The 115887-nt window shown below is 45.5% G+C and overlaps 4 protein-coding genes and 2 long non-coding RNA genes across 8 annotated transcripts; 2 read left to right on the top strand and 4 right to left on the bottom strand.

Annotated features, from left to right (window-relative positions):
• Nucleotides 1-8651: 8651 nt before the first annotated feature.
• Nucleotides 8652-25203, bottom strand: LOC307221175 (guanylate-binding protein 1-like; the record flags this gene model as incomplete). 2 transcript variants are annotated; one of them, XM_079985523.1, is made up of 10 exons in its annotated part: nt 8652-8872; nt 9306-9499; nt 10597-10699; nt 11685-11897; nt 13339-13619; nt 13829-14071; nt 16498-16700; nt 21357-21466; nt 23470-23597; nt 25014-25203. In XM_079985523.1, the coding sequence occupies 10 exons, from the start codon at nt 25201-25203 to the stop codon at nt 8714-8716; spliced, it is 1824 nt and encodes a 607-aa protein (XP_079841649.1). In that variant the 3' UTR covers nt 8652-8713. The 2 variants fall into 2 exon arrangements, with proteins under 2 accessions (XP_079841649.1, XP_079841650.1); XM_079985524.1 differs by lacking the exons at nt 8652-8872; nt 9306-9499 and adding an exon at nt 10349-10386.
• LOC307221426 lies at nt 14056-50966 on the top strand. The gene is made up of 2 exons (XR_013841400.1): nt 14056-14149; nt 50853-50966. It is a non-coding gene; the product is annotated as an uncharacterized lncRNA (long non-coding RNA).
• LOC307221168 (guanylate-binding protein 2-like) lies at nt 43668-60844 on the bottom strand. The gene is made up of 11 exons (XM_079985504.1): nt 60524-60844; nt 57632-57840; nt 56375-56502; nt 55062-55171; nt 53235-53437; nt 50535-50777; nt 50047-50327; nt 48870-49082; nt 47273-47375; nt 45940-46133; nt 43668-45152 (listed from the first exon to the last, which is right to left on the bottom strand). The coding sequence occupies exons 2-11, from the start codon at nt 57819-57821 to the stop codon at nt 44937-44939; spliced, it is 1881 nt and encodes a 626-aa protein (XP_079841630.1). The 5' UTR covers nt 57822-57840; nt 60524-60844; the 3' UTR covers nt 43668-44936.
• Nucleotides 59870-60889, top strand: LOC307221411. Its single transcript, XR_013841380.1, has 2 exons — nt 59870-60172; nt 60403-60889. It is a non-coding gene; the product is annotated as an uncharacterized lncRNA (long non-coding RNA).
• Nucleotides 60890-62978: 2089 nt separating this feature from the next.
• LOC307221165 (guanylate-binding protein 1-like) lies at nt 62979-78333 on the bottom strand. Of its 2 annotated transcripts, none has more exons than XM_079985498.1 (11): nt 78071-78333; nt 77131-77376; nt 75233-75360; nt 74554-74701; nt 73255-73467; nt 71762-71995; nt 70597-70877; nt 69128-69340; nt 68541-68643; nt 66161-66354; nt 62979-64924 (listed from the first exon to the last, which is right to left on the bottom strand). In XM_079985498.1, the coding sequence occupies exons 1-11, from the start codon at nt 78093-78095 to the stop codon at nt 64796-64798; spliced, it is 1914 nt and encodes a 637-aa protein (XP_079841624.1). In that variant the 5' UTR covers nt 78096-78333; the 3' UTR covers nt 62979-64795. The 2 variants fall into 2 exon arrangements, with proteins under 2 accessions (XP_079841624.1, XP_079841625.1); XM_079985499.1 differs by having other exon boundaries at nt 73255-73460; nt 74592-74701; nt 78071-78332.
• A 3606-nt stretch (nt 78334-81939) lies between these two features.
• LOC307223397 (uncharacterized protein) lies at nt 81940-115346 on the bottom strand. Its single transcript, XM_079989367.1, has 21 exons — nt 112049-115346; nt 111106-111331; nt 110770-110897; nt 110133-110242; nt 109261-109466; nt 108877-109110; nt 108162-108442; nt 106892-107104; nt 105803-105905; nt 104830-105023; nt 103731-103853; nt 97857-98064; nt 95570-95697; nt 92560-92669; nt 91509-91717; nt 89587-89820; nt 89058-89338; nt 86945-87157; nt 86503-86605; nt 85867-86060; nt 81940-83090 (listed from the first exon to the last, which is right to left on the bottom strand). The coding sequence occupies exons 2-21, from the start codon at nt 111278-111280 to the stop codon at nt 82953-82955; spliced, it is 3585 nt and encodes a 1194-aa protein (XP_079845493.1). The 5' UTR covers nt 111281-111331; nt 112049-115346; the 3' UTR covers nt 81940-82952.
• Between the last annotated feature and the right edge of the window lie 541 nt (nt 115347-115887).

The following is a 115887-nucleotide window of genomic DNA, read 5'->3' as shown; positions in this document are numbered from 1 at the left end:
TGCGACATGGAGGTGGACTCCGGATCTGGATTCACTATTGTGTCGGAGCAGACCGCGAGGACATTCTTCCCCAGGGGTAAGTTGCCCCCTCTGGAGCCCTTCCCAGCAACTTTGCAGTCATACTCAGCGGGCCGCATCCATGTCATGGGAATGTGTGCCGTGAGAGTACAGTTCCGGGACAAACAGGCGGTACTCAAACTGGTGATTGCGAAGGGCAATCGCCCCAGTCTCCTGGGCACTGACTGGTTCCCCGCCCTGGGACTGAGTATATCAGGGCTTAATTCAATCCAAACCTGCCCTGAGATGAGCGAGGCATTATGCAAAGAATTTGCTGGTCTCTTTAATGGAAAACTGGGTTGTTATAAAGGGCCCCCGGTTGACTTCGAATTGGACCCTGGGGTGGCCCCAATCCGACTCAAACCAAGGTGAGTGCCATTTGCACTGCAACCCAAGATCGAAGCAGAGCTGGATAAATTGGTCAAGCAGGGAGTTCTCTCGCCCGTGGACTCCGCTAAGTGGGAGATTCCAATCGTCACGCCCCTTAAAGCAAATGGGGAAGTCAGGATCTGTGCTGATTACAAATGTACTATCAATAAGGCACTCAGGGGAAACTCATACCCCATTCCAGTCGTATCACATCTGTTGGCTAAACTGGCTGGGGGCAAGGTGTTCGCCAAAATGGACCTGGCACAAGCTTACCAACAGCTGCCAGTAACCCCACAATCAGCGGAAGCACAGACTATTGTCACACATAAAGGGGCGTTCAGAGTTAACAGATTACAATTTGGAGTTTGTGTGGCCCCAGGGATTTTTCAAGGGCTCATGGAACGCCTGTTAAGAGGTCTGCCGGGGGTCTTGCCATTTTTTGATGACGTTTTGATTGCTGGAAAAGACCCACAGGAACTGGTTGCGCGTGTCCGTGCAGTGTTGCTCAAGTTCAAGGAGGCGGGGTTGCAACTAAAAAAGGAAAAATGCAGTTTTGGGGTGCCAACTGTGGAATTCTTGGGGTTTAAAATTGATGCATCAGGCATCCACCCCACAGATGCTAAGGTTAAGGCCATCATTGAGGCACCACGACCACAGAACAAGACGGACTTGCAGTCATTCCTGGGACTTATTAACTTTTATCATTCGTTCTTACCCCAGAAAGCTTCGGTAGCTGAACCATTACATAGACTGTTGCAGAAAAAGAATGTGTGGCGATGGGGGCAGGAGCAGCAGAAGGCTTTTGACTCCTTGCGAGGAATGGTGAGTAGCAAGAGCGTCCTGGCTCATTATGATGAATCGAAGCCGCTGTTCCTGGCATGTGATGCCTCTCAATACGGCCTGGGGGCGGTGCTGAGTCATAGGGAACCGGATGGGTCGGAAAAGCCTATCTCTTTCTATTCCCGTACGTTGTCGCCCACGGAGCGCAACTATGCTCAAATTGACAAAGAGGCGCTTGCAATTGTGGCAGGAATCAAAAAGTTCCATGATTATGTGTACGGTCGTCATTTCTCCATTGAAACGGACCACAAACCACTGTTGGGGTTGTTCAACCTGAACAAACAAACGCCACAAATTCTCTCCCCCAGAATGTTGCGTTGGTCTATATTCCTGAACGGGTCCAGTACACCTTGACCCATGTGCCGGGAAAACGGTTGTGCCATGCTGATGCGCTGAGTCGATTGCCCCTTCCTGGCGGGAGCAATGAGGATCCTGCTCCAGCGGAGCACATAATGATGCTGGAAACACTTCCGGGGGCTCCTGTAACGGCTACTGATATTGCTGAGAAAACGAGGAAAGATGCTGTTCTCTCCCGTGTGCTCACTTGGGTGGGGAGGGGGTGGCCAGGTGGTCCGCATGAAGACAAATTCAGGCCTTATGTGACAAGGCAGCACGAGTTATCCATGCATAAGGGTTGTCTCCTGTGGGGAGATAGGGTGATCATTTCACCACTGAGAAACAGGGTTCTTGAGACGCTTCACATGGCACATTGTATCCCGGGAATGGTCAGGATGAAGTCGCTAGCCTGATGTTATGTGTGGTGGCCTGGAATGGACCAGAACATAGAACAATGGGTACGAACATGCAAGGCATGCCAAGAGGTGCGGCCAGAAGTGGCCAGAGCACCAGTTCACTGGTGGGAGCAGTCCAGATCTCCCTGGAGCCGGCTGCACTTAGATTTTGCTGGGCCATTCCAGGGGAAGGTCTTTTTGGTTATCGTTGATGCATATTCCAAATGGTTAGAAGTGGCGATGGTCCCTAGCATGGCATCAGCTGCCGTAATCAAGGTGTTGAGGCAGCTGTTTGCAACCCACGGGTTACCTGAGACCATTGTATCAGATAATGGGGCAGCTTTTGTATCCCAAGAATTCAGGGCATTCTTGGCTGATAACTTCATAAGAGGGGTCACATCCGCGCCCTTTCACCCATCCTCCAATGGGCAGGCGGAGCGCATGGTAAGAACAGCCAAAGAATCCATTGCGCGCTTAATGGAGGGTAACTGGTCAGCTCGCATCGCGCGAATATTATTTTTGCAGCATGCGACGCTGTGTACTGCGACGGGCAAGTCGCCAGCTGAGCTGCTCTTGGGTAGAAGATCGGTAACGGTGCAGGATTATGTCCACCTGGATAAAATGCCAAACCGTAATTCAAGAGCAAACCCCCAGGCTGAGACTGACACAACAAGGTATTTCGCCCCTGAAGATCTGGTCTGGGTGAGGAACTATTCATGAGGTTCACGGTGGGTGGCTGGAGTGGTCACCTGGGCTAGTGGACCTGTGTCCTATTATATGACCTTGGAAAATGGGCAAGTTTGGAAGAGACATATAGATCAGCTGAGGCGCCGGGCGCTCAGCAGGGAGGAGTCTGATAATTCATCCCTGGCTAACAACGCAGAGCTGCAAGACCAGAGTGAAAATGGCCCAGAGGTGCAATCACCAGGGGCTTCAGCAAATGAACCAGGGTCTGCTAGTCCTCAGGATGACGAGGTACAGGTAGGGGACCCTGAGACGTCTGGGACTCCATCTGTTCCTGACGAAACCCCTATAGCAGCCCCCCTACCACAGGTGACACCCAATCCAGAACCGGCAACACCTGTTGTCAGGAGATCAAGTAGAAGTTGTAGGACCCCACAGTACCTGAGAGATTACGTCTGCTGTGCTCACTAGGGGGGAAGGGGTGTTGTGTATTGAGTCAAGGGATTTTATATCTGTATTATTATTGTCTGTAATTGCATTAGGGAAAAGTAACTGCCTTTTGGTTCCAGAGGGTACAGCTACTATTCGTTCATTTAAGCTGCTGTATTTGGATCCTCTGTCTTATTGGTTGCCTCCAAAAGGCAGGACTGTGATTGCCTGATATTGTTCCCTCCAAAATGTATCCTTTCTAGCTAGTTCCCTGTCCCTATAAATGTATCTCTCCCCTCCTCAGGTTTCAGTCTTGTTGCTGCAATAAAGAAGTGTTACTAGAGAACCGTCTCCAGCATATTATGTCAAGAGAGCTGAAATCACAAACCCCACGTCACAACACCAAATATCTTCTCCAGCGTTTTTCAAAACAAGATTGTCTTGTTTTATAGCATACAATGTGCCACTTTAGCCTCCACCACTTCAGCAGGCTTCGGCCTATCCTGACTAGCTTGGCTTTCCTCAGCTGCTTTAATACAATATGTTTTTTTTCTGAGGGCTGATATTGACAGACTTTCCCCCTCCACCTCTACAATTAAAACTTTTGTGGCCAAATTTTCCACATCCCCTGCATTTCAGATTTTTGGGATTTGTATAATTTGTTTTCCACCCTTTCTCCTCAGTGAGACTGGTGTTTGCTTGGGCCTTGTCATTTTGCCCTTTTGACAATGGCCTATTTCCCTTGTCTGTCTCTGAAGATGGGTTTCCCTTTGCCTGTTGGAATCTATTTCTGTTAGTCCCCCACACTTTCCCGCCAAAACATGGTTCATCAAACCTATGGTCCCTTATTTCATTTATTTGATCAGCTAAGTTAGCAGCTTCTTGAAGCGATTGAGGGTGTCTTTCTTTTATAAGATATTTTAATTGGCCGTTTATCGTTTCATAAATTGTTCCAGAACAAACACTTCTCTGATTTTGGGAACGGAGTCTGCCCTCTCCTGTTCTAACCATTTTGTGAGGTAGTTTGAGATTTTAGCCCCAAGCTGAGCGTACGTCTCCTCCCTCACTTTAGTCACACTTCTAAATTTCTTTCTTAGTTGTTCTGAGGTAATCCCAAACCTGGTGTATATTAGTTGCTTAAACATTTCAAAATTTTTGGATTCGTCCTCAGTCATTTGGGCATAGATTTCAGCTAATGCACCACTTATCCTGGCTCTAAGTACAGTGGTGCCCCGCAAGACGGAAAACCCGCTAGACGAAAGGGTTTTCCGTTTTGGAGGCGCTTCGCAAAACAAATTTCCGTATGGGCTTGCTTCGCAAGACGAAATGTCTTGCGAGTTCCTGCAGGTTTTCCCTCCCCCCCCCTTTTCCTAAGCCTCTAAGCCGCTTCTCAGCTGATCCCCTAAATGCCGCTAAACCGCTAATAGCGCTAATCCGCTAAGCTGTCAATGGGCTTGCTTCGCAAGACGAAAAAACCGCTATATGAAGAGCCTCATGGAACGGATTAATTTCGTCTTGCGAGGCACCACTGTATCTTCATCTTATCCTCACCTTTCACTTGAAAATCTTGACAAGCTCTTTCAAATGATATAATAAAAGCCTCAGGGCTGTCTTTTTCCTTAAACTCAGGAAAACGCTTTAAATCTACCTTCACTTGTGTTATTACTATTATTTTGATTCTCCATAGCTGCTAATTCCAGTTTCCTCATCTCCAGCTGAAATTGCATTCTTTCGCTCTCACTTTCCCTCTCATGCTTAGCTCTAATACTTTCGCACTCACTTTCCCTCTCAGCTCTAATTCTTTCTAATTCCAATTTATATTCTTGTTCTAACTTCCACTTTACAAATTCTTCAGAGAATTTTGGATCTCCTGCCTCAGGTTGAATATTAGTTACATTTTCTAAACTCTGCTCTTCCCTCTGAGGATTTCCATTCTCCTCTCCTTCAGAACTTTCATAACTTGTTTCCTTCACAGGGTTTCTTATCTTTTTGGGTGGCATAATGTATGAGTGAGAATTTTCAGTAAATTAACAAAGTAAGAGAAATTTCCTCTCAGTACTGTTTCCTCTGGCTAGGCTTCTCTCAAGATTCTGGTCCCAAAGTTGTGCTATGGGTTTTCTCTCTAACCCTTCAAGCTTACTTCCTCTGACCACGTGCCTAAACCCTCTACCAGAACAGATTTTGAGCTCTCTTTCTCTTTGTTATTTTGACTTTGCAGCTTACCTTGGGTATTTTACAACTACACACTCGGGCTAGGTAATCACTTCACAGATTTACCCTTCCCCCTCCAGGTGTAGTTTTTCCCAACACAGGCATATCTATCTGATCCCGCCTCAAGCGTACTGAATTTGGATCCCACTGCTGCCGTCGCTTTTGTGGTGGCTAGGTGCAACAATCTAAATATCCCACAACAGGGTATTGATTGGATCCCACTGGCGTATTGATGTTATATCACCACTTGCCTACCACTTTTGTGGTGGTGAGTATTGATGTATTCCCACTGGCGTATTGATGTTATCCCACCTCTGCCACCACTTTTGTGGCGATCACACAGGGTCCCCAGATGTTTGACGGTTTATTGATCCCTGTGCTACCACTGTGATCACTTCCCCGATGCCAACAACCCATTTCTCTCGGGTACACACGGAGTCCAGACAGTTGTTAACATTAAACCAAATAAACGAGTTTATTTTATAAGCCTTAACAAATTTATGGTTTCAGATAATTTTTCTTGTCAGTTTTTTAATCTTAGGTTCTTACCGGCCTATACCTTCCTAATAACTTCTAACTAATTATCCCAACTGTGACTCTTCGTAACAGGTTCTCTCACTCTCTCACATCAACTATCCCAACCGACAGATGTATACTCACTCTCCTTTCTATAACTCCCGACTGACTCCTTAACAACTCTAACTCCTCCCCTTGGGTTCCCACTAGCCAATCACTTCACACTCATTTAACCCTTTCCTTATGACCCAGCATGATGTCACCTAGGAGGGAAAACGCCACAGGTATCCACAATATACAATATAGAGATGGTACCTAACACCACAGAAATTGGTGCTGATACGCCCAGGAACCTCGCCAAAATGCTGGGGAGGCTGCACCTCCACAGGCACATACCTCCACATGGTGGGAATGCCCCGAAACCCAACTCTTCTGGACAACAGTCATACAAGAAGCAAAATAACTAAACAGATACTAGAAGTCACCCCAGAACTGGCTTCTAGTCCGACAGCATACGATTCAATATGGCTAACTTAACCCAGCAATCCCCGCCAAAAAAAACAAACAAATCCTACTGCAGCTAACCAAAGCCATTTTTTATATTATGAATTTTTATACAGTGGTACCTTGGGTTAAGTACTTAATCTGTTCCGGAGGTCTGTTCTTAACCTGAAACTGTTCTTAACCTGAAGCACCACTTTAGCTAATGGGGCCTCCTGCTGCTGCCGTGCCGCCAGAGCAAAGTTCTTAACCCGAGGTACTATTTCTGGGTTAGCGGAGTCTGTAACCTGAAGCGTATGTAACCTGAAGCGTATGTAACCCGAGATACCACTGTATTATGGACATATTTTCTGTATTATTTTATTAATACTAATACAAGTTAGTCGTGGCCTTTGGCTAGAACAAGAAACTTATGAGCTAAAGAACCTTTTGCTCTGCTGTGCACAAGCCCTATGCCTTATCCTCCCACTTTGCTGCTCCTGATATAACTCAACTTCACCTCGGTGCAGAAACTCCTCCTCACCTTTTGCAGATTGGGAATCAACCCTGGTTTCAAATTCTGGCCCCATTGCATGTGAAATTTGAGACTTTCTATCAGGCCAGGGTTTCTCCAGCAAACTCTGTGCTTCTGGCTGACAGGAAAACAGGTGCTGGGGCCTATAAGTAGGATTTGGGGCACACGGCTGTTACAAAAAGCAAATTCAGATAGCATGACCTTTTCATGGATATTGTACATCTTTGTCCAGGGTGGTATAGTGGTTAAGAGTGTTGAACAAGGACCTGGGAGACCAGGGTTCGAATCCCCACATGACCACAACACTTGGGTGATGACCATGGGGCATTCAAAGCCGCCCACAGCCTAACCAACCTCACAGGGCTGTTGCGGAGATTCAGTGAGAGGAGTATGCCCCCTGAATTCCTTGGGAGAAAAAAGTTAAATAAATAAGCCACAAGAAAATTTAATGAAACACACAATTAAAAATACAATGTTGTGAACTACAGAATTATTTTATTATTTTGCCAGACATTATTCACGTAAAAACCAAGAAAAAAACAAGTGTACAGTACAAGATCAAAGCAAACAGGCATATTTCAAATCCAGCAATTAAACCTACCCTCAAATGTGACGGTCAAATTTGTAAGCTTCCATGCGCTTACAATCTGCACCCAACCACATTTTCAGGTCAAGTCTGTGGTAAGCATCACTCTGCTAATACTGCAATATGGCACTCAGGCTACATCAACACAGCAGCTTTCTTTGTGATAGTGGCTTTGAGACACAGTATGGCAAAAAGTTCTTCGTAGGCAACAGGCATGCAAGTAGCTAACCGGCTTCGTAAAGAGGTTGCCTTTGACAAATACAGCACCATTTTAAGGTGTTCAAGGAAATCTGCACACAATCTGCATCTTCAATACAATCTTGGAAGGCATTCTTGCCTCCCACTCGCAAGTAAACAATCAAGTAGTAAAATCAACAGCTACTAGGCCCTTGGCCACCTTCAAAAACCTTCTCCTAACAACAACAGGACATGACAAGGAGATGGTATCCACAATATACAATATACAGATGGTACCTAACACCACAGAAACTGGTGCTGATACGCCCAGGAACCTCACCAAAATGCTGGGGAGGCTGCACCTCCATAGGCACATACCTCCACATGTGGTGGGACTGCCCCAAAACCAAACTCTTCTGGACAAAAGTCATACAAGGAAGAAGCAAAATAACTAAACAGGTACTAGAAGTCACCCCAGAACTGGCCCTATCAAACATCTTCCAAGATAGCAATGCCCACTCACACTATAAAGAGCTCATAGCCCACCTACTCTCAGCAGCCAGAAACATCATAGGCAGACACTGGTCGGACCTGTCAGGAATAAACATGGAACACTGGTATCAAGTATGGGAAACAGCCTTACTAGAAAAGTTAATCAATAAACTGAGACTGAAACTGACACAGGGAGAAATAGAAGAGGATGCCTTCACTCCAGGATGGCTCCCCTTTATCATATACAAAGCCCAAAAAGACGACAACACGAATCCACCGACAGCATACGATTCAATATGGCTAACTTAACCCAACAATCCCCGCCAAAAAACCCCACAAATCCTACCTCAGCTAACCAAGACAATCAACCACACCCTAGGCCACCCCAACCTCTCTCACCACCAAGGAAACAAAACAAGTGAATAGAAAGAAAACCTACCCAAGGGATGTTGAGACAAAACCCCCACACATACACTAAGCAAAAGAACATAAGCTTTCCCACCCACCCCTACCACCCCCTCCTTTTCTTCCCAACCCTTTACTGCATAGACCACAAGTATCTCACGACAAATGTAACTGGTCTGTAGGCCTTTTCCTGCTTGATCACTAGCGCTTCATTAAGTTATAAGCCAGCATTAGAGCACCCAAATTCTCGGCAAGCTGAGATTTCTTATTATTTTCAGTCTGTTGTCTCAGCTGATTAATCTCCCCATTTAGTCGATTTGCTTCTTTCTGGAATCCATCCTTCAGCAAAGCCTCTTGCTCCTGCAAAAAAAGAGAGCATTCACATCAAAAGCCACGGGGTGTGATTCGGCTTTCGGTGTGTTTAAGAATACTTCCAGCTAAACTGAAAGGCAAAAACTTTCTTCTAGTGTTCTAAAGAAGGCATATAATTGAATGGAATTTAAGTTTTTGACATCATTGTCTGCCACTTGACAGTCAAGGAGATGGCTCAGATCACAATGAACTTCCTTCCAACCCCAGAAGCTTCACTCCACAGCTGAGTATGTCTCGCAAGGATGCCTGACCAGGAAAAACACTGCTAACTAAATTAGATAGGGGCCCTGGGCTTGTGAGGAAGAGGGCTAACACTCCCCTGAGCCTGACTTGATCCATTTTGTAAGGAAGCACAACTCCAGAACCAGAATTTGCTTGTTGCAAATATAGAAGAGGCCCAAGATGGGCCTGTGATAGTTACCCTGAGTTTACTCTCCATCATCATATTCTGCTCTTTCAATAGATTGTCCCTTTCTTTCACCATCTTCTCCTCCAGCTGACGGATGTTCAGCTCGTAGCTTCGTTTCTCATCCTCCATCTTCTGTTCCAGCTCAGCTTGCTTCTGCTTCTGGATCGCCTGCTCTCGCTGCACAGCTTCAGCCTTTGCCTTTGCCTCTGTCCCGGGAATGAAAAAAAGGAAGAACGAATAACCGCAGGTGTTTGTGCAGAGCCACAATATATTGTTCTACGGTTACTACTGCTATGGAGTTTGGGTTTGGCTAAAATAGGGTTAAAGGGGCCAGAATTACTGCTTGAAGTTTGTTAATGCTCAGTGGCCCTGCATACCGTTCATATCTGTATTTGGAGAAAGTAGGAAGCCCCAAAACAACTAGAAAAGTTGTATCAGAAATAAATACTCCAGAGCAATAGTTTGTGGGACAGATTCAAGTGAATACTGTCATACCTCGGGTTGCAGACGCTTCAGGTTATGTTTTTTCAGGTTACGGACACGCCAAACCCCAGAAGTACCGGAACGGGCTGCTTCTGGGTTTTGGTGGTCGTGCATGCGCAGAAGTGCTAAATCGTGATTTGTGAATGCCAGAAATGCCGAATCGCAACCCGCACATTCACAGGTGTGCCCCTGCGGGTTGCGAACACTGTGGATTACAAACGTGCATCCCGCACAGATCACGTTCGCAACCCAGGCATCCACTGTACTAGGAAATTTAGGTTTGCACATTCAACTCAATTAATGAATTCTGTTGCCCTAGCGCAAGAATTCCACTTAAAAAAGAAACTTTTTCTGCTGTTAGGAAAGTGACAGGCAATTGAACTGAAAATTGTGGGATGTGAATGAGTAAAAGGGAAAATGTATAAGCGCCCTACAAGGAAGTCAGGATGAATGTTCAATGTCATAAACAAATCACAATGAATGCTCAAGAAACGTTGGACCTAATCAAACCTCTGCCAAAGCTTTCTGCAAGCAGATGATGATAATGATAATGATGATGATTAAAATTTATATGCAGCCCTATACCATCAGCCTTGAAAAGCACATAGAGCTGAAAGAGAAAGTGGGAGAAAATGTCTCTTTTTCCAACATGCTTCTGTGTCATTTTCAAGGGGTAAAAAGACAGCCACACCCACAACCTCATGACCAAGTGGGCAGCATGTGGGGAGGCCCAGAGTCTTCATGGGCCCCAGGGGAAGTCCTCCAGGGAGCCCATTGTTGACCAGGGAGCCCCATGCATGCTACTTTCCCATCCCCTTACCTGCCATTTCCTTCTCTTTCTCTGACAGAGCTTGATCACTTAGCAGTATGGCTCTGCTGACATTCTCCTTCTCCTTGAGGAACTGCTGTAGGACTGTCTCTGCCTGCAACAGAAGAGTCAGCAGAGTGAATGAAGAGAGGCCAGCTAAAACAGGTTGGGTCCCCCGCCTGCTTCAAGTTTCCCATTTTTGCTCGATAAGGTGAGAAAGGAGAAATACAAATGCACAAATATTTCTGCAGTGATGTTAATAGTAAAGAGGAAGGGAGACCTGCGTCCTCTGTATTATTCACCCCTAGAATTGTGGCCCTCTAAGAGCCTAAGCAGATATGTTGAGGGATGCCTGTGACTGGATCTGCTAGCATTCTGAAAGTTACTTAACACTGCTGGGGACTGCACATCACATCAGAGCAGCCAGGATGGAAGAAAAGGTCATCTGCTTTCCTGATCTAAACAGCCCTCCAGATATCCCATAACGCAAGGATCTCTCAGTGCCACTGTGTTCTAGTCCAATCTGCAATCTCTAGCAATTGATTTTAAGTCAAATTCAAAGCACTGTGGACTTCCTGTGTCACATCTATATAGGTCCTAAATTGGGACGCTCAGGCACATTGCTAGGGGAAGCAGAACAACCTCCCACAATCTCTCTCCCAGTCTACTTTTTATATGTCTCTCGACTGGACCAGGAATCTGAGCTTGTTTCAGCTGTATGCCTTTCTGTTTCCTACCGGGTTGAACAAAGAGCTATTAGACTGCAGTCAGACAAGCCTTAATTTTTCATGCATTCAGAATTTTTAAAATGGTGCCATTGTGTAGCAAGAGTTGTTGTTGTTGTTGTCTTATACCCCCGCCCATCTGGCTGGGTTTCTCCAGTCACAATTTCAGTACCCCATCTCCAGCTCTGGTACTCAGATATGAACTTTGCACCTATTTCAGCCACACCTATGAAATGTGTTTTCAGGTTTTGGCAATTTGAATGCTGAGAATACCATGATTTGGAGTGCATCCCCACCCTCCAATCAGCCGAGCTCCCCAGAAACATTACAATGCCCCTTTAAGATGTTCATTTAGCAGCCCTCGCCCTTCCTCACCATCACTCCTTTCTTCTGTCCTTGGTGGTATCTCTGTTCCATTTCCTTCAGGTCATCCGAAAACAGCTTGTGACCGCCAGGACACGAGTAAACCCCTTGTTTGATCTTTTCCTCCAGCTCCCCAGACAAGGACATCAACACAGCCCAACAGAGTTTTGAAGATTCCTGCTCATTCTTTAGGCAGAAGCTCTCCTTCATCTGGTCCATGGTTTTCTGGCAACACAAAAAAAAACAAAGCTGAGACATAGCTAAGCACTTCGAAACATTTCTAGTCTGGGAGAACAGACTTTGTGTGCCACAGATTTATTTTCAGAATAAAATTGTTCAAGACATTTCTTAACCACCCTCCACCAAAAGATTCCCGTGTGGTGGGTGGACAAAAATCTGAATATTTGGGTATAATATACAGTTTGCAGCATGGGAAAAACTATGGAAAGAGGATTTGAAATTCACAGCGCGCTATACATTGAAAGAAAATTATATAAAAACGATGTACCGCTGGTACTTAACTCCTAGTAAATTAGCGAAAATGTATAGGACAAGTTCAAATATTTGTTGGAAATGTAAGCAGAAGGAGGGTACCTTTTATCATAGGTGAAGGAATTGCAAAGTGATAAAGGAATTCTGGGAAATGATATACAGTACTGTATAATTAATTGGGGGAAAATGTTTAAAATAACCTTTGTAAAAAAAACAACCAGAAGCCTTTTTGTTAGGAATTGTAGGTGCGGAAATTCCGAAGGAACTCAAAAGACTGTTTTTGTATGCTACAACAGCTGCAAGGATGTTGCTTGCTCAGAGCTGGAAATATGATAAGATACCTACGAAGGCAGACTGGCAGATGAAATTATTGGATTATGCAGAGATGGCATGATGAACTGGGAAAATCAGAAATGAAGAGGATCAAACTTCAACAGAGAATGGGACAAATATAGATTGTACTTGAAAGACCACTGTAAACACTTGAACTCTTGAATAACTCTTGCAATGATATACAGTGGTACCTCGGGTTAAGAACTTAATTCGTTCCAGAGGTCCGTTTTTAACCCGAAACTGTTCTTAACCTGGAGCACCACTTTAGCTAATGGGGCATCCCACTGCTGCCGCACCGCCGCTGCTCAATTTCTGTTCTCATCCTGAAGCAAAGTTCTTATCCTGAGGTACTATTTCTGGGTTAGTGGAGTCTGTAACCTGAAGCATCTGTAGCCTGAAGTGTATGCAACCCAAGGTACCACTGTATAGACTTTGGATATAATGGAGGACTGTAAATTGAATGGACTTAAAATATGCAGCTGGAAAAGTTTTTCAATGAACCCACAGAGAGGAAGAAGGAAGTCCTAGGATTCGAAACAATCTTGTGTTAAATTTTAATATTTGCAAGAATAGTTTTCTGTGAATGAACTTGTAAAACAAAATTTAAAAATTCATTAAAAAAACAAAAAAATGAATAAAATCAATGTACACTACATATAAATATCATTTCAAACCAACAAATAAGCCAAGACAAGCCATTTCAGTCTGAGCCATCCAAATGAAATCCAAATGGTTCTCCAACCGTCCAGGCTTAACATGCTTGCTCCATGTTTGTTTTGCAACCAGACCGATACTCTCAATGTACCACCTCTTAAGACGAAGATATCAAGGGACAGCCTACCATGAGTTCCACCTGGAACCGTTGTTGGTCATCCTTGAAGGCACGAGCCAGGAACACCTGCAGGGCCTCCTTCTCACACTCGGCATGGATCCCCAGCAGCTCCTGGACCGTCTCCGTAGGAAGCTTCAGCTTTTGATCCATCAGCTCCCCGTAGCGCACAGTAGCATCATGGATAGCAGCCGAGTTCTCAATCTCAGCCAAGGCCAGCACTGCGCTCTCCATGCAAGGCACTTGACCACTGCGAATGGTGTCCACATAGGTTGTCACTAGGTTCGCCAGCACTACCAGGGGGAAAAAGAAAAGGAGCTAGTTGTGGGAAGACACACTGAACTGCCTGTGCTCAGAGTGGCCCATTGCAATGCAAAACCAAGTAGCTAGGATGGTGGGCCGGATCCCAAGCTCCTCCCTGGGGCAATTATGGCAGGTGCACAGGGCCATCCAGCTGCCAACCAGCTAGTCTGAGGAGGACTACAGAGTTACCAGGACTCACAGCGGCCATTGACAAGGTGTCCTCCAGGGATGGTCTTTTCCTTCGATGTACTATAGATGTAACGGCAGAAGTGGCTGGCTTTTTCCACAAAGTCGGGCTCCAGCTCGCTCTCCTGCATCGACTCCAGATGGGGCAGGTTCTTCCCAGTAGTGGGGCGGTCAAAAATGAAACACTTGCGAGTGGGGAAGAACATACGGATGCATTTGCGAGGCAGGTTGTACAGCTGAACATCAGAGGCGTCGCCTGGAAAGAAGAAGATGGAGATGTTAGCCATTTTCCAGAGTCATGCAGGGGTTTCACCCTCAAAGCCTTCGTGATGAAGTAGCCTCCACAGGACTCTGAAGGGTGGCAGCTGTTAACAAGCAGTATTATTTGTGCATATAAAGTCCAATACAATGCATTTGAGCCCAAGAGAGGATCTTCTTGCTTCTTGCTTCAAAAACTCTTTCACAGCAGTGTGTAAGACAGCCTTTCTCAACCTGTGGGTCCCCACATGTTGTTGAACTACAACAGCCATCACCCCTAGCTAGCCAGGCCAGAGCTCAGGGATGATGGGAGTTGTAGTCCAACAACATCTGGGGACCCACAGGTTGAGAACCGCACAGTTGCTGATTTGTTTGTCCTCACAAACTCCTCCAGACACAGCATCTGCTTGAAGTTTCCACACTCCCATGTTGTTGTTGTTGGTCAATGAAACAACAACAAGACAACCTCCAACTCCCTCCCCTCCTATATAAGAAACACACTCACTTTTAAAGGGACTTAACAAATTAACAAGGCAATGAGTCAGCATTTCTGTGACCTTAATCGGAGTCACAAGATTCTGCAGCTGTTACATTACATAGGTTTTCTTTTCCCCCAGTACAAATCATTCTTTGTAAAATACATTTTCTAACAAATACAGTACCAGTACAAATATTAACAGGAGATGGGGAGCTTGTGAGTCAATCTGAAATGGCACGTGGAAATGCAAAGATACCAGTGGGTTGGAAAATGTAAGAGGAAAAGTGGGATTTGAGCAAGGCGGATATTTCATACTACAGAAGGGAAGGCATACTATACTTCATGGTTATCCTTATTAAGTACATAGGCATACAACCCTTTCCGCTCTTCCTTGCTCCCCCCCCCCTTCTGACTCTTAGATCTAACTGTAGATGGCAAGCCTATAGGCACAAGTTTCTAAGTTTCTAAGTTTTAAGCAACAGCTAGTAATTTCAGATGCATTATGAATTCTGAGTGTTTTTAAATATATGCAGTGGTACCTCGGGTTAAGTACTTAATTCGTTCCGGAGGTCCGTTCTTAACCTGAAATTGTTCTTAAACTGAAGCACTACTTTAGCTAATGGGGCCTCCTGCTGCTGCCGCACCACCAGAGCACATTTTATGTTCTCATCCTGAAGCAAAGTTCTTAACCCGAGGTACTATGTCTGGGTTAGCAGAGTCTGTAACCTGAAGCGCCTGTAACCTGAAGCATATGTAACCCGAGGTACCACTAAAAACAACAGTCTCATGCACTTTAAAGACTAGCAAGTATGTTATGGCATAAGCTTACTCTCTCAGGTGCATGGAATGTTATCCCAAGTTGGCAGATCTACACACACATGCAAGTTACAAAGCTGGGTTAGCCAGCCTAGTGCCCTCTATGTATCATGGGACTGCAACTCCCATCATCCCTAAGCAATGCCCATGCTGACTGGGGCCTACCAGAGCTGGCTGTTTGTGGGGGTAATGCTCCATTTTGCAAAGGCAAACCTCGCGCAAAGACCTGCCACAGCATGTCAAGGAGTGTTACGCTTGCTTCCCTGACCTTTTGCCTTCTTGGCTAGAAAACAGAGTTTCCCCCCTGACCTTTTGTCCTTTCACAAACTGTTTGCTTAGACATATCGCTTGGCTGGAGCATGGCGGGAAAATCAGACGGTATCAAGTATCGGGGGAGGACATTTGAGGGAAACACCTGCTGTCATGTGCATTTGCTAATGCTGGGAATGTGCTTAGATGGAAATATGTTAAAGTTCTGAGTGGTTTCACTACTGCTTTGCAACTGTTGATTTTTGCCAATAAAAGAGGCTCTGCCAAGCTAGCCAATTAGCTTGCTTCCGCATAGCTCACTCACATTCAACCTGTCGTCTCAGTTATTCCTACAGCTGTTAGTAAGCTAGCAAGGTTCCGTTGTGTTTGCTGCAACAGAGGAACTTGGCTACCCCTTTGAAACAGTTTATATACAGTATTTTATTGTGTTTTCTTGGGAGGAATTTTGTGCAGAGGAAAGCTGCAACTGTTTCAAATAAATGTGATGTGTAAACACATCAAACGTGCTTTGAAGCACGACTCTGCTAGGTAGTAAAGACATGACGTTAACACACCTAGACTGGTATTAAACTAAAGCCACATTCACATAAAACTTCAAAGCACTATGATACCATTTTGACCAGTCATGGCTTCCCGCAGAGAATTCCGGGAACTGGAGTTTGTTAAGGGTGCGAAGAGTTGTTAGGAGACCCCTAATCTCCCCCAAAAGCTACAATTCCCAGAGTGGTTTAACAACCAAGGAACTCTGTAGTCTGGGAAGGGGAAGAGTAATTTCCCAACACTTCTCAGCACTTTTAACAAACAGCACTTCCTGGCATTCATTGGGGGAAGCCATTGAATTCGCCCGCCACTGTCAGTACCTTTCTTTAATCTCAAGGAATGTTCCAGATACTCGTCTTCAGTGATGGGGCACCCATCCAGCTCCAGCTGCAAGGTGAAATCCCGCAAGGCCCAGGCAAAACTTGGGAAGAAGCGGACAAACTCAGCAGAGTCTTCCAGTCCCTCACTGCCACCCCCGGGGGACGATTTGGCTTTGATGCGCTCAGTGAGCTCTGTCACAAAGCTGTTGGCCAGGTTTAGGAATCAAGAGACCAGTTGCCTGCACAGGGGGAGAACAAGGAGCCCCTCAAAATACCCCCACCAAGCAATACAGCCATGCAATACAAAACAGACAGTTTGATGTAAACGAGAAAGGTCCTGTACCTTTAAACTGCTGCATATTTTGGAGCGCCATCTCATTAACCTTTTCCATTGCTTGTGCAGAACAAATCCTCATGCAGCTGCTTACCCTCGTTTATATTCTTTCTCTTTGACATTCTGTCCATTTCTGGCATTACCACTCCATTACAATCTCCCATCAGGATTAACCTTCCTCTGATCTTGCAAAAAAATCTGCTTTATTTCCATTAGGGGCATATTTTCTTTGAATTGGTTGAGAATTTTGGTCTAATAGATATCTGGAGGTGGAAATACCCAATTACAAAACAGTTCACTTTTTTTCTCAGAGCCCCACCGTAGCTCGAGTCGGATAGATTATGTTTGGGCTTCTAAAGAATTGGTTTCTAGAGTAAACAAAATTGAGATTACCCCACAAACTCTATCGGACCATAATTCGATCTATTTGGAATGAAAAGGTAAAGAACAATCCTCACTTAGATGGAGGATGAATGATACTTTGTTTGAGAACCCAAAAATAGTAGAGAAAGCGAAAGAGGCAATAAAGGATTATTTTGACTGGGATTTACATAAAGAAACTAGTTTGGATACTGTGTGGGACGTGAGCAAAGCGGACATGAGAGGTTTCCTAATGCAGCAAAACAGTTATTAAAAAAAAGAAAGAGAAAGAAAAAAAGAGGAAATCCTGGTTCAACTTATGGAAAATGAGAAAAAATTGACAATAAAACCAAAAGATGAACAAACTAAACAGATTATTAAAATGTTACAAACTCAGTATTCCATGCTGGTGAATCAAGAAGTGGAATGGAAATTAACATTAATGAGACAGAAATTTTTTGAATCAGCAAATAAAACCGGGAAGCTATTGGCATGGCAGCTAAGAAAGCGTCAAAGTCAAAACGTAATCAATAAAATCAGGATAGGGGAACAGCTGACGGAAGACCCAAAAGAAATAAGAAGAGCCTTTCAAGGATTTTATAAGGAGCTTTACAGGAAAGAAAAAGAAGATATAAAAAAGATAGAAAGATATTTGGAAACCCATAAAGGAAAACAGATATCATCAGAGGAAAGAGAACAATTGAACGCCCCAATAACAAACCAGGAAATCCAAAGGTCAGTAAAGAGGATGAAACAAGGCAAAGCCCCAGGACCGGATGGGTTAACCGCTAAGTATTATAAAGCACTTAGCGAGCAGCTGATGCCGGTTCTAGGGGAAGTAATGAATGCTATTTTACAAGGAAAAGGGAAAATATCAAACTCCTGGAAGGAGGTGTATATAACGCTGATCCCCAAACAAGATACAGATCATCAGAGTGTTAAAAACTTCAGACCGATATCATTGTTAAACAATGGCCAACAGATTGAAGACAATACTAAATGATTTAATTCATAAAGACCAAATGTTATTTTTGTTCCAGACAATCCCGATATTTAGAGGTCTAAGACAATTCAAAAAGTGGCAGAAGATTCTCTCAGGCTTTATATGGCAAGGGAGAAGACCAAGAATTAAATTTAAAATATTGACGGACAAGAAGGAAAGGGGGGGGGGTCTCAGTACCTGACCTGAAACTTTATTATGAAGCAGCGTGTTTATGTTGGACAAAGGATTGGATAACCCAGGAGAACCCAGACTTGTTAGATTTGGAGGGACGCGGACACAACAATAGATTTGGGTGGCACTCCTACCTTTGGTATGGTAAGGCAAAAGTGCATAGAGGGTTTGCAAACCATGTGATAAGGGGTGCTTTATTTGAAGTCTGGGACAGAAATAAGAATTTGCTGGAAAGGAAAACACCTTGGTGGGTGTCACCAATCAATATGTTAACAGTCAAAAAACTGAACACGGAAGGGAGAGGGGCCACTTACGAGGGGATTCTGATGAAATCTGAGAAAGGTTGGAAATTGAAGCCCTATAATTGTATTGCCGGAAAATTGACAGGATGGTTGCAATACCATCAAGTCAATGATGTTCTTAAAGATGATAAAAAAATAGGACTTGAAGATAAAAAATCGAAATTCCAAACAGATATTATAGAAAGTAAGTTCAAGCCACTTTCAAAAATGTACAATCTTTTACTAGAATGGAACACAAAAGACGAATTCATAAAAGAGGCCATGACAAAATGGGCTATTGATTTAGGACATAACATAGACTATGATGCATGGGCTAAACTCTGGAATGAGAGTCTTAAAAGAGAATGTTATGAAGATGGTCTATCGTTGGTATCTCACTCCCACCAAATTGGCAAAAATGTATAGGACAAGTAGTAAAACTTGTTGGAAATGCAAGGAAGAGGACGGCGACTTCTACCACATGTGATGGTCATGTAATAAAATAAGAGTTTTGGGATTTACGATATGATACGATATCTTTATTGTCATTGTCCCTTGCGGAACAATTAAATTGAAGATTCGGTCTATAATGAGTTAAAAAAGATGTTTAAGTATAGTTTTCCCAAAAAGTCAGAAGAATTTTTGCTAGGCTTGGTGGGAGAAGATATTAAGAAGATAGACCAAAGACTATATCTGTATGCAACAACAGCAGCTAGAGTTTTGATAGCCCAAAAGTGGAAGCTACGGAGATGCCGAAGATAAGAGAATAGCAGATAAAGCTGGTCGAATACGCTGAGATGGCTAAATTGACATACAGAATTTGCAATCAGGAGGAGACGAAGTACCAAAAAGAATGGAGTAAATTTATGATTTATATAATTGAGAACTGTACAAACGTTGGCAGGATTGAAGTAAATCTTATGTCATGTTGTAATTTTTAATTAAAAAAACTGTGAATTATAGATTGGAATAGGAAAACATGTTGTAATAGATTGGAATAGGAAAACATGTTGTAATTAAAGAAACTGTGAATTATAGATTGGAATAGGAAAACTTGTGGAAGGGAAGGAAGGAAGTCAAAGGCTCTATGGAGCATAACAAAGGATATATGTAATAAGACTTGATGTTTTTGTTGGTTGGTGTTGGTGTTCTTAAATCTCAATAAAAACCATTAAAAATCCTCATGCAGCTGCATTTGTGGTGATGATGTCCTCACAATGTGCCCTTTCCATGCCTCTTCCCCCCCATCCCGCCCCCAAGGGTGGCCTGCTGTGAAATTATTGCCACAGGAAAACAAAGTTACAACAGGAGAGAAAAGCCCTTCAACTTTATGTGGCACGTGGATGGCAGTTTTAGAAAATGATGTCAAAGACGTTCAAAGTTGCGAGTTAACTCTTTATTAGCAAAAGCAGGATCTTCACGGACTTGGTTGAGTATCAGGCCTAAAGAGAACAGCAGCTCACCTCCGATAGGTCTTGCCCCATGACTCCATTGCTGAGATTGAAAGTCCCCGCCTCCCCATAGCAGTCTAAGTTCCTCCTCTTCAGGGCTTTCCCAAACAATCAGAGACTGCACCTGCATGCAATTTGCCACTGCTCTGCCCATTTCAGCCCTCTTCTGGTTCTGGGAGACAAGTGGAGAGGGAAGATTGTAGCAGCAGGTCGGGGAGACTCCTGTGACTTTTCATCGACCTGACTCATCTTCCTCTTGGCATCATCCCACTCGCCGGCATTGGCTTCTGCCTTTGATTGTGAACTGCTCTCTGCCACAGATTCTTCCTGCTCACTAAACCCTGTTACCTCCTCATCTTCTTCTTTTTTAATGTATATAATTTTTATAAAATTTTCTGTTTACAATCTCCAATTCTCATTTTACATCCTTAAGATATCAATGACTTCTCTTCTTCTCTTTCCATGGTTCATGTTACATACAGCAGTTCTCAACCTGTGGGTCCCCAGATGTTGTTGGACTACAACTCCCATCATCCCTGAGCTCTGGCCTTGCTAGCTAGGGGTGATGGGAGTTGTAGTCCAACAAAATCTGGGGACCCACAGGTTGAGAACTGCTGTAAAATATATTAAATCCCTGCATATTTTACAAAAAACTATACCAATCAGTTTACCATTATTGCATCCATCAAAACTCATTTACACTGTTGAATTTATCATAATGTTGCCATCGTTTTCAGGTGGGCAGAATTATTTTCCATATATTCAATGTTCTTCTTGTTCTCTTACTCTGTATGCTAAGCCTGCAAGTTGTGCATATTCTGTCAAGTTAAGTTGCTATTCTTCTTTGGTTGGAACCTCACTCGTTTTCCATTTTGGGGCTAACATAACCTACTCATTTTTTGAGACTTCCTCTTCCCAGTCTGACTCCTCCTCTTCTAAGTTATCACCAACTTTGAACGGTATGATTTACTACTGGCTTGCTCTGTGGACTTGTGGGTTGAAAAAAGGTTGAAAACCTAACACTACAAAGGCTAGAGTTGCACCCGTTGTTCTGTACACTCTCGTCTCTGGCCCCACCCACCACTGACACATGGCCCCTGGAAGGTTGCACATAAAATAATGTGGCCTCTGGGCTGAAAAAGATTTCCTACCACTCTAGAGTAACAAGAGGCAATGTCCTAAGGAGAGAGAGCCAGTACAGGACTTCCTCAAACTCCCTCCGGCAAATGAAAATCAGAGTAAGTGCTTGGGAAGGATACTGAAGCTGATCCATAGCTTGCTGGTCAATGGCACCAAAACTGTTGTAGACCAGGGTGCTGCTCAGGAGCACAGCCAAAGCGAAGATCCAGGTGTCATTTTGAGTATCGCCCTAAGAAAGGAGGAAGAAAGCTGTTAGGTTCTGCTTCTCCCCTTCACCGCAGTGTTGCTACAAGTATTGTTCATAGAAACATAGAACTGATTCTATGACTGTAAGGATCATCTGGTCCAACCCCCTGCGATGCAGGAATACAATGTAGCTGTCCCATACGGGATCAAATCTGCAACCTTCACATTATCAGCTCCATGTTCTAACCAACTGAGCTGCACAATACATAAGTACTGATTCATTCTCAAGTTATTTGTTGCTTTTACTTGGCCCTGGGAAAGCTGGCGTACTGGGCTAAGGACTGCCGCTGACACAGTTGCACTACTGAGAACCAAAGTGCTGTTGGTGCTGGGCTGTCCCTAAACTCCCTTCCTTTGAGCCCCAATTCTGGGTTTTTAACAGCAGCTAGTCACGTCAAAATCAAGCAGGGGAAGCTTTGCCCAACACTTGTTCCCATGCCAGAGAAAAGCTTCCCAAGTTTAATAATAACAACAACAATAGTAATAGTAATAATAATAATAATTTTATACCCCGTCCATCTGGCTGGGCTTCCCCAGCCACTCTGGGAGGCTTCCAATAGAATATTAAAAATACGACAAAACATCAAACATTAAAAACTTCTCTAAACAGTTTCTGTTCCTCAGGCCGACGCTATTGTTGCCAGAAACAAAGTGGCAACTCTAAAGCCCAAGTGTGCAAGGAAGTTGAGAAATACCATTGGTGTAGCGATGTTTGCTCATGTAGGCTCGAGCTTGTCCTTTGCTATCCCATACCCATGACACAACCTTGATGGCAGAAAGTGAGGAAGAATTAAAGAACCTTTTAATGAGGGTGAAAGAGGAGAGCGCAAAATATGGTCTGAAGCTCAACATAAAAAAAACCCTAAGATCATGGCCACTGGTCCCATCACCTCCTGGCAAATAGAAGGGGAAGAAATGGAGGCAGTGAGAGATTTTACTTTCTTGGGCTCCATGATCACTGCAGATGGTGACAGCAGCCACGAAATTAAAATACGCCTGCTTCTTGGGAGAAAAGCAATGACAAACCTAGACAGCATCTTAAAAAGTAGAGACATCACCTTGCCAACAAAGGTCCATATAGTAAAAGCTATGGTTTTCCCAGTAGTGATGTATGGAAGTGAAAGCTGGACTATAAAGAAGGCTGATCGCCAAAAAATTGATGCTTTTGAATTATGGTGCTGGAGGAGACTCTGGAGAGTCCCATGGACTGCAAGAAGATCAAACATCTCCATTCTGAAGGAAATCAGCCATGAGTGCTCACTGGAAGGACAGATCGTGAAGCTGAGGCTCCAATACTTTGGCTACCTCATGAGAAGAGAAGACTCCCTGGAAAAGACCCTGATGATGGGAAAAATGGAGGGCACAAGGAGAAGGGGACGACTGAGGACGAGATGGTTGGATAGTGTTCTCGAAGCTACCAGCATGAGTTTGACCAAACTGTGGGAGGCAGTGGAAGACAGGAGTGCCTGGCATGCTCTGGTCCATGGGGTCCCGAAGAGTCGGACACGACTAAACGACTAAACAACAACATCCCATACCACTGTGGATGGGAAAGCAACCAGCACCAGATTCACACTACTGTATAGACCTTCCTCCAGCTCTCAACTTCAACTGACTGGAAATTCCAAAAATTACATAAGTTGTGCTGAGCCATCAAAATCCCAGCAGCCAAAATATTTAGTCATACTTGGGGCTTTCCTGTAGTTTACAAAGAGGTCGACAGCCTCACACCTGCTTGTTTTCACAGTCCCTTCGCCGAGACCTGGTTTCAGCCTCAGAGTCACACTTTGAATGTATAAAACATTTATCTCTGTTGATGTGTGCATTTTCTGGTTCTGTAGACAAATACCTGGCAATGATCCTTCAGCAGCTGGGTACGGGGGCAGGTATGTTGCGCCTGGCCCTGCCACAAATGCTGTTATGTCCTTTGCCCGTACATGCTAGGCAGAAATTCAGCAGGTGCACCATCCAAGAGTTCAGAATTACCTTTTCCACATCGCCTAGTCCCTCTGTATCCAGAAGCACAAGGGTTTGACCAGGCCTGCCAGGGTAAGGGACACACCACATCCAGATTCCCTTGGTCTTCGACTGCACCGTAGAACCCAGGGGGAAACCTAACCATGGAGATAATCAAATTTTCAGGATTTAGGAAACGGAATCATGTGAGCTAATAAGATCAGGGAATTGGGCTGACGCCCTTTCTCTTGGAAGACTCTTACATCAGTTCCCTCTCCCTCTCCCACACAGGGGGGTGGGGTGGTAGGAAAAGTGGGCTTCTGTTTAGGAAACTAGAAAGCTTCCTGACACTGAATCAGCCCATCTAACCCAGTATTGACTACCCTGACTGACAGCAATTCACCAGGGTTTTCAGACTAGGAATATTTAATCTGGGAATTTATACATGCAGATCAGATACTCTACTAATGTTCTACATTTTCCAAAGAGATGTAACAGGAAAACTAGGATTAGAGTCATGCTGGACTCTTGTGGAAGTTGTGTCCAAATTGTTGCCTTGGAACACATTAACTGTCCTTGAATTCAGTTACAGATAGGTAGCCGTGTTGGTCTGCCATAGTCAAAACAAAAAATTCCTTCCAGTAGCACCTTAAAGACCAACTAAGTTAGTTCTAGGTATGAGCTTTCGTGTGCATGCACACATCTTCAGATACACTGAAGAATATAATGAGATACACTCATTATACATGACAAAGCCATTTTTCACCTTCTCACCCCTTGCTTTTTCCTGTAAGACCTATTGCAGTCATTAAGAGTCATCAACAGGCTCATCACAGCTATCTGCCAATCACCCATTCCCACCACCCTTCTGAGTAATACCCCTCCCCACCTTCTCACTATAGAGAATGGTCTGGTGACTTCTGTTTCAGTGTATCTGAAGAAGTGTGCATGCACACGAAAGCTCATACCTAGAACTAACTTAGTTGGTCTTTAAGGTGCTACTGGAAGGAATTTTTTGTTTTGTCCTTGAATTGTTGTTGTTGTTTATACGCCACCATCTGGCTGGGTTTCACCAGCCATTCTGGGTGGCTGGCTTCCAACAGAATATTAAAAACACAATAAAACATCAAACACTAAAAACTTCCCTAAACAGGGCTGCCTTCAGATGTCTTCTAAAAGTCAGATAGTTGTTTATTTCCTTGACATCTGAAGGAAGGGCGTTCCACAGGGCTGGCACCACCACTGAGAAGGCCCTCTGCCTGGTTCCCTGTAACCTCACTTCTCGCAGTAAGGGAACTGCCAGAAGGCCCTCAGCGCTGGATCTCAGTGTCTGGGCCGAATGATGGGGGTGGAGATGCTCCTTCAGGTATACTGGGCCAAGGTTGTTTAGGGCTTTAAAGGTCAGCACCAACACTTTGAATTGTGCTTGGAATAAGTTACTACATGATTCTCTCTGCACAGAAGGGCACTCTGTGGTACACACACACACACACACACCCATGTGAGCATAAAACACTTAAATGTAGCGTTTGATCCCCTCCCTCTCCAGGGTTCGCTGCAATTTTCTCTCTCACCTGAGTTTCTGCCAGCTAGTTTGTTCATGAGGTAGGACTTGCCCGTTCGGTAGCGTCCCACAACGGCAACCACCACCACCGGCTGGAGAATTTCAGAGAGCTGGCGAAAGGCCTTTTCACAGACGAAGAGCTTCCTGTCCCTGTTCTCGATCAGGCAGATGGGCTCGGACATGTGGCTTTTGGGCGCCATTGCTCTAAACCTTAAAGTACAGTTTGGGGTAGGAGACAGATGGAAAACCAGGAAGAGTCACGATGGGATATATTTCATGTACACCTATGAATCAAAAATATGAGCTGCACGGATCCAGCAGCCAGAAGAATCAGAAAGATGCTATTTATTTATATTTAGAGAGTTTGTTTGTTTGTTTGTTTAGACAAGGTAATAATCACAAATATATAAGAATAAAAATGTGCACCCCACCCATGAGACCATTACATTGCAACTATCTAACCTCTCAAAATTTCAACACGTCTTGCGATGGTTTGACCCCTTTCCATTTTAACAGTATAAATTGTACAAACACTCTCCCTATCTCCTCAAAATCATTTCTCCTGCATATTCCCCATCTTACCTTAATGACACATATTACTTTATCATTGGGACGCGGCTGGCGTTGTGGGTTAAACCACAGAGCCTAGAACCTGCCAATTAGAAGGTTGGCGGTTCGAATCCCCACGACGGGGTGAGCTCCCGTTGCTCGGTCCCTGCTCCTGCCCACCTAGCAGTTCAAAAGCACGTCAAAGTGCAAATAGATAAATAGGTACCGCTCCAGTGGGAAGGTAAACAGTGTTTTCGTGCACTGCTCTGGTTTGCCAGAAGCGGCTTAGTCATGCTGGCCACATGACCCAGAAGCTGTACGCCGGCTCCCTTGGCCAATAAAGCGAGATGAGCGCCGCAACCCCAGAGTCGGTCACAACTGGACCTAATGGTAAGGGGTCCCTTTACCTTTACCTTATCATTAATAGCTATACCCCACCCCTCTTTATACCATTCTTCCATTTTATATTTTCCTTGCCCCTTCCACTTCCCAGCTATCATAATTCGTGCAGCTGTCAATAAATTTGTAAGCAAGTTCTTCATAGCCTGCGAACCTTCCACCCCATCGTAAATAGACAATAATGCTACCTCTGGACTTTCGGTCAGCTTTAACCCAGTGATTTCTGTTATCTCCTTAAACTCCCTTTGCCAAAAAAATTGTACATATTTACACCACCAGTGAAGATAAGATAGATTATATAAAGATGTGCACAAGCAATGTGCAAATAAATCCATTAATAAAACACAGCTAAAAAATTTAGGTGATGAAATTGATTCAGTGTTGACCATTTGTTCCTGTGATAATTACTGGGGCAGTTAAAACTTGCTTCAGTTTCCTGATCGAGGCCCTGCCTTGCCCAGAGACACACAGAGGACCCGGAAGGTTGACTGTCCTCTTTGTAGCCTCCAAAGCAACCTCCTCCATCCCATCGCGCAAAACCACAAACCGCAGAGGGTTCGTGTAGGAATCCCCAGGCCGATTCTCACGAGACCCGCCCCAAAGGGGTAATGGTGCCAAATGCTTCTTAGTTAGCATCATAGGAGCCAACTCCTAGGGGGCCGAGGTCCCTTCGCCAGCCCCCCCACAATAAAATGTTTGAGGGGGTCGCGCCCCCCCCCCCGCATTGCCATTCAAACGATGTGCGTGCGCCCTGCCATGTGATCGATTATGTGGTGCGAGGCTTACCTCCCCCCCCCCCCCGCAATTTGATTGAAGTTGACACCCCTGGCTAGAACCTCTTTCCTTAGCGCATCGCCCCCCAGCTTGGCCCTAAACCAGCCTCAGACGCGCGGAGACATTTGGCAACACCTCGTCAGCAAAAAGAGCTTCGCTCCAGCGCACCTCCAAATAGCTGGCTATAAAACTAGCTCGGGTGGGGATCCCAGAATAAACGACCGGCCCTTCGCTGCCCCGTGAGCGCCGCTGCTCTGCTTTTGCATGTGCACCAGCACGTCTACTCGGAAGTAAGCCAGACGGCGACGGCTCTCCCCCTCTCCTCTCGCGCAGGAGCGCGGCGGTTCCCAACTTCCCGGTGCAACGTCTACTCAGAAGTAAGCCTTCCTTTAACCCCAGGGGGCAGGAGTGCCAACTTGGCCCCGGGGCCGTGGGTGCCATGCAGCGTGCATGACCCTGGCACCGAAATTTGTGGGTGCCCGGTCCCCTTCATGGGGAATTTTGTGGGCGATGGCGCACCCACCAGGGCCCCAGGGAGTTGGCACCTATGCCACGGGTATGACTCCCGGGTTAAGAGGGCTGGGATTGCACGTGTGGATTCTCGCAGCCGGCAAACGAGGAGATGGCTCTCCAAGCTCCGCTTCCGCGGCTGTTCAGCAACTGGGATCGCGGCGAAACTGCCGATCGCGGCGAGGTCCGCCCGAAACGTGGCCCGGCCGCTCTCCTTACCGTTCCGGCAGCAGCAGCGGCGGCGGCGGCGGCGGCGACCTCTGGCTCCCAGACTTCTCGCGCGCTCTCCCGCCGACCCCGCTAACTCTGGCTCCTCGCCTGCCCAGCGGGGCTTTTATTCGACCAGGAAATGAAAGTGAAAGCAGCCCCTGATTGTAAGCGCAGGATTCCTGGAAGAGCGGAGAGTTCCCGGCAGCGCCATCCGCGTCCTCCCTATCTGAGTTTTTATCTGCCTTTAAGCACGGATCTGGGTGTTTCTGAACTGTTGCCGGTTATGTGTGCCCTTTTATGGACGTGTGTTCTGTATTATTCTATTAATACTATTGCCTAGTGCCAGTTTATTGTGGACTTTGGCTAGAACAATAAACTCATGAACTTGATACAGTATATGTCTAGCTTCTGTGGGATTTTAGTGTTGTGAGTTTTTTTAGGGGGGGAGTAGTAGTCTGTATAATGGCCGAGTCCTAATTCCTGGGCTCCTAGACCCACAGCAAGGGTTAAAATCTGGTATGAACTAGCCAGGCCATCTTCTTGGTGACTTACTGGGGAAGCTGTATGCCGGCTCCCTCGGCCAATAAAGTGAGATGAACGCCGCAACCCCAGAGTTGTCCGCGACTGGACCTAATGGTCAGGGGTCCCTTTACCTTTACCTATAACAAAAGGAAGTAGCATTGTGCCAAATGGGTGCCCCCCTTCCCTCACCTGGCTGGTAGGAGCAGCAGAGTCATGTGTGAGAGTTGGAAGCAGCCTTCAGGCAGAAGCCAGGGAAGGAGAACCATGCTTGACTTCTGTTGTCAGGGTGGGTGGGCGGGTGGGTGTGTATGCAAATAGCTAAATATGCAAATAGGGGTGGCTTTGTGGTCTAAACCACTGAGCCTCTTGGGCTTGCCGATCAGAAGGTCAGCGGTTTGAATCCCTGCAACAGAGTGCACTCCCATTGCTCTGTCCCAGCTCCTGCCAACCTAGCAGTTTGCAAGTAACTGCAAGAAATAATATTGAAGATTAATAAGTATGCTATGTACGGTACAGATGAAGTTGATGGACTACATGGAACTGGCGGAAATGACTGGCAGAATCCGAGACCAGGGAGAAGAGTCGGTGGAAGAAGACTGGAAAAAGTTTAAAGACTATTTACAGAAATACTGTAAAATTAATGAATGTTAGAAAAATGTGGGAATGAAGTTATATGGCTTTAGTAGAAATGTTATAAGGAATTAAGTATAAATAGATTAATAGAGTATTAAAGGAAAAAATAAGGTTAGAATATGTTAAGATAATTATAGGATAGAAAACAGAGGAAGATGGAAAGGAATTGCTGAAACAATTAATAGAAGTGGAATACAAAAAGGGAGGTGTGAGGAGGTCGTTGAAATAAGTGAATGAAAGATAAGATATTGAAATTGTTTGATGTGTTTTAAACTGTTTTTGTTTTGTTTTGTTAGTTTAATGTGTCAGTGTTATGTAGTGTTTTTGTATTGTATCGTTCTTTTTTGTATTGTTCTTTTTTTGTAGTGTTTAAATTGTTGGAAAAGTAATAAATATTATTCTAAAAAAAACAAAAGAAAGTGAAAGCAGGTATCCGGCTGCCATTCCAGGAAATCAGCACTTCTCACGCCCGGCTCGATAAAGATCTCCCTGGCAACCGTGAAGAGGAGGAAGAACCCTCCCGTCTCCAGACAAAAATAGGGACTTTTTTTTGAATTCCCCTTGCAGCACTTTGATCCCAAACCGAATAAATTCCTGCGCAAAATGACGCGTTTTTGCGCGTTGCCCTGGGAGTGGGGGGGTGGGCATCGAGTGGTTAAAGGTAAAGGTACCCCTGCCCGTACGGGCCAGTCTTGACAGACTCTAGGGTTGTGCGCCCATCTCACTTAAGAGGCCGAGGGCCAGCGCTGTCTGGAGACACTTCCGGGTCACATGGCCAGCGTGACAAAGCTGCATCTGGCGAGCCAGCACAGCACACGGAAACGCCGTTTACCTTCCCTCCAGTAAGCGGTCCCTATTTATCTACTTGCACCCGAGGGTGCTTTCGAACTGCTAGGTTGGCAGGCGCTGGGACCGAGCAACGGAAGCGCACCCCACCGCGGGGATTCGAACCGCCGACCTCTCGACTGGCAAGCCCTAGGTGCTGAGGTTTTTACCCATTTTCTTTTTTTTTTCCCTCCACGGTGGGGGAAAGGCACTTGTGAGATTTTTCTGCCTCAAGGGCCAAATGAACTTGATTGGCCTTTGGTCTGAGTGGTGGAAAGGCACCATTTGCAGTCCCACTTCAGGCAGTGACATGTGCGCGGATGGGCTTTGAGCGTGTGTAAGAATAATCGAATGGTAGAGTTGGAGGGGACCCTGAGGGTCGTCTAGTTCAACACCCCCCCCCCCCCGCAATGCAGGAGTCTCAGCTAAAGCAGCCATGGCAGATGGGCATCCAAGCTCTCCTTAAAAACCTCCAAGAAGGAGAGTCCAGAGGTCTGAGAAACGGTTCTGGAGATAGTTTGTGGGAAATGCCCAAATACATGTTCTGAAAAATGCCAAAATATGTACTTGGCAATACTTTTATTAAGCTAGCCCAAATGTCCCAAATTGGTATGTGAACTTGAGTTTTCCAGAACATTTGGTAATTGAACTTGGCTGACATACTGTGGTACCTTGGTTGACGAACTTAATCCATTCCGGAAGTCCGTTCTTAAACCAAAGCGTTCTTAAACCAAGGCGTGCTTTCCCATAGCAGCGGGGGACTCAATTTACAAATGGAACACACTCAACATGTTCTGCTTCCAAGGCAAAGTTCACAAACCAAAACACCTACTTCCGGGTTTGTAACATTCCTAATCCAAGTTGTTCATAAACGAAGCTGTTCTTAAACCAAGATACCACTGTATCTGGAATATCTAAGTCAACAGTGCCGTTTCCCCATAAAAATAGCTCAAAAATGGCATTTTGTTTTGCCAAGACAAACTCAACAACTTTTCTGTCAGGATTTTCAGTTTGAAATATGTCAACCCTATCAGATATGGGGCCTGCAGGTTCCCCCCTCCCTGACTGGTGTTCTATTTGTAGGTGTATCCTGCAATGTGCTCTCTATTTTTTTTTTTAAATAATTTTTATTAAGAATTTTTTAAATACAACAAATAAAACAAAACATACAAAAATATCATGTGTCATAACATAATTTCTTGTCCTTTTGGACTTCCTCACATCTCCCGCTCCTGCGTTCCAAATTTATAAAAATTAAACCAGCAATTTATCACCTTATCCCCACCTTAAAGTCAATTTTTCCAATGTTATATCTTAAATTTTAGATATGTTTATTTCACTCTTTAATGCATTAAAATTAACCCAATAATTATCTAAAAATTTAGTTTTTTCATAAATTTAAACTTATCTTCATAATTCACTTCATTTGTTTCAGTGGTGCCCAATTGTTTATAATCAAACATCCTGCTTAACATTCATACAATTTACAATACTTTTGCAAATAAATCTTAAATTTTCTCCAATCTTCTTCCACCGTCTCCTCTCCCAGGTCTCGGATTCTGCCCGTCATCTCGGCCAGTTCCATATAGTCCATCAGTTGCATCTGCCATTCTTCCAGTGTGGGTAGATCTTGAGTTTTCCAATGCTTGGCAACGAGTATCCTTGCTGCTGTTGTTGCATACATAAAGAATGTTCGATCCTTCTTTAATATCCCTTGGCCGACAATACCCAAAAGGAAGGCCTCTGGTTTCTTAAGGAAGGTATACTTAAATACCTTTTTCAGCTCATTATATATCATTTCCCAGAAAGCCTTCACTTTAGGGCAGGTCCACCAAAGGTGAAAGAACGTTCCTTCATTTTCCTTACATTTCCAACACTTATTATCAGACAAGTGGTATATTTTTGCAAGTTTGACTGGGGTCATGTACCATCTATATATCATTTTCATTACATTTTCTTTCAAAGCATTACATGCGGTGAAATTCAACCCAGTAGTCCACAGCTTTTCCCAGTCCTCAAACATAATATTATACCCAATGTCCTGTGCCCACTTTATCATAGCCGATTTAACCGTTTCATCTTGTGTGTTCCATTTTAACAGCAAGTTGTACATTCTTGAAAGTACCTTAGTCTTAGGCTCTAACAGTTCCGTTTCTAGCTTCGATTTTTCCACCTGGAATCCTAGTTTTTTATCAAGTTTAAAAACTTCTTTAATCTGGGCATAGTGTAACCAATCTCGCACTTTGTCTTTCATTTTCTCCTGACTCTGCAATTTCCAATTGTCTCCATCTTTTTCTAATATTTCCCAATACTTCGGCCATTTGGCCTCCATACTGAGTCTTTTTCGGGCCTTAGCTTCCAATGGTGAAAGCCACCTTGGAGTTTTGTTTTCCAATAAGTCTTTGTATTTTGTCCAGACATTAAACAATGCTTTTCTGACAATATGGTTCTTGAAATTCCTATTAATCTTAACCTTGTCATACCATAAATATGCATGCCAACCAAACGCATTGTCAAAACCTTCCAAATCTAATACATCAGTATTCTCAAGAAGCAGCCAATCTTTCAACCAGCAGAAAGCTGCTGATTCATAATACAACCTTAAGTCTGGCAGGGCAAAGCCCCCTCTTTCTTTCGCATCAGTTAATATCTTAAACTTAATTCTGGGCTTTTTGCCCTGCCAGACAAATTTGGAAATATCTCTCTGCCACTTCCGGAAACACTCTGTTTTGTCCACAATCTGTAATGTTTGAAGTAAAAACAGAATTTTTGGCAATACATTCATCTTTACAGCAGCAATTCGGCCTAACAAGGAAAGTTTCAGTCTTGTCCAAGTTTCTAAGTCTCTCTTAATTTCAGCCCAGCATTTCTCATAATTATCTTTAAATAGACTCAGATTTTTTACTGTTATGTTCACCCCTAGGTATTTTACTTTTTTAACCACATTTAACTCTGTCTCTTTCTGAAACTGTTCTGACTCTGTAACTGTCAAATTTTTTCCCAACACCTTAGTTTTCTGCTTGTTTAATTTAAATCCCGCTACCCGACCAAACTCTTGAATCAATTGTAATACTTTTTTCGTACTAGATTCTTGCTCCTGTAGAGTCAAAACTAGGTCATCTGCAAACGCTTTAAGTTTATATTGTTTCTCTCCGACCTGAATTCCTTCAACCAACCGGTCTCCTCTAATCATGTTCAAGAGCACCTCCAGGACTGAAATAAATAACAATGGGGAAATAGGACAGCCTTGTCGTGTTCCTTTTTCAATTTTGAACTCTTCTGTAATCACATTGTTTACTATCAGTTTAGCCTTTTGTTCTGAATAAATTGCATCTATCCCATTTCCAAAACCCCGTCCCACTCCCATCCCTTCCAAATTTTCCTTCATAAATTTCCAAGAAATATTATCAAAGGCCTTCTCCGCATCTATGAAAATTAACACCACTTTTGTATTGGTATTTGTTTGCAAAAGTTCCAAAATATCAATAATATTTCTTGTATTAGCAAACAGATGTCTGCCTGGGAGAAAGCCTGCCTGGTCCTTATGAATTACCTGATTTAAAACTTTTTTAAATCTACTTGCTAAAATGTCTGCAAATATTTTGTAATCCACGTTTAGAAGAGAGATGGGGCGGTAGTTCTTAAGTTGAGTCTTTTCAGTTTCCAATTTTGGTATCAAAGTGATAAACGCTTCTTTCCACGATTCCGGCGCCTTCTTCCCCTGCAAAATTTCATTGCAAACCTCCAGCAAAGGTTGTATCAAATAGTCTTTCAATGTCTTCTAGTACTTGGAGGTGAGCCCATCTGGCCCTGGAGATTTGCCCAGTTGCATGTTCTGAATGGCTTGTTCAATCTCTTGTCGTGTTATTTTAGAGTTCAGGATTACTCTATTTTCTTGTGATAATTTTGATAATCCATTCTTTTTCAAAAATTGTTTTATCTCAGCCTCGTCTTGCGGCCCTTGAGTATATAATTTTTTGAAATATCTCTGGAAGCATTTTCTGATATCCACAGGGTTCTTAATGTTTCTTCCTTCAATCTCTAAATTTGTAACTGTGTTTTGTTTTTGTCTCTTCTTCAACTGCCATGCTAGCAGTTTTCCACATTTATTCGCCGATTCAAATGTTCTTTGTTTCATTAGTTTAACTTTCCACTCTATTTCCTGATTTATCAATTTGGAATATTGTGCTTGATAAAGTTTAATTTCTCTCAGAATTGGCTGTGACTTCGGATTTGATCTTAACTTCTTCTCAAATTCTTTAATTTTCTCCAAAATCTTATCTTTTTTCTCATTTTGTGTCCTTTTCTTTACAGCATTCTGTTGTATTAAGAACCCCCTCATCACAGCCTTACTTGCGTCCCAGATAGTTCTTTTTTCCACTGTGGTATTCAAGTTTATCTCAAAATAATCCTTCAGGGCTTTTTGGGCCTTCTTGGTAATCTCCTGATCTCGAAACAAATTGTCATTCATCTTCCATCTAAAGGAGCCGGTTGGTAATAGTGTCATATCCATCTTCACGGCATTATGATCGGAGCAAGTCTTTGGGCAGATTTCCACCTTTCTGATCTTAGGTGCCAGACCTCTAGATATCCATATTTGGTCGATTCTCGTCCATGTCAGTTGGGCTTCAGAAAAGAATGTTCCTTCTCTTCCCAAGGGGTTCTTTGTCCTCCAGATGTCAATCAAGTCCATATTGTCGGTCAGTTCAAAGAAGGTCTTAGGTAGTCTGCCATCTTTTGTAACATTTTGATTTTGTGACTTATCCATGTTGGTTGATACCACGCCGTTCATATCTCCCATCATAATGATGTTGTCATAATCCAGATAGTCCAGGATGCTCTCATGCAACTTCTTATAAAATTCCGATTTCCCCTCATTCGGTGCATAGATTCCTAATATCAAAATCTTCTCTCCTTGGTGTTGTATCTCAATTGCCAAAATTCTTCCTTGCTCATCTTTGAACAAAAATTTAGGTGACAGGCTCTCTTTTGCATAGATCACCACTCCTCTTTTCTTAACTCGATCCGAAGAAATAAATTCTTGGCCTAATCTTTTATTTATTAGCACTTTTCTATGGAGCCTAGTCACATGTGTTTCTTGCAAACAAATAATGTCCAATTGTTCTTTTTTCAATATATGAAATAACTTCCTCCTTTTTTCCGGGGAATTGCACCCATTAATGTTCCAACTCAACAGTTGCAGAGACATCCTAAACAATTCTGTTATTTCTCTAGGGGTGGTATCTTTTTCTCTGAGTCTTCAGGTTCCGAGGGTACAGATACCGCGGATGCTCCTAGCCCCAAAGGTGTTTCAGTTCCTTTCTGAAGGTCCTCTCTGTAGGCAATCAGAAATTTATCTCTATCTTCAATTGTTTTAATTTTGACTTTCTTCCCTCTGAAGGTAAAGGATAATCCCTGAGGAAATTCCCACCTAAAAATAATTGAGTTGCTCCTTAACAATCTGACCAATTCAAAATAGGTGGATCTGAGGTCCAGCAGTTGTTTCGGGATGTCTTTGTAAAGTTCAGCTCTTCTACCCAAAATGTCCAGTGACTTTTTGTAGTGTTGGCCCAATATCTTATCCCTTTCCTCCTTCGATCTCAAAGTTATCAAACAGTCTCTGGGCTTATCTTTCTTTGCAAATTTTCCAAGTCTGAAGGCCGACACAATTTTAAAGTCCTTTTCTTCCTGGATAGGCCAGAACTTGGAAAATTATTTGGTCAGGAACTCAACTAAGTTTCCTTCTTCAACTTCTGGTATTGACCTTAACCTTAAATTATTTTCCCGATTCCGCAGTTCTATCATAGACAGATACATCTGTTGCTCTCCAACTTGTTTATAGAATGGTTTTGCCTCTTGTTCTAACTTTTCAACTTTTTGGCTAGTAGCCTCAGCCAATTTGCGATTTTCTACAGTGGCCTCAGTTAACTGCCCAATTGCTTGTACGTTCTGGGCCACCTGTCCAGTTATTTTATTTAGACAAGCTGTATTTTGGTCAATTTTAGCTGTTTGTTCATCCGCTTTCTTGTCCAGAGATTCTACTTTTTTGTCCAGAGACTCCAATTTTTCATAAATTTTCTCTAAAATTGAAGCAGTTGCTCCTGAGGCCATATCTTCCAGCTGTAGCTGCTCAGTTTCTTCTTCCCCTGCCAACGGCAGAGTAGACACAATTTCTTCTTCCCCCGCTGACGGCAGAGTAGGTACAGATGATCTACGTGTCTGTAAGGCTGAGGTTAAAGTTGTCTAGTTCTTGGTCCTCTTTTTCTTGTGCCACTCATTCCAATTTTATCTAAGAGTCAAGGTCAGGCTGAGTTGTTCCCATAAGAATGCAACAGCCCAAGAGCAAACAGTCAAATAGGAGGAAAGGAAAGAGAAAGTAAAGTAGAGTCACTGCTGTAAGTCCGAAATCCTCTAGAGGGAGCTTAGAATATTTTGAGGGAAGAAGTCCAATCAATAAAGTCCAATTTAATGTCCACAGACCTTCAATAACTAATGTTTAGCAGAGTTGGTGTTAGCAACATAACATTGTTTCTGACAAGTGCCAACTGGTATTTCAAAGTAGCAAGTCCAAAGTAGCAAGTCCAAGTAAGCTCAGATTGTTGCAAATCCAAATACACAATAGCCAAATCTGCAAACTGACAGTTCTACTGTTCAGGCAGCCCTATTGCCTGGGCATCTCAGTCAAAGTTTTGTAATTCCCAGAACAGAAGATTGACACAGTCCACTTAAAAAAATAAGTCCAATAAATGAGTTTAGATCTTACTTTCCCCAGAAACAGCTTCAAAAGAAATGTTCAAATCAAATAGTTTAAAAGCCTCTTCAATGGCTCCACGCCTCCAGCTCTTTTTGCTTTGAAGTTTAAGTAGCAGCGGAAGACGGACTTCCTTTTAACATCTTTCCGCTTTCAGCCGAATTTCCATTTAATTTAGACTCCAAACGTAAAAAGTCCCTTCTTACTCACGGGTTGTTACTTTTCGATTCCCAATAGTTTAAGGAAAAAAGGTCAGCGCTCACCGACAGCAGCTGCGCAGCTTCACACTCCAGAGTAGCGATCGACTCACAGCGCCGCGACCCCCTCCACGATCTGAGGTTCCTTACGAGGTCTCTTCAACATTTCCAGGGCCGCTTTTGGCACCCGCCGAGTCCCACGTCCCCAGGCTCTTACTGCCTGGGGTTTTCCAGCACGGGTCTCCGCTTTGCCGTAGCGGACGACCCGATTCTGAAGAGCTTCCTTCTCACAGCGCGAGAAGGACCGCCATTGTCGTTCGCGCCGCCTCCGGAAGTCTGCTGCAATGTGCTCTCTAAACAGTAAGAGTGCATTAGTGACAGATATGTTCTGCTCTGCTTCCTAGTGCTTCCACATTATTGCTGCCTGGAGGAGCTATAGTGCAACAAAAGTGGGACAAAAATAAACCACAGCACTGATTACCGTATTTTTCGCCCATTTGACGCACCTAGTTTTTTTTTGGGGGGGAAATAAAGAAAAAAAATTATTTCCCCCCCAGGTGTGAGGCTGGGGCAGGGGAAGCCCGAGCTTTCCCCGACCCCAGCCCCCAGAACAGGCTGCTATCCACAAGCCGTGAGAGAGCTGCACGACTTCGCGCAGCTCTCCCACGGCTAGCGGAGAGCTGTGCGAAGGCAGAAGCCTGGGGCGTGCTGAGCTCAGTTGCCCCAAGATTCTGGGTGCAGGCAAGCTCTCCGCTAGCTGTGGGAGAGCTGCGCGAAGTTGAGCCGGGCTCCCGCGGCTTGCGGATGTTGGTTTCTGCTCCCTTCACTGTGCAGCGAAATGCTTGTCACAAGACAATGTTTACATTCCAGTCAGAGTTGCTGTTGGAGTTTCTCACGGGAAAGGAGACTGGATGTGACGTACACTGGTTTCCTGTTTTTCACTGTTCACTCAGTGTTTTTCTCTCCGTGTTTCAGAGGAGAGAGGATGCTTTCTCTGCTCCGGCAGAGGCAAGATGTTTTTCTGTAATCTACCAGCTTTGAAATGTAAATAAAGCAATTTAGAGTATGTGCACGTATTCCTCATCATTCCGCTGTGCACGGGACACTGCAAATTCAACACTCCTGGTTATGGGCCCAGAAGAAAGACGCAGTCATCTGAATGCCGGCAAAAGGATCGGAATGCAGAGGGACGGATCGGACGGTATCTCTGCGCATCAAGATGATTGATGAGGTATGTGCTACTGCTCCGGGCAGCCTGCCAGCATCTAATTAATGGCTTTATGGCTGGACTTTGAACTTTTATGGCCATTTTGCCGGGCACAGGCAAAGGCTATGCTGGGGAAATCGAAAGTAACTTTTAAAAGTGCTTTTGGAATAAAGCAGCTGCAGAAAACAGTGATGCAGCTTGATTTAAGGCAGCAGAGAGAAAGCACTTTTGAACTTGCCTTTGGAATGAGGTTTGAGGCAGCTGCAGTTAAGCAGAGTGGCACAGGCTCACAGGCAGAGGCTGTTTTGAACTTGCTTTTGGAATGAAGCAGCACAGACGCAGCTTGTATAAAGCAGCATGATTTAAAGCAGCAGAGATGATGCAGAAGGCTAATGCCAGAGTCATGATGGCTAGCTGCAGAAGGCTGGCTGATGCACGTGGGGAATCTGATGCCAATCAGCCACATGCTCAGCTCAGAGTAGCTTGTGATACTGCCATGATTCAGAAAAAAGCAGACCGCCAGGGTGATGGCTGCATGGGTAAGGGGGAGACTTCACAGACGTCATCCCAGAGTGCAGTGGAACCACCAGATGGCGCCAAAGCTTTGAAGGCAGTGAAATGCTACTCCTGTGGACGTCTAGGCCATATGAAGAGGGAATGCAGATATCCCAGGGCCAAGACAGAGCAGCACAGCGAAAGCTCATCGCATGGAAAAGGACGAAGCAAAGGCAGAGGTCCAGTGTCCAGGACAACGCAGCCCAAAGCAATGGTCTCACGCTTCACTCCAAAAGTTGCAAAGGTCCAGAAGACGTCTAGATCTTTCTTCGTTGTTGATTCAGCAGCAACGCACCACATGTGCAACGATAAGCGACTGTTCGTGTCTTTTACACCGCAGGAAGGTGCGATTCACCAGGCGGATGACCACACATTCCCCAGTAAAGGCTACAGAACTGTTGTTCTTCACAGTTTGGACTTATCGATACAGAATGTACTTTATGTGCCGGATGCCAAACATAATCTGCTCAGCGTTGGACAGCTGAATGAGCGGAAAATTGACGTTTCCTTTAAGAACAAAAGGTGCATCATCACAAAAAAAATGATTATGTATTGTATGCTGAATATGTTGATCGTTTGTATGTTTTGTATTATGATGATGTTGTGCAGGATGAAACTTGTTGCATTGCAGGTACTAACAAAAGTTTGCATGCAGAATGTATTCACGATTTTCTTCGAAAATTTGGTCATTTGCATTTTGAGGCAGTATCTAAAATGCCTGCCTTGGTTGAAGGTATGACTATTAAACCCTGCAGGTACCACATGAAGTGCAAGGCATGCGCAGCAAACAAGGTGAAAATGGCTGCAAAAGGTAAGGTGTCTAGTAGGCAAGCTACAGAACCATACCAAATTGTTCATGCTGATTTGGTTGGACCACTAGCGCCCTCTTTGGGTGGAAATAGGTACTTCATGGTTCTCATTGATGCATTTTCCAGGTATATTTATGTGTACAATCTCAAGCAGAAATCAGAGGCTTTTCCTAGGTTCAAGGAATTCTGTGCTTGGTTGAAAAATGTGCATGGAAAGAAGGTAAAGACTCTTTTCAGTGATCACGGGGGAGAATTCACTTCTCAGCAGTTTGAAGCTTTTCTGACTGAGAAAGGAATTCAACACGATTTGTCTAGTCCTCGCTCGCCATGGCAGAATGGACTTGCGGAACGAGCAAATCAGACATTGCTTCAAGGGTTAAAAACCTTGCTGCATGATGCAAATCTTCCAGAGAGTTATTGGGCCGAAGCTCTCTCATGTTTCACTTACAGTTATAATCGCAGGTTATCTTCAGCGATTGGTTGTACCCCCTATGAGAAGATGTTTGGCAAGAAGCCATACATCAAACACATGAGAATTTTTGGTTCTGACATGTGGGTTCACTCACCACAAAACTCCAAGTTAGACAAGCGTGGCTTGCATGGTATCTTTCTAGGTTATGAGAAAGGTTCTTACAGAATAAGGATGACTGACTCTAAGACTATTAAGCTCACAAGAAGTGTTGAGTACAATGCCAAGTGGGGGGAGAATGTGGGAATTTTCCAATGTTATCCTGATGACAGTGATGAGACTGAGGATAGTCAAAAGCAACCACAGCAACCCACACCCACTGATGAAGGTTCTGATTCTGAGTCTGAAACTGAATCGGGTGATTCAGAGGATTTCAAGAGTGCGAAAGCCTCTATGCGACCCTCTGAAAGCTCTGATCAAGAATTGGAGGAACCATTGTTCACAATAGGTCACTTTTCTCCTAAGAAGGAAGAGGAGAGTGTTGAAGACCTACGGCTAATTCGCAGGTCACAGAGAGCCACAAAAGGCAGACCTCCAAAGAGATTTGCTGATGAGTTTGCTAAGATAGCAGTAACAGCTGTTAAAAGCTCCAAGAAGGTATTTGAACCTTCAAGTTTCCAAGAAATCCAGGATTTGGATTCAAAGGAAGCTGAGCCATGGTTAAATGCCATGAAGGCTGAGCTTGATTCCTTGGAAAGGAACAAAACATGGGACCTTGTTCCAGTAGTTCCAGGAATGAAACTGCTTGGAAACAAATGGGTCTTCAAAGCGAAGACTGATCAAAATGGCAAGATAGTCAGACACAAAGCCAGATTGGTAGCCAGAGGTTTTGCACAGGTACCAGGTGAAGACTATCACGAGACCTACTCACCCACAGTGAGGTATGAGAGCATTAGGCTTATGCTCAAGCTAGCTGCCGAGGAGAATTTACACATTAGTCACCACAATGTGAATACAGCTTTTCTGTACGGATCTCTAGATGAATCACTTTATATGCTTCCACCTGATGGCGTACAGGTAAAACAGGGATATGTTTGTGCTCTGAAGAAGTCCCTTTATGGTCTCAAACAAAGTGCACGGTGTTGGCACACAAAACTCACTGAAGTATTGTTTTCTCTAGGTTTTAAGCAAGGGAAAGCTGATCCATGTGTATTTGTCAAAGAGGAGGGGCAAAAGAAACTGTATTGTTTGTTTTATGTTGATGATTTATTATTCTTTTGGAAAGATGTCACAATATACAATAACACCCTAGCTCAACTGAAAGAACACTTTGACATGAAAGATCTTGGTGAGGTAAACAACTACCTATCTCTTGAAATAGAGAGAGATCAAGATGGTAACATTCTAGTACACCAGTCACGGAAAATTGCTGATGTGTTAAGCAAACTAAACCTGATGGATGCTAACCCTGTAGACACACCGATGACAACAGGTTATCAGGTAGATGACACTGAAGAAGCATTTTCTGACACTACACTGTACAGAAGTGTGCTAGGCAAGCTAAACTTCATTGCCAGATGTTCAAGACCAGACATTGCTGTTAGCTGTAATTTGCTAAGCAGACAAGTCAACAATCCTACTGTTAAGGATTGGAAAGCTCTGAAACGTATAGCGCGCTATTTGAAAGGCACTATGCATTACAGACTGAGATTTAACAATCAGAAGTCTGGTGGTCTTGAGATATTTGCAGATGCAAGTTTTGGAAGTGACACTACAGACAGGAAAAGCACGTCTGGAGTTTGCTACATGTACAATCAGGGTCTATTTGATTGGTCATGCAAGAAGCAAACAACAGTTAGCTTAAGTACTTGTGAAGCTGAACTGAATGCACTGTCTTATTCACTCAAAGATTGTGAATGGTTGTTACAATTGTGCAAAGACATGAAAATTCCTGTCAAATGTCCAATCCAGGTTTACCAGGACAACAAAGCATGTTTGGCTTTGCTGAATTCTGAAGGTTGTAAGCAAAGCACGAAGCACTTGCAACTGAAGTTGCAACATGCTAGGGAACGTATTCAGAAGGGACTCGTAACGGTGTCCTATATGCCAGGTAATGAAATTCCTGCTGATGTATTGTCCAAGATTGTATCAAGGGATCAACACTGTACCTATGTGCAGAAGTTGGGTTTGTACTGATATTGTACGAACACGCTGCCCAGTGATGTTCACAGAAAGGGGGAGGATGTTGGTTTCTGCTCTCTTCACTGTGCAGCGAAATGCTTGTCACAAGACAATGTTTACATTCCAGTCAGAGTTGCTGTTGGAGTTTCTCACGGGAAAGGAGACTGGATGTGACGTACACTGGTTTCCTGTTTTTCACTGTTCACTCAGTGTTTTTCTCTCCGTGTTTCAGAGGAGAGAGGATGCTTTCTCTGCTCCGGCAGAGGCAAGATGTTTTTCTGTAATCTACCAGCTTTGAAATGTAAATAAAGCAATTTAGAGTATGTGCACGTATTCCTCATCATTCCGCTGTGCACGGGACACTGCAAATTCAACAGCGGAGAGCTGCGCGAAGCTCCTGTGAAGGAGAGGCGCTGCGCGGAGAGGGAGAACTGGGCAGCACCCTTCAAGGGAAGCTGGAGGAGGAACAGAAGGAGACCCTTCTGTTCCTCCTCTGGCTTTGCAGGACAGGCGCCTCGCTGGGAAGCTGGAGGAGGAATAGAAGGAGACCCTTCTGTTCCTCCTCCAGCTTCCAGGCAGGCGTGTGGCTGAAGGGTCGCTGTGCAGTTCTCCCTCTCTGTGCAACACCTCTCCTGCGAAGGAGAGGCGCTGCGGAGAGGGAGAACTGCGCAGCGCCCATCAAGCGAAGCTGGAGGAGGAACTGAAGGAGACCCTCCTGCTCCTCCCCCGGCTTCGCAGGACAGGCACATCGCTTCCATAGCCGCGTGTCACCTCTCCAGCTGGGAGAGGGTCGCGGAGCTATTCCTCAGCCCCGCGCACGCTCCCTCAGCTGGAGAGGTGGCGCGCAGCTAAAGAGGCTGCTGCCATAGCCGCACGTCACCTCTCTAGCTGGGAGAGGATCGCGGGGCTATGGCAATACCCCCACCTCCCGCAAAAGTCCACAGGAGCCGTGCACCCTTTAAGGAGCACGCGGCTCCTGTGGGCTTTTCTATGAGGAGGGAGAAGGGACTGACTAGCCGCGTCAGTCCCTTGTCCCTCCTGAGGAAAAGCCCGCAAGAGCCGCGTGGAGCTTGTGTGCAGCTTTTGGGAGCTTTTCCTGCCTGCCTCCCCCCTGCATTTGCCCCATAGGATGCACACACATTTCCCCTTCATTTTTGGAGAGGAAAAAGTGCGTCCTATAGGGCGAAAAATACGGTATATGTATTGCTGGATATATTACCACATATGGCCTGTAATTGGCGCTTCCTGGTTTCAACGCTTATTGTAGCTTTAAATCTTTATATATGTATCCGTATAGTGAGGGCATCCTCATATAGCCAACTTATAATGAGGAATTGATGTGAGGCGTCACTCTCTGTCAATATAATTAGGACCACATATCATATAGATAAGGGGTTGTCCCTCGCTTTGTTATTTAATGAGAATTTGGCCAACTGTCAGGCACCTGCCTAGTTTGACAAATTATCATGCCCGAGACATGAAATGTATTTGGCTCAGCCACAAGGACCGCCTACGCCTTGAACCCTCTACGAACCTTGCTCTGTGCCCACAGGAGAGATAAGGCGCACACTTGCACCCACTTCCAGGCCCCATTAGAGGAGAACAGCTGCTGATTTTCACACCACTTACAGCCTAGAAGAGTACAGTGGTACCTTGGGTTACATACGCTTCAGGTTACAGACTCCGCTAACCCAGAAATATTACCTCGGGTTAAGGACTTTACCTCAGGATGTGAACAGAAATTAAACGCTAGCGGCGCGGCGGCAGCGGCAGACCCCATTAGCTAAAGTGGTGCTTCTCGAATTTCATACCTGTGGTCCATAACCCCAAATAGCATGACATTTTCATGGATATTGTACATCTTTGTCCAGGGTGGTATAGTGGTCAAGAGTGTTGGACAAGGACCTGGGAGACCAGGGTTTGAATCCCCACATGACCACGACACTTGGGTGATCACCATGGGGCATTCAAAGCCGCCCACAGCCTAACCAACCTCACAGGGCTGTTGCGGAGATTCAGTGAGGAGTATGCCCCCTGAATTCCTTGGGAGAAAAAAGTTAAATAAATAAATAAGCCACCTCTTCTCCCATGTCACAAGAAATTTTAATGAAACACACAATTAAAAATGCAATGTTGTGAACTCCAGAATTATTTTATTATTTTGCCAGACATTTATTCACGTAAAAACCAAGAAAAAAACAAGTGTACAGTACAAGATCAAAGCAAACAGGCATATTTCAAATCCAGCAATTAAACCTACCCTCAAATGTGACGGTCAAATTTGTAAGCTTCCATGCGCTTACAATCTGCACCCAACCACATTTTCAGGTCAAGTCTGTGGTAAGCATCACTCTGCTAATACTGCAATATGGCACTCAGGCTACATCAACACAGCAGCTTTCTTCGTGATAGTGGCTTTGGTGTGACCTGAGGCACTGTATGGCAAAAAGTTCTTCATAGGCAACAGGCATGCAAGTAGCTAACTGACTTCATAAAGAGGTTGCCTTTGACAAATACAGCACCATTATAAAGCGTTCAAGGAAATCTGCACACAATCTGCATCTTCAATACAATCTTGGAAGGCATTCTTGCCTCCCACTCGCAAGTGGAATTTTTTTTCAGCTTCCTTTTTGCTTATTAACTTAATCATACAAATGTCAGGGAAGAAGAAAAAGCAAGTGTCAGTTCCGATGGGGAGGGTGGGGAAATCCTGGCAAATATATTAATAGGTGGGTGTGTCAGGGAACAACAGGAGCTAAACTAGGGGACCCCCAAATGCCCTGGCTAACACACCACCAACTACACGCCTTCTTAAACAATCCAGTAGTAAAATCAACAGCTACTAGGCCCTTGGCCACCTTCGAAAACCTTCTCCTAACAACAACAGGACATGACAAGAGATGGTATCCACAATATACAATATACAGATGGTACCTAACACCACAGAAACTGGTGCTGATATGCCCAGGAACCTCGCCAAAATGCTGGGGAGGCTGCACCTCCATAGGCACATACTTCCACATGTGGTGGGACTGCCCCCAAACCCAACTCTTCTGGGCAACAGTCATACAAGAAAGAAGCAAAATAACTAAACAGGTACTAGAAGTCACCCCAGAACTGGCCCTACTAAACATCTTCCAAGATAGCAATGCCCACTCACACTATAAAGAACTCATAGCCCACCTACTCTCAGCAGCCAGAAACATCATAGGCAGACACTGGTAGGACCTGTCAGGAATAAACATGGAACACTGGTATCAAGTAGTATGGGAAACAGCCTTACTAGAAAAGTTAATCAATAAACTGACACTGAAACTGACACAGGGAGAAATAGAAGAGGATGCCTTCACCACCACTGTCTCATGACAAATGTAACTGATCTGTAGGCCTTTTCCTGCTTGATCACAAGCGCTTTATAAAGTTAGAAGCCAACGATCCAGCAAGTCTGGGGACAATACCAGGCAAAAAACATGTGGCAACATCTACCAGACCACCCAACATCCCGGCAAACCAAGATGGCTTCTTGATATTTTCAGTCTGTTCTCTCAGCTGATTAATCTCCCCATTTAGTCGATTTGCTTCTTTCTGGAATCCATCCTTCAGCAAAGCCTCTTGCTCCTGTAAAAAGAGAGCATTCACATCAAAAGCAAAGGGGTGTGATTCGGCTTTCGGTGTGCTTAAGAATAAAAAGGTAAAGGACCATTAGGTCCAGTCGTGACCGACTCTGGGGTTGCGGTGCTCATCTCGCTTTATTGGCCGATGGAGCCGGCATAGAGCTTCCGGGTCATGTGGCCAGCATGACTATGCTGCTTCTGGCGAATCAGAGCAGCACACGGAAGCGCCGTTTACCTTCCCACCAGAGCGGGACCTATTTTATCTACTTGCACTTTGACGTGCTTTTGAACTGCTAGGTTGGCAGGAGCTGGGACTGAACAACGGGAGCTCACCCCGTCGTGGGGATTCGAACCGCCGACCTTCTGATCGGCAAGTCCTAGCACCACCCGTGTCCCGTGCTTAAGAATACTTCCAGCCAAACTGAAAGGCAAAAGCTTTCTTCTGGTGTTCTTAAGAAGGCATATAATTGAATGGAATTTAAGTTTTTGACATCATTGTCTGCCACTTGACAGTCAAGGAGATGGCTCAGATCACAATGAACTTCCTTCCAACCCCAGAAGCTTCACTCCACAGCTGAGTGTGTCTCGCAAGGATGCCTGACCAGGAAAAACACTCCTAACTAAATTAGATAGGGGCCCTGGGCTTGTGAGGAAGAGGGCTAACACTCCTCTGAGCCTGACTTGATCCATTTTGTAAGGAAGCACAGAACTCCAAAACTACCCAAACTAGCGTTCTTGTGCTTGCTTGTTGCAAATATAGAAGAGGCCCAAGATGGGCCTGTGATAGTTACCCTGAGTTTACTCTCCATCATCGTATTCTGCTCTTTCAATAGATTGTCCCTTTCTTTCACCATCTTCTCCTCCAGCTGACGGATGTTCAGCTCGTAGCTCCGTTTCTGATCCTCCATCTTCTGTTCCAGCTCAGCTTGCTTCTGCTTCTGGATCTCCTGCTCTCTCTGCGCAGCTTCAGCCTTTGCCTTCGCCTCTGTCCCGGGAATGAAAAAAAGGAAGAACGAATAACTGCAGGTGTTTGTGCAGTGTCACAAGATATTGTTCCACGGTTACTGACTGCTATGGAGTTTGGGTTTGGCTAAAATAGGGTTAAAGGGGCCAGAATTACTGCTTGAAGTTTGTTAGTGCTCATATCTGTATTTGGAGAAAGCAAAAAGCCCCAAAGCAACTAGAAAATAGAAAAGTAGTAGCAGAAATAAATACTCCAGAGCAGTAGTTTGTGGGACAGATTCAAGTGAATACAGTCATACTTCGGGTTACAGACTCATTCACATCCCACAATTTTCAGTTCAATTGCCTGTCACTTTCCTAACAGCAGAAAAAGTTTATTTTTTAAGTGGAATTCTTGCGCTAGGGCAACAGAATTCATTAATTGATTTGAATGTGCAAACCTAAATTTCCTAGTACAGTGGATGCTTGGGTTGCGAACGGGATCCGTGTGGGATGCACGTTCGCAATCTACAGCATTCGCAACCCGCAGGGGCACATCTGTGCATGTGCAGGTTGTGATTCAGCATTTCTGCGCATGCGCAAAGAGTGATTTAGCGCTTCTGTGCATGCACAACCACCAAAACCCAGAAGTAACCCGTTCTGGTACTTCTGGGTTTTGGCGTGTCCGTAACCTGAAAAAGAACTTTTTCTGCTGTTAGGAAAGTGACAGGCAATTGAACTGAAAATTGTGGGATGTGAATGAGTAAAAGGGAAAATGTCTAAGCACCCTACAAGCAAGTCAGGATGAATGTTCATTGTCATAAACAAATCACAATAAATGCTCAAGAAACGTTGGATCTAATCAAACCTCTGCAAAAGCTTTTTGTAAGCAGATTATTATTATTATTATTATTATTATTATTAATAATAATAATAATATACAACCCTATACCATCAGCCTTGAAAAGCACATAGAGCTGAAAGAGAAAGTGGGAGAAAATGTCTCTTTTTCCAACATGCTTCTGTGTCATTTTCAAGGGGTAAAAAGACAACCCACAACCTCATGACCAAGTGGGCAGCATGTGGGGAGGCCCAGAGTCTTCATGGGCCCCAGGGGAAGTCCTCCAGGGAGCCCATTGTTGACCAGGGAGCCCCATGCATGCTACTTTCCCATCCTCTTACCTGCCATTTCCTTCTCTTTCTCTGACAGAGCTTGATCACTTAGCAGTATGGCTCTGCTGACATTCTCCTTCTCCTTGAGGAACTGCTGTAGGACTGTCTCTGCCTGCAACAGAAGAGTCAGCAGAGTGAATGAAGAGAGGCCGGCTAAAACAGATTGGGTCCCCCGCCTGCTTCAAGTTTCCCATTTTTGCTTGATAAGGTGAGAAAGGAGAAATACAAATGCACGAACATTTCTGCAGTGATGTTAATAGTAAAGAGGAAGGGAGACTGTCTGAAGCATGGACTGTGAGAAGATAGATGGCCCAGATGGTATTTGACTCCCTGGCAGGCACCCCTTTCATTTCAGGCACAAAGTAGATCTCATCCTGCAGCTGAGGGTTGTGGACTTCCTTCTTCTATTACCTCTGTATTAAAAAGGACTCCTCCTGAACGGTTAAGTCCAGTCAAAGCCAAATATGGGGCTGCAGCGCTCCTCTTGCTTTCAGGCCGAGGGTGCCAGCGTTTGTCCACAGACAGCTTTCTGGGTCATGTGGCCAGCATGATTAAACCACTTCTGGTGCAATGGAACGCCGTGACAGAAACCAGAGCACACAGAAATGCTGTTTACCTTCCCACCACAGTGGCACCTATTTATCTACTCGCACTGGCATGTTTCCGAACTGCTAGGTTGGCAGGAGCTGGGACAGAGCAATGGGAGCTCAACCCGTCATGGGGATTCGAACCGCCGACCTTCTGATCAGCAAGCCCAAGAGGCTCAGTGGTTTAGACCACAGCGCTACCCGTGTCCTCTGTATTATTCACCCCTAGAATTGTGGCCCTCTAAGAGCCTAAGCAGATATGTTGAGGGATGCCTGTGACTGGATCTGCTAGCATTCTGAAAGTTACTTAACACTGCTGGGGACTGCACATCACATCAGAGCAGCCAGGACGGAAGAAAAGGTCATATGCTTTCCTGATCTAAACAGCCCTCCAAATATCCCATAACACAAGGATCTCTCAGTGCCACTGTGTTCTAGTCCAATCTGCAATCTCTAGCAATTGATTTTAAGTCAAATTCAAAGCACTGTGGACTTCCTGTGTCACATCTATATAGGTCCTAAATTGGGATGCTCAGGCACATTGCTAGGGGAAGCAGAACAACCTCCCACAATCTCTCTCCCAGTCTACTTTTTATATGTCTCTCGACTGGACAGGAATCTGAGCTTGTTTCAGCTGTATGCCTTTCTGTTTCCTACCGGGTTGAACAAAGAGCTATTAGACTGCAGTCAGACAAGCCTTAATTTTTCATGCATTCAGAATTTTTAAAATGGTGCCATTGTGTAGCAAGAGTTGTTGTTGTTGTTGTCTTATACCCCCGCCCATCTGGCTGGGTTTCCCCAGTCACAATTTCAGTACCCCATCTCCAGCTCTGGTACTCAGATATGAACTTTGCACCTATTTCAGCCACACCTATGAAATGTGTTTTCAGGTTTTGGCAATTTGAATGCTGAGAATACCATGATTTGGAGTGCATCCCACCCTCCAATCAGCCAAGCTCCCCAGAAACATTACAATGCCCCTTTAAGATGTTCATTTAGCAGCCCTCGCCCTTCCTCACCATCACTCCTTTCTTCTGTCCTTGGTGGTATCTCTGTTCCATTTCCTTCAGGTCATCCGAAAACAGCTTGTGACCGCCAGGACACGAGTAAACCCCCTGTTTGATCTTTTCCTCCAGCTCCCCAGACAAGGACATCAACACAGCCCAACAGAGTTTTGAAGATTCCTGCTCATTCTTTTGGCAGAAGCTCTCCTTCATCTGGTCCATGGTTTTCTGGCAACACAAAAAAAACAAAGCTGAGACATAGCTAAGCACTTCGAAACATTTCTAGTCTGGGAGAACAGACTTTGTGTGCCACAGATTTATTTTCAGAATAAAATTGTTCAAGACATTTCTTAACCACCCTCCACCCAAAGATTCCCGTGTGGTGGACAAAAATCTGGATATTTGGGTTTAATATACAGTTTGCAGCATGGGAAAAACTAAGGAAAGAGGATCAAAACTTCAACAGAGAATGGGACAAATATAGATTGTACTTGAAAGACCACTGTAAACACTTGAACTCTTGAATAACTCTTGCAATGATATACAGTGGTACCTCGGATTAAGAACATAATTCATTCCAGAGGTCCGTTCTTAACCTGAAACTGTTCTTAACCTGAAGCACCACTTTAGCTAATGGGGCCTCCAACTGCTGCCGCACCACTGCTGCTCAATTTCTCTTCTCATCCTGAAGCAAAGTTCTTATCCTGAGGTACTATTTCTGGGTTAGTGGAGTCTGTAACCTGCAGCGTCTGTAGCCTGAAGCGTATGCAACGCAGGGTACCACTGTATAGACTTTGGATATAATGGAGGACTGTAAATTGGATGGACAGCTGGAAAAGTTTTTCAATGAACCCACAGAGAGGAAGAAGGAAGTCCTAGGATTCGAAACAATCTTGTGTTAAATTTTAATATTTGCAAGAATAGTTTTCTGCGAATGAACTTGTAAAACAAAATTTAAAAATTCATTAAAAAAACAAAAAATTGAATAAAATCAATGTACACTACATATAAATATCATTTCCAACCAACAAATAAGCCAAGACAAGCCATTTCAGTCTGAGCCACCCAAATGAAATCCAAATGGTTCTCCAACCGTCCAGGCTTAACATGCTTGCTCCATGTTTGTTTTGCAACCAGACGGACACTCTCAATGTACCACCTCTTAAGACGAAGATATCAAGGGACAACCTACCATGAGTTCCACCTGGAACCTTTGTTGGTCATCCTTGAAGGCACGAGCCAGGAACACCTGCAGGGCCTCCTTCTCACACTCGGCATGGATCCCCAGCAGCTCCTGGACCGTCTCCGTAGGAAGCTTCAGTTTTTGATCCATCAGCTCCCCGTAGCGCACAGTAGCATCATGGATAGCAGCCGAGTTCTCAATCTCAGCCAAGGCCAGCACTGCGCTCTCCATGCAAGGCACTTGACCACTGCGAATGGTGTCCACATAGGTTGTCACTAGGTTCGCCAGCACTACCAGGGGGAAAAAGAAAAGGAGCTAGTTGTGGGAAGACACACTGAACTGCCTGTGCTCAGAGTGGCCCATTGCAATGCAAAGCCAAGTAGCTAGGATGGTGGGCCAGATCCCAGGCTCCTCCCTGGGGCAATTATGGCAGGTGCACAGGGCCATCCAGCTGCCAACCAGCTAGTCTGAGGACAACTACAGTTACCAGGACTCACAGCGGCCATTGACAAGGTGTCCTCCGGGAATGGTCTTTTCCTTGGATGTAGTATAGATGTAACGGCAAAAGTGGCTGGCTTGTTCCACAAAGTCGGGCTCCAGCTCGCTCTCCTGCATCGACTCCAGATGGGGCAGGTTCTTCCTAGTGGTGGGTCTGTCAAAAATGAAACACTTGCGAGTGGGGAAGAACATCCGTATGCATTTGCGAGGCAGGTTGTACAGCTGAACATCAGAGGCGTCGTCTGGAAGGAAGAAGATGGAGATGTTATGTTTCCAGAGTCATGCAGGGGTTTCACCCTCAAAGCCTTCATGATGAGGTAGCCTCCAGACACAGGACTCTGAAGATGACTCTTTACTTGCAGGGTTGCAGCTGTTAACAATCAGTATTATTTGTGCATATAAAGTCCAGTACAATGCATTTGAGCCCAAAAGAGGATCTTCTTGCTTCAAAAACTCTTTCATAGCCGTGTATAAGACAGCCTTTCTCAATCTGTGGGTCCCCAAATGTTGTTGAACTACAACTCCCATCACCCCTAGCTAGCAAGGCCAGAGCTCAGGGATGATGGGAGTTGTAGTCCAACAACATCTGGGGACCCACAGGTTGAGAACCGCTCAGTTGCTGATTTGTCTGTCCTCACAAACTCCTCCAGACACAGCATCTGCTTGAAGTTTCCACACTCCCATGTTGTTGTTGTTGTTGGTCAATGAAACAACAAGACAACCTCCAACTCCCTCCCCTCCTATATAAGAAACACACTCACTTTTAAAGGGACTTAACAAATTAACAAGGCAATGAGTCAGCATTTCTGTGACCTTAATCGGAGTCACAAGATTCTGCAGCTGTTACATTACATAGGTTTTCTTTTCCCCCAGTACAAATCATTCTTTGTAAAATACATTTTCTAACAAATACAGTACCAGTACAAATATTAACAGGAGATGGGGAGCTTGTGGGTAAATCTGAAATGGCATGTGGAAATGCAAAGATACCAGTGGGTTGGAACATGGAAGAGGAAAAGTGGGATTTGAGCAAGGCGGATATTTCATACTACAGAAGGGAAGGCATACTATACTTCATGGTTATCCTTATTAAGTACATAGACACACAACGCTTCCTTGCTTCCCCCCCCATTCTGATTCTTAAAGCTAACTGTAGATGGCAAGCCTATAGGCACAAGTTTCTAAGTTTCTAAGGTTCTAAGTTTCTAAGTTTTAAGCAACAGCTAGTAATTTCAGATGAATTATGAATTCTGAGTGTTTTTAAATATATGCAGTGGTACCTCGGGTTAAGTACTTAATTCGTTCCGGAGGTCTGTTCTTAACCTGAAACTGTTCTTAACCTGAAGCACCACTTTAGCTAATGGGGCCTCCCGCTGCTGCCACACCACCGGAGCACATTTTCTGTTCTCATCCTGAAGCAAAGTTCTTAACCCGAGGTACTATGTCTGGGTTAGCGGAGTCTGTAACCTGAAGCGCCTGTAACCTGAAGCATATGTAACCCGAGGTATCACTGTATACTAAAAACAACAGTCTCATGCACTTTAAAGGCTAGCAAGTATGTTATGGCATAAGCTTACTTTCTCAGGTGCATGGAATGTTATCCCAAGTTGGCAGATCTACACACACATGCAAGTTACAAAGCTGGGTTAGCCAGCCTAGTGCCCTCTATGTATCATGGGACTGCAACTCCCATCATCCCTAAGCAATGCCCATGCTGACTGGGGCCTACCAGAGCTGGCTGTTTGTGGGGGTAATGCTCCGTTTTGCAAAGGCAAACCTCGCGCAAAGACGTGCCACAGCATGTCAAGGAGCGTTATGCTTGCTTCCCTGACCTTTTGCCTTCTTGGCTAGAAAACAGGGTTTTCCCCCTGACCTTTTGTCCTTTCACAAACTGTTTGCTTAGACATGCTTGAGCATGGCGGGGAAAGCAGATGTTCTCAAGAATCAGGGGAAAACATTTGAGGGAAACACCGGCTGACATGTGTTTTTGCTAATGCTGGGAATGTGCTTAGATGGAAATATGTTAAAGTTCAGAGTGGTTTCACTACTGCTTTGCAACTGTTGATTTTTGCCAATAAAAGAGGCTCTGCCAAGCTAGCCAATTAGCTTGCTTCCGCATAGCTCACTCACATTCAACCTGTCGTCTCAGTTATTCCTACAGCTGTTAGTAAGCTAGCAAGGTTCCGTTGTGTTTGCTGCAACAGAGGAACTTGGCTACCCCTTTGAAACAGTTTATATACAGTATTTTATTGTGTTTTCTTGGGAGGAATTTTGTGCAGAGGAAAGCTGCAACTGTTTCAAATAAATGTGATGTGTAAACACATCAAACGTGCTTTGAAGCACGACTCTGCTAGGTAGTAAAGACATGACGTTAACACACCTAGACTGGTATTAAACTAAAGCCACATTCACACAAAACTTCAAAGCACTATGATACCATTTTGACCAGTCATGGCTTCCCGCAGAGAATTCCGGGAACTGGAGTTTGTTAAGGGTGCGAAGAGTTGTTAGGAGACCCCTAATCTCCCCCAAAAGCTACAATTCCCAGAGTGGTTTAACAACCAATACTCCTTCCCAAGGAACTCTGTAGTCTGGGAAGGGGAAGAGTAGTTTCCCAACACTTCTCAGCACTTTTAACAAACAGCACTTCCTGGCATTCACTGGGGGAAGCCATTGAATTCGCCCGCCACTGTCAGTACCTTTCTTTAATCTCAAGGAATGTTCCAGATACTCGTCTTCAGTGATGGAGCGCCCATTCAGCTCCAGCTGCAAGGTGAAATCCCGCAAGGCCCAGACGAAACTTGGGAAGAAGCGGACAAACTCAGCAGAGTCTTCCAGTCCCTCACTGCCACCCCCGGGGGACGATTTGGCTTTGATGCGCTCCGTGAGCTCTGTCACAAAGCTGTTGGCCAGGTTTAGGAATCAAGAGACCAGTTGCCTGCACAGGGGGAGAACAAGCAGCCCCTCAAAATACCCCCACCAAGCAATACAGCCATGCAATACAAAACAGACAGTTTGATGTAAACGAGAAAGGTCCTGTACCTTTAAACTGCTGCATATTTTGGAGCGCCATCTCATTAACCTTTTCCATTGCATGTGCAGAACAAATCCTCATGCAGCTGCATTTGTGGTGATGATTTCCTCACAATGTGCCCTTTCCATGCCTCTTCCCCCCCATCAGGCCCCCAAGGGTGCCCTGCTTTGAAATTATTGCCACAGGAAAACAAAGTTACAACAGGAGAGAAAAGCCCTTCAACTTTATGTGGCACGTGGATGGCAGTTTTAGAAAATGATGTCAAAGACGTTCAAAGTTGTGAGTTAACTATTAGCAAAAGCAGGATCTTCACGGACTTGGTTGAGTATCAGGCCTATGGAGAGCAGCAGCTCACCTCCAGTAGGTCTTGCCCCATGAATCCATTGCTGAGAATGAAAGTCCTCGCCTTCCCATAGCAGTCTAAGTCCCTCGTCTCCAGGGCTTTCCCCAAACAATTAGAGACTGCGCCTACATTCAACTTGCCGCTGCTCTGCCCATTTCAGCCCTCTTCTGGTTCTGGGAGACAAGTGGGGGAGGGAAGATTGTAGCAGCAGGACGGGGAGACTCCTGTGACTTTTCATTGACCTGATTCATCTTCCTCTTGGAGTCCTCCCACTCACTGGCTTTGGCTTCTGCCTTTGATTGTGGACTGCTCTCTGCCACAGATTCTTCCTGCTCACTAAACCCTGTTACCTCCTCCTCTTCTTTTTTTTAATGTATATAATTTTTATTAAATTTTCTGTTTTACAATCTCAGATTCTCATTTTACATCCTTAAGATATCAATGACTTCTCTTCTCTTTCCATGGTTCATTTTACATATCTTAAATACCTGCATATTGTACAAAAAACTATACCAATCAGTTTACCGCTATTGCATCCATCAAAACTCATTTACACTGTTGAATTTATCTTAATGTTGCCACCGTTTTCAGCTGGGCACAATTATTTTCCATATATTCAATAAACATTTTCCAATCTTCTTTAAATGTATGTTTTTCTTGTTCTCTTACTCTGTATGCTAAGCCTGCAGGTTGTGCATATTCTGTCAAGTTAAGTTGCCATTCTTCTTTGGTTGGAAGCTCGCTCATTTTCCATTTTGGGGCTAACATAACCTCCTCATCTTCTGAGACTTCCTCTTCCCAGTCTGACTCCTCCTCTTCTAAGTTATCACCAACTTTGAACAGTATGATTTACTGCTGGCTTGCTCTGTGGACTTGTGGGTCACAATACCAAAAAAGGTTGAAAACCTAGCACTACAAAGGCTAGAGTTGCGCCCGTTATTCTGCACACTCTCGTCTCTGGCCCCACCCACCACTGACACGTGGCCCCTGGAAGGTTACACATAAAATAATGTGGCCCCTGGGCTGAAAAAGATTTCCTACCACTCTAGAGTAACAAGAGGCAATGTCCTAAGGAGAGAGAGCCAGTACAGGACTTCCTCAAACTCCCTCCGGCAAATGAAAATCAGAGTAAGTGCTTGGGAAGGATACTGAAGCTGATCCATAGCTTGTTGGTCAATGGCACCAAAACTGTTGTAGACCAGGGTGCTGCTCAGGAGCACAGCCAAAGCGAAGATCCAGGTGTCATTTTGAGTATCGCCCTAAGAAAGGAGGAAGAAAGCTGTTAGGTTCTGCTTCTCCCCTTCACCGCAGTGTTGCCACAGGTATTGTTCATAGAAACATAGAACTGATTCTATGACCCTAAGGATCATCTGGTCCAACCCCCTGCGATGCAGGAATACAATGCAGCTGTCCCATACGGGGATCGAACCTGCAACCTTCACATTATCAGCTCCACGCTCTAACCAACTGAGCTGCACAATACATAAGTACTGATTCATTCTCAGGTTATTTGTTGCTTTTACTTGGCCCTGGGAAAGCTAGCGTAGTGGGCTAAGGACTGCCGCTGACGCAGTTGCACTACTGAGAACCAAAGTGCTGTTGGTGCTGGGCTGTCCCTAAACTCCCTTCCTTTGAGCCCCAATTCTGGGTTTTTAACAGCAGCTAGTCACGTCAAAATCAAGCAGGGGAAGCTTTGCCCAACACTTGTTCCCATGCCAGAGAAAAGTTTCCCAAGTTTAATAATAACAACAACAATAGTAATAGTAATAATAATAATAATTTTATACCCCGTCCATCTGGCTGGGCTTCCCCAGCCACTCTGGGAGGCTTCCAACAGAATATTAAAAATACAACAAAACATCAAACATTAAAAACTTCCCTAAACAGTTTTTGTTCTGTTCTGTTGCCAGAAACAAAGTGGCAACTCTAAAGCCCAAGTGTGCAAGGAAGTTGAGAAATACCATTGGTGTAGCGATGTTTGCTCATGTAGGCTCGAGCTTGTCCTTTGCTATCCCATACCATTGTGGATGGGAAAGCAATCAGCACCAGATTCACACTATAAACCTTCCTCCAGCTCTCAACTTCAACTGACTGGAAATTCCAAAAATTACATAAGTTGTGCTGAGCCATCAAAATCCCAGCAGCCAAAATATTTAGTCATACTTGGGGCTTTCCTGTAGTTTACAAAGAGGTCGGCAGCCTCACACCTGCTTGTTTTCACAGTCCCTTCGCCGAGACCTGGTTTCAGCCTCAGAGTGGCACTTTGAATGTATAAAACATTTATCTCTGTTGATGTGTGCATTTTCTGGTTCTGTAGACAAATACCTGGCAATGATCCTTCAGCAGCTGGGTACGGGGGCAGATATGTTGCACCTGGCCCTGCCACAAATGCTGTTATGTCCTTTGCCCGTACATGCTAGGCAGAAATTCAGCAGGTGCACCGTCCAAGAGTTCAGAATTACCTTTTCCACATCGCCTAGTCCCTCTGTATCCAGAAGCACAAGGGTTTGACCAGGCCTGCCAGGGTAAGGGACACACCACATCCAGATTCCCTTGGTCTTCGACTGCACCGTAGAACCCAGGGGGAAACCTAACCATGGAGATAATCAAATTTTCAGGATTTAGGAAACCGGAAACATGTGAGCTAGTAAGATCAGGGAATGGGGCTGACGCCCTTTCTCTTGGAAGGCTCTTACGTCTTAAACAGATTACAGTGTACCTTGGGTTACATACGCTTCAGGTTACATATGCTTCAGGTTACATACTCCGCTAACCCAGAAATAGTACATCAGGTTAAGAACTTTGCTTCAGGATGAGAACAGAAATTGTGCTCTGGCGGCATGGCGGCATCGGGAGGCCCCATTAGCTAAAGTGGTGCTTCAGGTTAAGAACAGTTTCAGGTTAAGAATGAACCTCCTGAACGAATTAAGTACTTAACCTGAGGTACCACTGTACAAGTGACAACATTTCAAGGTGTAGTTCCCTCTCCCACACAGGGAGATAGGGTGGTAGGAAAAGTGGGCTTCTGTTTAGGAAACTAGAAAGCTTCCTGAGACTGAATCAGCCCATCTAACCCAGTATTGACTACCCTGACTGACAGCAATTCACCAGGGTTTTCAGACTAGGAACATTCAACCTGGGAACTTATACATGCAGATCAGATACTCTACTAATATTCTACATTTTCCAAAGAGATGTACCAGGAAAACCAGGATTAGAGGCATGCTGGACTCCTGTGGAAGTTGTGTCCAAATTGTTGCCTTGGAACACATTAACTGTCCTTGAATTGTTGTTGTTGTTTATACCCCACCATCTGGCTGGGTTTCACCAGCCATTCTGGGTGGCTCCCAAAAGAATATTAAAACATCAAACATTAAAAACTTCCCTAAACAGGGCTGCCTTCAGATGTCTTCTAAAAGTCAGATAGTTGTTTATTTCCTTGACATCTGAAGGGAGGGCATTCCACAGGGTGGGCGCCAACACCGAGAAGGCCCTCTGCCTGGTTCTCTGTAACCTCACTTCTTGCAGTAAGGGAACCGCCAGAAGGCCCTTGGTGCTGGATCTCAGTGTCCGGGCAGAATGACGGGGGTGGAGACACTCCTTCAGGTATACTGGGCTGAGGCTATGATTCTCTCTGCACAGAAGGGCACTCTGTGGTCCACCCCCCCCATTTGAGCATAAAACACCTCATAAACAGCATAAAACATTTTCTCTCTCACCTGAGTTTTTGCCAGCTAGTTTGTTCATGAGGTAGGACTTGCCCGTTCGGTAGAGTCCCACAATGGCAACCACCACCACCGGCTGGCAAATTTCGGAGAGCAGGCAAAGGGCCTTTTCACAGACGAAGAGTTTCCTGTCCCTGTTCTCGATCAGGCAGATGGGCTCGGACATGTGGCTTTCGGGCGCCATTGCTCTAAACCTTAAAGTACTGTTTGGGGTAGGAGACAGATGGAAAACCAGGAAGAGTCACCACGGGATATATTTCATGTATACCTATGAATCAAAAATATGAGCTGCATGGATCCAGCAGCCAGAAGAATCAGAAAGATGCTATTCATTTATATTTAGATAGATGGTTATTTGTTTATTTATTTATTTTTACAAAGTAATAACCACAAATATATAAGAATAAAAATGTGAACCCCACCCCTGAGACCATTACATTGCAACTATCTAACCTCCCAAAATTTCAACACGTCTTGCGATAGTTTGACCTCTTTCCATTTTAACAGTATAAATTTTACAAACACTCTCCCTATCTCCTCAAAATCATTTCTCCTGCACATTCCCCGTCTTAGCATAATGGCACATATTACTTTATCATTAATAGCTATATCCCACCCCTCTTTATAACATTCTTTCATTTTATATTCTGTTTGCCCCTTCCACTTCCTAGCTATCATAATTCGTGCAGCTGTCAATAAATTTGTAAGCAAGTCTTTCATAGCCTGCGAACCTTCCACCCCATCGTAAATAGATAATAATGCTACCTCTGGACTTTCGGTCAGCTTTAACCCAGTGATTTCTGTTATTTCCTTAAACTCCTTTTGCCAAATATTATCTTTTGCCAGATATTATCATTATTACTATTTGAACAACTTGATGGTTTATTGCCTTAATGGGGCGCAGCAACAAAACTGCTGACGAATTTGCAAAGCTAAGCAGGGCCAGGTATGGTTTCGATTTGGATGGGGAACCACTTGTTGAGATTCCTGCATTGACCCTCAGGGTTCCTTTCAAATCTATAATTCTCTGACTCTATTATTCTGTCATCTAGAACACGGGTAGGCAAGCTAAGGTCTGGGGGCTGGATCCAGCCCAATTGCCTTATAAATACGGCATGTGGACAGTCCGGGAATCAGCGTGTTTTTACATGAGTTAAATGTGTCCTTTTATTTAAAACGCATCTCTGGGCTATTTGTGGGGCATAGGAATTCATTCATTTCCCCCCCTTCAAAATATAGTCCAGCCCCCCACAAGGTCTGAGGGGCAGTGGACCAGCCCCCTGCTGAAAAAGTTTCCTGACCCTTGATCGAGAAGGTCACAGGTCCTCCATCCCTGCATTTGTGGTCCTGAAATGATTAAAATAGTATTCTCCCTTTAAACTCTGCCTTCACCTCTCTCCTCTTCCTTCGTTTTTCTTGCGTCATATTTTAAACTGTAAGGTGCTCAAGGCAAGGAATTAACCTTTTGCAAAACACCACACATATTGAAGTTACAGTAATACTAGTAATAATAATAATTAACAATAATAATAATAATAATAATAATAATAATAATAATAATAATGTTTAATATTTTTAATTTTCTGTAAATTGCCATGGTATTTACTGGAAATGAAAGGTGGCGTACAAACAATTTAGACAAACGTATTTTTTTTCCTGTTACTGTTATTATTAGGAAGAAACTATGTTCTGAGCAGTTTGTCTGCGATGAGCAAACTTCTCACCCAAGAATCTCTGGGGAGCCCCGTCTATCAAGGAACGCCGTTTCAAAACCACCAGCTTCGTGGGGTCTCCCTCTCTCCCTGTGATAATTACTGGGGCAGTTAAAACTTGCTTCGGTTTCCGGATCGAGGCCCTGCCTTGCCCAGAGACACACAGAGGACCCGGAAGGTTGACTGGCCTCTTTGCAGCGGGCAAACAAAGCAACCTCCTCCATCCCATCGCCCAAAACCACAAACCGCACAGGGTTCGTGTGGGAATCCCCAGGCCGATTCTCACGAGACCCGCCCCAAAGGGGTAATGGTGCCAAAAGCACAAAACCCATCATAGGTCCCTTCGCTCCCCCCCAACCAATAAAATGTTTGAGGGGGTCGCGCGCGCCCCCGCATCGCCATTCAAACGATGTGCGTGCGCCCTGCCATGTGATCGATTATGTGGTGCGAGGCTTACCTCCCCCCCCCCCGCAATTTGATTGAAGTTGACACCCCTGGCTAGAACCTCTTTCCTTAGCGCATCGCCCCCCCCCCCAGCTTGGCGCTAAACCAGCCTCAGACGCGCGGAGACATTTGGCAGCACCTCGTCAGCAAAAAGAGCTTCGCTCCAGCGCCCCTCCAAATGGCTGGCTAAAACTAGCTCGGGTGGGGATCCCAGAATAAACAACCGGCCCTTCGCTGCCCCGTGAGCGCCGCTGCTCTGCTTTTGCATGTGCACCAGCACGTCTACTCGGAAGTAAGCCAGACGGCGACGGCTCTCCCCCTCTCCTCTCGCGCAGGAGCGCGGCGGTTCCCAACTTCCCGGTGCAACGTCTACTCAGAAGTAAGCCTTCCTTTAACCTCACGGGGCAGGAGTGCCAACTTGGCCCCGGGGCCGTGGGTGCCATGCAGCGTGCATGACCCTGGCACAGAAATTTGTGGGTGCCCGGTCCCCTTCATGGGGAATTTTGTGGGCGATGGCGCACCCACCAGGGCCCCAGGGACTTGGCACCTATGCCACGGGTATGACTCCCGGGTAAAGAGGGCTGGGATTGCACGTGTGGATTCTCGCAGCAGGCAAACGAGGAGATGGCTCTCCAAGCTCCGCCTCCGCGGCTGTTCAGCAACTGGGATCGCGGCGAAATTGCCGACCGCGGCGGGGTCCGCCCGAAACGCGGCCGGGCGCTCTCCTTACCTCCCGGCAGCAGCAGCAGCAGCAACAGCAGCAGCGGCCTCTGGCTCCCAGGCCTCCCGCCGACCCTGCTAATTCTGGCTCCTCGCCTGCCCAGCGGGGCTTTTGTTCGACCAGGAAGTGAAAGTGAAAGTAGCTCCTGATTGTAAGCGCTGGATTCCTGGAAGAGCGGAGAGTTCCCGGCAGCGCCATCCGCGTCATCCCTTTCTGAGTTTTTATCTGCCTTCACGCACAGATCTGGGTGTTTCTGAACTGTTGCTAGTTATGTATGCCCTTTTATGGACGCTGTTTTGTATTATTTTATTAATACTATTTCCTAGCGCCAGTTTGTTGTGGACTTTGGCTAGAACAATAAACTTATGAACTTGATATATGCCTAGCTTTTGTGGGATTTTAGTGTTGTGAGTTTTTTTTTTGGGGGGGGGAGTCCCTGCGACGGGGTGAGCTCCTGTTGCTCGGTCCCTGCTCCTGCCAACCTAGCAGTTTGAAAGCACGTCAAAGTACAAGTAGATAAATAGGTACTGCTCCAGCAGGAAGGTAAATGGCGTTTCTGTGCGCTGCTCTGGTTTGCCAGAAGCGGCTTAGTCATGCTGGCCACATGACCACATGTACGCCGGCTCCCTCAGCCAATAAAGCAAGATGAGTGCTGCAACCCCCGAGTTGTCCGCAACTGGACCTAATGGTCAGGGGTCCCTTTACCTTTACTAGTAGTCTGTATAATGCCCGAGCCCTAATTCCTGGGCTCCTAGACCCACAGCAAGGGTTAAAATCTGGTATGAACTAGCCAGGCCATCTTCTTGGTGACTTACTGGGGAAACTGTACGCCAGCTCCCTCGGCCAATAAAGCAAGATGAGCGCCGCAATCCCAGAGTTGTCTGTGACTGGACCTAATAGTCAGGGGTTCCTTTACCTTTACCTATAACAAAGGGAAGTAGCTTTGTGCCAAATGGGTGCTCCCCCTCAATCACCTGGCTGGTAGGGGCAGCAGAGTCATGTGTGAGAGTTGGAAGCAGCCTTCAGGCGGAAGCCAGGGAAGGAAAGCCATGCTTGATTTCTGTTGTCAGAGTGGGTGGGCGTGTACGCAAATACGTAAATATGCAAATGGGGTGGTGGGGTGGTCCAAACCACTGAGCCTCTTGGGCTTGCCGATCAGAAGGTCAGCGGTTCGGATCCCCGCAACAGGATGCGCTCCCGTTGCTCTGTTCCAGCTCCTGCCAACCTAGCAGTTCAAAAGCAAGTGCAAGTAGATAAATAGGTACCGCTGCAGCGGGAAGGTACGCTCTGGTTTCCATCATGGTGTCCCGTTGTGCCAGAAGTGGTTTAGTCATGTTGGCCACATGACCCGGAAAGCTGTCTGTGGACAAATGCCGGCTCCCTTGGCCTGAAAGCAAGATGAGGGTTGTGCAACAATAGTCGCCTTTGACTGGACTTAACCATCCTGGGGTCCTTTACCTTATATATGCAAATAAACCATATATCATAAAGACCCCACAGTCACCACTGACCCTCATTCCACGGAAATTGAACCCTGCACCTCAGATTGAGCTGGTGTGCAACATTATTCTGTGGCACCAGAGCAGGGGTGACCAACCTGGGAGGGGGGCCTATGAGCGCACTGAATATCCAGCCTGTCATGTGTTTAAATCTGGTTTTAGATTACGGTTGATTTTAATTATTATTTCTGAATGTTTCAAATGCTTGTTATTTTCTTTTACAGATAAAAAGGAACAGGGAGAAAGAGAGATGAGAAATGCGCACACACAAAAATCCCTCAACAACTTCACTGCACTTTGAGGCAGTAATGTGAACACACACCCTCAGTCTTTTGCAGTAGCAAGCCTGGCCCTGGGCCCTGGATGTCTGCCCCCAAATGTTGCCCTGATGGGGCAGGAACCAGCAGCCACTCATTTCCCCCTTGCCTTTTTGCACCCCTCTGCCTGTCTCTCACCATGCGTCCTCAGAATTGCCACAATCCTGTATTTCATATCTCTCTGACCTCACTTTTTACTATTTCCTCACCCAACCATACTCATAACTTCCCGCCTTCCTTTAACTTGACTAAACACCCTTTAAATTTTAGGGTCTGAATTTGATGGGGAAAGCTGTGACAGTCCAAACTGAGCAGACCCAAAGAGGTGACCTTTTAGCCGCAATCAGCTGTAACCGCAAGTCTTTCTCAAGGGAGAAATTGCTTCACAAGCAAATGAGGCAGTTGTGCCTGCTTGCTCAACTGTCATATTGAGAACCAACTAGTTCCTTGTCTTAGTTTTAAGATTTAACTCGGTATCCTAACCTTGGGAAATAATGGCTCCCCAACACAAAACCTGTAGCAGTACTGAGATCACTGAACTCTTTCCCTCAGCAAGAGTGTTGATTGCCCGATTTCCTGGAATGGGGTAGAATTGGCAATGCTAGCTGGTACAACAATTCTCCAAAATAAAAACACAAAGCAGGAGAATTCAAAGACAGAAGCTTTCGTTTCAAAATAATACTGAAACACACAAGCACTTCATGCACATTTTCAGTACAATTCTCATAGTAACAGGTCTCGGGCTGCAATACTTTCAGAGTAAGTGTGCATAATATCCCCCCCTACTCATTCTGCACAAGGGGAGAGGGGGTTCAGCTCAAAAGACTTGACAGCAGCCCCAGTCCAGCAAACTGACTAGATTCCTCCCACCTTCCCTTGTCAATAGTGCAGATCACTGATGGGTGAAGGGATGCCAGGAATCTGGGTTTGGGGTGAGGAATTCAGAGGTTGCAAAAGCACATCAGCTACACATTTACCCATCTTTGGCTGCAGACCAGTTAATAACACCCAGCACCACGAGCCAAATATGAGGGATTCTCCACCTTAGCTGCTTTGTACATGTGGACTGGGCAGCAACAGCCCCATCACATAGCTGATTCTGAGTGTTCTTAGCAATGCGGGAGAGGGGCAAAGGCGTAGCTCAGTGGTAGAGGAGCTGCTTAGCATGCAGAGGGTCACCGGTTCAATTCCTGGCATCTCCAGATAGGGCTGGGAATGTCCCTATCTGAAACTGCAGGAAGCTGCTGCCAGTCAGTGCAGACAAAATCAAATGGACCAGTGATCTGACTATGTATCAGGCAGCTTCCTATCTTCTTCCTAAGAGATGGATCCAACCATCTGGTTTTATATTAGCACCATCCATATCAAAATGCAGTTCAGTGTACAACCATAGACAACACTGTAAACGCCCCCTGAAGACTGATTCACTCCACACAGACACAGGTAATTGTTTAGAACAGAAGTCAGTACACAGGTGCAGTGAATTTGCCCGAGATAAAGGATGCCCTTCAGGAATAATGACATACATACTGAAATAAACGAGTGGGATGATGGTGGATGACCTCTATTTCCCATTTCCTAAAACCCATCCTTCTGAGTTTCATGGATAGAAAAATCAGTGGTCAGTTCCAAACATCTAAACCAAATAGGTTTTCCACACACTTAACTTGCCTTCAGATAATTTCAAGCTGAAAATCTTGGGTTGGAGCCCAGCTTAGGATACAACCCTCACCAAGCCTACTTGTTGTTCTGTATGGGACAATGACAATAAAGATTATCGAATTGTACCAAAAGCAAGTCCTATTAAAATCAATGAAGTTAGAACTACAGCCTTAGAGTAAACTTGTTGAAATCATGTTAGTCTAACTTAAGTCCAACTGGCTTCACCTGCTCTAAACATGTCTAAGACTTCAGCCCTAACTCTGCTTTGGAGGAAGCCTCACTAAATACAACAGGACTTACTTTGGAGTAAATATGATTAGGATTGCATTGTAAGCCTGGATACAATGCAATGGTACCTCAGGTTACAAACACTTTTTGTTACAGACTCCGCTAACCCGGAAGTAGTACCTTGGGTTAAGAACTTTACCTCTGGATGAGAAGAGAAATTGCACGGTGGCAGTGGTAGGCCCCGTTAGCTGAAGTGGTACCTCAGGTCAAGAATGGTTTCAGGTTAAGAACAGACCTCCGGAACGAATTAAGTTTGTAACCATAGGTACCATTGTACTCTTAATCTTTACACAGAAACCTGCGTTCTGCGACCTATCCCGGCTCTTTTGAAAATGCAGCAAAAAAAATTATCATGTACACGTGTATAGGCACACTGCAAATATCTATTAAAAGAGGTACAAAGTAGAGCTCTCTCCTTTTCCCATCCCAGCTGAACCACATCCACAGCCCTGAAGCCAGGCCAGGATTTCCCCTTCGTTCACTCAGTCCATCAGGGCTGTTCAGAGATGCAGTCCTCAAGAGATGACACATCCTCTTCTTTTCTGACTCCTCTGTTGCTGTATCTGAGACTCCAAGCTCTGGACCTGAGACTGAAGCTTTGAGAATTCCTGCTGGTACCCTTCTTGTTGAAGACGCCTCTGCTCCTGTCAGAGGAAGGGGGTGGAGAGATGCATAACAAAATCAGCATCTGTTAATTGTAACACATGTGTGTGAGAGAGAGAGGGGGGGGGGAGCATAGAGGATCACAAAACAGATGGAACTGGTCTACAACAGAACCCAGAGCTGCCAGCTCCCAGTAGATCCCAGGATCCATGGAAGTTTTCAAGGACTGAACAAAAACATGTTTCATCCCCTGCTCATTAAGCAAGGAGGGCCACATTTCCTTCTGGACCATCTTCCAGAGAGCACATGTCAGTGATGGGAGGGGACAGAAACAAAAGTGGTTGGAGTAATTCATGTAAATTTTGTAGCCTTGTATAGTAGGTGTCAGGGACTGGCTGGACAGGAGAAGGTGTCAGATGCTGAAGGGGCACAGGGTTTAGTGAGCAGGAAGAACCTGACAGGGAGCAGTTCAGACTCTGAGGCTGAAGCAGAGGAGCGGAGGTGGTCAAGGGATGGCTGAAGAACCCAAGAAGTCTCCCTCTCCTGCTGCGACAAACTCCCCTCTCCACTTGCCTCTGAGAACCAGTGGTCTCCGAGATGGGCTAAGCAGAGGCCAGAGGCATGCCAATGCAGTTTGAGAGTGCTTGGGAAACATCCAGGAAGAGGAGGAGCCTTAGAGAGGGTGGAAGACAGGGACCTTCAGTCCTGGCAACCCTTCCATGGGGCAAGACCTACTGGGGAGTGTTGCTGAGACCACAAGGCCAAGTTGCATATTCGTTTCCTTGAAGAGTCAACTTCACCAACAACGGAGACCTGCGTCTGACAGTAGGCTAGCTTCTATACATGCTCCACTCTCTAGCCAAGGAAGCAAGATGAAGGGTGGTTCCAGAGGGGTTTAACAATCAATCCCTTTTCACAGGGAACTTTTGAGTATTATAGCTCTGGGGGCCTCCAAAAGAACTCTCGGCATCCTTTACCAAAGACAGCTCCCATCATTCTTTGAAGGAAGCTGCGGATGTTCAAAGTGGTATCACCAGGGCTTTCGATGTATGGTGTGTCTGTGGCCTATAGAATAATATAGCCATCCCTAGTGCACTAACCATTGTGTCAAGAACATGTTGCAGAATACAATGAAACACCAGTTCTGAAGGGCCCCCTTAGGCTCCACTTACTGGTGTGCCCTTGCTGATCATGAGACCTACACATAAGGAACTGCATGTATTGAAACCTCATTTTTAAGAAAAGCAAACAATATGGGAGCAGAGAAGGGCTGTTACCTGGAGCTTCTGGTTCAACAATCTCTCATTCGCAGCCAGGAGGGCCCTCCTGTCTTCATCCATCTTGGCCAACAACTGGCGCTTGTGCTCCTCATAACTCCGATCCTTTTCCCGGATCATCTGCTCAGCCTGTTCTTGCATCCGTTTTTGCAGCTCAGCTTCCCGCCTGGCGGCCTCAGCCCTGGCTTTCTCCACTATAGTGGGGGAGGAACACCGTTAGCAGGAATGTCTTCTCCCACCAGTGGTGTTTTTTGAGCTGTAGAACAGAGGGGGCCTTCCAGATCTCAGTTGGGTCTTCAGCATGTCTCAGCCAATGTGACCATTAGTGAGGGATGGGAGATGCAGTCCAGCCACCTCCAGAAGGTCATAGCCATCCCATTCCCTGCCCTGCAATGAGCCCTGCTCTTTAGAGTGGCCTATAATTTAGTGGGTCAGAGCTCCTGCACATTAGCTGGGTGGAAGAGGAAATGTTAAGTAGGTGTTGCTCGTCATGCAAGCAATACTTAATGAAGTGTCCTCTTGTAATGAAGAACATAAGAACAACCTCCTGGATCAGGCCTGGTGTGTTGAACTGAAAGGTAAAGCTGGTCTGGAAACTTTGCATATTGATGGTCAAGATGACCCCTGCCTAACCGGTAGCAGCTGCAGCACTGAGCTTGTGTGTGCTTCACATGCTTTGATGTATTCACAGGCCCCAGGCATAGCTAGAGGGGGAGGTATGGTTAAAACCACCCACTTGTGTTCCCAAGAGACCCCAGGCAATGGTTAATAGCAGGCACCTGTGTTTCCATGTGATGTAAAGGTAAAAGGTAAAGGACCCCTGAATGGTTAAGTCCAGTCAAAGGCGACTATGGGGTTGCGGTGCTCATCTCGCTTTCAGGCAGAGGGAGCCGGCGTTTGTCCCCAGACAGCTTTCCGGGTCATGTGGCCAGCACGACTAAACCTCTTCTGGCACAACAGGACACCATGACGGAAACCCAAGCACACAGAAATGCCATTTACCTTCCTGCCACAGCGGTATCTATTTATCTACTTGCACTGACGTGCTTTTGAACTGCTACGTTGGCAGGAACTAGGACAGAGAAGTGGGAGCTCACTCCGTCACTGGGATTCGAACCACCAACCTTCCAATCAGCAAGCCCAAGCGACCCAGTGGTTTAGACCACTGAGCCCATGAAGATTGTATGTATCTTTACTTGGGTGCGGACAAGCCATCTCCTTGCTGCAGTCCGTCCCATGGAATGATGTGAGCAGGGGGACAGAGGGAGCTGTCAGACTTTTGCTCTAGGTTTGAACCCTTCTTTAATAAATTGTTACACCTGACTGTTCTGGTGGTTTGGGCATATTTATTTGGAATTCCTGCATATCCAAACTCCTGGGAGCCCTCCTCCGACTCTGCAGGGTGCTTCAGCCAGGTCAGCGGCCCACCTAGTCCACCAAACTCTTTTCATGAGGGCCAGCCAGAGGCTTATACAAAGGCCACAAAAAGGGTTTGACCGCAACAGCACTTTCCCCACTTGTGATCCCCAGGAGCTGGTATTCAGAAACATATTGCCTCTGCCAGCGGAGGTTCCCAGCTATGCCTCTAACTGCACTGTTCTCCACCTGAGAGCAGGTTCTGCAGAACTGCCTAAGGTGCAGGAGTCCTCCTGTCTTTTGCACCTCAAGGGGGTGGAGCCTTGCAGGTACAGAACCTGCTCCCAGATAGAGAACAGCACAGTAGGAGGAGTAGCTGGGAATTCAGGGCAGTTGCATTCAGGGCTGGTCTAGTCCAAAAGCACAGCGCTGGCATCACCTGAGGTGGAACGACTCAAGAGGCAACAGACTACTTGGGGAGATGCTTGATACAGCAACGCAGGTTGTTTCACACAACTTCTTAGGACAAGAACATCTGGGATAATGAATACCTACCATTGTGCCTACACAGAGTCTTAGTGGGTTGTGTCCAATGCTGGTCCTACTCAAGAGTAGACCAACTGAACTTAACAGACATGACTAACTTAGGTTCATTAACTTCACTGGGTGCACTCTGTAGGACCAGCATTACAGTTGCGCGTTTTCGGGTTGCGGACCGCGCCAAACCTGGAAGTACTGGAACAGGTTACTTCCAGGTTTCGGCGTGCTCGCACATGCGCAGAAGCGCAAAATGACATCACGTGCATGCGCCGAATTGCGTCACGCGCATGCGCAGACGCGGCGTTTCAGGCTGCAAACGCCGCGGGTTGCAAACATGCCTCCCACACAGATCACGTTCGCAACCCGAGGTACAACTGTAGATACAATCCATTGTTTACTGTGTTATCATATTTTCGCAGCTACAATGGCCTGTTGGGGCCAGTATGTCTTCAAGGCAAACAAAGCCTACTGGACAGGAGCTCACCTTCAAGTTCCTTCTGTTTGTCCGTGAGGGTCTGGTCAGCCTGCAGAATGGACTGGGCTGCTGTCTCCTTGGATTCCAGGAAGTCTTGCAGGGCCTGGGAAGCCTGAAGAGGGGAGAGTGAGGTGGCTCATTTGGAACTTGGAGAAGAATCACAAAACACAGCTCTGGGCACTTCCAGATGGGTATCTATTGTGAACTGGTAATCCTCATGCATACACAATTTTCACAGTGACCTCACATGTCACATGATCCACACCACACATTTAAAGTGCACAGCTTTCCCCAAGGAATCCTGGGAACTGTTTTACTGCAATCCCTAGGATTCCTTGGAGGAAGCTGTGTGCTTTAAATGTATGGGGCAGGTCATGTGACTGATGTTACTGCCATCAAAAAGCAAGTCCATATCCCCCCTACCCCCTTAACCTGGATTTACCATAAGAAAAACGTAACTAAAATCCTATTGCCAGTGACTTGTTTGCAATATCCAAATGACCCAGTTGTAATATTAAGCTCCCATATGGAAGCACCCACTGAAAACAGGAATCCCCATGCAAAAGCAGAGAAGCCAAGGTTGATGAGCAACATACCATTACTCCCTTCTCAGGCGCCTGGTGATATTTCTCCACTACTTCCTTCTGATCCTTGAGGAACCTTTGATAGCCACCAGGCACTGCGTATTCCCCATTGCTAATTCTCTCCTCCATTTCTTGGAATAGCTCCATGAGCACAGCCAGGCAACGGTCTGATGAAGCCTGCTCGTTGCGAGTGCACAACTCTTGAAGTTTTTCTTGTAGCTGCCTCTGGAGGAGAGAGGTGGGCAGAGTCAGATAAAGCAGATGTTCCCTAATAAAGAAAAGACTGTTATCCCCTGTTCCAGGAGTTCTCCAACCCTGAACCTCTTTGCTGACCAAGGCAGTTCATAGGTGGTCCACTCCTTCCAACAGCCCTGATCTTCATCGTCCACCATCTAATCTGGTTCATCCTAAATTTGGAGGGGAAATCTCCAACCAATCTTTCTGAATCAGGCCCAGATATTAATTGGAGCAATTTCAGATGATATAACCCTGCTGTTCCTTGGAAACTCAATGAGATTTTCCCATTTAAGATTGGAAAAACAAGCAACTGACACAAACCAAAATTGACAGGTTAATCCATCCCTACTCGGGACGCAGGTGGCGCTGTGGGTTAAAGCCTCAGCGCCTAGGGCTTGCCGATCGAAAGGTCGGCGGTTCGAATCCCTGCGGCGGGGTGCGCTCCCGCTGCTCGGTCCCAGCGCCTGCCAACCTAGCAGTTCGAAAGCACCTCCGGGTGCAAGTAGATAAATAGGGACCGCTTACCAGCGGGAAGGTAAACGGCGTTTCCGTGTGCGGCTCTGGCTCTGGCCAGAGCAGCGATGTCACGCTGGCCACGTGACCCGGAAGTGTCTCCGGACAGCGCTGGCCCCTGGCCTCTTAAGTGAGATGGGCGCACAACCCCAGAGTCTGGCAAGACTGGCCCGTACGGGCAGGGGTACCTTTACCTTTACCTTTTACTCATGAACATGATAGGGGAACAACTCAGATTAAGATGCTATTTCTCCTTTTGTTAAAAATGGGGAAAATATCAAAAAAGTATTTTATTTTATTTTAAAAAGGAGATCAATGGGGGGACAAGCTTCCCAGAAATACTGCTTCTCCACCACTGCCAATCTTTCCCTGTAACTTGAAGTCACAGAAGAGTCTTCAATGTTGTCCAAGATGGCAAGAATGTGGTCCAAAAGGCCTGAGCAGCATCCTATGCTTAAAACCAGGCCAGCCAATATGCTCCCTTCCAGATGTTGCAGGACTCCCAGCCTACCATCATCCTTAGCCAGTATGGGAGATTGTCAGGAATGGTGGAAACTAAGAATCAAAAATATCTGAAGGCTACCACATTGGCTGTCCCTGCCTTAGAACGTGCTCCAGGATTTGCTGGGATGCACAGGAGTTCTGCAGCAGACAGAAAAGGCTCTTTGAACTTAGGAAACCAACCAATAGGGCCAACATCCTATTCCCACAAGAGACATAGAATCCTGTACCCCTAATTCTCTCTGGTGCACTTGGTCATCGTCCTTGAAGGCACGGGCCAGGAACACTTGAATGGCCTCCTCTTCGCAAACAGCGTGCACTTGCAGAACCTCTGCGACGTCCTCAGTGGGAGGACTCAACATGAGGTCCACCATTGCCTCATAGCGGTTCAGCGCATCCTTCACGGCGGCCTGGTTCTCGATCTGAGCCAAGGCCACCACAGCGTTCTCGATGCAAGGCATACATCCGTTGCGGATGGAGTCCACATAAGTCTCCACTAGGCTCCCCAGGCCTGCAAAAGGGAGAGGAGGGCAGGCTAACTCAGTTGTCTATTTTATTTCATTAACTTTCTGTCTGTCTTCATCCAGGGAACTCATGGAGGCAACAGCTGTTTTATTTCATAAAATCCAGAGAGTTGTGTTTTTTTTAATAGAACACCAGACCCTTCTCCAAAGAACTAATGTCTAAATTTTGGCCTCTTGCACGAAATAAAAATATTTTTTTTAAATCCTCTCTATACTTGCGAGTGACTCCCTCAAATCCAATGGGACTTGCTTCTGAGTAGATCAGTATTTGGACTGGGAATTTTCTTTGGCTTCATGGGCCAGATTCTTATGAGAACTGACCTTTGGTACCAAATGTGAGAAGTGGGCAGGGCAACCCACTTGACCATCACCTGGCGTCACAGTCGATTTCGTGCTCTGAAGTTCGGACTTCAAAGCCTCTTGCAGGAAGAAAGGCACTGCTAAAGTGAGGGGACAGGGGGAGTTTGTTTCAATGGAAGCTGTGATCCTGCCAAACCGAGCAGGATTGAACTCCCCACTCATCACCTGATGAATGAGGGTTAAATCCTCCTTGTTCTGGCTACATGGGTGAGTTTCCTAAAGAAAAATGGAGCAGGATTAGCCCTAATCCTGCTGTACTGGCTGCGTGGGCCAGTTTTTTGTGTGGAGAACTGGTATGAGCAGCCAACATAGAATTGCCCCCCCCTCACCCAACAGCTGATGTCACACATGCATTGGACCAATATTAGCTAATAGACAGGCGGTTATGGTTTTGGAAAAAATGGCCTCATAAGTCAAAATGGAACCCTGATGAGCCAAAGATGCTCAACCTCTGCCCCATATGGAATATTCCAGGAGCCTTTTCAGTATATTTTCCCCTGCTTCTACTCACATGTCCCAGTCACCAAGTGCCCTCCCTGGATCACTTTGGCCTGGGCGTTCTCATAAATGTAGCTGCAGAAACGGTGTGTTTGCTTCACGAACTCTGCGCTCAGCCTCGATTCCGGGAGGTCCTCCAAGACGGCCAAGTCTTTCCGCGACGCTGGGCATTCAAAGGCAAAGCACTTGCGGTTGGGGAAATACTGCCGCAGGAATTTCTTTGGAAGATCTTGCTTTTCGGGGGCATCTAATATAGAATCAAATTACACATAATACCGTTAGTATAAAGTGCTTCAACAGCTAGGGACCATTTACCTGCAAGGCTGCCTTACACCATATACAGTGGTACCTCCGGTTGCGAACGGGATACGTTCCGGAGGTCCGGCCGTATCCCGAAGTTTTTGCAACTGAAGTTTTCGCACTTCTGCGCATGCGTGAGCGGTGAAACACTTCTGGGTTTGCCACTTTCACAACCCGAAGTTGACTTTACTTGAGGGTAACGTAACCCAAGGTTCCACTGTATTTGCTCACTTGACTGCTTTGATCTGCATAACTGGCACAGCTGCCATGCAATACCAGGTGCACATTGGCAAGAAATCACTCTTAGTGTGGCAGAACCCATACTTTGGAACACCTTGTTTACTGACATCGGGCAATCACATTCCCTATGCAGAGACATCACCTTGCCAACAAAGGTCCGTATAGTTAAAGCTATGGTTTTCCCAGTAGTGATGTATGGAAGTGAGAGCTGGACCATAAAGAAGGCTGATCGCCGAAGAATTGATGCTTTTGAATTATGGTGCTGGAGGAGACTCTTGAGAGTCCCATGGACTGCAAGAAGATCAAATGCATCCATTCTGAAGGAAATCAGCCCTGAGTGCTCACTGGAAGGACAGATCCTGAAGCTGAGGCTCCAATACTTTGGCTACCTCATGAGAAGAGAAGACTCCCTGGAAAAGACCCTGATGTTGGGAAAGATGGGAGGGCACAAGGAGAAGGGGACGACAGAGGACGAGATGGTTGAACAGTGTTCTCAAAGCTAGCAGCATGAGTTTGACCAAACTGCGGGAGGCAGTGGAAGACAGGAGTGTCTGGCGTGCTCTGGTCCAGGGGGTCACGAAGAGTCGGACACGACTAAACAACTAAACAACAACATGCTCTCTTCGGCACCTGCTAAAACATTTTTTCCTTGGACAAGCCTATCCAGACCTGCAGAATGTTGACATGTTTTTTTTAATATGGTTTTTATCTTATTGTGGATTTTAAGTACTTCTAAAAAACATGTTAGGAACCTTTTTTAGAATCACAGAATCATAGAATTGGAAGGCATCTAGTTCAACCCCCTGCAATGCAATTTTAAACTGTATAATTGTACTGGTAATGTCACCGTTGCATTCTTTTTGTAAACCACTTTCAGGTTTTGTTTTTACAAGCAACCCTACTAGGCCTCCGCTTCAAAAGCAGCAAGGCCCAATCTTTTCAAGCAAGGAAAGCTCCCCACAGCACCTTTCTTCAACTTCAGTGCGTGCTCCAGATACTCGTCCTCTGAAATAGGGCACCCATCCAGCTTCAGCTGCAGGGTGAAATCCCGAACAGTCCAGATGAAGGTTGGGAAGAAGAAGGCAAAGTCATCAGGCATCTCAAAATATCTGTTACTGCTCTGCCTGGTCGATGTCTTCACCTTGATATGCTCAGTTAATTCAGACACGTAGCTGGGGACTCAGTTAAGGAAATGAGTCATGTTTCCCCACCCCCATCCCAGAATAGAATAATAGTTTCTCAACAGTCCCTCCATACAATGTTTTGCATCTGTGATATCTATACTGGTATCCTCCGTCTACCTTTTTGTGACCATCACCAGAAGTCAGGTTCTGTTTCCCTTGCCCTTCCGAGACACAATTGACTGGGGCACCAGACAGGGCCTTCTCAGTAGCAGCACCAAGGCTGTGTAACGTCCTTCCTTGAGAATGTCAGTTGACTCTCTCCCTTTCAGTTTTTGTTCAGGGATGGGGATTCAGGCCAGTGGTCAGGGATGTGGGAGTTGTAGTCCAGCCACAACTAGAGGACCACAGGTTGGCCAAGCCTGTGCCAAGGGAGAAGTCTAATCCCCCCAACACCAAACTACATTTCACAGGGTTCTCTGGTGCAAGTCGTTTTACTTCTCACTGAATTGTGCAGTGAAATGGCACTATGCGCCTTTCTTTTAAACCTGGATTTGCCCTCACAGAAATCGAAATCACCCTGACTTGGAATGGCTTGGCATTTTCACTTACCGCACTAAGCTTCACAATTCCTTAGGTGTTTTGTTTTAGAAAACGCTAAATTAAAAAATAAAAATTCTAAAGTGGATATGCAAGGAATCCTCACACCATCAAAACATGCAGCAAAACAGGACCCCAGTCTTTTTTTCCCTTTGATGGATCTTTCCTATATGTCCCTTTTTTTTTTCCTTTCCCCCATCTTTTAATAATGTTTTTTAACTTACAGCTATACCTTACTTAAAAGTTGCTCAGCAAACTGGAGAGGAAGGAGGCTGTACAAACAGAACTAGAGTCTCTTAATCCCTCTAACAGATGCTCCCAATTCCATAAAGCTCAACAAATTCTAATTCTACAAAGACCCCTCTACAAGGTCCTGCGTCATTCTGAGAAGTCTCCCCCTCCAGCTCCTTCATTTGAAGCCCTTTCGGACTTCACTTAAAAAGACTCCTGCCCCTCATTTAAGGACCCTGGAGCCCTCACTGTCACACCTGACAGGGGCCTGATGAGACAACACAGCATTGGGATTCCCACACACTTCACTAACCCGTGTTTCTGCCAGGGAGCACTCTTACAAAAAGATACTGCAGTTTCTCCAGAGCATACTGGTCGATGGTGTGCATGCTGTTGTAGACAAAGGTGCTGCTAAGCAGAATGGAGAGGGCAAAGATCCACGCATCGTTCTCAGGGTTGCTCTGCAAAGAAGCATGGTGAGCATAAAACTACTGGGCAACAAGGTGCTAGAACTGGACCGAGGTCTCCACTAGGGGCGTAAGATGGCATCATAAACCATACGTGTCGTACGCAGCACTGTTTCCATTCCACTGCAGTTCATCTTTTGCCAAACACTGTTATTTGTCTGGCTGTCGGCTGCAGCAAAACTCCGCAACTTACACAATTTATGTGATCGATTATGGAAATTGCATCAAGTAAGCAAGTTGCATTGTCACTATGTTATCACACCCTGTTCATTTCAACATGGGTCATATCCACTGATTTCCACTCCTGGCATGGGACAAGAATGCGAGCGTTGGCAATTTTTTTTGTCTGAAATCTCAGATCTATCAGAAATCTCTCCACCCATTGGGGCCCCCGGGGTGCTGTCCTGTTCCCACTGCATCCTAGTGTGCCTCCTGCTCACTAGGGAGTGGCCCTGATCTATGAATTCCTCTTGCAGATAAAGGCTCCATGGTGAGCTATCCTGGCTGCCCTCACCCCTAACTCACCTTCTCGACATCACCCAGCCCTTCCGTGTCCAACAGCACCAGGGTGTGGTCAGGCTTCAGGGGATGTGAGCGACACCACACCCAGATACCTTTGGTGGCTGCTTGCACTGTGGATCCCAGAGAGAAACCTGTAGCGGGCAGTGTAGAAATGGGAAGGGTGGAAGTGGTGAGGCATGCAGCTCAGCAATTTCTCAACCACTGCCAACGAAAACATACAATGTCAACACTTCTGACTTGCTGGTAAATCAAGGTGCCTTAGGCGTCATGCGTATCAAGTCTCAGGTTTCTGGGTAGTGTGAAATTGCTTTAACTGTTTCAGGTACACTTTTAAGGCCTTTTTAGAGCAGTCTTCCATGCCTATAGATGAGGATGTGGAGGTCAGAGCAACCCCATGCCTCCTGGTCCCAGAGCCCATAGCGTACAAACCCCGTCAGGGATGTCCACACATGCACTGAGGGTATAGGTGATGTCAGGGAACTGACATCAGAGCGAGAGGCGGAGGCAGGGCTCCAGAGCGATGCCGGAGAGGGGACCAGCAGGGGGGAAGGAATTCAGCATAACACCAGTAGAGAAGAGAGGGAGATGGAGGAATTGGAGACAGGGCTCCAAGACCCTTCACCAGAAACTAGTGGAGAGAGCGCTGGCACGCCCCAGCCTTCCCCTTGCGTGCGCAGACGAGTTCCGCGCAGGGAACATAGGCGGAGACTTGGCGTCAAACAGCTTTTATGCTGGAAGAGGTTCAAGAAACGCCCACTGACGGATTCTGCAAGTGACTAACAGGTCACGGAGGGTGAGCTGTGAGCCTAAGCATGGTTGGGCAAGTAATCAAACTAAACCGAAGGCAATTTACATACAAGTAACCCCCTTACAACCATTACAGGTGATATCACAGCCCCAGAGAGCACGGGAATCCTAGTAGTACAGAAAACAGGAGTATCTGCTCACACATAGATGTCCGTGCTCAAAGCATAGCATATTTCCAAGCACAATTCAAAGTGTTGGTGCTGACCTTTAAAGCCCTAAACAGCCTCGGCCCAGTATACCTGAAGGAGCACCTCCACCCCCATCGTTCTGCCCTGACACTGAGATCCAGCTCTGAGGGCCTTCTGGTGGTTCCTTATATCCCTGCCTGATCGTTGAGATTTTTGCTAGACTCACTGTGAGTGGTTCCCCCAATATCTCAGACACACTGCTCCTATCCACTGGGAACTGTGTGTTCAGTTATATGGAACTTCCTTCAGGCTGAGGGCAGACAATTCCCCCCTCACTGTTGAACTTCTGGCACTCAGTGACAATGCCTCTTATTCCAGCAGAATGATCTGGGGTTATTTTAAACTGATTTGATTGTATCTTTTTGTAACATCCCTTCTACACCGCTTACAAACTACTGTGCTAAGTGGCATACAAATGGTTGAAATAAAATAAATCGGTCAAGAGCGTAAGCTCCTCTTGTACTGAGGGGGAGGGGAGAGATGGGAGTCAATGGGAAAGGCTTCACTTCACTGAAGAACATAAGGAAAGCCTGGCCCATTTAGTCCAGCATTCTAGTCTCACAGTGGCCAATCAGATACCTGCAAGCAACTCTCCTGCAAATCTGCAAGGAGGTCCTGAATGCCAGCTCACAGAGCAAATATACAGGCCAGTCCTACTGTTAGGTAGAGTGAGAACGTCACCTTGGGCAGCAGATTTTGGCTGTCATGAACAGGCAGTGGTTTCTGCTATGTGCTTGGAGGAGTTTCTGCTTCAAATACCAAAATCACTTGACTAGACTTGAGTATTACATAATTTAACTTGGGGATGGGGCAACAGCCGGGGGGGGACCATCTGCTTTACTGCCACAGGCAGCTAAATGCCGTGGGCCATACCCAACCCCACAAAAGTATGTCTTATGTTCCTACCTCCTTTGTCCTTTCCTGCCAGCTTGTTCATGAGGTAGGACTTGCCAGTACGGTACAGTCCCACGATGGCCACCACAACCACGGGTTGCTGGATGCTCTGCAAGATCTTCAGGGCTTCCTGGTTGACCCGCAGCTGTTCATTGGGATTGTTCTCGATCAGGCACATTGGCTCTTCCATGATGCTTTGCTGAGCTCTAGCCAAAACCAGGCCAGGAAGGAGACTGGGGACACTGAAGAATCTGTATGCTGCAAAGGGTATAAGTTTAACACTCACAAAACGCTACGTTTGTGTGCATTGTGTATGAAACTTAGTGGTCTGCATTTGCAGGATGTTTGTTTTGCAGAAAATTGTACAAGTGCAATAAAGGAAAAAAGGAAAAAGTGTTTTTGCAGCTATAGCTGCAACAAGGGGATGGAAAATTATTTTCAGTGTTTATTTTAATTGGTGACTCATCCTTGGGAGGTCTGGGTCTCTCTCAGAAACTGCCAGCTTATTGAGAAGCAAGTTGCTTATCTGAATCTCTCTCTGGGACAAGAAAGAAAATAGTTCTTTAACTGTATTAACAAGTAAGAACCTAAAAAAAAAAAAAGGACTGCATTGCTAGTTGTTTAAAAGCAATGTGTTGATTTGTATTTGCAACTTTTTTGTAATAAATTTAGAGATTATTTGCAGTAGAACTTTGGAACTTTTTCTTGTTGTGGAGAGCTTGTTGATTCCTACTCTGCACAAGGTCCTGATCAGGGATTCCCGCTCCCAAATCTCGGGGGGGGGGGGGGCGGGACTCAATGTCAAGAACAGGGAGAATACTTCAAGATGCTGCTGCCAAAGATGGCTGGAGGGATGGTCCCGGTAGCTGTTTAGAGGTTGGGGCATTTTCAAGGTTAATACATTCCACTTCCACACTGGACAGTCACTGTGAAACAACCATATTTTACTCACTGTTCAAAGGGCATCTGTACTTCATAGAGCAACACACCTCCCCCTCTTGTTTTCCCTGATCAACTACCTTTTATTCTTTCAGGGCTCAGAAAACCCCGCTTCCTTCATTTGGTGGAACAGTCACCCAGTTTCTCCAAGTGCAAATGGTATATCACGCTGCTTTGGGGGCAATTAAGGGCTCTACTACACCACTGAAAGCACTTTTGAACAGCCATGATTTCCCAAACAGCTGTAGCCTGTTAGGGGGTCGGGGCTGGCTTCTGTTTGGAGACTCCTTTCCTCCTCGCAGAGGACCTGCACGAACAGAACTAAAAATAAAACGTTGGCTGCCTCCCAAAACATTTCGCTACAATAACAGTGCCTGGCTTTGTTTGGGAGGGACCGGCTGAATCATAGCTTGTTTGGTTTTCCAAATACAGATAGGTAGCCGTGTTGGTCTGCCATAGTCAAAACAAAAAAAATTCCTTCCAGTAGCACCTTAAAGACCAACTAAGTTAGTTCTTGGTATGAGCTTTCGTGTGCATGCACACTTCTTCAGATACAGGTATCTGAAGAAGTGTGCATGCACACGAAAGCTCATACCAAGAACTAACTTAGTTGGTCTTTAAGGTGCTACTGGAAGGAATTTTTTTTGGTTTTCCAAAGACTTTCACCCCCACCACCCTCTGGATACAAATGTTATTACAGAAGAGATTGTGGTTTATCGTAATTGTTTGTTGCAGTGTGTTGTTTTATTTGTTTAATTTTTTTTTTTAAGACAAAGCAAAAAGACTCCCTTCCCAGCCCCCCCCCTTCACTCCTCCGCGCAAACTCACCCCTCCTCTTCCTCCGACGCGTTACGCAATCCTTTCTTCGAAGTTTAGGGAGGATGATCCGGCGCGCACCGCAGGCGCGTCCTGGTGCGGAAAGCAGCGCAAGGGAGCCGCAGGATTTCCCCCCAGGAAGACGAGGAGACAATCCAGCGAAGGAGCCGCTGCCTAGAGACCCCGTGGCTCCAGCTTCGCCGACGCGCAGCTGTACTTTCGGTTTCGCTTGCTGCGCGGAGGGGAGTTTTTTTTTTTACAGGACGCGATCTCGCCTCGCCCTCTCCGGGGGAAAGTCCCATCTGTGGAGCCTGCCCGGTCCTCCTCTCGCCGCTGCCACGGTCGTGGGAAAGGCCAGATCAGTTTTCCCGAGTCATTATCCTAGACGGCGTGTGTGTGTGTGTGTGTGGCCGGTCTCTATATCTCTCTCGCCCACCCTCAGCTTTTCCCCATGGTAGGGAAAGACTCTGGATCTTACAGGGTTGTGAGGATGAAACGGAGCGTGGAAGACCCGGGTCTGCCGCCTCTTGCTCCTCGGAGGAAAGGGGAGATGGTAATAAGTGATATTGACTCTAGGGGTTGTAGGAGGGGCGGGGACGCGTAGCCTGTTGCCTACACGTGTGCGCAGTGAAACGTCTGCACCCACTGCTACCGGGAAATTGGAAGGGGGGTGAGAGAACTCCCCACCACCGCCACGAGTTTTGCCTCTCCACAACATGAGTCAAAGACAAAGGGTCTCCGCTGCACATTACCATTCACTCGCACACAATACCACGCAGAGGTATTTCGCTGCCTTTTCACCCGTCAAACCAAATCCTCTAGTGTCAAGTGAAAATAACAGCAACGTACATATCTGCAAGGGAAGCTCAGCTCAGGAGCCGACGACTCCCCGCTGAAACCCAGGTCTCCAACGAAGGGAAACAGGGAAAGTGTCAATACCAAATGTAGCAATTCACTGTTAAACGTATCTGTGTACTGGCTCAATGGGAAAACCTTAGAAAGTCATCCGAACTCACTCATTTTATCAATCTTCTCAGTTCCACGTTTCACAAGCATAGAGTAAGGTTGGTAGTACAACAGCTTTGTAAACAAACATTTGGGTTTCCCTGCGAATGTCCCGCTCCTCAAACACTCTGCATTTCTATGGGGAGAAAGCTGTACTCAGAGCTCTGGCGATACTGGATTTCGGCATCAATGTTGGCCCTTGTGGGAAGATAGGTAGGAGAAGTGATCAACATTTTCCAATGTTACACCACTGAGTTGGATTTGTGGCGCTGCAGAGGGGTTGCTTTGTGCTTGTTGGATGTTGGTTTTTTGGATGACTTTGGTTTTTTGGATTGAGCGATAGGCCAAGTTTTTCGTAAGCTGCTGCGAAGATATTTAGGATGGTTTGGAGGTCATCCTCTGAGCATGCACACACTACGTTGTCATCAGCATATTGAAGCTCTGTGATGGAAGTTACTGTTACCTTACTCTTTGCTTTCAGCCTACTCAGATAAAAGAGCTTTTCATCTGTTCAATACAGTGGTACCTCGGGTTAAGTACTTAATTCGTTCTGGAGGTCCATACTTAACCTGAAACTGTTCTTAACCTGAAGCACCGCTTTAGCTAATGGGGCCTCCTGCTGCTGTCACGCCACTGGAGCACAATTTCTGTTCTCATCCTGAAGCAAAGTTCTTAACCTGAAGCACTATTTCTGGGTTAGCGGAGTCTGTAACCTGAAGCATATGTAACCTGAAGTGTATGTAACCCAAGGTACCACTGTATATGATTTCTACTCCAGAGGGGAGTTTCCCTTCAACAAAGTGTAGGATCATGACAGTGAAAATAATTAAAATACCTTTCTTTGTACTGTGATGGGGTAAGTGTGAAAGGCTATATTTGATTGACAGGGGCATGCCTGGATCTCAGGTTCTACCTGAGGCCACACCTTTTCTGTGACATATCTATGATGTCTTGATGATGCATCCTGAGTTATATTATGGGAAACTTTGGGAAACTTTAAAATAAGGATCTAACCATTGACCTGGCTGCTTCGTCTTCGTGGTAGCGAGAAGTCTTCTTGCAACAATAAAGACCAGACCAACTGGCTGCTGTTTTGCTTCTGTCTCCTGGCTGAAGTCTCTTCCTTGTGACCTCAACCTGAACCTATGGGAGTCAAGGTTAGACGTGGTCCAAGGACTCCCTGTTACACCACCATCTCTGAAACCCCATTTAAGGGAGCTTCGCAGTTGAGCACGCATTTGCAGCTCAGCTTCCCCGCATTTAAGCCCAAACCTGCCACAGCACGCTGAGTTGCATTCAAATTGTATCAAGATGATGATATGCATGAGTTATATGAGCCCCACCTTCTTCCCTAATTGCTGGAGCGGATGGTCCATTTAGGGCTCCAACTTTCTTAAGTGGTAGCATTGACTCCATGTGGCTCAGGTTTGGGGCCTTGTATTTAACCATCTCTCTAAAAATACCCAGCCCCAAACAGTCCCAAAGTCTCCCTCACTAACTCTACTTTCCTCTTTTGTTAGTCCTAAACTATTTCACAGGGATCTCATTAGCTGTCTTTGGGGGGGGGCAGTAGCAGGAGGGAGGAAAACACCCTTGGACTTCTCCACTGAAAATTGGTACAGTCATAATATCTGGCATCTGGCTTTGATGGAGAGGCTTTCTCATAATTTGAGGCCAACCAAGTGAGCTAAAATAGATGCATTTGCAGATGTGTGGTTTCCATTTCTGACTCTTATCAGTGGCATAGCGTGGGGGGTGCAGGGGGGGCCGGCCGCACCGGGCGCAACATCTGGGGGTTAGGGGGCGCAAATCCACGGGTTAGGGGGTGCAAATTACTTGCCTTGCCCCGGGTGCTGACAACCCACGCTACGCCACTGACTCTTATTAATTCCACCTGCAAACATTTAAAGCCCTCTGCTCCATACGTTGGCTTGGGGCGGTGGCTCTGTGAATTGACATGAATGGCTGCTGTTTTTCTTGTTCTGTATTATCTATACTGACTGGCTTTATACCCTCTCTCCCCATATCTTACTCCACAGGAAAAACGATGTGATATCTCTGTTTGTGAAATAGTACTTTATTGATTTCTACCTTTTTTCAACAGTACAACTTCACTGAAAAACCAATAATATGCACTTATTTTTAAAAAATAGATGATAATATCTATTGCATTAATTTCCCACTTTTCCTTCAAGGTAGCATACAGATTTAATCTTCATGAGAACCCTGTGAGGTAGGTTAGGCCATGGGCATAGCCAAGGGGGGGCGGGGGCAGCTGCCCCCCACCCTAGAAGAAGTAAAACAATAGAAATACTTAACTAGCTGACCAATCACATTGGTCCTACCCCCCCCCAGCAAAAATCCTGGCTACGCTCATGGGTTAGGCTGAGAGACAGTCAGTGGCGTAGCATGGGGGGTGCAGGGGGGGCCGGCCGCACCAGGCGCAACATCTAGGGGGGGCGCGCTCGCACTCACAGCTCTCTGCCCCTACCTAGCTTACTCACTCTCTCTCACTGCTGTGCGAATCCGAGCCACTGGGTCGCCGCCCACTGTGGAGGGGGGGTGCCAGGTGTGCGGGTTAGGGGGCGCAAATTACTTGCCTTACCCCGGGTGCTGACAACCCACGCTACGCCCCTGGAGACAGTGACTAGCCCAAGGCTGAGTCTTCATGTCACAGTCTGTTTCGTGTTGCTCTTTTGTTAGGGCTTATCCACACTTCCCCTTGTCCTCGGGGTGGGGGGAAGCTGCTCTTTAGTGCTCTATCGGTGCAAACAGCAATTCGGGTTTGTTGTTTGCTTCGATTGAGAACTAAAGAGCAGGGTTTCCTTGGGAAAGGAGTGGGGCAAATGGAAAACCACTCAGACCTGTGCTTTATAGCTGTAGATGACCCCTTAGAAATAGACTGTGTCTTAAAAAGGCAGAGTTGGGGTTCCTTTGTGTACAAACAGATTGCAAACACCAGCTAAATGGTAACATAAGGTAGATCTCCGTTCATCCCCTGGTTTCCTAGCTGCACTCCCACCCAAAGTCCTGACACTTTATTCAACCCATAGACACTTCCAGGGATGCTGTTTTCATTGAATTACACAACGCCGCCGGCAGGAGCCACCACTATTTCTCTGCATCTCCACCGTCTTCTGCAGTGCCTGGATCTGAAGTTGAAGCTTTGCGACTTCCTGCTCAAACCCTTCCTTCTGAAGGCGCTTCTGCTCCTAGGGAGTGGCAAGGATGAAGATAGAAGTCAGCTCCAGTTCCCCACAAAGCAGCTGGGATGGGAGGAATGAATAACAGGGCACAGGGCTGTCTAGAGTGCCCGTGTGTGTTATGCTATATAAAGGATAGTCCTCTGTTTAAAGGCTGCCCAGTGCAAATCCATTGGGAAGATAAAGAACCCTAAGAAGGGAGCAGAGGCTCATCAGCAACACCTGGGATGTAGGGCTGGGCGATATCTGGTTTTCGACATTGCAAGGTATCGCCAGCTAAACACTAAGATACTGTATAGTGATATATCACAATGTCTGAAACATGGAACTATATAACGGAAGGGCGAAGATTAGGTGAAAGAGTGGTCATGGAGATTAGCAGGTATACCTGAAGGAGCGTCTCCACCTCCATCGTTCTGCCTGGACACTGAGGTCCAGCTCCAAGGGCCTTCTGGCGGTTCCCTCACAGTGAGAAGTGAGGTTACAGGGAACCAGGCAGAGGGCCTTCTCGGTAGTGGCACCCGCCCTGTGGAACGCCCTCCCATCAGATATCAAGGAAATAAACAATTATCTGACTTTTAGAAGACCTCAGAAGGCAGGCCTGTTTAGGGAAGTTTTTAATGTTTAATGTTTTATCACTAATAATAATAATAAATGTTGGGAGCCACCCAGAGTGGCTGAGGAAACTCAGTCAGATGGGCGGTGTGTGTGTGTGTGTGTGTGTGTGTGTGTGTGTGTGTGTGTATATATATATATATATATATATATATATATATATATATAAAAAAAATTTGCTATGTGCCATTTGCTATGTGCCATGTGCAATGCGATTCCCTCCTCTCGGAGAAAGACGAGCCCTTGCCTTTGGAGTGCAAACTCCTTCCATTCATTCCTGGACAGAGAGGAGGAGAAGGAAGAAGCAGCCCAGCCACGATTCCTACATCGGGTAGAGATATCGCGGCTGCAGGGAGGCAATGAGGCTGGGAGCGGGACTGTTCTGCCATCGGAGGGGAAAGGGAGCCGAAAGGGACGGCAGCCAGCCAGCTGCCAGACAACTCACAATTATACCGCCCCCTGGAGTTTTGGAGGCTGTGCTTCAGAAATAAATTGTCAGCTCAATCGTTTTGAAAAGGTTCTCACGGTGTGGTCTACAAACCTACATGGGACGATGTATCGATACATCACCCAGCCCTGCCTAGGCAGCAGACTGAGCAACCACGCAGATCCCCTGGTCACTGCCTTCCTTACTGGAGCAAGATGTGTTGTGTTTCTACTGCAGTTATTATTTCTAAATACAGTGCTTTCTGTGTAAATTAGCATATGGAAATCTTATGCAAGTAGCGTCATCAGAGTTCAAGGGCATATTCTAGTCAGGCAAAAACTCTCAAGGGGAAATGCAATGCAGGGTCCGTAACAGGTAGGAAGGGAGGAGAGGAATTTAGGGATTTTAATAATAATAATGTTATCAGTGGTGTGTCCTTTGTTTCTCAATGTGTTCCTTTTACATGGTTTGGTATGTATTGTGGCATTTTATGCATTGTGACCTGCAGTTATTTTTATTGGTCATGGTTTAGTAATTATTTATTTACAGGTAGGTAGCCGTGTTGGTCTGCCGTAGACGAAACAAAATAAAAAAATTCCTTCCAGTAGCACCTTAGAAACCAACTAAGTTTGTTATTGGTATGAGCTTTTCGTGTGGACACGAAAACTCATACCAATTACAAACTTAGTTGGTCTCTAAGGTGTTACTGGAAGGAATTTAATTATTCATTGCAATTGTTAATTAATATTTGCTCATGTATTGAGAGTTAATTTCATTGTGTACTATTACATTCTACTAGATTACTGAATATTGCTTCATTTGATGTAAGCCGTTCCATTTTAAAGATACGTTGTATTATGACTTTCTGTATTGGATCAGATTATTCCAAGGCCCGTGTTCTTTGTTGTATGTTTTGTTGCTGTAAACCGCCTTGTGCATAGTAATATAGAAAGGCGGTATACAAATTAAAAGTGAAATGGAAAAAAAGAAATGTAGCTACGAAGAGGCCTGAGGTGAATCCAAAGAGCCTGAGTGCCTTGGGGGGGCCATACCTGTCCCATAGCTGTCAACTTACAGATTTGAAAATAAGGGACCAACAGCCTCGAAAATAAGGGATCAGTGGCCAAAATGAGGGATTTCCTCCCCCCCCCCATGTGCCCCCGCTCCAGACAGACCTTTTCCCCAGCAAGGGTGAGTGGGCCATCGATGACATATCCATCCAATTCTGAGCACAGGTATGTTCAACTTCTGAGCCCCTCCGAGCCAAAGGCAGAAAGCCCAGCCAGCAGCCAAACGAAGCCTCAAGCGGTGGTTCCCACAGCGCAGCAACCCGGCAAAGGGATGCAGCAAGGAAAACCACCGTCACCTCTCCGCTGGGAAGGGCTGAGCAAAGGCGAGTCCCCAGGCAACACGGCCGATTTGATTGGCACAAGGCATGCAAGCTCCACCCCCCAGTCGTTCTTAGACTCCTTATTGGGTGAGCAACGCAGCCAAGCAACACAGTTGGAGCCTCCCTCCTCCGTGGCTGGCAAGGAGGGAGGGAGAGGAGCTGCTTCCTTTGAAACCCGGGAAATTTATGGGATATCATCAATCCGGGACAGCAGCAGGAAACAGCACTGGGATAAGGGAGTTTCCCACCAAATAAGTGACGGTTGACAGCTATGACCTGTCCCCCAAGCCCTAAGTATCCCCACCTCTGGTGTAGATGACCAAGGCTGCCCATAGAGGGCGCTGTTCTATTACCTCAAGCTTCCTGTTCATCACCATTTCGTGCTCAGCCTGCATCTTCTTCCTGTCTTCTTCCATCTTGGCCATTAACTGTGCTTCATGCTCCTTATAACTCCGCTCTTTCTCCTGGGCCATCTTGACGGCCTCCTCTTTCATTTGTTCATGCAGCTTAGCTTCTCGTGCAGATGCCTCGGCCCGGACTCGCTCCACTGCACAGAAAGAGACAAGCAGTGAGTTCATGCCGGTATTTTTTTTTAATTTACGAAAGAAGCTGCGGATTTATTCCAGTCTACCTCCTGTCACCATCTACTGGAAGGACTCCAGACAAGATGTCATGAATCTGCCCTGCAGGGGCACCCCACTTTCATTACATGGGGATAGCTCTTCTTCTGAGCTTTCATTACAGGACACAGCTCTTCTTCTGAGCTTTAAAAATGTAGATTTTCTTTTTGTTGGGGGGGGTGGGGCGGGACAGAAAAGAACTGAAGATAAACCAGAAAGGCATGAGAGGGGGATGTTTTCTTCGCGACCACCTGCAGAGATCTCACAAAAAGGGTGTGAGCAAAAAGTGGTGATTCCACATTAAATGGCCAGTGTGGAAGCAGCCGAAGTGTCTGCGAGTCGTAACAAGCTGTCCCTGAACAGATTCACCTTCAAGCTCCTTCTCCTTTTCTGTGAGGGTCCGGTCAGCCTGCAGAATGGACTGTGCTGCTGCCTCCTTGGATTTCAGGAATTCTTCCAGGGCCTTGGAAGCCTGAGAGAGAGTGAAGTCGTTTGTTTGTTTCTATTCAACTCCCCCACCCCACACTCTCCCCAAATTTACTCCAAAGGGTCAGAGGGACCCCTAGATTTAGGGGGCATGCAGGGAAAGGAGACGGGGGTGATTCAGCCCCATTGTGCCAGCGATAATCCTTGCACGAATGGGGTCTTACGTTATCACTTTGTTGGATACAGCCCTGTGTACATATCTGGCATTATATAACTAATAATAACATTCTGAGGCTGCTAAAGGGGGAGTTATTTTTCTCAAGGGTATCCTTCTGGCCCTTGCCATCCCCTCTCCCCAATTGCTTTCCCCTTGAGTCTGACTCACCATGATCCCTTTCCCAGGCAGCAGGTGATACTGTTCCAGTTTTTCCTTCTGATGATCCAGGAACTTCAGGTAACCACCAGCCACAGAGTAGATCCCCTTGCTGAACTTCTCCTCCAGGTCCTGGAATAGCTCCAGGAGCACCGCCTGGCAACGATCCAACGATGCCTGCTCATTGCGAGAACACAACTCGGAAAGTTTGGATTGCAGCCGCTCCTGGGGTTGGGCAAGAAACAGATAGCGTCAGATGGGAACAGATGTTCAGCAGTAGAGGATGGTCCTATATTCCCCATTCCAGAAAGTCTGGAAACTCTAAGCATCCTAAAAACAAGGACAAATCTGTTGGCATGGTTCACTCTTTTCCCAGGCAGAAGGCCAAAGGAAAAGGAAAACAATGGGATCACCAGAGTTGAAAGCTTCAATGTGTCAAAGGGAAAGTCTCCAGGAAACCACAAGATTTCACTGGGCCACCCCTCCCAGCAACGTCAACAAATGCAAGCAGGATGTAACCCAAACATGCAATGTAAGATTAACTTATTCGAAGTAAGAGGCTGGAGGGCCCCTAATTCAACCTTCTCGTCCATTTGTGTATAAAACCAGGTGGGCGAGTGCAAAAAGCACATTTGGAGACCCAGGGGGGTGACCGAGGTGCCCTTGATGTGAGAAGAAGTGGCTTTAGCTACAGATCAACAACTGGGAACCCCAGAACCAAATCTGGTTGTCATCAGTTGGCTTCCCATTTGCCAACTGAGAAGGAGAAGAAATGAATAGAAGGACTAGTGGACTTGGATAACGGGACTACAGCTAGTCCACTTTGCCTGAAGAAGAGAGCAGCTGGTCCACAAACCTCTGTTCAAAAAATGGTACTCCCACAATTAGTTGCTTACTCAAAACACCTCTCTGGGAACAGGATCAACTTCTTGAACTTCTTGTCCCTGCACAACCAAGCGGCTGCTGGATGCCCTGCCTTCCTGGGGGCAACTCAACTCAACAGGCTCCAACCAAACCCAATCTATGGCCAACACAACCATGCTGACAGGGAGTCTTGGAAACCACGAGCATGGTTAATTAAAAGAAGATTTATTGCAAGAAAAGCAATAGAGGTTCACAAAGCAGCAACATCTGCCTGCCGTCCATCATTGGTGATGTTCCCACTAGGGATTTTTCTTCCTTCGAAACCAAAAGCAGCCTACCCTCTTCTTGTGAGGAAGGCGATTCTGGAAGCCTCCAATTTGGAGAGAGCAGAGAGCAAGGGCTAATGGGGTCAACTCTCTCCCCTTCCTCATTTCCGGTCCCTGTAATTTTATCTTCCCTCAGTTTTGTTTGCATTCAACATTCCTGAGGGTTGGGTGCTGATTGCTCTGTATTTAACCCTCTCTCTTCCTGTCTCCCCTCTCCCTCTGTCTGCACTTCTTCCCTGGGAGCTGGTGTATTCATGACACATGCCAAGAATCCAGGTCTCATTCCTCGACATCCTGGCCAGTCAGTCCCTGAACCAGGGCAAGCATCAACCTGCTACCCTCCGTGGAAAAGGAAAGAAACACTTTTGAGTCTCAAACTTTCCTTCCAACCACAAATCCTCTTCAGTTTTCCCCATATAGGAACGGCCACTTGCTTGAGTGGGGAGGCTCAGAAAGAGCAGGGCAAACGGTAAGTGTGGATAAGGCCTCAGATAAGACCTGCTGCAAATCTACTTTGCCTGAAAAAGGTGGCCCGCCTACTACCCTCTGTCCTCTCATCAAGCTGGTCCTCCCACAGTTAGTTCCTCATTCTAAACACCTCCCTTGGGAACAGGGTCACTTTTTCATCCCAGCAAAACCAAGTGGCTGCCACATGTTCCGTGTTCATGGGGGCATCTTAGTTCAACTCAACTAGCTCCAATGGCTCCAATCAATGGCCAAGAACACAACCTTGCTAAGGAGCCGGATCTCATCTCTTGACATCTTGGCTACTCAGTCTCTGAACTAGGACAGGAATGAATACATTGCCCCATAGAAAGGAACCTCCCATTTCTGAGTAGCCAACTTTCCGTCCAACACAAAATCCTTCTAGTTTTCCCCATATCAGATATGGAGAGCCCCATATCTCATGCCCACCAGTGAGTTTATCCCCATACCCCAAGTTCTTTCTGATAGTCGTGATCGTCATCCTTGAAGGCCCGAGCCAAGAACACTTTAATGGCCTCCTTCTCGTATTGTGCGTGCACTTTCAGCAGCTCCTCGATAGTCTCGGTGGGCAGCTTCAAGTGTTTCTCTATCTCTGCTTCATAGTATGCAATGGCATCGTGCACAGCAGCTGTGTTCTCAATCTGCGCCAAGGCTACCACCGCGTTCTCTATGCAGGGTATGGAGCCACTGCAAATGGCATCCACATAGGTCACCGCCAGGTGCCCCAGCACTGCAAAGGGAGGGAAGAAAGCCAGTTTATTTATTTTAGCTAGCTAGTTGGATTTTGATGATGAGACATGCTGTATTCCTATTTCAATTATATTAAGTTGTGGCTAGGGATTTCCACTTGTGAAATGGGACTTTCCCCTCTCTCCTGTGAAGTGTTACGATTCCTTTTCTCCCTCTGGACTCCGTCTGTGTTACTTAAGTGACTTTGCTAACACATCCATTTTTTCTGGTCTCTTCTCTTCTACTCACATATCCCAGTCACCAGATGTCCTCCTTCAATCATTTTGGGCTGAGCACTCTCATATATGTGCTGGCGGAAGCGGTGCGCTTGCACCACAAAGTTGGGGCTTAGCATCTTTTCAGACAGGTCGTCCAGTTCCGATAAGTCTCGGCTTCCGGCCGGGCGGTCAAAGACAAAGCACTTGCGGCTGGGGAAGTATTGGCGGATACATTTCTTGGCAAGATCTAGCTTCTCAGGTTGTCCTAGAGAGGGAGAATTGCAAGAAAGTTCAAAGCCATCAGTCTTTCTGGGCTGCTGCATTCCATCTTTGCTCCAGGCGTCATGCTTGCCTCAGATCAAATTCAGCTGGCCAAGCGGTGCAATCCTTCACGTCAACAGCATTTTGGAATGCGCATTTGTAATGGCTTCAGTGAAAACACCCCTGTGCCAAAATCCTCCCACCTGCAAAAAGCTGATGAACCAGGGAGGAAAATTCTAGCTCATCCTGTTTTCCTGTTCATTTTGCCAGCAGATTCTGTCAAGGATGTGCTTTCAACTAAACAGTCCCCCATATGCAATCCTAAGTGACATAGTCCTGAAAGACCACATCAGCAGTTCATTCTGATTCTCTCATGTATCCGCATTATATTGGAGCTTCCACACAATGTAAAAGCCACCTCAATGCACTCTATGTGGGGCTACCTTTGAAGGTGACTTGGAAACAACAACTAATCCAGAATGTGACAGCCAGACTGTTGACTGGGAGTGGTTGCCAAGACCATATAACACCGGTCCTGAAAGACCTACATTGGCTCCCAGTATGTTTCCGAGCACAATTCAAAGTGTTGCTGCGGACCTTTAAAGCCCTAAACGGCCTCAGCCCAGTAGACCTGAAGGAGTGTCTCCACCCCATCATTCAGCCACTGAGGTTCAGCTCTGAGGGCCTTCTGGTGGTTCCCTCCCTGAGGGAAGTGAGGTTACAGGGAACCAGGCAGAAGGAATTATTGGTAGTGGCACCCGCCTTGTGGAACACCCTACCACCAGATGTCAAGGAAATAAACAACTATCTGACTTTTAGAAGACTCCTGAAGGCAGTCCTGTTTAGGGAAGTTTTTAATGTTTGATGTTTTATTGTGTTTTTAATATTCTGTTTGGAGCTGCACAGAGTGGCTGGGAAAATAATACTAATACTAATTATTATTATTATTATTATTATTATTATTATTATTACCTCCAGAAATCTAGCAGAATATAGAGGAGGTTTAGCACTCATTTCCATGTTAATTGCTTCCAGAAACAAACATCTGTTTGCAACCCCATTAGCCCAGAAAATTGTGGAGTAAAATGACAGAATTGGGGACCGTACACCGGTACGCATACAGTTCTTGCCTGCCAGCAGGGCTTTTTTGGGATTCTTATGTTCAAAGGCCCCATTTCACAGAAAGACACTCTCCCATTTTTAATCATTGTCTATAGAATTTGGACTTCCCACTGACGCGGGTGTTATAAAAAGCTAACAAGAATGTCGTTCAGGGATGGGGAATCTCAGGCCTGTGGGCCAAAAACAGCCCTGCAGGTCTCTCTGGGTGGCCCTCATGACTCTCCCCAGTCCACACCCCTTCTCTTCAGGCTACAGACCTCAATGGCTTTGCCTTGCAGCCTCCTTGAGAGTTTTTGCATGGCTGAACTGTGTCCCTGAACTCTGATAAGGCTTCTTGCTTGCCTGGGCGGAGAATATGCTGACCTGCTGTACTAAGGTCAGTTGTACAGGCGTTGCTTGACCTTCCTCGGCCCTGTAGCCCCCGTAAGGTTGCTCAGAAGGGAATGCAGGTCCTTGAAGGATAAAGGTTTCCCGCCCCTGATAGAGTCAGTCCCTGCCACAGCTTCAGATCGGTGACGCAAAACCCAACCCTACACCTGGGTGGGATCCCATCAGCCCTCTTTGCCGTACCTTTCTTCCTCCTCAAGGCGTTCTCCAGATATTCGTCGGAAGAGATGGGGCATCCGTTCAGCTTCAGCTGCAGCGTGAAATCACGCACAGCCCAAACGAAGGCTGGGAAGAACCTGAGAAAGTCGTCACTGCTTTCCTCCTCTCCATCCTCAGAGGTCTTTGTGGCTGTAGCTTTTACCTTGATTCGCTTAGTCAGCTCTGTCACATACCTGCGATTACACTAAGGAATGTATGGAGATGACTCTTGTCCCCTCCTGGGGCAATAATCTCTCAGTTAAATAACTTAGATAACACTATTAGAGGCTACCGCCCACACACTTCTGCTGCGCTTTTCTGCTTGTGTGGTGGCACCTCGGTCAAACCACTTTTCACTGTTTGTAGCAGAGTTTTCCCCAGAGGCAGAGGACAAGAACAGGAGTCATACTCAAATTCACAGTCAAGAGATTCTTTGTTGCTTGACTGATTGCACAAGCCTTTCTGTTACTATTATATACAAGCTATTTACATTCCTTCTTTATCTCTCCAGCACGGTATAATCTCAGTCCAGTAATTAACAATCCTGACCCGGCAAAAACTCATAATATCAGCAGCACATAGTCTTACTTCCAACCTTGTGGTCAGCGTGCGTGCTGACAGTGTGTGTGTGTGTGTGCTTTCCTCGTGTGGAAGTTGCAGCCTGCAGCTTCCTCCCTTTATTGGGGAGGGCGGGGTATAAATAAAATTTATTATTATTATTATTAGCACCTCCAGCTGACACCAATCAAGCCTGGAGTGCCACTCCTACACACTAAATAAAATTCTGGAACCCTCTTTAAAACTTCCAGGAACTTTTATCTGTTTCTTAAAGAATGTTTTCCTAACAAACACAAGAGTCCAAAGGGAACTGTGGTACTGCAGGCTTGTGAGCACCATCTAGTATCCTGCAAAGAAGTCCATGGGGAAGATCCCATAATGTTTATGGAGATACCACGCAAACCAAAGTCCCTGCCCCATCTACTCTGGCTGCAAATCAGGGAGCTGGAGGTGAAATGGATTTTTCATGGAAGGATACTGCAGTTTTTCCAAGGCAAACTGGTCAATGATACCCATGCTGTTGTAGACCAAGGTGCTGCTCAGCAGAATAGACAAGGCAAAGATCCATGCGTCGTTCTCGATGTTGCTCTGTAGGGAGGGAGAGGAATAATTAGCACGAAACCCTCACACACTGGGCTTGCACCTGATTTATTTATTTGCATCTGATGCCATTTATAGACCGCTCGATTGCGGCAAAGCCTGTAAGAGGTTTGCAATAAATTTATAAAAAAAGGCAATAAAAAAGCTAAAAGCAATGGAAAACATAGAATCACAGAATTGTAGAGTTGGAGGGTACCCCAGGGGTCATCTAGTCCAACCCCCAGCAATGCAATTTTTTTAATTAAAAGAAATCTACAGCAAGAGAGATTAAACGCATATCAACATCTATGCTAGGTTTACCTAAAAAAAAGTTTTAATTTCTTGCAGGAAAGAGTAGAATGATTGTGCCCTCCTGATGTCAGCAACCTAGAGTTGTTGCACTCGCTAGAGTTAGAGACACTGCTTTGGTGGGCATTTTCTGTTCCCACTGCCTCAGACTATTGTGACTTTCAAGAGCTCTAGGGCTGCGCTTAGTCTAGTTTTCCTGTTGTACGTAAGGACTCTGTAGAAAACCATCCTAGGCAAATGATTTATAATGAGTTGAAAAAAATGATTTTTGCTGTTTTTGCTGCCGGAAGAAAAAGACCAGCTCTGCCTGGGAGAAAGCAGGGAGACTGGCTGCAAGCTGTGTGCTGCAAAGAGTCGCTGGATGCCTCTCCTTTGAAGCTGGCTGGAACGTGTGAGTACTTCAAGCCCCATGGGAGCACTGGGGGAGGAGATGGCTGAGCTCCAGGACTTTTATGATGTCCCGTTTGAAAAGCTCACAGCCCAGTCCTGGGATATCTGGGTTAGAAGAGTAAGGGGGTGGTTTCTGGCCACAGGGCTCTGGAGCATAGCCCAGAAGGAGCCGGCCCCACCCATGCCACTTACTTCTGAAGATGACGCAGCAGGCTTTGAGGCTGCTTTGCTGGAGGATAGACAGCAGAGAATGCAAAGCCTGCTGCGTCATCTTCAGAAGTAAGTGGCATGGGTGGGGCCGGCTCCTTCTGGGCTATGCTAGCCCAGAAGGAGCCGGCCCCACCCATGCCACTTACTTCGGCATGGGTGGGGCCGGCTCCTTCTGGACTATGTCGAAATGGCAAAAATGACCGAGAAGATCAGAGTTCAAGAGGATAACAAATTTGATAAAGAATGGAGAAAATTTATAAGTTATTTAAAATATCACTGTAAACAATTTAAAACACTGCCAGGGTTAAAAAAAAAAACCACTTGCAGTGTAATGAGAACTATGGTGAGAATTGAGGTTAAAGAAAATACGGAGAACATTATTTGATACAGTTGGAAAAGAATAACTATGGAAACCGTGGAGAGGTGGAGGGAAGTCCAGGGATTCAGAGAATCCTATATGTATATGATTATGATTTATTTGTGATGCTAATTGTTAAAGCTAAAAATGAATTTAAAAATTATTATCATTTTAAAAAAGAAAACTCTTCAAGGCATCAACTCCCTACTTCCAAATGTTTGCACATCGCCCAGCCACTCCACGTCCAAAACCTTTGGGAGTGTTCCAGATTAGCCTAGCTCTTAGGACTGCCAGCTCAGGGGCATCCCAGACCCTGATTTCAAGGCCAAAACCTGAGACCTAGGATGTCATAGAATCATAGAGTGGGAAGAGACCACAAGGGCCATCGAGTCCAACCCCCTGCCAAGCAGGAAACACCATCAGAGCACTCCTGACATATGGTTGTCAAGCCTCTGCTTAAAGACCTCCAAAGAAGGAGACTCCACCACACTCCTTGGCAGCAAATTCCACTGTCAAACAGCTCTTACTGTCAGGAAGTTCTTCCTAATGTTTAGGTGGAATCTTCTTTCTTGTAGTTTGGAACCATTGCTCCGTGTCCGCTTCTCTGGAGCAGCAGAAAACAACCTTTCTCCCTCCTCTATGTGACATCCTTTTATATATTTGAACATGGCTATCATATCACCCCTTAACCTCCTCTTCTCCAGGCTAAACATGCCCAGCTCCCTTAGCCGTTCCTCATAAGGCATCGCTTCCAGGCCTTTGACCATTTTGGTTGCCCTCCTCTGGACACTTTCCAGTTTGTCAGTGTCCTTCTTGAACTGTGGTGCCCAGAACTGGACACAGTACTCCAGGTGAGGTCTGACCAGAGCAGAATACAGTGGCACTATTACTTCCCTTGATCTAGATGCTATACTCCTATTGATGCAGCCCAGAATTGCATTGGCTCTTTTAGCTGCCGCGTCACACTGTTGGCTCATGTCAAGTTTGTGGTCAACCAAGACTCCTAGATCCTTTTCACATGTACTGCTCTCAAGCCAGGTGTCACCCATCTTGTATTTGTGCCTCTCATTTTGGTTGCCCAAGTGCAATACTTTACATTTCTCCCTGTTAAAATTCATCGTTTGTTTTGGCCCAGTTCTCTAATCTGTCAAGGTCGTTTTGAAGTGTGATCCTGTCCTCTGGGGTGTTAGCCACCCCTCCCAGTTTGGTGTCATCTGCAAATTTGATGAGGATGCCCTTGAGTCCATCATCCAAGTCGTTGATAAAGATGTTGAATAAGACCAGGCCCAAGACAGAATCCTGTGGCACCCCACTAGTCACTCTTCTCCAGGATGAAGAGGGACCATTGATGAGCACCCTTTGGGTTCGGTCAGTCAGCCAGTTACAAATCCACTGAGTGGTAGCCTAGTCAAGACCGCATTTTACCAGCTTCTTTACAAGAATATCATGGAAGAATGTCAGTGTGACACATTTCTCCCCACAACAAGCCTGTGAGGTAGATTAGGCTGAAAGGCAGTGACTGGCCCAAGGCCACCCAGCAAGCTTTGTGGATGAATGGGGATTCAAACCCTGGCCTCCCAAGTCTCAGCCCAACACCCTAACCACTGCATCACACTGGCTGCAGCTCTGTCCTCCAGCCTACCTTCTCCACATCACCCAGTCCTTCCGTGTCCAAAAGCACCAAGGTGTGGTCAGGATTTTCAGGGTGAGGAAGGCACCACATCCAGATTCCCATGGTCTCTGCTTGTATGGTGGCACCCAGAGAGAAGCCTGTAGGGTACAAAGGGGAAGGAGATCAGATATCCGGGGATCACCTGTCTGTTTGTTGTGGGCGGAGGCGTTGTATTCCAACTCTCAATAGTACTCACTCCAATTCTTAAAATGAAGGGCTTCCACCCTTTGCAAACAAGTAGGCATTTATGGAGCATCCATCACCAACCGGTGAAGATGTTTTGGACCACAACTTCCATCAGCCTAATCCAGAGTTGTAGTCAGAAACATCTGCATGGCACCAGGTGGGTGTACAGCTTATCTTCTAGGGGCTTGGCCAAAGACTTATGTTCTTTTCCAAGGCCTGACCCCGACATAAAAGGGATAGCCCAGTATACCTGAAGGAGTGTCTCTACCCCAATTGTTCAGCCTGGACACTGAGATCCAGTGCTGAGGGCCTTCTGGCGGTTCCCTCCCTGCAAGAAGTGAGGTTACAGGGAACCAGGCAGAGGGCCTTCTCAGTAGTGGCGCATGCCCTGTGGAACGCCCTCCCATCAGATGTCAAGAAAATAAACAACTATCTGACTTTTGGAAGACATCTGAAGGAAGCGCTGTTTAGGGAAGTTTTTAATGTTTGATGTTTTATCGTGTTTTTAATATTCTTTTGGGAGCTGCCCAGAGTGGCTGGGGAGGCCTGGCCAGATAGGTGGGGTATAAGTAATAAATTTGTTGTTGTTGTTGTTGTTGTCATATCCCCTGCACATGCAAAGAAGCACCATAACTACAAACTGCATCAATGTTGTTGTTGTTGTTGTTTAGTCGTTTAGTCGTGTCCGACTCTCCGTGACCCCATGGACCAGAGCACACCAGGCAGCAATAGCCTGATTGTAAAAGGAACTTTGGGGCTCTTGTCAACTACTTAATTGCCCATAAAGTGGGTTAGATGACTGCTCCACCACAGAAGGGAGAATGGAACAGGATCAAAAGATCAGAAGGAGTGAATGAAGGATTTCCATTTGCAGGGAACACAGACCAAAGACCTATAGCAGGAAGTAGCTGAAGAGCAGGTGTCCTACTGTTACTGTTCTGGCCACAAATGGCACTTGCTCTTTCCTTTTTTAAGGTCCACATTGACCCTCTACAAATCAGCTCTATTTTAGCCCCTTTTAGAACAGTTCTGCACAAGCACTTGAGACAGGGATATGATGTGTATCCACTGCTAGTCCAACTCAAAGTGGACCCAATGAAGTTACTGGGCATGACTAACCTCATGAATTTCAGTTCTGAATGATGATGGGGGGAAAGTTCAGTTAAGTTCGCTTGGAAAGGCAAACCTACCATATCCACGCTTTACAAAACAATGTGTGTTCCGAAAACCCAGCCATCCTCTGAAATCCACACTTCTCCAGATTTTGAAACGCAGCTATCCATCCGAGCAATGTGCATAACATTGCATACATTGGGGTAAATTGTGCGTGGCAATGCATATATTAGTGAAAATAACAGCTTTCCAAAAATGTTGGGCAAAATTGCATAAAAAAGGTCTTTACAATGGTTCCTCGGTTTTTGAACGTAATCCGTTCCAGAAGACCGTTCAACTTCCGAAACGTTCGAAAACCAAAAACTCAATATGGAAGCCTGAAAACGTATGGAAAACTCAAACGGGAAGCTGCCTCAGAAGTTCAACTTCTGAGGCACATTCAAAAACAGAAGCATTTACTTCTGGGTTTTCGGTGTTCAAAAACTGAAACGTTTGGCTTCTGAGACCCTTGAAAACCTTTTATTAGGAGAAAAGCTGATGGGGATTTTATTTTATTTACTTATTTGCAAATTGCTGCAGAAATATAGGAAACTGAATTTAAGACTGGAGAGATGACAAATTGCGAGAACTGAAAGAGACAGATCAATCAATCCATCCATAACTCTGAGCACTTAATTTGGTACAACCCATTATTAAGGGACTTCACACTATAATTGCCCCCTTACTAAGTTCTCATTGACCACATTCACACTCTGTGCTTGAACTGCTATGATGCCAGTCATGGCTTTCCCCAAAGAAAACTGGGACCTGTAGTGTGTTAAGGGAGCTGAGAGGAGGCCTCTCTATTCCTCTCCAATCAATCCCTCTTCTCAGGGAACTCTGGCGTGGTGTGAATGTGGCCATTCAGCACACCAGTCTCTACTCAGGAGCACAGAGCAGATTCTTCCTGCAGACTCACCTTTCTTCTTTCCTGCCAACTTGTTCATGAGGTAGGACTTGCCAGTGCGGTACAGTCCCACGATGGCCACCACAACCACAGGTTGCTGGATGCTCTGCAAGATCTTCAGGGCTTCCTGGTTGACCCGCAGCTGTTCATTGGGGTTGTTCTCGATCAGGCACATTGGCTCTTCCATGTTCACTGACTGAGGCCGTGGAGAGTCCATGAGAGGGACGGATCAGGACAAAGAACCTCCTGGGAGAAAAAGTAAAGTACTGCACTATCAGGTTCTGCCCTCAGTATATTGCTAGTGAAAAGAAAAACCCAGGTACTTCTCTCTCTCTTTTTTGAAATAATTTTTATTTGATTTTACAAGTGTAGAGTTATAACAATACAAGATACAAATCCACCCCCCCACACACAATGTTCAGAAAATCTGGCTTTTTAAAACTCCCCAGAATAGCTGCTCAGCTTTCCTAAGAGTAGATGGCCTATTTCACTGCTATTCTGGCTACTAAGGGCCTGTATTGATGGCACTAGCTATTTCCTTTTTTAAGGTCCACGTCAACCCTCTATGAATCAACCCTATCATGTTTTATCCCTTTTTAGAACAGTCCTGCACATCGACAAAGGTTTCAGGTGCTCCGTGGTATCAGGACCCTAGAAAGTACAGATATAAAACTGTGTAGAGGGCATGTGCAGGTTTACCTTCTCAGACATAGGCACCCATTTTGCAGACATCCAAGTTTGATGCACAAACGGATAGCCTGGCCACGTTATTTCTGCACTGCTAAAGGGTGTTCAGAAAAGCATTATGAAACTCACTGTCCGCTTTGCTTTCAAGCTGTTTCTGGAAATGCTCTTTTTTCAGCTTCCTCCACTCTTTTTTTTTACCAGAACCCCCTTGTTTTTAAAAGAATTTCCTCTTTTGAAATCAAGAGCTGGACTTTCCCTGCAACTGTTTAGATGGTTCATAGAATCTTAGAGTTGGGAAGAACCCCAAGTTAATGGATTTGATAGCACTGTGGTCAGTGTACCTGGTCAGTTATAGGGCACAGCACCAAACAGGACTATGCTCAAGGTCACCTCCCCTTTAGTTGGTTCTATGTTCCAAGCCACATCTGGAAACTTTGCCTCTTTGTTGTTCCACATCTGGAAACACATTCCAAAACTTTGCCTCTTTGTTGTAGCCCAAACATGCACAGCTGATGAATCTGAGCATAGTGTAAGGATTGGGTTCACCTTTGGGCTGAGCACACCCCATATATGTAAAGCAACCCCCCCCCCCCCCAGAATCCTGGGAATTGTAGTTTGTAAAAGTTGCTGGGAATTGTAGATCTGTGAGGGATAAACCACAGCTCCCAGGATTCTTAAGGGGGGGATGTGTTTTCTCTGTATGATGTACAGATTCATTGCAAGCAATGAGATGGTCCCATTGATCTGTTGGGTCTGCTCTAAGTCTAACTAAGTCTGGATCCACTGCTTAATTGCTTGAAGATCAACTTCCAGAGAAATCTCTAGTCCCACAAGTGAAAACTGCAACAAAACGCTGTGCAGTGTGCTCTATAGTGCCAGCCAGGCACTTGTGCCCTTTTCCAGGAAAACTCCATTCCATCCCACCCTCCATAGTTTGAATTCTCTCTACTCTGTATTCTCTGCCTACTGAGCAAGGCAAGCTCAGGGACAAGCAATGAATTGGCTGCCATCAGCTGAGGCATGAGTAAGGGAAAATGAGAATTCTTAATAAAGCCAGCCTGTGGCTTCTTCAGACTCTTTTCTGTAAGATCTGGGGAACTAATTTTTTATAATTATTTTAAAAAAGGTCGGAAACATCCAAGCAGATCCCAGAATATGTATGTGTGTACTATGACAATAAAGATCTAATATATTGTAACAGCAAGAACGACACAACCACTAAAGCAAGCAAGCAGACTGCAGACAAAAGCAGCACCGGTCCTTCCATTAGGCAGAGTGAGGCAGCCGCCTCAGGTGGCACATTTTAGAGGGATTGCAGATTGCTGCAGAAATGGAAAGAATCAAATTTAAGACTGGAAGAATGAGAAGCTGAGAGAGCTGAAACTGGTCAATGCTTCCATCCCTAGCCGCCCAGGGAAACTCAGCCAGATGGGCGGGGTATAAATAATAAATTATTATTATTATTATTATTATTATTATTATTATTATTATTATTATTATTTGCTGGCCAGGATCCTTGCACTCATCCAAGCAGTCCCTTCCCTGCTTTGAGAAGTCTGGCCTCCGAAGCTTATGCCTGTCTCTCTCAAGCCAGCAGGGGGGACAGGAGGAAGGAGAATAGTACTGTACTTACAGAGTTAATTTGCTGAGAGCAGTGGCTGATGATCTGGGTTGCTGCTGAGTCTCACTGCTTGTGGACAGAACTTCTGCCAAAGGCAAGAATTTGCTGTGGCTCTTCTCTTGCTGGAACCGGGCACACCTCTTCTCCTTTCACTGAACTCCCCCCTGGCTTTTTTATGGTGGTGGGATGAGTGCTTCCTGGGGGGTTTCCTTGCCTGGAATCTTCCTTCTTTCAGCATGAGAAATGTCTACTTCTAGTTTCGCTTTTCCCTTTCAGGGAAACTGCCTTTGTCCTTTGAGCAGATCAACTCTCGCAGCCTTGGAAGCGCTTTTGATTAGGAGAAGCGGGATTATTGCTCTGCACACAATGGGCTTGAGTTGTGTAATTCGCTGACTCCCAGCTCATGAACCAGCCCTCAGTAACTGTAATTCGGGTTGTTTCTTCTGCTTCAAGGCTCGAAGCATTACACTCGTGTTTGTGACGAAAGCCTGCAGAAGAGACATGGCTCAATTTCCAAGGTGGTGGGGGTGATGATGATGAGCCATAGAATCAAAGAATCATAGAATTGTGGAGTTGGAGGCGGCACCAAGGTTCATCTAGTCCAACCCCCTGCAAGGCAGAAATACTTCCCACAATCTTTGAACCACCAAACTTCTAGTTCACAACCAGATGCTCTGTGTTAGACTGGGGGAAGACTAACACAATGTAGCATCCGACCCTAAAAACTTCCCTGAACAGGGCTGCTTACAGATGTCTTTTAAAAGTCACATAACTATTTATCTTTTTGACATCTGCTGGGAGGGTTTCCATAGGGCGGGCGCCACTACCGAGAAGGCCCTCTGCCTGGTTCCCTGAAACCTCACTTCTCACAGTGAGGGAACCGCCAGAAGGCCCTCGGCGCTGGACCTCTGTATCCGGGCTGGACGATGGGGGTGGAGATGCTCCTTCAGGTATACAGGGCGGAAGCCGTTTAGGGCTTTAAAGGTCAGCACCAACACTCTGAATTGTGCTTGGAAATGTACTGGGAGCCAATGCAGATATCTTAGGACCGGTGTTCTATGCTGCTGGAGGTTGCTAAAAGAAGCAGGGGTTTTGAGAAGCTGCAAAACAATTTCTCCCAGCTGGACAGCAAAATGGCAAATGTGATGCAATGTAAGCAAACGCAACATGATCAAAGGTCCCTATAAAAGCCTATGAGAAAATACTACATTTGAGTCTTTGTAGTTTAGAAAAAAGTCAAGCGGCCCCACCCCTCACCCCACTCACCATTCCCCTCTTTACTTCCTAATGTAACACTAATGTCTCACAACAAATGCAACTGATCTGTAGAAAATGCAACTTGAAGAAAGAGACATTGCACATACTTTTGTAAACCAATAATCTTTAATTATTTTTTAAATAAAAAAAGAACAATAAAAAAGGCAAGTAAGTGGAAACACTATAAAGCAAGGCTGCCATACATCCAGATTTTCCTGAATATTACTGGGATATTCGGCAGAATCGACATCCAGGGGGAATTTCCAAAGGCCATTGCTTTGTCCTCAATGTTAGGCAAGTCCATTGAAAAATCAGTCCTTGGGGTCTTCCTAAAAAAGCTCTACAAGTCTTGGGGCATCCTGGTTTGAAAAGTGTATAAAATTATGCATCTTTTATACACCTTTATAATGTCCCCACTAGTTGGACTATATGGAAATGGCAGAAATGACGGGCAGAATACGAGATCAGGGAGAAGAGTTGTTGGAAGAAGATTGGAAGAAATTTAAAATCTACTTACAAAAATATTGTAAAATTTTTGAATGTTAATGACATTGAAATGAAATGAATGGGTTCTAGTAAAAAAGGTAAAATATAAATATGAAAGAAGGGTTAGATATTAGATGAAAATTAGGAACAAACAATATGAGAAGAAAGATAATTAAGGATAAAATTAATAAGAAGGAAATTGCTAATTAATTTCAAATTGGAATACAAGAAAGGGGGGTGCGAGGAAGTCAAGAAAATAGGTTTATGAATGGTAAGAAATTAAAGAGAGGGATTTTCTTTTTTTCTTTTTTTCTTTTCTCATGTGTTAACTGTTTGTTTTATTGTATTCTGATGTTTTTTGTATGTTTATATACTTTGTGTTTTTCTTCATGTAACCTTTTTCTTTGATAAAACTTAATAAAATATCATTTATATATATATATATATATATATATATATATATATATATATATATAATGTCCCCACTAGTGTGTGCATAATTTCTCCTCTCATAACACTAAAACTCAGAGGCACCCACTGAAGCTGAATATTGGAAGATTCAGTGCAGCTTGTAGATGAGCTATAGAACTTGCTCCAACAAGAGGTAGTGATGGCCACCAACATGGATAGTTTAAAAGAGGACTGGACAAATTTATGGAGGATAAGACTATCAACATCTTCTAAACTGCAATGCTACATTCCATCTCTATTTTCAAAGGTAGAATGCTTCTGAACACCAGTTGCTGGAAACAGTGGGAGGGGAGAATGCGAGGCGTTCATCTTGCCGGGCACCACTGTATCAAGCCACATTTGATTATGTGGACATTTATAATTCTGCTTCTAGCTGACCATGGAACAGCCATGTCTGGACGGCACTGGCAGACCTTAGTGTGGAAGTGTTAATTGTCTGAAAAACAACGAATAGCATGGCTCCAGATGGGAAGCAGCTAAGCCTGCAAATATCCACAGCTGAGGTGTGCTCTCCAGCAGCAAAGGTGTGTTTGTGTATGAGAGAGAAGCAGCAGAAGTCTGATTCCCCTGGGGAAATATGATGTCCATATTTGGTGTGGTTTGCATTTGACTAATGGCAATCAAGAACTTTGGATTGTTCACAAAAGCCAGTCAATGCAAAGATGCAGCAGATTTGCCTGAGATAAAGGTGCTTCTAGTGAATAATATCATCTGAAATGTATATGGGGGCGATTCCCTCCACCCTTCCTAAAACCCATCCATAGGAGCTTCATAGCTGAGCACGATTTCCCCACATCCAAGCCCAATAAACTTTCCACACACTGTCTTGTCTTTAGATTGTTTCAAGCTAGAGACACTTTAACTTTACAAAGAGCCTCTACCCATGGCCGATTCCAATTTATTTATTTTTCATATTTTTTAATTAATTGTCCAAAAACTGTTATATAAGGTTCTGCAAAATGCACTGTTATTAAACAGGATCTAGTGGCAATATACATGGTCCATATACAATCATAAACCACTGTCGAAGAAATACAGACATAAAATAAAACCAAAATAAATAAACCACAGGTATGCGAATGCTTGGAAGGCAACAGCTAGAACTATTTGCAACGTAAACGTAATAGTTAAGACAAGGTTACAAGGTATGAACCCTGTTATACCAACAGAATACAATCAACTATCAGATTTTCCTTCTTGTTTAATTTCACCCATTTTGTCTTTAAATGCCATCATTTTTCTCATATACACACAAAAAGTAACACCAAAGATATCTACTCAGTGAGCCCAGATATAAAGTAGATCTCTCCTCTCCATCCCATTCCTCATCCATTTAGGGCCTTTTGAAAATGCCAGGAGCTTCAAAGGATCACACATCCAGAGCCCCCACTCGACTGTTGTCTCATCGCAGAGTTCAAGCGCTGGATCTCGCCCTGAAGCCTGTTGACTTCTCGGTTGAACCCTTCTTCCTGAAGCCGCCTCTGCTCCTAAGGAATGGCAGGGATAAAGAATAAAGTCAATGCCAGTTGATCACAGAGCAAAGCTGGAGACTGCAATAAAAGAGATGGGGACAGAGCTAGGCCAATTCAGGTGGTGAATTGAGACAGGTGAGCAATTGCTTCCTCCTCCCTTCTCCATATGCCCCCAGTCCAGCTGCTTCTTTCCCCTAATGTTAGGTCCCTGAAGACTATCTCAAGATGACACGGGCATCCTCAGTCAGCTAGAATGGTGCCATCTTGCACAAACTGGCCCTGTGATTCCTGAAGGATGTATGTTGTAGAGCTCCCCAATGGTCACAAGTCCCCAGAAAAAATAATAATGGCAAGAGAGACAAACCAGACCCCGTTCATCATCCAAAGAAGTGGCAGCAGCAGGAGGAGGAGGTGGCTTGCTTCCTTCTAGTCTGCCAGAAAGAAGACTCAAAAGAACGTCGTGACTAAGAAGTATTCCCTAGGGTTGCTTTTTTTGTCCTCCCTCCCAATCCCTTTTCTTTTTGTGCTGTATCTTTTAGATTGTAAGCCTGAATGCTTATTACTGATTGCCGTGAGTTGCTCAGGAGGCCTTCTTTGGCTAAAGAGTGGGGTAAAAAATACATGCATAGAAATTGCACACATAGTGTCTTATAGAGAGCCAGTGTGGTGTAGTGGTTAGGAGCGGTAGTCTCGTAGTCTGGTGAACCGGGTTCCCCTCTCCGCTTCTCCACTCGCAGCTGCTGGGTGACCTTGGGCCAGTCACACTTCTCTGACGTCTCTCAGCCCCACTCACCTCACAGAGTGTTGTGGGGGAGGAAGGGAAAGGAGAATATTAGCTGCTTTGAGACTCCTTCGGGTAGTGATAAAGCGGGATATCAAATCCAAACTCCTCCTCCTCCTTCTTTTTCTTCTTCTTTGACTTTAGCCTCTTTAGTGAAAGCTGGTAGGACTGCATAAATGACCAGGCTTACAATACTAAGGATATTGTTACCTGGAGTTTTGCATTCATCACCATCTCATGCTCTGCCAGTAGCTTCCTCCTGTCCTCCACCATTTTTGTTTCTAGCTGCCTTTTGTGCTCCTCAAAACTCTTTTCCTGCTGCTGGGCCCTCTGGACAGCCTCATCTTTCATCTTCTCATGCAACTCTGCTTCTCGAGCAGAGGCTTCAGCCTTGACTCGCTCCACTAGAGGGAAAGAAAGATGGTGAATGCTAATTGTACATTAAGACACAGGTTGGCAAAGGCTGCATTAGCCTATTTGGAGGTTGTGTACATACACTGAAATCAAATTTAAAAACACAGCTTCCTCTCAAGAATTCTGGGAACTTTAGTTTACCTTTCACAGACCTACAATTCCCAGCACCTTTAACAAGGATTAACAGGATTCTTAGGGAATAGAATGTTCTTTACATGAGTGATGTGCATGTAGCATTAATTATTATTATTATTACTACTATTATTAGTATTGTGTACTAAATACAGCACCATTAGTTCTTTTTTTGCTTCATCACATTTCAGCTGGGCTACAGTGACAGCTCAGTATCAGGGCTTTTTTATATTAAAAAAACAGCTTTTATAAATTATCATATCATTAGAAATCACATTGTTCTTTTAATGAACTTCAGTCTAGTGGGCCTTTCTCACTTCCCTTAATCAGATGACAAGAATATGCCCAGCAACATTTTCCTCTTCCATCCTGTGGTCTCAGTCAAAGTCACCCCTCCATAATGGCCATTACAAATTTTTTATTTATTAAATGGCAGGTCTGATCATTGTACCCTCCAAGATGTTCCTAGTTTGGCTTTCATTCAGAGGCCTGGGAATTGGTAGGAATCAGGAACTAGCAAAAGTGATAGGAAGTGGGGACTCCCACCTCTGAGGGAGGAGGCTAAAATTATCCCAGCCAAGATTGTTATGGGTCTGTAAGGCCTGTCTGTGGAGGAGGCCTCTGAACTGGGGCTCACCTTCAACCTCCTTCTGTTTGTCCGTGAGGGTCCGGTCAGCCTGCAAAATGGATTGGGCTGCTGCCTCCTTGGATTTCAGGAAGTCTTGCAGGGCCTGGGAAGCCTAAAGAGGAGAAGAGGGGTAGAGTGAGGCAAATTGTTTGGCTTTGTGCTTGCATGCAAAGCTATATGCAGTAAAGAAGACACTGCAAAAACCTGAAGGCCAGTCTAGATATGGCAGGGTAGCCATTCGTACTTTATCTAGATTTATGGCCCAATCACATCTGGAGCTGAGCTGGGTTTGTGAGAGAAGACAGTGAGGTGTATTACTTTAAGTGTATGACTAAGACTGTGGAGACCCAGGTCCAAGTCCCCACACAGCCATGAAGCGATCTTGGAGAGTCTCTCTCTCTCTCTCTCTCTCCTCCCCTAGCCTATTCCACAGGGTTGCTGTGAGAGAAACATAGGGGGAACACAACTCACACTGCCTTCTGTTCCTTGAAGAAAAGGCAAGATATTAATTAATCAAATAAAGCAAAATGTAATTTATCTGAAAAAGACATTTCCTCCTCTGCTTTACCCCAAGGTGTACTATCCTTTTAAGAAATCTTCTCCCACCCTGATTCACTTCAGGATCAGAGCTGCACTGGGAGAAATGTGGCTGAGCAGAGAGCAGGCAAGGCAGGGGAGTCAGGCAGGGCTTACATTTATAGCCCACCTTTCCTCCATAGAGCTGAAGGTGACGTACTTGGCTCTCACCCCCCCCCCCCATTTTATGCTTGCAGCAAAGCTGTGAGGCAAGATATAGCAGAGAAGTAGCGACTGAGCCAGGATCACCCAGCGGGTTTGTTGCTGAAGTAGGGATATGACCTCTGGTCTCCCAGATCCTAGATCAGCACTCTAACCATTGCACCACAGTGTCTCTTACAGTAATGCTGACAGGGCTGCTGACTGGGATGGAGCAACAGCTCTGGAGAAACCTATTATACCAAAGGAACAGTAAAATAGTTATAAGGAGAGGATTTATTCCTGGGGAAGCTAAACGTGGTTTGTGGGTGTGTTGCATGTCCTCTTATCCCTCCTGTTGCTGTGCCTACAAGTCTGACTCACCATGAGTCCTTTCCCAGGCACCAGGTAATACTGATCCACCTTTTCCTTCTGGTCATCCAGAAAGCGCTGGTAGCCCCCAGCCACAGAATAGCTCCCCTTGCCAATCTCCTCTTCCATGTCCTGGAACAGCTGTGTAAGCACAGCCTGGCAGCGATCTGATGATGCCTGCTCATTGCGAGAACAGAACTCTAGAAGCTTGGCATGCAGCTGGGTCTGGAGGAAAGAGGGAAGAGTGGAGGGGAAGAGAGAAGGGGGCACAGGGTGAGATGCAAATGGTGCTTCCTAATGGAGAACAGTCCTATATTCCCTATTCCAGGGATTTCAGGGCTCCCTCTTGTTGCAGGCACTAGCCCCAGTGGACCAGTGCAAAGGGGGAGCAACGGATAACATGGTTCCAAAGTGTGTTTCAGTATATGAAATAAAAGGACTTTATTCTGAAAGTTGCTCTACTTGCTCTCCCAGCACCATCAACCAACTAAGCAAGTTAGCACCCAGAATGCCCCTAACTCTGCTTTTTAGACTTATCATAAATAGCACTGGGCAGGGGAAGGTAGAAAGAAGCTTGCATCTTGCATGTGGAGGCCCAGGAGGAAGGCAGCAATGCCCCTGAAATCCATGAGAGAAACTGACTCTTAGATACAGATCAGAAAGTCCATTCTGCTGAGTGCCAGCTGGCTTCCCATTTGTCAGCCCAGAAGGAGAAGAGATGTAAGAAAGGGCTAAAAGACCCAGGGCTTATTCACATTTACCTTTCCCCCGCTCTTTCCAGGCACAATCCGTGCTTTAAAGCTCAGAAAGAGCAGGGCAAACAGTAAGCATGGATAAGGCCTCAAATGACAGGACCTGCTGCAAGTCTACTTTGCCTGAAAAAGGTGGCCCGCCTACTACCCTCTGTCCTTTCCTCAAACTGGTCCTCCCACAGTTAGTTCCTCATTCTAAACACCTCCCTTGGGAACAGGCTCACTTTTTCATCCCAACAAAACCAAGTGGCTGCCACATGTTCCGTGTTCCTGGGGGCATCTTAGCTCAACTCAACTAGCTCCAATGGCATCCAATCAATGGCCAACACAACCTTGCTAAGGAGCCGGATCTCATCCCTTGACATCTCGGCTCTGAACTAGGACAGGAATGAATACATTGCCCCATAGAAAGGAACCTCCCATTTCTGAGTATCCAGCTTTCCATCCAACACAAAATCCTTCCAAGTTTTCCCTATATCAAATCTGGAGAGCCCCCTATCTCATGCCCACCGGTGAGTTTATCCCCATACCCCAAGTTCCTTCTGGTACTCGTGATTGACATCCTTGAAGGCTCGTGCCAAGAACACTTTAATAGCCTCCTTCTCGTATTGGGCATGCGCTTCCAGCAGCTCCTCGATAGTCTCGGTGGGCAGCTTCAAGTGTTTCCCCATCTCAGCTTCATAGTATGTAATGGCTTCCTGCAAAGCAGCTGTGTTCTCAATCTGCGCCAAGGCTACCACCGCGTTCTCTATGCAGGGTATGGAGCCACTGCAGATGGCGTCCACATAGGTCACCACCAGATGCCCCAATGCTGCAAGGGGTAGGAAGGGAGAGAAATATGGTTTAATAAGATATTAATGTGATTGAATATGATATGAGTAAAACTAGATAAATGATGAACTAATGTAAGCGGCTGGGGAAACACAGCCCGATGGGCAGGGTATAAATATTATTTATTATTATTGTTATTATTAATATGAGATAGTTCAGGATATATGAAAAAGCTCTCAAATAAGTGGTAATGGTCCAGCACAAATTGTGCAAAAGTCTGGGGCAAGTGGAAGTGTCGACAGGCCCTTAGTCTCTTGCAGAAAAAACAACCAAAAAGTATTCTGGTCTATAAATAAAAAAGTATTCCAGTCCATAAACCCTTCAGCTGTATACTGAAGTTCATGGTGAAACCCCAGCCTCTCCACCCAGGATTCCCCATGAGCCACTCAACCCATGCCCTTTGCCTCTACTCACATGTCCCTGTCACCGTGTGCCCTCCCTGGATGACCTTTGCCTGAGCTTGCTCATGAATATAGCTGCAGAAATGCTGAACCTGCTCCAGAAAGTCAGGATTCAGTTTAGATTCAGGTAGGTCCTCCAGTTCCTCTAAAGCTCGCCTTGAGGCCGGGCGGTCAAAGACAAAGCACTTGCGGCTGGGGAAATACTGGCGTATGCATTTCTTGGCAAGGTCCAACTTCTCTGGGTTGTCTAAGAGAGAGAGAATCACAGATAAGGTTATTATGGTTGCTGTTGCTATTATTTTGTTATCCCTTGCCTCGGCCCCCTGTGAGGGGGAACATCCCACACCATCCTAAATCCGGCACTCATCCAGGCTAGGATCCCTCCGACTCTCAGTACCTTTCTTCCTCTTCAGGGCATTCTCCAGATATTCGTCTTCAGTGATAGGTTTCCCATTCAGTTTCAGCAGTAACGAAAAGTCACGCACAGCCCAGACGAAAGCTGGGAAGAACCTAAGAAAGTCACTCGAATCTTCCTCTTCACCCTCAGAGTCCTTTGCAGGTGTGCTCTTCACCTTAATGTGCTTAGTCAGCTCTGTCACATACCTGGGATCACACTAAGGAAATTACGATGCCTCTTCCACTTCACAGGGCAGTAATCTCTCAAATACCCCTCACCTTTCCTCCTCTATCCCTCCTCACTATTCCTAAGGCCCTTATTAGAAGTGTCACCCAGTTAGATAAACCTTGCTTCTAGATAAAAACAGTAGTTCCAAATCAAAAAGCACAATTCCTTCGTTTTCAGATGATGTATGCATGCGACATAGCAGACACAGTACTAGAAAAGCCATTCCTTCTGTGTGTGAGAGAGAAGGCAGAATGACTCTTTTAAGAAGGACTTGCATTTAAATGAATTAACAGTTTTTTGCTGCCTCATTGGAGAGGTGTCTTTTTTAGTGCTGTTTCCCTCCCAAAGAAATCTAACCAGCTAACTGATTAAAAATTGCTGTCTTATTTATTATCACAGTTTCGTTCATCTTCGTTTGAATTTGTCCATTAGTGTGCTTCCTGGAAACCAGTGCGGTGTCCCCACTAACTGTGACCTACATTGCACCATCCAGTATCATGAAAATAAATGTATGTACGAAGAGGCATTTCCCAGCGTGCACACACAGCTACATTGCTACCGAAAGCATCTACACACCATCTATTCTGACTGGAAAGCAGGAAAACTGGCAGTGAACTGCCTGACACCATTTGTACAAAGGATACTGCAGTTTCTCCAGAGCATATTGGTCAATGGTGCCCATGCTGTTGTATACAAAGGTGCTGCTTAACAGAATGGACAAGGCAAAAATCCAGGAGTCATTCGCAGTATTGCTCTGTAGGATGGGATGGAAGTAATTAGTGCAGAATCCTGTTACACACTTGATCTGCACCTAGGCTGCATCCCTACACACAGTAAAGAACTCTGCCTGGTTGATCCCTTTCTGCTCAGACTATCTCACCTTTGGATGACTCCTAAGAGAATCCTTCCTCACCTGAGTGCTTTTAAAGTGCTCCTGATTAGCCTTGTTCTCCTGTTGTATAGTTGTTGTTGTTAATTAAGATTTATATACCACCCTTCATCACAAGATCTCTGGGTAAAAGGTAAAAACAAAAGTAAATAGTTAAAGAAAAGAAAATAATACCCCCCCAAAACATTTTAAAAGGCTGTAGAATATTAATCAGCCAAAGCCTAGTTAAAAAGGAATGTTTTTGCCTGGTGCCTAAAGGTGTACAATGAAGGCGTGAGGCACAAACAGCAAGCCCTACCTGAACCTAGGACCTTCTGAATGCAAGGCAGCTGCCCTACCACTAAGCTATGGCCCTCCCCCCATACAATCGCTGCTCTGTGTCTCCAACTTACCTTCTCCACATCGCCCAGCCCCTCCGTGTCCAAAAGCACCAAGGTGTGGCCAGGCTTTTTGGGGTGAGGGAGGCACCACATCCAGATGCCCATGGTTTGTGCTTGTATTGTGGCCCCCAGACAGAAGCCTATAGGGATCAAATGAGACAGGAATAAGGGAATCAGGTACGAGGGGATCAGCAGTAACCTCAGAATATGGTCCTCTTCGTGTGGAATTCTCCGATATCTGAAAAAGCGGTTACCTAAATGAAGTAACATCTTGAAATGAAGTACCTTGCTGGCCCCATCCAGCCCGAAGTCTCTACCCACCAACACCTATTCCTTGTGCAGACTCACCTTTCTTCTTTCCTGCCAGCTTGTTCATGAGGTAGGATTTGCCTGTGCGGTACAGTCCCACGATGGCCACCACAACCACTGGCTGCTGGATGCTCTGCAAGATCTTCAGGGCTTCCTGGTTGACCCTCAGTTCTTCATTGGGGTTGTTTTCGATCAGGCACATTGGCTCTTCCATGATGCTTGGCTGAGCAGTTCAGAAGGCAGCCCACCACAGAGGCTGAGGAATCTAAAGAGACAAAAAGAAATTCCAAGCTCTGCTTCTACACTCAGGTTATTTCCCCTGGAAAGGATGGGTCGAGGTTGGGAAACATTTTCCCCAAGGGCATTTCCTCTTGAGCAAGCTTCTGGGCCAGAGCAGTGAATGTGAGCGACTCCTACCATTTCAAAACATCAAAATGAAAGGACATATTTCAGTTAGGCAAAATCTCTTGGGGGGAGGAGGTGTGGTCCCAAGGCCTACAGGGTAACAGTTGGCACCCGAACCTGAGATTCCCCAACCCTTAGCTAGATAAAGGAAGGGCTGCCCATAAGATCTTTGAATGCTATTCTTCAAGAACTATGAAACTATTCACTCACTCCAGGACGAGCCCTATCATTAGCTAGAGGGGCGGGCAGCTGTTTTTGTGCATCAGGAAAAGGCCGCAAATTGTTTGTTATTTATTATTACTGTGTTTTCACTGCCAAGACATTTGTGGGGTTTTCTTCCTTAGGTGCCAGAATCACTTGACTGCTTCCTCAATCCCTTGCATAGCCAGCAAGACAGGGCACAAATAGAAAGCATTTGCTACTTCGCCACACTCAGCAAGATGTATCCTGCCAGCCCTGCCTTGATTTGACCCAAGTCATTTCTTCCCCAGCCTGAAAGTCTGAAATCCAGGGCTTGTGGCTGTTTCTCTCAAGCTAACACCTAGGCAGGACTGTGGAGAGAAAAGGTGGTACTCACATAGGTAATTTTCTGGCTGGTCTGGCTTGGCAGCAGCCTCTCTTCAGCCAAGAGGAAACTCAGGAGGGGGCTGCAGCTGCTGAAGCCTTTCCCACAGATGTGTGCTTGGAGCAGTTTACAACACTTCTGCTCTGACTGCAAACTCCAGTGGCTTTTTATGGTAGCGCTCACATGAATTCCCCTTAATAGATGCTTTGTCTGGAATTAGAATTGCTAAAGAAAAGGTTTCAGTTTCCCTTTTGGTTTCCTGTCTTAACCAGCCAGCAGGACTGCTTGTTCTCAGTTGACTAAAGAAGGAGGGGTGAGGTGGAGGTGCTGGAGGCTAGAAGATCCCACTGTTTGAGCAGGGCAAACTGCACAATCCCTTCATAAAGCTCTAAATTTGACACATGATGTGCTGCCCTGTAGCTGCTTAGCTCCCAGCACTTGGTGACTCAGCCCACAGCTACGGCATTTCCGGTCGACGTCAGTGCTTAAGTCAATATGAAATTCTCCTGTTTGCACAGAAGAAGTATTGCCCATTTGGTGCTGTGAGGAGGGAAGAAAGTGGAACCCATATACCCATAATGGGAACACTGTTTTTGACCCCTTGATCTTTGCCAATTCTGCACAGAAAGCTTTTTCAGTGCTGGCACTAAGCAATATTTCCACAAAGAAAGACTTCTGCCTGTGTTCTCCAAAACAATGTTGCTCTTATGCCTCTTTCTCAGAATGAGCATCAGCAGTTCCTGAAAAATAGGCTAGCAATTTCCAAAGATAGAGATGTACGAGAAAGGAATGCAGCTCAGTGGTACAGCATCTGTTTCGCATGCAGAAGGTGCCAGGTTCAGTCTCCAGGTGGGGGTGGGACTGGGAGAGATTCTGATCTGAAACAGATCAATTGCACCACAAGCTTTTCAAATGGCAATGCAATACAAAAAGCACAGTCTATGACAAGGGGTAGCCAACACAGATGCTGATTTGTCATTTTGTTTAAAAATAAGTGTTGCCAACAGGCCACAGGGTGCTTTACAACAACAACATCATAATAATAAGCCACACAAGGACTTGCAAACAAAAGCAGCGGCATCAAACTATTTTCACATTACTTCAGTCACAATTCCCCTGCTGGAATAGGTGTGCCTTCACCCGCTTTCTAAAACAAAATGATAATCTGGCTAGGCACATCTTAGTGAGAACATTCCAGAGCCATGGAGCCACCACTAAAAAGGTCCTTCCATTGGTCCCAGAGGTATGCACTTCATCCTGCGCAGGGACCACCAGCCAGGCATCATCCACTGACCTTAAGGTGCAGGCAGGATGGTTTGTAAGAAGGTGTTCCCATCGGGCTTGTCCACATGTAAGCATTGTTTAGCTGTTAATCTACTCCCCACCCCACCATTCAAATTGCATTAGACTAATTGAGACCCATATGTATTTAAATTTGTATCTGGGGAGTAATTTACAATTTATACCAGTAGGTGTTACCTTTTATGTTTGTCCCCACCTTCTAATTTATTAATTCAGTTACACCAGTTATGTACTGGTAGGGCACATAAACAGATTTCTGCAGGCGCACCTCGTTTTTGTTTTCTTATTTTGTCCTGTTTTAATTCCCCTGCCCAGTACACAATTTTTAATTTTGTTTGTTTGTGCTATTTTCTGGTTTTGGGGAAATCCGAGGAATCAAAATAAATATATACGGCTACACTCCTCCATTCAGGAACATGCCAAAAATAACATTTATACTTCATTCTTTACTCCACTTTTAAAGGAATCCTCTCCCCATCTTTTTCTCCCTGCTCTACTTTTAACACAGTGATTTCTGCCCTTTCCTTCTATTTATCATTCTGCATCTATTTTTCACAGTGGTTCAACCCAGCTATTGCAAGCTCCCTCCTCCCCAGCCATGTCAACCTTGCTAATCAAAGAGCAATCAGGCACTCTTTATTATTTATTCCGATTGTCCCTTTGCAGATGCAACTTTATCTGACCCACACCAGGTGTCACATACAAAGCCAGATGTGGAGCAGGCGGCCATGGTTTGAGGGAAATGGCCTCATTTCTGAAATTAGGGTCCCTGGTGGGCCTAATTTGGCCTGTGAGCTGAGGGTTTCCCTTCACTGATTTATTCTCAGGGACTGGTCTGTTTGTCACTTATATAAAGCAGAAGGGTGTTGCTGGCAAGTGACAACTGGAAGATGAGGAAATGAGCCCTTGTTATTATGTGTTGTGATATTCTGTCAGTAGCAGATTATTCCTCCAGACGTTTATCCTTGTCAACACCATCCTTGTTAGTGTTGCTTTGATGGATAACAGAGGGGACTGATGCTCTGATCAGATCAGACCACTCCTGACATATGCATCCACAAATATAAGAAGACCATCAGTGAGACAAATTAACTTCTATGTGCAATTAATTCCCACCCCAACATTAGGCATATCAGAAAGGTATGCTGAAATCAGGCCCCATCAAAATAACCTTGAGTTTACACAGAAATTCCCATTCCTGTCTTTATTCTTAATTGAGGTAGCATTGGCCAATGGTATTGTAGGGGGACCCCAACGGCCCCCAAAATATGTTTTGTGTGAGAAACCTATAAAAAGCCCCATATATTGGAGTTCTGTTAAAATCCTTGGTTCATAATAGTTTCCTTTTGTTAATAAAAGACACATAGCCCAGTTGCTGGAAATACCAAAGATAAGGCATTCAGGGAGTGAACTTCTGAAGAGTAAAATTATGGGAGTCTGGCTGTGCCAGCTTACCAAGGACAACTCCCCTTATGTAGGCTTGTTATCTAGGTGAACATAAATCTCAGCCTACAATTCTCCTTTCTTTAGTATGTAGGCTTGTATCTATGTAGGCTTCAAAACTTTGGAAGCGAGGGGCCCTAGAAGGGCTGGACACACATCAAGTTGCAGACTGGACATCTAGAAAGTTGTATCCAATGAGTATTCTGCCAACTACCCTCTGCAAATGTCTGCAGCGGTTTGATTGGATTTTATTTCTAAAACCTATACAGTGGTACCTTGGTTCTCAAACACCTTGGTACTCAAACAACTCGGAACCCAAACACTGCAAACTTGGAAGTGTTCCAGCTTGCAAACTTTTTTTGAAAGCCAAACATGCTCCATTTTGAGTGCCACGCTTCCAGTTTGAGTGCCACACTTCCGTTTTGAGTGTTACACTGAGGTCTGTCTGTTTTTGCTATTTATTTTGCGTTTTTGTTTGTTTTTTGGCTGTGTGGAACCCAGTTCAGCTACTAATTGATTGATTGATTGTGTGACTGCAGTACATTGTTTATTGCTTTCATTTTATGGAGCAATGGTCTCATTATGAGGCATCTAATCATAAGCCTGCATTTTTATTAAAGCTTATATGTTTAATCAGGGCCTGTATCTTAAAAGACCAGTCTTAGAAGACCAGTTGCCTAAAAACCTTGACAAGATATTTTTACTCCTAGACAAGGGGCCCCCCTGATTTATAGCAGAAAACAATTCTCAAAGTCGTAAAAAGGGAATTACAGGCTGACAGCCAAGGTTACACTGACCCTACAAATTAAGGGTGGATAAATAGTAAAATGAGCCATATCTTCTTCCTAAGGTTAAGAAGGTAAAGAGCAGTGAAAAAGCATCTAGCTGGCAGAAACAGAACATTTTCTGGGAAATCTTTTCTAAAGCTGTTTGTTTCTTAAACTAAGATCCTTTTAAGATTTCTTTTCCTTTTAAAAGGTTATTTATGTATTAAATATATTAGTTTAAATATAATTATGCAAAGGATTTAAGAAATGCTAGATTCTTATTTCATATAGTTGGAAGAGATCACAGGGGCCATCAGCCATCAGCCCCCCCCCCCTTGC

The sequence above is a fragment of the Podarcis cretensis genome (assembly GCF_951804945.1).
Source record: "Podarcis cretensis genome assembly, chromosome: 8".
In the NCBI taxonomy this organism is placed as follows: Eukaryota; Metazoa; Chordata; class Lepidosauria; order Squamata; family Lacertidae; genus Podarcis; species Podarcis cretensis.
The sequence above is the reverse complement of the archived record's forward strand: the minus strand, read 5'-3'. Positions and strand labels throughout refer to the sequence as shown.

Excerpts from the sequence above, each read along its gene's own strand:
- LOC307221168 (XM_079985504.1), bottom strand. The coding sequence starts at position 57,821 with ATGGCGCCCGAAAGCCACATGTCCGAGCCCATCTGCCTGATCGAGAAC. Across the intron at positions 50,328-50,534 it reads ACACCTTGTCAATGGCCGCT|TGCTGGCGAACCTAGTGACA; the intron begins GTGAGTCCTGGT and ends TCCCCCTGGTAG. Across the intron at positions 47,376-48,869 it reads GACAGAAGAAAGGAGTGATG|GCAGAGACAGTCCTACAGCA; the intron begins GTGAGGAAGGGC and ends CTTCTGTTGCAG.
- LOC307221165 (XM_079985498.1), bottom strand. The coding sequence starts at position 78,095 with ATGAAGTACAGATGCCCTTTGAACA. Across the intron at positions 73,468-74,553 it reads GCTCCCTGGCAGAAACACGG|TCCCCAGCTACGTGTCTGAA; the intron begins GTTAGTGAAGTG and ends TCCTTAACTGAG. Across the intron at positions 68,644-69,127 it reads CGCCTGAGAAGGGAGTAATG|GCTTCCCAGGCCCTGCAAGA; the intron begins GTATGTTGCTCA and ends TCCCCTCTTCAG.
- LOC307223397 (XM_079989367.1), bottom strand. The coding sequence starts at position 111,280 with ATGGAAGAGCCAATGTGCCTGATCGAAAACAACCCCAATGAAGAACTG. Across the intron at positions 109,467-110,132 it reads TATGCTCTGGAGAAACTGCA|GTATGTGACAGAGCTGACTA; the intron begins GTATCCTTTGTA and ends GTGTGATCCCAG. Across the intron at positions 89,339-89,586 it reads ACATCTGGTGACTGGGATAT|TGCTGGGGCACCTGGCGGTG; the intron begins GTGAGTAGAAGA and ends CTCCCTTTGCAG.